The sequence below is a fragment of the Lates calcarifer genome, linkage group LG20 (genome assembly GCF_001640805.2).
Source record: "Lates calcarifer isolate ASB-BC8 linkage group LG20, TLL_Latcal_v3, whole genome shotgun sequence".
NCBI classification, from domain to species: Eukaryota; Metazoa; Chordata; class Actinopteri; family Centropomidae; genus Lates; species Lates calcarifer.
This window is the reverse complement of record NC_066852.1, coordinates 1,047,997-1,189,244: the sequence shown is the minus strand read 5'-3', so window position 1 is coordinate 1,189,244 and position 141,248 is coordinate 1,047,997. Positions and strand designations below refer to the sequence as shown.

Genomic DNA, 141,248 nt, shown 5'->3' with positions numbered 1-141,248 from the left:
AAAACAGGACAACTCCCCTCTCAGTGTGCATGTACCTGCAGTTTGTGTCTTGACATCTTTTTTTCTTCCTTCTCTGTCTCTGCAAAAAATTATTCCCTCTTGCATTTTTCCTCAAGATGCCATGATGAAACTAACTTTAAACATCAAAATCATCCTCAGATAATAAAACATATAAGTTAAATTTAAGTTAAATATCTAAATATTTGCAATATCGTGGCAGTGAATGTGTGATCTCAAGATCATGTCCCTAAAGCATACCAGTAACCAGCTGTAGTCAGTTTCAAAAACTGTCAGCAGGTTTGTTGGAGTGTATCATTGAAACAGCTTTGCAGTTGCATGTTCTCAGTAATACTGAGAGCCTCTTCTGCTTTTAACTCTCCAGTGAGGGTCTGAATGTGACCTCTGACAATAGTGGACCTTAAGTTTGATGTGAATGTCTTCATCTGGCCTCCATTAGTAACAAACGCAAAAGTATCCTGCACCTAACAATATGGCTCTTCAGTCATTTCGCAGCTCTGTGTCTCTCTGCTGTCTATGCTGATCCACATTCAGCTATCAGCCTCCATTTTCAAAATTATGACCACACACACAAAATAAAACAACAGTATTTTCTAAACCTGCAGAATGAATACTTTGATCTATCTTTCTTTGTCCGTCTCTCTCTCCCTTCTCTGCTGCTGTTTGTCCATCCCTGATCTCCTCTGTCTGCCTCTTTCTGATGCTTCATCAGCCACTCTAAATGGTGATCATACCCAGCCAACACCTTCATAAAGCCTCGCTCTCTCCCATAAACATAGCCAGCCCATCCACTTTTCCTCTCATTTTCTGACTTATTTTCTCCCCCACTGCTACCTTAATACCTTCATCAGCCTCTATACAAAAAGCAGCCTTAATGAGTTCTGCAGATGGTGCCGGCTTATGTATCTACTTCAGGACTTTTCCTGACATGGAGGGATGAAAACTAACAATTGTTCAGAGCAAGTTGACCTTCAAAGACAGTGAATGCTGTAGATAAAGGACCATTTGGATTATTGCGAACATTTTATCCCACAGAAATTTCTCCAGCTATTTTTAAAAATCTGGCACTCATTTGAAGAGCTGTGCTCCCTTAGTTACTGTTGCTACACCTGTCAGTCCTCCGTTCTCCCATGATCCAGATTGACCACTCAGAAACTGTAGCTATTTCTGAATCAGTGGGCCCTTGATTGTCAGTTTTTTCCGGTGAATTAACAACCGTTGCTAGCAGATTTTATGTGGCTAGGTGGCTATTTAAGATAATGTTAGTTCCATGAGCATGAGATGGGTTGAAAATGTTTGTAGCTGACTTTTTAAAGGATGAATCTATTTAAACCTGGGCAACCACGCAAAGCTGCTGCATTGTAATCTAATGATCAATTGTTGGCATCAGCGTATGTTCACTCAAGTGCTTATTTTTGCCACTAACAGGCTCAGATTGTTATAAGTGTTTGACAAATGGATATGATATGAGGATATGATAGACCTTTTTACTGAAGTGTAAGATCCTTTTGTTCAACCAGACTCCATTGACAAAAGCAGTAATTTTACCAAGTACAACACAGGAGCTGCTGGAGTACCACTTCCTCCATCGGTTCGTTAGTTTTATTGTGTGACTTAAAGTAGTGGAAGAAATATTCAGATCCTTTACACAAGAAAAGCTACCACACAATTACAGCTGATAAGAACCAAGACAGGAGGTCAGCACTCTCACCAGCTGATGATCTGAAGCTTCTTAGCATGATGGAAAAATGCTCCAATGCAACCATGTTAGATTTGTGCTTTATTGTTTGTATTGATGAGAGAAGAGAAAAGGCAAATAGAGGGGTTTCTTTTCACTCAGGATGTCCTTAAATTATTATCATCATGTATATTTATCATTTATCCATAAGGTGCCCTAGATAAGCATATCAGTCATGATGTAAAAACATTTTAAGCCTGTTAAATTATTTTCTTGTGATAGAACCTGAGACATAGCCACATGTTCCTACTATTAAAATATGTAAACGGCAGTCTGGAGGCTTTGTTACTCCTGGCTAAGAGGAAAAGGGAGCAAACAAGAGTGTGCTGAAATAGAAAGTCTGAATGTATGAGAGAGACGGGGCAGACTGAGGGAATAAAAAGATGAGGAGTAAGATCATACAGCTATGCTCCAGTGCCTCCTTGCTCCAGTCCTCCTACAAATGCCTTGTCTTTGTAATCAAATAGACGTAGTAGATATTTCAAGTCAAAGAGAATGGAGTGTTTGACAGGCGGAGTTTCTATTTCTCATCCATTAAAGTCAAATAATGCAGGACCTCATCCAACACTCAGGATGCCTGTGGGGCCAAATGCTGGAGCAGCAGCTACATTTTCATCCAGCTGTCACAATAATTCATAACCAACTTTAGAAAAGTTGTAAAACATAAATCAAATGTCAGTGTTAATTACATATGTTTTTTCTGAGTTTATCTGCAATAAATAAAGAATTAAAAGCCCACTGACAGGAAAAGGAAAAGTAACTCTCTGGCTGTAATCGAGAAAAGACAAATACATGCGTGTATATAATCATGATGGCAGTCGACTAAGACACAGATTGATACTTGACAAAAATATCAGAATGCCTGGATTGCTCTAGCTTTTCCACTTTACTTCTTTCATGCAGATGAGGGGTTGGACTTTGGTGAGTGCAAGTTTGTGCTAATTAAATACAAAGTTAAATGAAAATAACCTTTTTAGCCACATTTACGAGGTGTCTCTAATAATGTCAATGTCAGACAGTTGGTCATTTGTAAATGTCAACACGTGGATTAAACTGAAGTACTGAAATTAAGTATTCATTTTTTAAACCAAGTTTTGTCCTTTATTTTAAGATATATATATATATCTATATATATATAGATATATATATATATCGCATACTGACACCTGTAGCTGCAGGTGAGGAGGGGAATCAAGAGAACCGACGGTGGAAAGGTCAAATACAGTCCGTCTCCTGCAGAGTCTGCTGTATCTCTGCTGATTATATAATAGACTGGTGCCATTACCTCGACTTCTGCACAGGAAGTTTCTCACATTGTCACTTTCAACCAGAACGTTTAACCTCATTTTTAAACAGAAAGTGATTTAGATTTACATTGCAGGTGTTTTGTGTGAGGCTATGTTTACTCTCCTGTTGTCTACATTTTGGACATAATGACTTAGACACTGGACACTTAGCTAACATTTATTAATTTTGATAAAAATTTCACACCATTGCTTCTTGCTTCTTTGTTCCCGTCTGTACAGATTTCCCTAAGTCCTCTTTTCAACACTGATTGAGGCTCTCACAGTATCTGTGAGGCTTCCTCTGCATTTAACAGCTTCAGATCCTTGTCTGTATGAAACCACATTAAGCCGAGATATGAACTACTCAGGCACATGGAGATATGGTCAAAATGAATTCATGAATGGGGGATTTTTTTCACATTCCATCTTCTTTTTCCCTTTATTTCCCCTGTGATTTTTCTTCATGAAAGCTGAGCAAAGCGATCATTTCCATATTGATGGACAGAGAAAGATACAGATTGCTGCTTTAACTACTTATTCCTGTGAAATAGGCTGAAATAGCTGAATAAATTTATGCTATTCATTCTACAGATATAAGAATCCTTACATTTTAAACAGATACCATCAGTGGAAGCATTTTCACAATGCCAACTGTGTTTGTGATTTTATATATTTACCTCTGATGTAAATATGAATGCATATTTAAATCTAAACTGTTTTGTGCTCTTGTGTTAAAAAGAAGATAAAAAGAAAAATATCTCACTTTTATTCTGTTTTCAGAATTGGTCTTAATAAATTTCATCTTTAATAACTTAGAGCAGCAGTCATCAATATTTTGAGTTTAACAATGCATCCATTGACAGTGTAAAAGTGTGTGAAAAAATCCAAAACTACAATGTCTTATTTACACCAACATTCAGACCCTTTTCTGTGGTGCTCAGGATCATGGTCAGGTGCACCGTGTTTGCTTTAATTACACTTGAGGTGTGTAAAACTTCACTGGAGTCCAGTTGTGGCAGACTGAATTTTATGGACATAGTTTAGAAAGGAACACACCTGTGTATATAAGGTCCCACAATTCACACTGTACGTCAGGACAAAAACCAAGCCAAGTCTAAGGAACTCTTGAGTATGGCCTCAATGATTGTGAAATGAAAGTTTGGAACCACCAGAACTCTTCCTGGTCATCAACTGCACGGGAAGGGTCTCAGTCAGGGAGGAGACTAAGTACCAAATGGTCTCTCTAACAAAGCTTCAGAAGTATTCTGCAGAGATGGGAGAACCTCTTTCAATCAAGCCTTTATGGTGGAGAGACAAGTCACTTTGAGTGAAAGGCATATGACAGCCTGCTTGGAGTTTGCCAAATGGTATTTAAAGGACTCTGAGAGCATGAGGGAAAAGATTCTCTGATCTGACGAGACAACAAATGAACCCTTTGGGCAGATCTCCAAACACAATGTCTGGCAAACATAAACTGCCCGAATCCAGTTTGTTGAGACTTACCAAAGAAGACTAGAAGCTGTGTTTGCTGCCAAAGGGGCTTCTACAAAGTCCTGAATTAATACGTAATACTAAATGAAAGATTTAAAACATGTTTCAGTTTGTGAGCTGTTTCACACAGACTCATTGTCAAAAATAGCATTTTTATCCATTTACAATTACTTATACAGCACAATAAAATCTGCAAAATGTGAAGGGGTCTGGAGCCACTGTGGTGATAAATTAACAGTTAAAACAGTTTTAAATTATTGTACAGGTTCATGGAAATAATATATCGTCCTGCAGGAGGAAAAGAGAACCATGTTACAAATGAGGCCCCTGTGGGCTCATTTTACAGTGTACTTTCCTCCAGCTCAAACATTCTCCATTCATTACATATTAGAGAAGAAACTCACTGCTGTATCAATACATTTGGCTCAGACTGTCCAGCAATCAGCGTATTGATAACGCAGTAGATTATCGGACTTGATAAATGAGCTGCCCTTACACAGTGTGTCTTCAGTCCTAAGTCACCACATACATTACATAGATTAGTGGGGCCCATTTGGCCGCTAGCTGAGCTATATTGACAGTCTGGACAATGGAGCTTTCACTGTCAACCCACACTGTATCAATGTATTGGGCCGAGAGCGGGCAGAAATCAAATAATTGATAATACATTAGACTTCTGGATGATTCAGCGTCTGTCCCATCCATTCAGAGCAGTCAGTGTGACAGGACAGGTCCAGGCTAGATTCATGGGTGGACTGACTGACTGTGAATACAAGCCAACATATTCATGTCAGAGACAGTTAGGAGGAAATATTCATGTCATCCTCTTGGTATTTACAAGGAGGATGTGGATGTAAAGACTGCTAAGATGTCCTTTACTTACTCTCATGAACTGTCAGGAAGTGTGTCAACATGGGCATTAACATTTAAAAGAAACTAAATCTGATTGTTATGAAATGCTCCAATAAATGAATAAATAAAATAACCTGTAATAATAAGAAACATAAATTCATTCATCACCGAGCAGAGGTTTGGATTTTCAATAGCAGTAGCTGTTTTTTTGTTTGTTTGTTTTTTTTTTTGTGGTGAAGAAAAAAAATTATACCATGGCTAAAATTTGTATCTCTTGTTGGATTTTCAGCAAGCTGACAAAGAGAGACTTGTAACCGAGACATGGAGAGCACTGCATCACTTTGAATGAACAATGTGGAGTTGCTCAAAATGACAGAGGGACCAAACATAGAGGGCACTCAACTTCCAACAGCTGTTACCTCTCCAATAAAATGCAAAAAATACACCTTTGATGGAGGAGGAGAATGACAGAGCTGCAGAAATAAGGATTGTGTGGTCAAATGTACGACTGTAGTGCTCTCTCATACTGATTTATATCTTGACTACAGTTGGATTTGTTTTGTGCTTCTGGCACAGATTTGTCACCTTACTGTGTTTATGCCCCAGTCTATCATCTCATTCCTTTCGGTTTGTGTTGTGCACTGGTGTCTAGCTTCTCCAGTGGGTGCTGGTCCAGTTTTCTGACAGTCTGTGTGCAGTACTGCTTGTGTTTGCCCTGCACAACCTGTGTCGTTGTCCCAGTGCATGTTAGCCTCCATGTACATTTTAAACTGCATGTGTGTGCTTGTCACGCAGTGTGTAATCTGGCCAGGGCCTGCATGACTGCCAGCTACACTGTATCTGTGTGCTTAGTCCTGCATGTGTGTATTTTACCTGATGTGTATTGGTGTGTAACCTGACCGGGTTCTGTGCTGTGAGAAAGGGCCAGCTGCCACCTCAGCTCTCTGCCATATGGAGCCAGACCAAGGCTGCTCCTGGATGGAGAGATTAGAGAATAAATGACTGATAACTGGGAGGCAGAGGGGCTCTGAGAGCAGAGAGACGAATCACAACCTGCAGCCACTGAAGAAAGAACGAAGTAAAAGTGGAGCTGTAATTGACAGACAGTGATTGGGTTGGCGTTGCGTCAGAATAACTGCATTGTTAGTATATAATTATGCATTGATATGGAGGCTGTAAATAACAAGCTTGTCTCCAGAGTCCCGGATTTATGCAAATGTTTATTGGATACATTTAAGACTGCAACATGTAGCTTGCTCAGTGCAATATTGTCTAATTACTTTTGATAGCATAGTACAGTGACATAAGAAATAGACAAGATTGCCAAGGAAATGAGTTAATTATGTGTGTCTCTAAATACAGGGTAAACGTCCAAGATTACCTCACTCTAAAGAGTTTAAACCTAAATGAGTGAGAAATACAAGCAGCAACTGTAAGTATCTACTGTACAGTAAAACACAAAGAAAGCTTTGATGTAAGGAAGTAACTGATGCAACAGCCTTAAAGGGAAAGGTCTTCACAATGTGTGAACGTGACACACCCATAGATGGGCTACACTTCCCACAGCTACCAGGCTATAGAGCTAGCAACTGTCCATTTGCATTTTATTTCCATGGATGTTCTCACACTGACACTTCTGGACTCTAACACAAAAAAATCTAATTCATATCGTTTGATACCGATACCTTGACTTCGATACCAGTTTTATCAAATCAGTTGTAACAAAGAAATTACATTATGGTGCAAATCTTGAGTTTTATTTTTCAGCTTTAGCATTTTTCAACTCAAAAGAAGAAAAGAATAAGTGACAAGTCAGTGTCTAATGCTCACTGCTGCATACGAAGGACCTTTAAATCTTCGTGCAGTTGAACACGGAGCAACTTTCTGCTCTGGAATGGATTCCATTCACGTTCAAATGCTTCATCAAATTGGTCGTGTGTTGCCTTAGCAACAATGTCCTGTTTATAAAAGAACCAAAGCTCGGTACCCAGCCATCCTACATTTTCCCTACATATACACAGGTCTTTAGTTGCGTATAATGATGCTTGTTGCTATGGATACTTTTCAACATATATTCTTGTCTTTGCAGTTTTTCTTTACGGTGGCTATACAGTAACAAAGATTAGCAGCCAGCCACAGTATTATTACTATATGTGCTAGCTTCGTATTTGGTTAGCCATTTGAATATTGAGTCAGGAGGTACAGGGACAGGAATGAAGCACAGAACAGACTAAATGTCTTCTGCAGCCGTCTGTATAGCTGCTGCTTTTCTTGTTCTATTCATTTTTATTTCAATAATTTACCTTATATAAGAACTTCAGGGCAGTTTTTATTGAAAGTTTCCTCCCATTTTAATGACTTTCAACATCCTTATTTTTTGCAAATATAAGAAGAGGTGCTGGACATGATGACATAAAGACTTTGACTTCCAACACTTATCACTGTCCTGTAATAGAGAAAAACCTTTGTAACAGTTCAGTGTATTTATTTATTCATCTATGAAGACACATGAGGTTAAAAGTCTGTTAGCTTGTCCCAAACTGTCGTCCAGTGAACACTTGCATGACAACACTTGTTTTAGTGACACATTTTCAATAAAAAAAAGCTCACAGCTCACTAGTTACCATCTCAGCTTTATGGCATCTGAAAGAGGTCCCATCTTGACTTTTCCTGTCCCCTCCGAGGATTAGGCAGAAGATCAGCTGTAGTTCTGCAAGCTTGCAGTAAAAACGTGGGACTGGCTGGGCAAGAATTTATTATTCATTACTTTTTTTTTTTTAGCTGGGGTAGTGGCCTGTAAATGTTACAAGCTTGTGGGCTCTGTTTTTCAAGTTTTATGTTTGACATTGGCCTTCAAGCTACAGATTTGCTGGCAGTCAACAAGTATTTGGCTGAGCTGTGACAGTTTACAGCCAAGCAAAAGATTTGTTTGTGAGGGACAAAAAAACATTATTCTTGTTTTATTGTTTCATTTCACTATATAGCAAAGGCAGCACATTACGCCAGAAAGCATTACTTTAATTGGACCATCATAGAGAGATGTATGAGTGGGCGTACACATCTGTTGGTCAATGCTGTAATGAAATGGACATATCTTTTCAGAGTCACCAGATTGCAGTGTTTAAGTGGCTGCTACTTTCTGGCTGATGTTAGCGTCCATGTAAAGAGGTTCACTCAACTGATGGACACAAAAGCAATGTACTGCTGAGCATTCACTTTACTCATCTCCTCCTCTCTGTCGCTGTTGATTGGTGAAGCCACAGAAAGCTGCCAGAGAAGCTTGTTTCAGTTTGTTTATCCCCACTGAATACTTTTTATTTAGCCTTTTTCTAAAATGTTGCACTGTCAATTTTCTATTTCTCACCATTTTAAATCAGTTCTGTTGTGATTATGTTCTTCTACTAGGTCACTATATCAACATACAAATGTTGTAATTAGAAGATTTTTACAATGACAAAAGACCTTAATTGTTATTTCAGTTGAGAGCCAAGACTATTTGTATGGTTTTAGAAGAAAGCTTTAAACATTTGCAATTACTGATGATTGCAAATACATAATGGAAACTTTACACTTTAGAGAAAAATAATCTGTTAGGAGCCTGTCTTAATATTCACACACCAACATTATAATTTGTCTAACTGAGTTGTTTGGCTGTATACAGACTGATTTATTCAGCTGACATTTACTATGCTTTATTGCACTGAATGAGGACTGCAGGTTTTGTCCCTCAGCATGAGGAGAAGGAATGATTACAGTGACCACAACAAATGGCATGTAGGGATTGTTTTAACTTCTAATTAATACACATTAACTGATTCACAAGGTTCAGAATCACTTGTTGAGCCTTGATGAAAAAGCCAAGCTGAACTCTGAGGAGATTGTGTAATGTATGCTTTGTGCTGGAATAATAATTCATCACAGTGGACCGTGTGACAAAATAAAACCTCTTCATCTGAATTCTGATGTGAGGATGTGGCTAAAAACAGCTCGGCCCAGCTGTATACATTAGCACAGTAATAAATTTGGACAGCAAGAAATTTGAACTTATTTAAACATTTTCAATAGAATGGGTTCAGTTCAACTGCCAAACAGATTCAGGTCCTTCAGGGAGAAGTACTCGATTTATTTTAACATTACAACACATTATTATGGACCCGGAGGGTGACCTTAATTCCACAATCATTCCCATTTGCAATTCAGAGATAAAACTCCATGCCTTGCCACAGAGAAGATACAGAATGACCTTCATTACTCAGCAAAGCCATTTAGAAACCAGAAAATAACCTTCTCTCTGCACTAAAACCCATCAGAGCTGTGCTGATATAGCTCAATTCTTTTAAAACAGTGCTAGGCTCAGTTCTGGGCCGACAGAGTGACCTTCACTTCTCATTCAAACTCTGCAGCTCTGCAGAGAGAAATCCTCTACTTTTAAAAAAGAACGACGGCCCAATCAGAACAAAACAGAACGAAAGTCACCCCCTCCTGGGGTGTAACCTCTTTCCAAAATGTCGTGCATGCATCTTTCATGCCGTGTTACACCCGACAGTATGTGGCAGGGATTAGGTCCACAGCGTCTATACAAGGACTGCAGGTGGTGAATATGTATGAGTGTAGGCCAGACTGAGCATGTATGGTATGTGTATGTGTGTCAGAGTTAGGAATAGAGCTTTCACACGTCTTTCACACACTTTTTGCTGATGCTGTGATTTGCTGATTATAATCTTCAGCAGTTTTCAGCTGTTCACGTTTTTTTGGCATGCACGTGTTGCTGCCTTATTATTTTTAAAGTCACAGTATGATTAGGGACAGGCTACGGGCCCAGCACCACCTCGACTTCTACACTCCTCCTCTCATGAGGTACAGAATCGTCCAACGTGAACTCCTACAGGGACACTGTGCTGACACACAAGACTTATGATCAGAAGTTTTCATGGAACTGATCCTCAGTGGTTTCCTATGTCTTTTCTATTCATGAAACAAGTGTAAAATATAAAAATTGATATTTAGAATTCAATATATACTGAAATATTTCTTTAATTTACAGTCTTTCTTTTCCTCCTTGTTTTACTACTGGGGTTCAGTGCTGGGTTATCTGCACTCAGTGTGAGTCACATGTGAGGCCTTGAGAAGAAATGTGTTGCTCTGGATTCTTGCGGTGTTCTCTGTTATAAGGAAATGAGGGCTGTGACATCGTGGTTGAGGTTGCATTTTGTTTGGAGGGATTGAGATAGGATAGTCATACAGACAGACTGGGGAGAAACAAATATCTTTTTTTTGTTTATACAGCACAGGGCGGCGTCTCAAGACAGACACATACTGTGAAACCTCCTGACTGTCAAGTCAAGTGTAATGTGGATATGTGGAGTTAGATTTTCCCAGCATCCAAGTTCTGGACATAGTAATACATTAAGGTAATGAGTAGACTTTTTATTATGCTGCAGCAGGATAATGGTATCCTTCAGAAACAGGAAAAATGACACATAGAAACTGAAAACAATGCAGTTCACGTGTGTCCAGCTTTAAGAAGCTTTTGGAAACTTTCCATGGGAAGTTAAGCTACAGTTTAGTTAAACTTTAATACTATAGATCAAATATACTTACCCCAGTAATATCATCCAAACTGACTTGACTGGGTGTAGTCCGTGGACTCAGATGCAGCAGTGTGGCTTCAGTGGTCCTGCTATAGTGTGCAGGATTTTAGAAGTTATTTGTGCATGTGACTGAGGAGGGCACAGTAGAAATTGAATTTGCATTAAATCTGGTTGTTTTAACCAAGATTATTGTGCAAGATGATGTTTTTTTTCCAGCTACATTTAAGTTCCCCGTTATAGGCTAACCTGCAGTTCTGCTAATTTCCAGTTTATTCCCTGTAATTCCCATTAATTCTCATGGAAAGTTTCCAGCTTCCCAGAATTTTGCAACCCCTGCAGGAATACATTTTTAAATGTTCAGTATAATTTTGGTGTCATAGTACTGTTGTTGTTATTTTTTACAACATCAGACACACAAACTACAACCCAAAGAAAACATGAATAATGTGTGATAATGTGTTTTTATTTTTAAAGTATTCCCTCAGGTACTTGATGAAGTAACAACTGCTCTTTTCATTTTTAGTAAGTAAAAGTCATTTAATTATGAGATTTCTTCTTTTTCTTCCAAGGAGATATTCTTGGCTTGATTCCGATGGGAAGGTGAAGAAGGGGCCATTTTAGTAGGCCAGGTCTATTTTGGGTTATGGGAAGTGGTGAGAACAATGTTTCTCCAATTTTTCATCTGACTAACAGATGGAGAGGGGGACGTGGGGGCACAGAGAAAGAGAGAAAGAAGAGGATTGGGGGTGGAAAGAAGAGAAATAGAGGGCACTGGAGCTCATCCAGCATGTATCATACTCAACAGCAAAGGGCTGGTTACTGAGTGGGAGGGAAGGGGGCTTCAGGTTCACCTTTATGAGCTTTCAACATATTGCAGTGTGGCTGTACATTTACTGACAGGAAAAAACAATCAGCAGAGTCGACATCTCATAGAACATCCTCAGTCCGTCCCCTCCTTATACATCTCCTTTACAGGTGGAAAAAGGTGTGGATGAGAGACGCGAGAAGCAAGTCATCTCTACTGTGGAAATATAGAGTGAACTTCACGGTCACCTTCAAATCTGCAGGCATACAGAAATAACTGAGCTCTGTGCGAGGGGAAAAGGCTTCAGCATGATGGAGAGTCCTGACAAATACAGCTAAATCCTCAACATCATGAGTTAAAAGTAGTTTCAAAAGAATAATGAGGATAAAATTATTCAGCTCAGCTAAGGATGTTTCAGTTCTTCAACTTTTCAAAGCCAAGTATTTAGGAAAGTTTGAAGGTCATGGCAGTGTTATTTCAGTGTAGTGAAGTAGCCTCTTGTACTTTCAAGGGTTTACAGAAGTTGAATTTGGCATTAAAGTCTGAATGATCAATATTTTTTATCTTAACTTGAATGGAATCAAATGACATGCGAGGAGGAGTGATCGCTTGCAGTGATGAACCCACAGAGAATTATGCACAGCTTTGCAGCTCTACACAGTTTTTTAAAAGCACATTTCCTGTATTCAAGCTGCCCAGCACCAAACAGCAGAGGCACAAAGTAACCATTTGTAATTATCATCATGTTATCCATAAGAACCATAAGAACTGAGGCCGTGATGTGAAGAGGGAAGAGTTAGTTTGAATGGGATGCATATTCAAAATACTTTTTACTGAAGGTCCCATTCATTTTTAGTGAAGAATGACTTTGTAATGTTTCTGTAGTATCAAGTGAATTCCCTTCCATACTTTACCGACATCTTCCTCTACTTTCTTGTACTTTTAAATAATCCCAAAGAAAGAAGTGATACACAAGGGGGAAAAAATGAGGAGGAGCAGGAGCAGAGATGCAGCCACAAAAAATAGTCCAACAGTGCAAAATGGATGGTTCTCACCAAGTCATAAATATTTCAAAGCTGTGATTATACGGAGGCCATCAGATGATATTGTGTGTGCAAGAGGTAGAACTTGTTTCTGCAGATATATATGGCTCACATGATTTGGAACACATACTTTTATTTCTGTAATTGTGTGAGCACATTAATCACTATACTGAAAAAAAAATAAAAATAAAAAAATATATTCCCAATGTCCGACTTCTTAAAGATTTTGCCGCCCAAGCTGTTTCTGAGTGGGTGCTACAATTATGGAGAAACTTGTCTCTCCAGTTAATAAATCACCATGGAAGTTGACAGCAACTCTCCTAGCAACGCTGGCTCTCAGTTGTCAGCCAGCCATTACCACGGAAACCGACCACCCAGAGACCAGAGGTTTAAACAAAGTTATCCACAGATACAGTTTGTCCAAAAGAGTTTTTATCCTTGTTTGAAAAAAATACACAATAGCTGCAATATCCTTATAATTTAGTTATATCCCCTCACAGTAGTAAGTGAAGACACTTTAAATTTCAGTTTGACTTTAAACACTGAATATTAAAGTACTACTTACCCAGATCCCACCAGGGTTTATAGATGACAGTGCCAGTTGGTCGGTCACTTAGTTGACTGGTTGTCAGAAGATTTTGTTCCAGAGATGGATATTGCAATACATCATTGCCAGATTTCTAGGAAATGTCTAGAGAATATTCACTTGAATCTAAAAGGTCTAAACTCACTGAGCACAGTCCTGCTCCACAGACGTACTCCATCTGCCTTTCTCTAACTCAACATGCTGAAAACATATTTTGAATTATGAAGCACAGATTCATGCCAGTGAACTCTGTCAAAACAGAGTCAAATCAGCATCTCTTTGCTCTACTGTGCACGTCAGCAAACATATACAAATATACTCGATGTACAAAGGATTAAAACTGAATGAAAAAATCCTGATTAATTGTACATAATAATAAAATAAATGCAAGACTGAAAAATAAAGGAAACTATTTTGTGTAATTTGTAGAAATGCTGTACAAAAGTCAGACAATAGATGAAATGATTGCTGAAAGAAGGAGAGTTGTGGAATAGAGGAGGAAAGAGAGGAAGTTAGAAAAGGAAGGAAACTGAGAGGAAGGGAAAATTTCTAAAAGTAAAAAAGGAGACAGGCCCATGTGAGAAACATCTGTTCAGCTGTGGCAGTGAACATTTCATTTTGATCATCGGATTCCTGTTTACTTCGTGGTGAAGGTTACATCTTGTTGTACTATACGCACATGTGCGTCAGTCGTGTTCCATTTTTAGTTCTGATGCAGTCGTTGATGAACTCATCTCCTCCCGTTTCACAGTTTCACAGAAAATCAGAGAATAATGAAATGCTTCTGGGGCTGTGTTTGCAGGCAGTGTGGTGTTATTTTTCTGATGGATGTCGGATCTTGTTACAGATGTAATCTGTCAATTATTTCTGTGCAGTTTAGCAGCAGACAGTTCAACAGGTTTGATAGCAATTTTCTGTACAGTTGTTATTATTTTCCTGCCTGCAGAGCTAATTCTGCCCTCCAATATCTGCAGTCAAACTAAACTTTAATACAGATGGAACACACACACACACACACACACACACAGGAAGTTGAGACAATGGAAGTCCACAAAATAAGTAACATTTTAATAGCAGACTACTTCAGGGTCTGTTTATAAGTGGTTTATGGAAAGTGGAATTTTGAGAATTTGACAAAACAATTTGTTTGTTTATTCTTACCATACAATTATCTTTGTCACAGAAAGAAAATGATAAAAGAAGTTTGCTTTTACAAAATCCTGATTTCCTGTGAATCTTCAAGTTTCTGCTTTAGTAATGCAGGGTGGGTGCAGAGTAAAGTACGTCTTTTAATATGTATCATAGTATCTTACAACATAGCAACTTTGACTGATACATTGATCAGTTTAGTTGAATGATATTAAAAACAATGCTGTGATGATAATTCAGTTTGATTCCGGGGTGGACACTAACAGCGTGGGAGTTTCCAGTGTCTCTTCTCACCACACAGTAATGAATCCAGACTGAAAGACTGTGGATTATTTTTCAGCAGGTGTCTGATAAACAATCCTTTAACCTTTTCAACAATTCTGTCTGAACATCGTCAGCAGCTGTGGCTCTGCTGCTGATTAAACAAACAAAAAAAAAGTATCCCAGATCTCCAGACCAAAGACTGACCTGACCTGTCACACTGGAACTTCCCTTTTATCAGTGGCTAAATGATCAGTTCCTCTCATCTCCGTTAGCTTTCATTGCATTCACAGGCTGTATCATCTGAAACTTCATCCTCGAAGAAGAGCAAGTAAACATAGACAGTGTCATTAAGTGTACGTCTGACATAACAACCACACTACACTCAAACTTTAACACGCCAACAAATTCCAGGGAAGCTGCTCCACAGGCACTTGGTATTAATTAACAGCTGAAGTTTTTCCCCTCCTGATTTTTCTTCTCTTTGAGGAAGTTATGAATTTTCTTGAACTGAGCTAAAGCAAGTTCGATGAAAAGAACAAGATCTTCTGCATAATGAAAAACCCGAGACAACCCCAGACTCTCTGGGGTTTAAGTCTGGCGCAGAGATGGTAATTGGTCCCTGTCTGTCTCTTTCTCTCTCCCTCCATTAGTGTGTGTGGGATGATAAAGTGCTCCATCACAATGGATTTGGAGGAAGCTGGAGCTGGTGATGATGCTGCTTTCAGGGAGACAGACAGACAGTTCATGTGGGGGAGGAAAGTGAAACGAGCAGAGATGTGAGCTCTGATTGTAGTGGAGTGACTGTACGAGTGCAGGTGCTAAAAATGAGACTTCGTATGTGATTTACGTAAAGATTTTATCTAAAGCAGCAGAGACACGATGTAGGTAACACTCTGAAAACCATGTAAGTGACTCTTTACTCTGTCAGATACCACTCATTTCTAATGTTCATTTTGTATTCTGGGATATAAGTGTAGTTTTTTTCTTTCTTCCTGCCTCTGCTTCAGTTAGTATTTTACTACTTTTCCCAGGATTCCCTTTTATCAAACATGAAGGGAACACTGCCATCTTAACCACTTACTATTTAGTCAGGCTTGGGGGCCTCTGATCCTTCAGGCCCCTGGACAATCCAGTCTTAGATCTTTCTATCTCTCTTTACTTCCACACTGAGTTTTAATGATGTATTGTGCAGGTCAGGTGAGGACTCTCCCTGCAGCCTCCATACATGAAATACAGCCTGATAAGCTGTGTAGTTTGACTGTAGCCTGGTTAGTGTCGCCACATCAAAGCCCATCAGCATGAATATGACTGAATGATGTTACAAAGCACAGAGTGTCCCCAGGCGTCTGACAGCTTTGTTTCAGCAACACGCTGCAAGGCTAATCCAATCAATTTCCAGGCCTCCGTGAGCGAGAGGCTGCGTGAAAACAGCCGCTTTCTCCTCTGCACATCACATGACCACATGTTGATTTAACTTTCTTTCATCTTTTACATACTCCAATCAAAGTGGTTTCATATAGCCTAATGAAACACAGATGGTAAACTTGGGTGATAATTTAAATGAAAAAGCAACTAAATGAGCTCGTGTGTCAGAAGTTATTGATTCTGTACGATTTAAAACAAGGACTATTCATCATCAGAAAGGGCTATAATCTCAGCAAATTCTCCACGTGAGAAATGATGCTGTTGATTCAGGCTGTGAGTTATTACATTAGCTACGCGTAAGCAAATTGTGTAAACAGTCTCAGCTATGCAGACTTTGAAGGTCCATTTATTTTCAACATGCACCTCTAAAGCAAACTGTCGTCTTTGCTGTAATGGCATTTCCAGTGCGTCCTCTGCTCCCTCTCTCACTCCTTCTTCCCTCTGTCGTCTCCTTTGTGTTTATTATGTGTTTACTTCTGCTGCTTGTTATTGTTCTGGAAGACTGTATAGAGCAGAGTCTCCAGTCTGTGGGCTTCAAAGATTTGATTTAACAAGACTCTGCTTTCTTGTCTCCTTTTCCCAGAGACTCTAAAGGTCATGATCTGTCATGCTGTTGTCGTGTTAAAAAAACACACGTATTTGTAGGAAAGTAACACTGAATTTGTCAGTTGTTCCCATTGTATCTCTGCACATTTACCATTTAACCTGACCCCTACCCTCACTGGTAGCCATGCATTCAGTGAATACTACAGAAGGCAACAACATGCTGTTTTTCAGTGACAATCCTCGTCTTCAATTCAACACTGAAGAGCAGAAGCAAAACAATGAAAAGATGCAGACTGCAGAGCCTTTGGCAAGATTTTACTTCACATTAGAAAACAGTACTCCTAATTTGACTGGATAAATTCCATATAATTTTCCACCACATTTTTTCTCACAGACTCAAAAATGATTTAAAAATATTCAAAGGTCTGGTGTTGTGCTCATACTCAGCTGTTTCCCCAGCTGAAATGAAACAACCAAGCCAATCAGAGATTTGAAGGCGTGATTAGGTTGGTGATCTGACCTTACTCTGCCAAGTCCGAGTGCAGATGAATGTGCGATGATGATGACAACAGGAAAAAATGGCCACAAAAATGCCACCAAGCATGAGTAGTACCAGTACGCAGCTGTACTGGTTGTTAAGCCAACTTGTCAAAATAACAATTTATCTCCTGGTGGCCTGGTAGTTAAGACAGATACAGCTGAGTTATGTCTGAAACTCCTTGTGATATTAATGAAAAACCACAACAGATTTCAGCTTGAAGCATACTGTAGCATTGTTCACTGTGTGTGGCGCTGTCAGCAGGAGCTTCTTCTCCCCCCTTTATTGCTATCATCAGCTGTATTGGAAAGATTTCACTTCAACAAGTGGCTTTCAACATTAATTAACTTTAATCTCTAACAGTCATTCGTGGTATAGTTTTTGTTTTTAGTATGTCAACAACACATTTCCCCGTCGACTGTATCTAGTCAGACCTGGAGGCATTTCAGTAGTAGTGGTCTACAGAGGTGCAGAACTCCTCCAGCTGAAGTTCAAATGTGACTAACGAGGCTTTCAGAGGAAATAAGAGATCATTTGTTGGAGAGGTCAGTGTTAACGTTGCATCCTCCCCACTACTTTTGCTTTGCCTCTTTCCTAACTAATTCAAAATTGTAGTTTAATGACATCTCTTGTGACTTTCAAGTGTATTGTGAGATGCAGGTGCTAATCAGTGTTGATAATAAATTAGAATGTCAACCACTTAATATGCTGATATATTCCCAAAATGCCCTGGGATAATAGATTGAGCCCTTGTGTGCTCTTGCCAAAGAACTTGCTTGAAAAGTCGCATTAATTACCAGCAATAAATTTGGCTCATAACTTTGATAATGACCTTGCTCTCTGTCTTTGTCTTGCAAGGATCAGTGATCTCAGTCTGTTTTCTAATAATATTGTACCAGCTCAGGTTATTATCGGATCAGCATAATGCAAATCATGTCATTAATGCCAGAGTTATATGGTGGAGAATAGCACATTTATTAAATCAAAAGACTGACAGCCTGAGGTGTTAAAGCATCATAGGTTTATGATAGATACAAAATATAGCTGTGGGGAGCAGAGTAGTTGCTGGATGCAGTTGCTGCTACTGAATTTTTATTTCCATTTATGGTAGTGTTATGCAGGAGTCCAAAAACTGCATGGAAATCTACTTAATACCTTGGAAAATGATCAAGTAAAATCCAATAGGCAGGAGTAGTAATTATAAAAAAATAAGAAAAGCTGACCAGTACACCCTGCCGACAGAAAACTACAACAGCTGAACTCCCGCAGTCCAGCAGCTGCTCTGGAGGAAAAATAAAACCACATTAAATCCAGGCGTTAAACCTTTTCGCCTGATGCTTGTCTTTGCGATCAGTTTTCCACTCCGCTCCAGTCAGTCTGGTTGAAGCTCTCACAGTGTTATTAAGTATCATCCAAAAATTGTGAAAATTGTGCACATTTTTTTTTCTTTTCTCAATTACACCTGTCGAGCTCTGCACAACGGTTTCCAGTTGAGATGTTATTTCAACCAGTTTCACCTCGGCAGCTGAGCTAAAAAGTTAATTTAGAACACTGTGTTAAGCTGTCACCATCACTGCCAGACACTCAAGTTTCATCAGAATTTCTGCTCCAGGACTTTTATCCATCTGCCTGTGCTGGAGATGGAGAAAATAGGACACATTCTTTTGTCCTTTATGCTTGAAGGAGTGATGTGTTTTGATACAAATACTAATGTTGACAGTCCATGTAACACAACGTCCTCTGTGGTGGTTTAACTACAAATCACACAACTGTGTACTGTGACCAAGGCAGTGGAGGATTTATGTCATTGTAGCCTGAGGCTTTTGTGGTTCATCCTGCATCACACTTGTATCAAAGGAGATTATAGAAATCTCCTTCAAGCATGCAGCCATTTAACCCACAAATACCTGACATGCAGAGATATTTGATCAGATATGTTTCATGTGACAGGCAGCCAGGACATGGAGTTCATCTGCCAAACATTAAACTTCATGTTGTGAAATATTCACGTATGAAATATTTTAAACACACCAGCACTAACTCCTCTGTGAAATCATGTTGACTGTGACATTCAGTGTTCTTTCCTCTTGATGGAAAGACCACTAGAATACAGGTGTTGTGTTGTTTACAGAATTAGCTGATTGCCAAGTGCCTCCACAAGAGAACATTAAATCACAGTGCCATTCATCACTAATGCATAGCTGAGCTGGTTGAGATACCCAGAATCAATCATCTAAATGGGACCATGAAAGCATAGAGTGTGCTATTAAATGAGTTGTATCGGCAGCTAGGCCCGCTGCTCACCTCCGAGTGTAATCACTGCTGGGAGGGAGAATAACACCTTCGCATAGAACAGCTGTTTAATCGCTGAACTTTAAACTAGTTTTCAAACTATAAGGTCTAATAATCTGTCTTGCTTTGCCTATTTTTTTTTCTCTTTAATCTGGTTATAATGGCTGTTAGTGAAGAATACATCAAACAGAATACACGCACAAGGAGATTTTTATTCCATTAACAACCTGATGAATAAATTAACAGCCCAATTAAAACAACAACTTTGGGACAACACATTCATCACTGCTGTCAACAGAACTCCATAGTGTGACATGGAGGCAGTGTGTCTGGACATGTTTGGCTAAGCTATGATTGTTTGGTAGCCTGTGCAGTTTGTTATAAGCTGACCTGGTGAAATAACAGAGATGAGGAAGCACATGAGTGAGCAGCCACTTATGCAGAAGAGGAAGACCTGGACACAAACAGTTCAGTTTGTGAAATACTTTAGAAGTTGTCCAGGTAAGTGTTTTATGATCAAAGATATATCCAGCACATTGCTGAGGCCTCAGAGACACACACACTACCTACTGCTTTGTTAGGGAAACATAACAGCCCCTCCCAAAGAGAAAACATCTGAACACAAGGTCAGGCTGAACAATGAAGCGATAACAAAATGGCAGTTCATTAAGAACATAGTGAGCACACAGAGAAATGGATTACATAAGTAGCTAATGTTATCTAATATTAGGGGCCAACAGCACATGCCTTAATTATCTTGTTAGCTGACAACTGAGTGAAAGAAGTGGAATAAATGTTTGTTTGTATACCGTATATATATATATATATATGAAATTTGTAGACATCAAATAACTTTGGATAAAGGGTCACATACTGTACATTACCATCCACCGGGAGAAGCACACATATTTCACTTCCTGCTAAAGTAACCTGTGGGGTAGATCAAACTGAGAACTACCAAGTAAAACTTCCAGTGACTCCGAAAACAGTGTTTTCTTCTCACAAAATAACTGCTCTCACCATAAAATCATTTCAAAGGACATAAAAGTGAAACTCATGCCAGAGTTGTGGAGGTAGCAGTTGTTTTCCAGGGATTTGTTTACCTCGAATAGCTGGTAAACTACAAAACAGCAGGCAGGTCAGATCAGGCAGGTAATAATTTGATCAGCTGGAGCCTGAAGCAGCTGTTCTACATGATGGCAGCAAAACACAGCTCCTTCCTTCTGCTGGAGTGGAGGACTGCAGAGAGAGTATGTTTGTGCACATATGTGTGTGTGTTCTAGATTTCATTCAGGTATTTCGTTACCTGTCCATAAATCACAGTGTGAGGCATACACAAAACCTAAAAACCAGAGGTATAGATATCCAAACACATTCAACAGACTTTATGATTTATCTGAATATTTCCTGGGGAAGTCCTGGTCTGTCCAAGTTCAGTGATTACAAGACTACTGTGTGTCAGGCTAGAAACAAAGAGATGATAATTCAAAGTTATGCACATAACATAAACCTATATTACTGTTAAATTATCCAGGAGACTACAGTATATGAGGCTGATGTTGGAGAATCCATTAAAAGTAAACTTCCAAGTAGAATTTCTTTGCATCTGTGTTGTTTGAAGTTTTATGGCCATGTATCAAAGTTTTATACATGCAGGCTCCTCTGCAGCCGGTTATTTACTCTCTCACTCCTTCCCTGTGCATAAGGTGTGTGTGTGTGTGTGTGTGTGTGTGTGCACGTGGGTGTCAGGAGATCAATCAAGAGCAGTGAAGTAAAACAATGTGTCCCTGTGCTGCAGCAGAGCTGAGGCGACTGAATCTGACGTTTTATTTGAAGACGCAGCACTTTGCTCTGCACTTCACCAGCAATTAGGACCACTCACCTTTTCAGTCTTGATCTCTGACTGATGAGATCTGAGTCTGACCTGAGCTGACCTGAATCCTTATGCCGGGCCCTCAGGTCTGACACATCAGATTGGTGATACGAGGTTGTTAGCCCTCCTTGACCTTCAGCCTTCAGACCTCTATTTCTGCGAACTCTCAGCCCTCCAGCAGCCGAGCTGTGCGCTGTAAACACAAACTGTAGCCTAAACACCAGGCAGATCCAAGCTGAGTGCAAACCCCAGCGGAGGAAATTAGGTTTGCAAACAAAATATTGTGGGTCACACGAGCTATCATCACCTCATAAATGCACAAAATAAAGAGAAAAATATGTGTGTATGCACTGACCTGAAAAATAGAAACCCCTGAACAATGTCATTTTTAAACTGGAGGTTTTACTTATTTATGGCCTCACATAACAAGCCATTCCCTTGAAACACTAATCAGTGCACTAGATCTAATTATTTTGTTTCCTCAAGTAATTTGTATCCTTGAATATTAATCTTGAGTCTGTGGTCTCTAGGTGAAGAGAGGCCCTGAGCCTCGTCGTAATGTACTAGCTCTCACAGTTTTTGCAGACACCACACAACTAAATAACACCAATTACACTATATAATAATTCAAATTATTATTGTAGCACTGTAGTAGTAGTAATATTATTAGTAGTATCATTACTATTTTGAAACACTAATGAACTTTACTTAGCTTGGTAAGAGCACAAAAAGTGCATTTTCTAAGCCTCACAGAGCTTCAGAGAAAAGTTCAGAAGTTATTTATGGAAACACTGTAGACTCAGAATGTGTCTCTCCCCCGAGGCTTTGCATTTTCATGAATCATTCCAGATCTCACCACTCCTCATTTGCCTACCACCAGTCACCCCTCTTGAGTTTTCCACTCCAACCAATCATGTGAGGCAGCCCCTCTATGTCTTGTTCCCTCATTTGGCCCCAGTATATAAATACCAGCCACTTTCCTACTCCCTGTTACCAGATTGTCCATGTTGCTCATCTGCCTTGTCCAGTTATTCCTGCCTGTTCCAGTAACTCTGCCAGTGGTCTACTTCCTGTCCCTCCTGTATTTGCCTTTTTGGATTTGTTTGCCTTTTAGTCACTCAGTCTAAGCTTTTAATTTTACATATCCTTGTATTGCATTGTATTGAATATATTTTATTTTCGTTTCTAAGGCAAGACAAACAATTCGAAGACGTCATCTTTGATTCTGAACGATCAAAATATTGAATAGTCCATGAAAATCATCATTAGTTTCAGCCCTACTTAAAACTTTCTTACCGAACTTCTTATAGCTGTCAGTTTTGTGCAGTAGTTGTCTCTGCTTCACCATGTCCTGCATTAATCAATAGGCAGCCATCACTCTGATACAGCTCTAGGACCAAACTAATGAGCTCATCAGGTCCAGGTCAAATTCATCTGGCTTCTCAGATGAGGATCAGTTCCCGGAAGAAATGTCTTTAGTCGCCAGAAGTCATATCCATGGTTATTTTTAACCACCAGTCTATACTCCACGGGGTGAATTCATATGCTGCCTACCACCTCATTAAGTGAAATTCACAAGTGAAATTATATATATATATATATATATATAAAAAAAAAATATATATAATAAATATAATATATATATATATATATATATATATATAACCTTCCAGTCAGTAAATATAAGAGTCAGACTAGTTGAACAAATGAAGGTAGTCCTCAGATTGTACATACAGTGCCAGATCTGTGTAACCAAAGCTATGTTATAGGTGGAGTTTATCTATACAAGCAACATCCTGCTTATACACTGAGGTGCTAATGAAAATGAAGCGGTAGCTAGCCATTAAAGTAAATACGAGTCAGTTCATAGCTCAGCTACTTCAGCTAATCACAGTATCTGAGGTATCAAGTAAAAACCAAGTTTCCAAATCCATCACTGTCCTGCTGTCAGGGACATTACAGCCAGATGCTTCTTGCAAGTTATAAGTTCTTCATAAGTCAAAGTAGCTCTAACCCACACCTCCAAGTTAATGTTTAAATGAGTCCAACAAGTGGTTGTTATTAGTTAAAATAGACTGTGTTAACGTACTGAAATTGAATTGATATGAAAGTTACACATAAATGCAGGTGATTCTAAAGGTTTCACTTGCTCTTTCGCTGTGTGTTATAGTGTCAAAGTATATGTCTCTGAAAAGTTGCTTTTTTGTCGAATAAGGGACTCAATGGAAGCAATTAGACTGAGAGGGTTTCAAGGTTTGGACGCAGTCATTCCTTTTCTATTGTATGTGCAGCTCTGGATACATCTTCACCCTATTCCACTTTGATTGTGCTTTTATCTAAGCTTTCCAACCATATTCTGTTATGAAATAGAACTCTTATAGAGGCATTAATACATTGAGTAGATATGATTTTCTCCTACAATGTAGCGTGGGGCCAAGATAAAAGCAGCGCTGCCCAGACAGTGATTGTAAAGATGTTCCATGTCTGCGCACACAGAAAGCAACTTGGGTGATGAGTCACACTGTTCTGATTGATCACTAGCATTGTGAGAGGCTTTGATTCAACATTATTATTTTTTTGATTCCCTTATAGAACTGAGGCTGAAAAGAAGCCTTGAATGGCTGAAGTTAACTCCTTCCTTCAAGCAGGTAGATACACCTTATTTATGGTTGTTGGATGATAAGGTTAACACAGAAATGAAAAGTTCAGCCAACAAACTTGACCCTGAAATTATCAGATGAGTTTCCCTGTTTTCTCAGCTCTGTAGGAAATGAATGGATTGGCGCTGCTCCGTCGTGTGCCTCTGTATCCCAGACTTCAGCTGAATTTCTCTTTACATTTTTACAGCTGCGTCTGGTTCACTTCCCTTCTTGAGTGACATTATGGTGCTGTGGCACATCACACACCAGCATCTGTCGTAAGACGTCTTCCAAGATTTCCTCTCTGACGTTCAGGAGCTAAGGTGGTTAATGTTTAATTAATGACGAAAGGTATCTGTGCAAAAGGCAAAAGGGTTGTCTGTCACGCAGCATCTGGAGAAAAACAAACCTGCAGCCTTGTCATCTTCATCTCTGGAGTCTCTTTGCTTCTATCATGCGCCCCACTCTCTGCCATCCATCACTGCTTTTACCACCATGTGTTCATCTGGATTTGTTTTCCTCTCCTGCTGATTTGGGTGTTGCTTATGAACTTAACTGTCCTCCTGTGCTTAAACCTGCGAGTTGATGCATGTGATTTTGTACAGAAGCTGATGTATTTATTTGTCTCTGCATTGGGGAAAGGTGATTGTGTGCATCCACATATAAGCATGTGTGTGTAAATATGAATGCTTAGAGCTGCATGTACTTCTGGGCACATATGGCGCTGAAGTAAACAAAAGCTAGCCGGCCATATGTCTTCCTGCAGGTGCTGTTCAGAGCTGAAGCGCCTCAAATCCTCCAGATGTCATTTCAGTGTTGCTGATATTTATTCTCAACTTTGCATGACTCTCTGTGATTAGTTTCAAGTATAAGTCTGGGAGACAGAGTAAGAGCAGATAAGACAGGGTATTTAGATTTAAGGTCACATCACACACCTGTACTTTAAACTGTCTGTGAGCGATTTCTGCCTCAACACTGGGCTCTGTTTTTCAGCTGTCTAGACACATGACTCTCCTCAACCACACTCTTACTCAGTTTTTATCATTGACTCATGTCATTCTTCTGAAACTGTCCACTGCCTGTGACATGGCATCAACCCTACCCTAACTGATCTCTGATACAGTCTGGTTTGAGTCCTCCTCCACAGGGTGCTGAAGTGTCCCTGCCTCCTCTTGGATTCCTCCAGGATTGGATCCAATAGGATCAGTTTCTTTTAACATCTCTTTTAACACAGTTCTCAATTCAGCTCAATCTGACTGAACTCATGATCCCAGCCAGTCCCTCTGTTCAGGAACAACATTAGTATCCAGCTCAGCTCTTCCTTGCTTTATCCAACAAAGTCTGCAAGAACACTGGGACTCTTTATTGATGACCAAGTGTGCCACCCAGATCCTTGGACGTGCACTCAGTCTCTCTCGCCTTCACTACTGTAATGCCCTTCTGGCAGAGCTGCCAACATGCCCAGTAAAACAAATGAACATTAAGTTCAGTTCTCTAATGTGTGCCCATGAAGTGGCCACTAACACAACTTCTACCTACTTTAACTCCTTTTTGAAAAACATGATTATTGGAATTAAGTTCAAGTAGGTTTTCTAGTGGTTAATTTTCTACGTGGATGTATGATGAGATCTGCATCCCATGTTCTAAGACTGTACCTTAAACCTTACACTGACATGAAATCACAAATGTAAAACATGTAAGGCTACTGATGCACTGCAGCTCATTGTTAATTTAATATGTCTAGGAGGATAATGGTTTCCTTGAGACCAGTTGTCTCACCTTTTAAAGGAGAGAGAGGTAGACATGGCTGTCAAAGAGTATTTTTCACACGAGAATGTTTGCCACTTCCATGAGTGTGAAAAAAGCATTTTGTAACATCAAAAGATTTTGTCCTTGCAGTGCAGCTCTGTTCATCATTGTCCAATTGCTGTTTAAATTAACATATCTGGTGTGGATCTAAAAAGAAAAGCCCCATGCACCGATCAAAGGAGAATTCTCACCCTTTGATTAAGTCAGAGCCAAACAATAAGACAGACCTGCAATCCTTTCATCAGCAGGTCAGTGGCAGCCTTTTAAAACACGAGCTTTGTTGGGAACTCTATCCTTGATTTAGAAAAAGCTTCAGTTTACAGATTTTGCAATTAAGAAACTCATTACTGGCATTTTTAACAGTGTTGACATTGACATTGCATGGCAAAGGTTAAAGGCGCCTAAGCAACCATTTAATTCCAGTGTCATAATGAATAGATCCGCTTTCATGAAGATGCCATAGACGTCAACACAGAATTTGATGTGATCTGCCAAAGAAAAAGAAAACTGCTGTCATTGGAGGGCTCCTTTCTATTTTTGGCTTCTAATCATGAGTGGCATGTCTTCACAGTTCTCTTTTGGAGTGCCCATCCAAACTGAGGGGCATCCCAAAACTGGGATTGGGACAAATGTTGCCTCCACATAGCAAAAATGAGGTTGTAGCAGCTACAGTGGTGGAGTTTTTCTATCTTCTAGCTTTCTTAATGCATGTGGAAAAGATGAATAAATCAAATGCTGCATTTCCTTGTAAATGACTTGCTTTAAAGGCTCTTAACTGTGATAACTACAGACTTAAGTGTCAACATTTCCTTTCACTATCCAATCTCTCTGTGGCTTTATCACACACTTCTTAACAAAGCATAACATCTGGCAATGCTTTTGTTATCTGCCTCCATTCTCTTCTACATCCCAGCCGGGCTGTTTTACAACACAGCATTCCCATGTTTCAGCTGAGGCACGAGCTCTTTAACTGAGGAGTCATGTCTTAGTGAGACATTTACATTTCTATTTACATTCAAATTGACATTTACATTGCACACATTTAGTGGACGCTTTTACACAGTACATCAAGATGAGTGAGCAGATGGGGGACCAGTGTCTTGCTTGTGGACATGTTAATGTTGCTGAACATTCTGGCACTTACAGGAAAAAGACCAGTGAACAGTGAACGGCCAGCCAAGCAGGATGAGCATGTTTACACTTGCACGAATAAGTTGATTGCTTTGAGTGACAAATTACAGCTCAGGAGGAGGTAAAAGGAAGGAATAACTGCATTTTTTTCTTGTTTTTCCAAACATTTTAATGTCAGTTCTGTTATTTGTGGTGTTTCATAATGTTCACTCAAACTGTCCAATGTATGAATCCTCATCAAGGCAGCAAATCAAAACCAAAACTGTCAAAATAACTGTAATTCTCTCCAACACACAGAGGCACAGTGTGTTGACTTTGTGTCTTGTTTGATATGTTTTTTTCCTAAGCTACTTTCATGCCCTTTTAAATTTCCCCTCAGGGACAAATAAAGTGATTTGATTGATTGATTAATTGATTGAAATGCAGTGATGCGGTAGGTAATAGAAACTAGTTTGCAATAATACTATAAAATACTACTAATTATTCTTGGTCATTTTTTAGGGAACCAGGTGGATTTGTTTAGCTGTAAACTTTCTAACAAATATGAGGATTATTGAGCAGCTCCAGGACGGTCCGACCAACATTTCAGTCTAACAATTGCACAACTGTGGCTAAAAAAGCAGAGAAAGGGAAAAAGTGATAAAAATGTGACATCTGAACGTCACATCAGCATTCAGAGCACGAGCCTCCCTCAGGCCACATTCATAAATATGTTATGAGCAGGGCCTGCTGCGACTATACAGTCCGGCAGTGATGGATATTCAGGGTGAAGGGGTTCTTGTGAGAGCAGCATGTAAAGGATGACTGAGCTGGAGTTAGTAACGCACCATTAACTGACTCCTCAGGATGCTCACAGACTGGGGAGAGAAAGAAACCTGGCCGGTCAGGAAGAAATCAATATAAAGCACATCAGTATGTGCGTCAGTGGGGAGACAAGGGTGTTTGCCATATCAGGATCACTTTAAACAGAGAGCAATAAACACATGGGAATGGTCTTGTATATACTCGTACTAAACAAGTTTGACTGTGCATGCGAGAGTTTAGAATATTTACAGCCAAACAGCTCCCAAACACTAACTAAACCACACAGCTACTGGCGCCTGAAAAGAGGTTTTCATGTGTTTAGGTTTTTCTCAGCGCTCTGAAATCTTCCCTTAATAAAAGTTTAAAAGTTCTTGTCCTGACAGCTGCTTGAACAACTTTTCTGTTCCCTAACAACATGTACAGTATCTACCGGTAGTAAGGTATCATTTCAATATGTCTGTGCACATTATGGCAGAGTTCTTAAAAAAAATCACACTATGAAAAAAGTGTTTCTGATGATCACTGGACTCCTCTATCACCAGCTGACAGACGTTAGAGAATCACATTCAGACTCCTAATTGGTTTTACTAACTCTCAGCTCAGTACTCTGTTAATGAGGTCTAATCGTCTGCTGTGAGGACATCAGAGAGCTTTTGGCATATGAGCGTTTTATGAAGAAAAGTGCTTTTCTTGTGAAGTCCCTCAGGTGGTGGAGGGCAAGAGAAATGTGTTGGTGTATGAATGAGTGCGAGGTCTGCTGTTTTCAGGTGGGTGGTTTTGCTTAAGATTTTGTTTACACAAGCTGTTGCTCCCATGTGCATTTCTTCTTGTATAAAAGCTTCCCAGAAAACTCAATGTGTTAAAAGTGCTGCCAAATGACTAAACACACACTGACAGGGTTTGTCTGCGGTGCCATTCAGCTGCAGGACTCACAGCGATAAAACAAAGTCGTTACGGCAGATGAGATGGTCGCCTCATCTTTGCCAAGTTCCATTTGAGTTTTGAGGGTGTGATTTTTCTCATTCAGGGAGTCACTGGAGCTTCGAGGCAGATGAAAACCTTGAATAAAAGTAATGTCCTAACTGGTGGAAATTCAACATCCAATCTGGAAGAAAAATGGACTCATGTTTCCCTTCACAAGTGAATAGTTGTGGTCTTTTCAACGTGATTCAGCTCGGGCTATTGCCACGTAAATTAACTGACACTAACAGAAGAGAGGCCTCCCAGGTTTTCAGTACAGTTTGACATGAAATAAGACATTGCATAAATTGTCAATGTCATACAAGAGTAGCCACTCAGGGGAGCTTAATGAGGACATCAGAGAAATGAACCCAAGGCTGTAGATGGAGGAGAAATGAAGCATTAAAATGATAGGACGTCTCATGGGTGCGGAGAGGAAAAGACAGCTTTCTTTCAGCTCGGAGTAACACAAGGACACTCTCCTTTAATCTTAAAACCCAGGATTCATATCCTTCTCATCTGCAGCCATCTTCCCTGCATGAATCCCCCCAAATAGTCCTGTCATGTTGGAAAGGGCAGCTAGCTCTTTTTTTTTTTTCCAGCTATAGTATTTTCCTTAGATCAAATTTAGTACAGTTTCACAGGAGATGAGCTAGTGTTTTAGACCATTAACTACAAATCACCCGTACATGTATAATACATACCTGATGACCACTTTCCACAGCATCAGTACCATCAGTTTTGGTGAGGTTTCATGGATGACATAATAAAAAGCACCATACAGTGCTTTAGTAAGGTGTCTTCAGGGCAGTTTTGATGCTTCTTGGCATGGATTCAACAGGTCTCACATCTCTACTGGAGGATGAACATCATCCCTCCGAAGCATATTCCAGCATTTGGTGTTTTTATGATGGTGGTGGAGAGCGCTGAGCTGAGATTGGGTGACTACAGAGGCCAGAGTCGCATAATCTTAATGGTCATGCAGTCATTCAGTGAGCCGTCATACCTGTGTGCAGAAGCAGCTGCATTTATTATGTCTCTTCACTCATTTAAATTCACTTGTTCACTGTGATGTATTTTACATTTTTGCATGTTGATTTTCTGAATAACACTGAATTCATGTCCAGTGTCAGTTCAGGATATTGTGTGTCATTAATGTAGTGAGGCAGAAGTGATTTAGTTGCCTGGCGTTCACCATATTTCAGTCATTAGTTTATTTGGCACCATCTTTACTTAATCTTAACCGTACAGTAGTTGTCATGTGTAGATATCGTAGGAAGAATTGTAAACATGTTGGCATTGGGTGTAAAAAAAGAAAAAAGACAGAAAAACAAACAAATTGAATTCTTTTAAACTTGAGTATTTGTTGGTTTGACATTGTAGGTTTTCCCAGATGAAGTCTCCACAGCCAGATTTCACTTTCTTGAGCTGACGCAGTGTGTATCAGTGCAAAACATTGCATCCCACAGTGTATATACAGGATATGTGGGTAACAGGACAGCGATACATTTTCTTGTCTCTGGACTCCAGTGTTTTGGATTTACAGTAAAATGATTTTACTGTTATAAAGTAGAACTCATTGGATGGTTTTAACATCCACATTAGAAAAACAGAAGAAGGAAGAATGAATTTTTGTACCCCCACTTTTATGGGATGTAATGTATTTGACAAAATAAGGTCAACTTAAATTTAGAATATTTAGTGACAGGTCCTTTGCAGTCAGTGACTGTGTGATATCTACGACCCACAGATATCAGCAGGTATTCAGAGTCCTCCCTGCTGTTGCTCTGTCGAGCCTGTTCTTCAGCCATCTTTAGATCGAGCTTTCTGCTTCGCTCTGGCTTTCAGCAGTGAAACACATGATCCGTTTTACTCATGTGATTCATTGGACAGTAAAGAATATATCACTGTTTGTCTTGTCTGTATGTTTAGCATCACTGTCCTGCTGCTTTACCCTCCTGAGAGACTGTGTATGAGAAAGGCTACAAGTCCAGTACAGTTTACCCAATATGGATATGAGCTGTTTCAAATTTAAGTTGAATGTTAAGCCCTTTAACTCCATAGTTATTGTTTGAGTTTAAATCCACCGTGCTGCATTATGAAGTAGTTTCCACAAATCCTGGAAAACAGTGTAAATGCAAACAACGATTGGAATAGTTGTGTAATACCCACACACACATAGTAAATGCAGTGCACCATGTATTTGAAGCTTAAGCACAGATTGTATAACTGGCTTGTCAGTTGCCATGACCTAAATATGACACAATGTTGTTGCCATGCAGCTCATATAGAGCCCATGTTGGATGTTGGCAAGGCCTAAAATAACGTTCTGTAGCCTGGGACTGCCTCTGACAGCTTGGCTTAGACTGATTTATGTAAATATATCCAGAGTTAAAATCCTCTATTTGAACAGTGGCTTGAATAGTAACTTGCAGACATTACAGTAATGTCATCCAGTAACTTCCAGAGTCTTATTTCACAGAGGAGCACATGATACCTGCCTGGGAAAAGATGGAAGAAGAAGGTGGTCAATAAATATTTCATGAGTTTCATTATTGCATATTTATAGTGTGTCTGCCACTCAGTAAATCTGTCTGAGTCCGCGCCGTGAAACAATCTTTAACCCAACAGCTACAAAGTCGAGCCGCGCAGCACAGGGAAGGCCGAGTCATCTAATTTAACTGTCCTGCCAAGTGAAGCCCGCAGAGCCGTTACCGCCAGCGAAATGACAGCGAGGGCAGAATCTGCTGTGGTGTGAAGTTTGCCTTTGAGAGAATGAGGACAAAATATGTACAAGAGAAAAAAGCCTCAGCAAATGAAGGAGATGAACTTTGTAAATTACAGTGTGGCACTGCTTTGTGCCACACTAATTGCTCAGCAGGAAAGTGAGGTGAAGAAATGATGGTGAAGTCTGTAAGTGTAGATTGGAGGTTAGAGGAATGAGAAGGCCTTGAAAGGAATCATTAAAACGCTTCGGGTTTTTTTTCTGAGCTAGAAAAAATGAAAACTAAGACAAAACTATATATAAAAAATATTGATGCTGACTGAAATGCACTGATTAGGGCAGATGTGGCTCAGCTGGCAGCACAGGTTGTAACATGGGTTGAAGTGTCTGTGAGGATAGTATGTGAGAAAAAGTTTTATTTTTATCTTAGTGTCTGCTAAATTGTAATGTAATGTAAATCAACACTAGATGTAGAGAAAATACACACGAATGAAAATAAACATTCCCAGTGAAAATCCAGAGAGGACTGTCTCATCTACTTTGTGAGAAACAATCCCAGAAAGTTCCATCGAAAAGTCCAGCGAAGCAGCTGTACACGGTTATTTAGCAAAGGTTCAGCCGTTGGCCGAATGAGCATTTCCCAAACAAACCGATTAGTTTCTCTCTTTGAGGTCTTTTCTATTGCAAACTTAAAAAGAAAAGCATGAAAACACTCTCCTCTTTGTTGCCTATCCAGTGAAGTTTTCAAGTACGTCATCCTCTTCGTCACGTGTGGTATATGGAGCTTGTTAACACCTCTGAGGGCAGAAGGCAGGAGACACCCACTGGTAACACTGAGCCCATTCAACACACAAAAACCAATTTCATGGCCGGTCAGTTGAGGTACATAGTGTGAACATAGAAGACACAGCTTCTGGCCATGGAAAAAAGACAATTAAAACACCCAGTGTCAATTAACACAATGTACAATAAATTTGCACAGTGTTGACAGTGTTAAGTTTTCTTTGGAATTATTTTCTATGAAAGAAAAAGCCCCAGAGGGTTAAACTGTATCTGTTAAAATCTTCTGTCAGAGGCCTCTGAAGTCAGACTGCCTGTGGTGGAGGGAGGCTGGAGGTGAGCAGGTTGTGAAGCGAGAACAGTTGCCTCTTGATAACTAGAGCTGTATGAAGGGAAAAAGGAACAAAATAAAAGGTCAAATGTGCTCAGCAGGACGAATGAAGACTGAGAGAACAGCCACATGACATGTACAGTTACACAGTTGGAAAGTTTTAAATTGCGGGCTGCAGCAGAGGACAGACGTCACAGAAATCATTACAACTGCCTTTGTTGGTTTGAAGAATGATAATGGAAGTGAAGGGACCTCTGAGGCAATTTCTGCACAATCCAGAGTCCTAATTCCGAGCACTTAATTATAGTCTGAGTAAGACTCACATAATGCAACAAATTATAGCCTGCAACAGGCTTTGTTTGTTCCTCTGGGACTCAAATTGCTCTCAGTGCAAAGAACAAAATCTGGAGCCCTGAGTAAAGCAAATTTCCTGCTCCAGTTTTCATATTTCTTGCACTCTCTGAAGCCGAAGAATTAGTCATTAATAATACTGAAAGAGTTTTGATTGCGACTCGAACCAAGCACCTTCAGCTCTGTTATCATCATCTGTTAGACACGGGGGTGAAACAGACTGTGGCTGGCTTCAAATGCAGTTTTTGATTGGAGACATATTATCAGTGGCTTCTCATGGGTGGTGTCATTAGAAGTGTGTTTTTCTTTCTGAATCAGTATTATGCCATTATATGCACAGGCATGGTTAAATTATTTCCAACACTGGTGACCAGCTGTTTACCAACACTTAGATTGTACTAATTATAGAATAAATAGAGAGGCAGACTTCAACTGGTACAGTTCCAGTTGGAATGAAACTGGAACTGCTAGTGTAAGCTACAGCATATAAAACACAAAATACCAAATTTGTCTACAGGCAAGTGCACAATCTAGCTTATGTGGAGAGTAAAAGAAATGAATAAAGAAGTCACGATAGTTTTTCTTTCAATAAAATTTGTGTCTACTATGTTCTTCTTTCCACAAAGAACATTGAACTTCTGGGAAGTTTTTACGATGCCATAGATAATGTTCACAGTGAAGATGATGTGTCAGTGGTGCAGTGGTCCAAAGCTCCGGGTGACACTGACCTACATCTTCCTTCAAAGCTCCGTGGACACACAATTAGGCTTCCTGACTTCCTCCAACCTTTCAGCTACGACCTTCATTTGGCCAGCGTCATCTCCCACCAACTCATTTTCACAGTTTCCCTCCAGATGTTTTCCCTCTGTGCAGTGTGTATGTGTCAGAGGATGCGAGGAGCCATCAGAAGACCTGACCCCAATACTCTCACCCTGCTCCCCAGTGAGCCCAGCCCGCCGCTGTGATGCTTCTGCAGCCATTATTTCCCATTACTGCCTGACAGCAGGGCCGTTTGTTAGAGCGGGACCCTGTGGAGAACCAGGTCAGTCACAGTGCCCCCCGTCCTGCACATGTGCTATTTGTAGGGCTCCAGTGACGGGCCCTGACCTGGACTGTCCCTGGGTACACATTTTTGTTGGAGGATATCTAAAAATAAGGACATGTATGTTTATAAAACCTACAGTACATTTACTGTAAATAGGTACTTTGACCAAGCACAAATACCCACTACCAACTAGTTGATACTGTCTAAATGTAGAATCATACAGCACTTCTTAAAACAGGTGTTATTGTGGTTTTCATTTGGGAGAAGAAAGAGAGCAAATAGAAGAGACTAAGATATAATCTTGACCAAAGTCAGTATGATTCATCATCTGGGAACCATGAACGTCTGCACCAAATGTGGTGCCATTTCCCAAAAATCTTATTGTTACAGCCTGCAATGATATTTAAAACAACAGAGTTCTTACAGGTTTTTGGCAGCGATCTGGCGAAGTCCCTTCACTGTGACAGCCAGGTTGTTTGAACAGCACGGTTTTGGAATTACATGTTCTGCATTCACACATAGGGTGTAATGTTCGACTGTAACACACTTTTGGACAAGTATCTTTCTATGAGGTTAGTGTGAAGTTGTTCTTTTGTCCATGCAGACACAGTCAATTTTAGAGGGACGAAGCTCCAACCTGCTGTGCAAAAAGTAAAACAGTAAACGTGGTGTCTTCACAGAGGTTTGAGTTTAGTGTTTGTTTGTATGTCCTTCAATGTACAACACAATCAGCTCAGAGCACAACACTTTGGGATCAGTAAATTACAAAAGTAGACAGACACACACACACCCAGCTGAGACAGCAGAGCTAATCACGGCTGCTGCATCTACACCGAGTCCTCTTGTCTAATGATCAGATACGAAAAGCATTTCTCTCATCTTGTCATCTAATTCATAACTGTCCTTGGCTCTGTTTTTTTTCCAGATTGTTCCTTCAAGCTGATTGAAAATAAAATGGAACTAGCGATAATTTTCCTCCGACTCGGTTTTATGAGCAATTTAAATTCAAGAGGTCCAAATTTACTGCACACACTGGCGCCATTCATTTATGTAAGTATGCATAATCAGACACACACACTCCAGTCTCAGGAAGGCTCTGTCCTGCATGTAGACACATGTCACATGCACACGAGTTGGTATAGATATGTCCTTTAAGCTATCAATCATTCATATATAGTTTTTTTTTCTTTCCCTCACACACACACACACACACACACACACACACACACACACACACACACACTGTCGTTTACTGTTTACCCTGATCAATTCGTTTAGTTTGCCTCAATGACGCAGAGGGCCCACTGGAAATATCCTATCCTCAAAATCTTCCTTCCCCCTCTCCGTAAACGTCTGCTTTGGCTCAGCATGATGAATGATCACTTGGGCCAATCAATTCTATTTAGATAAGCTCGCCTCCAGAGAGGACAGGAAAGGGAAGACGGATGGATTTTTCGACTTATTCAACACTGAGGCCCAAGGTTATTGTTATTTGGGCTGCTCTCCAACCTTATATTTCACAGGTAGGGCAGACTGTAACGCTTTGGTAGCTGTATTCCAGGAGATTAACCTCTGGGAATGTACTGTGAGTACACAGCAGAGGTGTTCAGGATGAGCTTAATGAAGCCTCGGTGCAGATAAATTACAGAGAAACTCTAGTTAGAGCTGTGGTTTGAATCTTATTTTCTTTTAATATCAGGTTGCTTCTTAATATGAATACATATATTCTCTTATACTCCCTTAAAAAAACATACTAATAATGTCTTAAAAGCAAGCTTTCATTGTGTCTTTTGTTTTGTTTCCTCCCCTTACTCTGCCTAACTTATTCATTTGTTTATTTAAGGTTCAATTGTATGTTTGGGACTTTAAGACTGTGTATGAATAACGCTGATAGAGTTTAATTCATTCAGTCCAGAATCTATGAAAACGCAAATATTTTTCATTTCAAAAGTTTAACTGCTTGTCTCCTATTGACTCCTGCTCATATATATATTCTGAGTGTGTGTGTGTGCACTGGAGATTTCTAGTTTCCATATCACATGATTGGACCACAACTGACTTGTACATGTTTTGAATAGAGATTTAAGGCGAGCACAACACATCTTTCAGTTTAAGCAGACGAATGTGAAAACAGACTCCTCGTCACAGTCAAACGTCCACGTGAAGTAACATAAGTAGAAGAGTTTTTGGTCTCAGGTGAACAGGATCCAGCTCTTCAGGAGAGTCTCAGGCAGTGAAGTCACCAGTGGTGCAGGTGAAACACAGACCTGATGTTTGACCCAACAGCTCCACCCAGTGGATCATTAGCAATGTTAAGGGGCAGAAATAACAGCCTGACAAACACCTATAGGCTTTTGTATTTATTTATTGTCAGTTATAGTTATCAAGTTCCAGGACTGATTCACAGTTTTCACACTTAACATGATCCATTTTCATATGTATCCTCCTGAGACAGCATAAAGAAGCAGAACGTCCAGGCTTCAAATTTACATTAATCAACTGAGAAACTCATTGAAACATCAGATACAAACAGCACAGAGTTTTCAACAATGACTTCCTTTGGTCTTTTATTCAAGATCCTGAAACAATCTCAAAGCTAATTTTATAGAAAAGATCAAACATATTCAATATCTTTGTTCTATTTTTTGCTGGAATGTAGCAAACAGACACCTCACCCAGGATATGGACAACCTAACAGATATGTAAACCTCTACACAAAACAATCAATTACAGACTCCAAATAAGTCACTATTAATCCATACATTATTAAAATAATTAAACCTAAATGTGTCTTTAAAATTTCCAGGCAAGACACTTTTCATGACATCAGACAGGTTTTCAAGTTCCAATATAAGAATCATCACATTTATATTTCTCCTCCTTGGCTGCCTAACCTGCAATTATCTGCTGTCCTCACTAAACAAAGCAGACAGAGACACTGCAATCAAGGCTTAAGGAGATCATTTCCATGTCTTCCACTTCTTCCTGTGAGTGTCAGGTGATTGACAGGGAGCAGTGACATGAAAACAACTGATGCAGTGAAATAAGGATATTTCATCACATCGTTTTGTTCGTGGAGGCTGAGTGACTGTCACAGTGAACAAAAGTGAACAGCAGCAACTGGCATCTGCTGAAGGAGGAGAGCTGAGCTCTGATATCTACTGCTACACCGACTGTGGGCAAGAAAACATAAAGAAAGGATGACACAGACATGAAAAATATAAATAAAGTCTATGTATGAGAGGTCTTCATCTCTTATTTGCACACAGGAAATGTTTCCTCTGATGGGATTTAGACTGGCTACATGCTGCTCTCATAGGACACACTTGTTCGTGAGCCTGGTGCGAGCATATGGAGGTTTCTTTCAGCCTCCTTATTGTCACTGGTCTTCTCGGAAACAGTGTGGACTGACACTTTGATGTCAGCAGCGCCTCCATCGTTCCCTCGCCTTTCACATGACAGCAGCGCCTGGCACACTTCCTCCTCCTCTCCATCTCTGTCAGAGCGGGGCGGGCCTATAGCTTGTCGTTTTCCCAGATTTGGCCGGCCGTGCAGGGTCAGACGCACGGTTCACCGTCTCCACGACGTCCTCCACGACCGTTCGGCAGTTCAGGATGAGCGGCGGCAGAGGGACGCTCCGTGCCAGCTCCTCAATGTGACGGGCGAACTCCATGGTCTTGAACTGTGTGACCTTAGCGAACTCCAGCGTCTTGGCCGACGTGACGATGGGAATGCGCTTGGCGACCTCAAAGGCCTTCTGCAGCTTCTCAGCGCCCTCGGTGCGGAAGAACTCGTTGATGGCTCTCTCCATCTCCTTGAGGTGGCTGCTGACCATGCAGAGCCGCGCCACGTTGAGGATCATGGTGATGGTGAAGGCCACCAGGCAGACGATGACAAAGTAGAGGCCCAGGCCGCTCTCAGTGTAGGCTACACGCAGCGTGACGGTGTAGTTTTTGGTACACGCCAGCACCACTGGAGGCCACACAGGTGTAGCGGCCACGGTCCTCAAAGGAGACCACGCTGATGTTCAGGACACCGTCCTCCTGGATCTGCCACTTCCCACCTGAAAAGACAACAAAAAGACAGAGTTTGAGTTTCACCAAAACCTTTAGAGGCAGTGAGTTGAGCAGTGGAAAAACAGGAAGAATCCATCTCACTGAGAGCACATTTGAAAATATTCATCATCACAACAGTTTATAACGCAGCATCATAAACAATTACACAGGCCAGCAAACCCCAGCAGCACTCATTCCATTTTTATTTTACTTTATTGCATTCAATTCTTCCACGAGATTTTATGTATTAGATTAGATTCAACAACAGTAATAGTATTGTGTTTAGTATTTCAGTGTTGAATCACAAACTGTGTCTGCACTGTGGTGTCAAAATGATAAATACTGAAGTTATGTACTGACAGTAATATACATGTTTGTGCCTATTTAAAACATAAAATCCCCAATAAACATTATTTTTGTTATTTCCGTTTATTTGACATTATGAAAAAGGAGATATTAAAAGATACATATCTACAAATGTCAAAGATGACACAGTAAAGTCTAAGATTTATTTCTGTTGTCATCCTCGATGCACAGAGGAAAGATGTACGACTACAGCGATCATCATTCATGGAGAAAAGTTGCAACAGAATTTAAATGACTGGATTTTGGGACATGCTTCACTGAGATACAGTTGTACCTATAGGAGACGTTTCTGTGTTCAAAATACACGGAGAGGGAAGGCATGGAGTCTGACGCTCACACAGTGAAGAAAGATTCCTGGTGCTGCCTTGATAATAATGATAATGAGAACACAGTGTATGGCTGCTTGTTTCTTGCCTTGACCTCCAATGATAGTCAGGTGTCTGTTCTTATATCATATAAAACTCTCCTCCTACCTGCACCTTCACCCAGCAGAGGTCCTTTAGAGTTGAACCACTTTATGTCATCGGTGGCCTCCGGTCACGTTACACTCGATCAGTGTGCTGGATCCCTCTCTCACCACGATGTCCCTGCTGGAGGGGTCGCTGGACAGCCGTACAGAGGACGCAGCCTCCACCTCCGACCCGTTCTGAGCTCCTTCTGCTGTACCAGTCACTGAGCAGTAGGACTGTGAGAAGCAGGCGTGACAGGTGGCGTTCCTGATGCGTTAACATGTTGAAGGGAGACGCAGCTTCAGCTCACATTTAGACGAGAAAAACCTGAAAAACAGGGAGTGTTAACGGTTGTAGCTCTTTTCTCTTTGTTCTGCTGAGCTCTTGTTTTCCTCGTTCCCCCATCACATACCCAGATTTTTAACCACAGTAGTTTACATTTTATAGGTTTCACACCTGTGTTTTCATTGGCTTAATTAGTTTATCTTCCTGTCTTAATCTTTAACTGATGTAATGTAAATATGATTGGTTCCTTTGACTTTTCAATGCCTCGTAAAGGAACTACTCAATGTTGTTGTCCTTTATAAATTGACTAAAAATGAAGTCATCAAGATAATAGTTAAACAGTTATGACATTATGTCCATGGAGAAAAGGAGAGAGGAAGCCAGCTGGCACATTTACAGAAATGATAATTGAAGTGCACTCAACTGCAAGAAGTAACTGTAAAATTAATTCATTTACAAACTGTGAGTCTCTTCTGTAATAACAGGTTAGGCAATAAGGAGGGGATTTAAAAATACCACTGTGGCCATTATCATCGTTACCTCAGTATTGCGTCACCCAAATACCAGTCCTGTCACGGTCATTTATACGAGAAACGGCAGATTTAAATAATTATTGCAGTTTAAAACACAGCTTAAGCAGGAAGCAGGAGCTGGAACAACGTACCTCTGTCACACTGGGGTATCGAACACAGTGTAGCAAAAAGAGACAGAAACCATTAACCCACACACCTAACACCAAGCAGACCCTAAACCAGTCAAGCTCCCACCTGCTGCTCGGACAGAGACCAAAACAACAAATGTTTCTGTAACTTCATGTATGTTCCAAGATGTTTCAGTCCTTTTCCTGCTATTTTAGTCTGTTACTTTGGTTTAAGGCAAAACAAGCGATTCCTCCGTGAGGTCCGTTCACTTCCTACTTCAGAACAGGTGCGCTTCAGTGGGCGTGGCTTGCCGTCAAGTCATCCTTTAAATGGGTGACATCGCCTGCTGGTGGGAAAGTATGACACGCTGTGTAGTCAGTGCTTAATTAAAGCTAGGTGAAGTAACACTTGAAAAACGCCAACGTTAATTTTACATCCAACATTTTCACCAGTAAATATTATTATTAAATAATTTCATTTATCCATTTATTCGTACCTAATAAAGTCAAAATAAGTATGTATCCATGATTTCCATTATCATTTGTATTTGCTAAAATACGTACATACGTTTATTTTCACCGTTCCGGAAGTCGCATTTTAATCTTATTTGCAGAACTTTACCTTTTTAATTATTTCGTCAAGTTACCTAACAAGCGTTAGAGAATAACCGGTAGTTGGGAGGGTTTGCCGTCAAAATAAAATCGTAATACATGTCATTCATGGAAGAGCGCAATAACATCTACTTAAAATTAGGTTTTTACTTGTTTAAAGTTAAATCTGCAGAGCACCTTAAATCTTTGTCGCGATTCAGATTTCCAGTCACAGCTTCCCTCTGTTTTTATCTTTAAAGTAATCTAAGATATTATTTTATTTTGAAGGAGCTAAACGGAAGCTGTGTTTCATAATGAGGCTAACAGTTGGAACTGGTCAGTGAAAACAAAATGTGACGTGGCTAATCCTGTTGGACAAAAAGACAGAGAAATCTTTAATAATTAAACTATTTTCTGAAGAGTTAGAGGGAGTTTAACGTGTAAGAACTGAACCGCAAGCTAAAATAAAGAAGATAAACTGTTCTTGTTGTTGGTTTTTGGAAGGAAGCTGCTGGTGGACTGAGGTCAACGGTTAACAGCTAGCATCAAGACTTGACAGCTGAGTAGGAGAAGGGGTAAGTTTGTAGTGAAAAAGTAGGAGTATATGCTGTTTTGTCTGAATATATGTTCGCTGTTTATGAGAAAAGCAGAGGATGCTGTTAAAAAAAACCTGGACGCTTCTCATACTCGTAGTTAAGTGCATGAAAGAGTCGTTAGCTCACCAAAACTACTAGCAGCCCACAGTGTAGCCTGCATGTCTCACTGTTTGTGACTTGAATACATGAATAACAATATAACTAGTAATGTAATAACACAATAATGTTTGATGGCAGCTAAATGTCAAAGGGATATTTGACCTAGCGATCTGAATGTAAAGTTTATTTGGCTTATTTCGTGATATAATTTTGTGCATGTGTGGTGTTTACTGTGGCACAAAGATACTGTGTGTGGATGTACAGTATGCTCTGTTGGATCTCTTTTGTCGCAGTATTGGTTTCAGAAAACCCAGACTAGACTTAAATCCGACTCTCTCCAGCTGCACAGATGTTAAACAGCTGTGTACTCGGCTCCTGTTCCCTGGGTGTTGTTGAAATGCATGCTGGGAAATGTGGAAAAGTGGAAAAGTGGTTCACCAGAACAGTAGATTGCAGCAGTAGATTGTTGTTGTTGCAAACCTGCCCTGCATTAACCTCAGTGGCTGTTGTTTCTAGCCTCCAAAACATCAGGCTAACATTTGATTTTTGTTTTTGACGAGGCCTGTGACCATCCAGCGCTCACAGCATCAAAACAACACACTATATGCAGGAGTTAAATACAGACTAACAATTATTTCCCTTGTCTTTGTCACTGTGGAGGCATGCGCTAAGACATTAAAATGTCAGACAGTGAAGCTACAGCAGCAGAGGGCCCAGAGGTGGCACCAGAGGTTGAGGATGCTTCTCCTGCTGAGACGCCCGACACCTCCTCGCCGACCACACCTGACAACTCGACTGACGTGGCCCCGACGAGGAAAACCAGGAGGAGACCGGATCCCAAACCTGCAGCTGAAGTTGAGGAGATGCCAAAAGTAGAGGAGCAACCGTCAAAGGTGGTGAATGAAATTATCATTGTTTATACCAGATTAAACTACAGTATTACTGAAGGGGCGGCGTAATGTTTCTCTGTCTGTGAATATAGTTTATTATATAATTTTGATTGATTGATTGAGTGCGACCCTGCTGATCTGGGAAAGGCAAATCAACTGTCCTGTCATCCAGCGATCCAGCCTACACTAAATAGTATCATGTGTTGCATAACCTGTCAGAGTTATGTTGAAAACTGTTCAGGTCTGAGTTTTCAACAAGCTGCAGCAAGTGTGTCAACAAAAGAGATAAGCCTTGTCTTGTATCAGTAACTGCTCCACCGTCTCTGGGGTCACACCAAAGTCACTTCTTTCTGTGCACAAATTGATTTCTTTTTTCTTTTCTCTCCTTCGTTTGTCCCTCCTCCTCCTCCTGTCTTCATTCTCTTCTTTCTTACACTCACTCAGACATCCAGTGAGTCCACTGTGTCTCAGGGTGGTTGGGGATACTGGGGCAGCTGGGGAAAATCCATCTTATCCACTGCAACAGCTACTGTGGCCACTGTGGGTGAGTACAGACTCTGTTGTTTTGTGTTATATACAGTGTGTGTCATGGAGTTTTTTAATCATCTAATCGACAAGCTGTCATATCTGTGTCATGTCTGTCCAGGCCAAGGGCTCACTCAGGTGATCGAGAAGGCTGAGACATCACTGGGAATCCCCAGTCCCACTGAACTGTCAACGCAGGTGGAGGAAGAACAGAAACAGCAGGGTAAGACGTTATGTGGTGTCCTGTTAGGGTTAGCAGGTCTCACTTGGTGATTATGAAGGACATCACACCTTTTTTTGTAAACCTTTTTTAACAGTATGTATTTGGTCAGGTTCTTCTCCTGCGGGTGATGGCAGCAGTGAGACAGACAAAGCAGCAGGAGACGCATCATCACCAGTGGGGAGTGCGATGGGAATGTTGTCGTCGCTCACCAGCGTCGTCCAGAGCACAGTAAGCTGACATCTGAGAGCAGAAAGTAGCTGCAGATGAATTCCTTCTGTAGATTAGATGTCCTCTTTAGCTGAAGGGTTTTGGACTCATTCACAGTTACTGATAAAAGATTTTAGCTCACAATCTGAGGAACAAGGTGAACTATTGTGAGGAGGAGAGAAGTGTGTTTAGCAACCCTTAACTAAAGTATCCATACAGTGCAGCACATTATAGGTCTGTATATACTGAATAAATAGAGATTTAAAAATATAGATTTGTTTGTTTCTGAGTTGTTTAAAGATCCTAATCAGTCTGTCCACTATTGATTTCCCAAATATGTGTTTTATATCTGACACACATCTGACATACAATAGGTGAGACCGCCTATAGTGTTCATATTGGCTACTGGAAATCATACAATAACAGACACAATTAACTTTACTAATCACAGGTGTTGATTTTTAAACCTCCTCACAGGGGAAGACAGTGATAACAGGCGGTTTGGACGCTCTGGAGTTCATCGGGAAGAAGACGATGGATGTGATAGCAGAAGGTGATCCTGGCTTTAAGAAGACCAAAGGACTGATGAACAGGAACGCCACTCTGTCACAGGTTGGCAGACAAGGGAGGAATGAATGAGAGAAAAAGCTCAAACTAAGAGTGAACATCATTACTGGAGTTGTGTCCCCTTCATCTGTCACTCTCTCCCAACTCTCTCAGGTGTTGAGGGAGGCGAAGGAGCGAGAGGAGCTGCAGACAGCAGAGAAAGAGTCGTCAGACTCTGAGAAGAAGGTGGTCGCTCACTACGGGATGCTGTTTGATGAATTTCAAGGTCTGTCACACCTCGAGGCTCTGGAGATTTTATCTAGGGAGAGTGAGTCTAAGGTATGATTAAAGTTTTCCCTCCATAATATGACACCTACTGCGGCTAAGTAGACACACTGAGATGTTGTGTGCATGTGTGTGTGCTGTAGGTGAAGTCAGTGCTGACCACACTCTCGGGAGACGAGCTGGTTCAGCTCAGAGAAGAGCTGGAACACATCAAGGAGTCTTTCTCCCTGGTGGAGTTTGATGATGAGGAAGTTGATGAGAAGAAAGGTAACATCTCTGTCAAATGGCCATGAACAATACCAGCACAGTGTACATCACCTGAACTGACTGACTGTACAATTCTAATTCCAGATGAAGACGGCACAGAGTTTGAGAAGGAGTTAACGAAGGCCTTGGAGGGTCTCAGTGTCTCCACCACAGCCGACAAACTCAGCAAAGTACCAGTGACACATTTCTATCTGTTGTTTTGTTGTTGAGAGGGTCATGGATGTGTTAGTGAGGCTGCCAAGTGTGGTGCTGAAATAACAGTAATACGCAGCAGAACAATCTAATCACATACAACAACATCATAGATTTCCGCCTTAAAAGTTATCACAGACTTGAATCAGAAGTCGCATCAGTAACAGATTTTATTGTGCCCACCCTCTGTGCCCTGTTCACATTCTTGTGATTCACAAACCTATGAGGCCATGTAGCATGAACAGGGGTGTGTTATATTTTTACTATATGGTCTCTAACTTCCAACAGGCATGTAAGAGTGCCACCAACCAGATCACTGACATGACCCAGCCAGAGAGGGAAGAGGAAGAGAGCGAGGAGGTCGTAAAGAAAACGCTCTCTGTAGAGGTACGTCAACATTAACCATCATCAGTGTGTCACATTACAAAGAAAGAAATCATGCGATGTTGCTCTCAGACTTACAGTACTTGCTTACTTTAATCAGTTCATACTTTAGTTCATATCTTTATTACAAGACCTGGGCAAGTGCTCCATCTGTTTGAGAGAAAGGACGTCTAGTTTAGTCGTCTTTAGTCAGATAACACGATGGACTGGCCTGACTGCATCAGATAACAAAGCATTAACTTTTCAATTCATTGACACATCATAAAATTGTAGAAGCCACAGACACTGTTGTGATTACAATGCTGTTCAATCAATTAATTAATCACTTTCTTTTAATCGTTAAATCTGTTGAATAACCACATTTAAACACACTCTTGTTTCACTCCGTGTGTGTGTGTGTGTTAAATCTTTTCAGGAGGTTCACGCTGCAGCCATCAGGAGCCTGGCGGAGCTGACGGCTCGATCCATCGAGCTTTTCCACAAACTGGCTGAGATGATCCTGTTCTCTAACGGCAGCACAGAGCCCAGCGTCCTGTCACAGTAAGACAACACGTGGACACGCTGCAGGAACTCATCTGTGGAAAATACCTGTTTGATCTGAATCCTGACTGAATGCATATCCTGTGTCCACAGGTTAACTGTTGTTTTGTGTAAAGAAATCTCACTGCTTTCCAAGAAGTTCACCTCCTGCTTAACAACCACAGGGGTAAGTGTGATTATTATAACTCTGTTCAGTGTATGGAAGAGTTTTTATTAAATAAAACATTTCACTAAGTTCAAAATACATGTAGGTAGTCTACTGTAAGACCCACTACATTACTGACCTTCAGCATTTTCATTTCCCAAACAGTTTTTCTCACAGAGCTGATCTGGTTTCAATGTTCTGTTTTACAGTCACATGAGAAGGGAGATGTCCTCAACCCACTGATAACAGGAGTCTTTTTAGAGGTTTGTGTCATGTTATATATAGCACCTCACACACACACACACACACACACACACACACAGTGCAATTAAATGTTGTAGTTTTATCTCTATCTTTTTTCTTGCCTCCACAATGGCTTCAGTTTCAGTCATCGATACAAGTGCAGTATCTACCCTCTGCTGTCTTGTTGTCTAGAGAAGCTTCATGATTAACGTGTTATGGATCTTCCTCACAGGCATCCAACAGTGCTTCTTACATCCAGGATGCTTTCCAGCTTCTCATGCCCATACTGGAGATTTCCCACATCCAGAGGAGAGCTGAATCCACAGAGCAGTGACCAGGTGACGTCACCTCTGACCTCCATCGCTGCCATCACGCTGGGACTCTGTCACTGCCGATAACTGACGCCTTTTTTACAAATCGCCTGTGCCAGCTTTTACCCTGGTCTGGTTTTTCAGCTCAGGACAAAATCAGTTTCACGCCTGGGAGGAAAAGTGTGTTCTTGTCAAACAGTATTAAGTTTTTGTGCATTGCTGGTTTATTGGTGAAGTACATTAGATGGACTCATTGAAGTATATTGGTGAGAAAGGTGTGGATCCACCAGCTCCAGGCTAAGGGGAACAAAATGTGTTAAACAAAGAGCAGCTTGTTGTTCTTTGGTTTATGTAAGAAAGTTATGTAGACAGTAGCTGTGTCTCAGTTCTGCCTCAGAGAACACTTTGCTTAAAGAATGCCATATATAATGGGAGCACCAGTGCTAATTTGTTAAAAAGAAAGGTGTGTCTCAACAAAATAAATAGAAAGCTCTATTGATAAAGTACTTTCTCTTTACTGCACAGAGACTTTGGATTTAGTTTTCTATGCATATCTCTCTTAAACCGTGTCATCCAACAAAAAAACACTAGTAACAGCTTTTACTGTTGTCTGAATATTCCAATGACATTCTGTTTACAAGGACCTGTGACTTACACTGAAAGATTTCATCAACCTGCCAAAAACCCATTCAGCCTCTCCTTCATTACCCTCTATCCTGTAAAAGAGCTGGTACCTACATTTTAACGATTTAACAGACAAAACTCACAGCTCTGTTTTTCTTTATTCTCCTCTCTTGTAAATATCTTACAGGATCTCTTACAATCATTTCAAATCTCTTTATTGTGGTCAAATATTCATTAAAGTTTAACATAACCTCAGAACTGCAGGTGTTTATACATCAAACGAAGGAGCTTCTATCTGCCGTGGAGACTGTGATGCTTTGTCTTTTGATGTTGACTTGCTAACATCTGTGTGTTGTGGGCATGTAAAGTCATCTTTTTCGAGCCATATACTGTACTGTGCATCAGGTATTTGAGATGGTTTTCAAATAAATGTGCTCTCTTATAGGCCCAATCTGACATTTTTGTGTGTAAATTACAGGTTGTCAGTCAACATTTGTTTTTATTTTTGGTTGGTGGTAGCAAATCCCTGTAGCCAGGATCCAAAATCTGCTAGAAAGCCATATTTGTTAACTATTCACTGTTATTTAAATGTACTTCAGGTATTAACAGAGTGAGTACTCATTGAGAGGATTACACTACTACACATTATATTATTGGAATATTTTTATCCATAAAAATTATCTGTGTAAAGATTTTTGTTGTTGTTGCAACTGGTAAAAATGGAGCGAATTTTGTTAATTTTATGTGACAAAAATGATCAGTTTAGCCCACATAATGTAACGGTTTATTTAACGCCGTTACCCACTCCAGTACACTAGGTGGAGGTGTACGCATTTATCATCTGATTGAGTGTCCGCCAATGAACACAAAGAAGAAGAAGCAGCGGGAGCAAACGAAGAAGAAGAAAGTACAGTGGCGCTATCAGCTAGCTCGGCAGGTTACGTCGAGGAAATTCTCTGGTAAACCATTACTATATTTATACTTTCCACAGTAACACTCTGCCGTGTCTGCTGTGTGTGTAGCTGTTGTGAGATATCTTTAAGTGAAAAAGCAAAGCGGTTTCATGTAACTGTGCCCCAGAAATGAGGTTAGCTTGTTCGATAACGCGAGGATTAGCCTGTAAACGTTAGCCGTCCATGCTCAACCATCGGCTACTTCTTTAGCTTCTCGCTGCAACGTCGTGGGCTATTATTAATACTATTTCAAGTTGTGTAGTCACTAAAACAGCCCGAATTGTTAAAATGTGCTAACTCTTCCCAAATATCCTTAGTTAAGAGGAACGCTCGTCAAATCTGGTGTCACTTTGTTGGTTTTCAGTTAGGCTAGCTAGCCTCAAATTATAAACAGCAGCGAAATAAAATAAGGTTGTCTTGGTGTTATAGTGGCACAAGGTTAGTTCCTATAAGAGGAAACCGACTTGTATACCCATTCTAAATGAACTGAATGTGAATGAAAAAGGCTAAATATTAAAAACACCTCGTAGTATAACAGCATTGAAACAGCAGCCTCCAGCATGACCATAAATATGGACCTGCACTCCTTTGAAACAGGTTCAACAAAACTTTAAATTTATTACCGTTGGAAAGGGAAAGGTAGAGTTTATTGTAGGGTTGTTGTGTTGGAGTGCACTGGTTTTAGCTAGGTGGTGTACCTAATGTAACTGTAATGTAATTTTTTCTGGCTTTTTTGAGAACATAGTGGCTCATAGCATTTTACAGTTTAATCAGTCTGTTTGGCTCATATCACCATAATTGAAGTATCCATGCATTTGTGTGTGTGTTAAGACAAAAGCTGAACACTTTGAAGACATGACTTTGGGACTTGGCTTCTTTTAGTAAAGTTACCTCTTCTGTGATAACTCTTTGGTGCTAAAGGTAATGTGAGATTCTAACTAACTCCTCCTTTCCATCCTCTTACAGAGTTGTCTCTCTTCATCACACTGCCTCTGCTTCATATCTGTACAAGCACTGTGGGATTGTTGGGGTTTTAGCTCTCTACTTGACCTGCCAACATGCCAGCCGCACTTACAGATTCCAGTCAGATAATCTGTGAGGTCTGGGCGAGCAATGTGGAGGACGAAATGAGGAAGATCAGGCAGATTATCCAAAGCTATAATTACATTGCCATGGTAGGACACCTTCATTGTTGCTGGTGGTGTTTAACTGAGTGATGATGATCATAGATGGAGGACTCATGTGTCTTTATTGTTCACCAGGACACAGAATTCCCTGGAGTCGTCGTCCGACCGATTGGCGAGTTTCGCAGCACAGTGGACTACCAGTACCAGCTGCTGAGGTGTAACGTCGACCTCCTGAAGATCATCCAGCTCGGGCTCACGTTCATGAATGAGGATGGAGACTATCCCCCCGGCACGACGACGTGGCAGTTCAACTTCAAATTCAACCTCACGTAGGCGACCTGTTACTCTCCTCTTTTCTTTGTTCTAGCACTTGCTAAAAATTCAGCCAGGTGTTTTCATCGTTTCAGAGAACAGCCTGGGGTTTGCTTATCTTTCCTCACTTCTGATAGAGTTGAAGGTTGCACTAAAAGTTGCTGATACTGAAACAGAAAGTGGAGTCGATATTACAAGCCAGTAATGTACAAGTAGTTTATGTGTATTTTGTTTGTTTGTTTGTTTTACATTATCAAGGCTTTGCTGGATGAAGTTGTGATCAGCTTTACTTAAAGATTTATCAGCAGATGGTTGAGCTTGATGTAACACCACCTCAATGTCTGTTTTTGTTTTTCACAGAGAAGACATGTACTCACAGGACTCCATAGACCTGCTCCAGAACTCCGGCCTCCAGTTTAAAAAACACGAAGAAGAAGGAATCGACACACTCTACTTTGCTGAGCTCCTCATGACATCTGGTCTGGTCCTGTGTGAAAATGTGAAGTGGCTCTCCTTTCACAGGTCAGTTGTTTGTTTTGATTCAGCTTTTGCGTTGCTAATGCCAGTTCAGACAACCCTGAATACGTCTCAAATAAAATGACTGCATTTCTTTTTATAGATATTGCAGGTTTCCCATTAGCTGCACTTAAGTACTTTAACACAGGGTTTAACTTTGAGCCCTGTATGTGTGTGCCAGTTCAAATCCAGTAACTTCAGTGTAATCCAGCCACCCTGACCTGAGCCCTCCTCCTCTGTTCTGTATCTTCCAGTGGCTATGACTTTGGGTATCTGGTGAAGCTCCTGACAGACGCACGGCTCCCTGAGGAGGAACACGACTTCTTCCAGATCCTCAACCTGTTCTTCCCTGCAATCTACGACGTCAAATACTTGATGAAAAGCTGCAAGAACTTAAAGGTATGGTATGGATACACATATGCAGGGGAAGGGCAGAGTAATTTTGTTATCATTGCATCTCAGGTGTTGTTTAAGACTCCACTTGTAGATATAAGAAGACATAATCCATCAGATCATATCCAGTCTTGACACATCTGACTGCTGTGTATCTGTGCAGGGGGGACTCCAGGAAGTGGCGGACCAGCTGGAGCTGAAGAGGATCGGGCGGCAGCATCAGGCTGGATCAGACTCGTTGCTCACTGGCATGGCGTTCTTCAGGATGAAAGAGGTACGAGCACAAAAACATCCACACAACATTTAACAGAATAAACTTTCATAGTACAAAATAAGACTAATAAAATGTAATCTTTATGGTTAAATAGATCGAGGAGTGTAAAGGAACAGAAAGGGTTTAAAATACACTAGTCATTTATGTGAAACTTTTTCCTTTTTTTTCAGCTTTTCTTTGAAGACAACATTGACGACGCAAAGTATTGTGGGAGATTGTACGGCTTGGGTTCGGGCTCCAGCCAACCCCAGAACGGCATCTCCAGCTCGGGCCAGGAGGAGACAAACAACAAGCACTGACCGAGCGCTCGACTTTTCAAGTGGAATTCGCACTTGTTTTAAAACCCAACCAGCAGATTTCCCCCCTGATCTCCCTCAGCACTCAATCCCTGAACAAGACAAAAGTAAATATTTCTTTAAATTTCCCTCCTGAGTGACTGTAAACTGGACTCACAGTGACAGTGGATGCCTCACTGGCTCACACGTTTCTTTTTAAGTCACTTTTACCGAGTATATGGCCATATATTCAGAACACTTTTTAAAAATCTTTTTCATTTACAGCATTAGTAACACCCTTCTTTTCAGCATGGGACCAGCTCCTGTATCACACTGTGATTTCAGACCAAACTTTGACAAGACCAGTCAGATTCCTCAGTTCAGACTATTCTCCTCATCAGCAGGACTTGTCTCTTGTTGCAGGGATTTCTTTTTTTTTTAAGTTAATGCTGGAAGGGCCTGTAAATTAAAATGTATAATTTTGATGAGAATAAAAATGTTTTAGCTCTTTTCCACTTTCAGAAACTTTTAACAGTGTATAACTGTGCTTGGTTATGCATGTGTTTCAATGGGAAAACTACTACTGTTCTGTATATTCACTCACCAAACCAAACTGTCCACCGTCAGGTTTACAGATGTTGTGGTTACTGTTGTTTTTACATTCTACATTGTTTTAAACAGTTGTATATTAAATTGTTTTGTATTTTGAATGTAAAAGTTTAGTATTTGATCTTTCTTTAAACCACACTCACACACAGCTTGTCTGATATTTAAAAGTTTAAAAGGGTTCAGGTCATTGGAGCTTCACGCCTAGAATCTGTGGCTTAGTAGATGAGACTTCAGCCAAACTTCAGGAAGTTGTCTACACCCTGATTCTTTAAAACCGCAACTAGTGCTGAAACAATTAATTGATTATTTGACAGTTACTGATCAACTATTCTTGCCAATCGATTCTAGCTTTTCTCTGTGTTATAACTTTGCAGTCTGAATCTATCTTTGGGTTTTGAAGTGATGATTTTAAAGATATCAACTTTGGCTCTGGGACATTGTGATTTTAAAAATTAAAATTAGATAACAATAAGATTTAACCAAAAGTTACACTTAACCCCAGCTTCATTATCAGCTTGATCTGAATGACTAATTGTTTAGTTGTTCCATTCACACTAGATTTTCCCGGTTCGAAAGTGAGCCAAGTAACTTTTCAGAATCCAAAAAAGTTCAAATTATGATGTTATGAAACAGAAAAGCTGTAAATCCTCACATTCACCAGTATAATCCTAATTTACCAGTGTAACCCTAACCCTAATTTATCAGTGTAACCCTAACCCTAACCCTAATTTACCAGTGTAACCCTAACCCTAGTTTATCAGTGTAACCGTAACCCTATCATTGTAACCCTAACCCTAGTTTATCAGTGTAACCGTAACCCTAGTTTCATTGTAACCCTAACCCTAACCCTATCATTGTAACCCTAACCCTAGTTTATCAGTGTAACCGTAACCCTATCATTGTAACCCTAACCCTAACCCTAACCCTAGTTTATCAGTGTAACCGTAACCCTAGTTTCATTGTAACCCTAACCCTAACCCTAGTTTATCAGTGTAACCCTAACCCTAGTTTATTATTGTAACCCTAACCCTAACCCTAATTTATTATTGTAACCCTAACCCTAACCCTAGTTTATCATTGTAACCCTAACCCTAACCCTAACCCTAGTTTATCAGTGTAACCGTAACCCTAGTTTCATTGTAAACCTAAACCTAACCCTATCATTGTAACCCTAACCCTAACCCTAGTTTATCAGTGTAACCATAACCCTAGTTTATCATTGTAACCCTAACCCTAACCCTAACCCTAGTTTATAAATGTAACCCTAACCCTAACCCTAATTTATTATTGTAACCCTAACCCTAACCCTAGTTTATTATTGTAACCCTAACCCTAACTTATTATTGTAACCCTAACCCTAACCCTAGTTTATTATTGTAACCCTAACCCTAGTTTATTATTGTAACCCTAACCCTATCATTGTAACCCTAACCCTAGTTTATCATTGTAACCCTAACCCTAACCCTAACCCTAGTTTATCAGTGTAACCGTAACCCTAGTTTCATTGTAAACCTAAACCTAACCCTATCATTGTAACCCTAACCCTAGTTTATCAGTGTAACCGTAACCCTAGTTTCATTGTAACCCTAACCCTAACCCTAACCCTAGTTTATCAGTGTAACCGTAACCCTAGTTTCATTGTAAACCTAAACCTAACCCTATCATTGTAACCCTAACCCTAACCCTAGTTTATCAGTGTAACCATAACCCTAGTTTATCATTGTAACCCTAACCCTAACCCTAACCCTAGTTTATAAATGTAACCCTAACCCTAACCCTAATTTATTATTGTAACCCTAACCCTAACCCTAGTTTATTATTGTAACCCTAACCCTAGTTTATTATTGTAACCCTAACCCTATCATTGTAACCCTAACCCTAGTTTATTATTGTAACCCTAACCCTATCATTGTAACCCTAACCCTAGTTTATTATTGTAACCCTAACCCTAACCCTAGTTTATCATTGTAACCCTAACCCTATCATTGTAACCCTAACCCTAACCCTAACCCTAGTTTATCAGTGTAACCCTAACCCTAATTTACCAGTGTAACCCTAACCCCTAACCCTAACCCTAACCCTAATTTATCATTGTAACCCTAACCCTAATTTATCAGTGTAGCCCTAACCATAAGCAGTCAAATTATGACACAGGAGTTTATTAAACAAACTGGAATCTTGCCTAGCAACAAATGACACATCACTTAACTGTTACCTGAACCCTGTGTGGGTGTAGAATAAAACTGACTCAGGATGCTCCATCATTTTGTGATTAAAGATATTTTTTAATTCAACAAACAGCTGTGCAATGGAAGTGCTTCTTTCAGTCCAGTAGGGAGAGATTCAGGTGAGGAATGGTCGGGAGGATTTCAGGACAGACGGACTTGATCCGTATTTACGGAGCAAATCTTTGGCCTCTTGTTGCAGGGACTCAGAAACAGATGTTGAAGACTTGGTGAAGTGCAGGAGAATAAGGCAACATTCAACAACATCTGGATGAGGATACATCTGAGAGAAAACACAGAGATGTAAAAGTGCATTAGCACTGAAGATTGAGCCAATGAGATGTGGTTGCACTTCTTTGAGCCTTCAGGAGTTCAGAGCTAAATTCACCACCTAGAAAAATTCTGTTTTAATAACATTTTGTACAAATATTCATTATCCCCACAGGAAGAATCCCACTAACATCTCCTCTAGCATTGCCAGCAGGTTGACATTTTGAGTTTTCAGTGACATGACAAGGATTGGATAGATTGACATGAAATTTGTTATAGACACTTTGTTATGTTTAAAGAGAATATCTGGAAAGCGTACACACTCTCCTATGATCTCATACTGCATGTGTTGTGTGAGGAGTTGTACCTTGATTGTTTCTGGAAGGTCAGCCAGCTGTTTCTGGTGCTCTGACATCTTGGAAGACAAAGAGAGGAAAGACTCCTGGTCATCAGGCCTGAGGGAGAGAGCACAGACACTTAGATCAACAATCAAACTGTTGGACATTAGATAAGGCTCAATAACCAATCCATTCAAGCAGTTTAAACATGAACGTGAAATCTTCACTGGTTGACATCAATGAGCTTAATATTTCAGACATCTCTGGCAATAAGTTAACAACAATAGCTAAGTCTCCAAAGTATGTACTTAATGTATCAAAGGTCAAAGTGCTCATTGTGCAGAAAAATTGTCCCTGTTTATTTTTGGGTAGTTTTATCTGTAACTGCATTATATTCTTAAAAAGTGCTCCTAACTACAGTACATGTACAGAACTTTCCACCACTATAGGTCCACCTCACAAAACGTCTGTACTTGCTGGCATGTTCACTGCCTGCTGCTGATTCAGTTTCATGTAAAGAGTCATACGACCACTTTTCACACACTTAAAGATTTGAAGAAAAGGCATGTTTAGCATGAGGTTTTTCCTAAAATAAGGCCAACTGCATGTGTTTCTGGAATTAAAGCTTCCACTTAGCAGTGCTCTGAATATGTATTTATAGCTTCCAACCCAAAACTCAAAAAATGGAAAAGAACAAATAAGTCGATCATCAGTCACAGAGCCCTCACCGTTTCCCAGCATCAGCAGACCCCTGTCTGTCCGGTGACTCTCTGGTGGAGTATATCTGTGTGGGTGTGTCAGCTTGTTTCTCCCCAGAGCCAAGCTGCCCTCCCGGGGCCCGGCTGTGCTGCAGCACCATGGCAGCCAACCGCTCCTGGATCTCTCTAATGGACCTCTGGGCGGCCTGACAGGCAGCATGAGACTCAGACAGAAGAAGTGACGCATCTAAGTCCAGTTTCTCCAGCCTTCTGGTAGGTGGGCAGACGCTCTCTCCTGACTCTGATATTCCTCCGTTCATCACTCTGTCGTTCACCTCGTCTCCAGCAGCTGAGACGGAAAGTCCGTTGTGGATCTTCTGATTCCTGGCTGAGATGCTCCACCAGCATTCATACAGACGGTGGTAATGGACGAAGGCCTGCAGGCTGTTGGCAGCAGCTTTGGCTTCTTCTCCTGTGAGATGAAGTGTCTTGGGATGTTTCCCGGAACAAACAGTGACGTCACCTGATGAAACAGACAAAGAGAAAAATGTATGAAAAACCAGAAAGCCAGAGACTGGAACCAGAGTGTGTTTGGCATTTTTCCTGGATGATTAACTCAATAAAAGCGATCAGTCACCACAGGGTGTCACCAAATCAATTAGAACAAAAACCTTTAGGAACACCAATACAGAAATATTTTTTGATCAGACAGATGTACCATCAGGGAACAGCAGCCTGCAGAACTCTGCAGAGGCACAGAAGTGTCCTGAGTCTCTAAGCCACGCCACTGCCTGCCACAGCTCCTTTATCAGCTGTTCATCATCGTCCAACAACCAGCTCAATACAGAATGGGTCAGATGGAGGGATGAATACAGCAGAACCTGGGGACGGAGAGAGAGACGCATGGATACAGGAAACAGCTGGAACTGTAAAGAGGTCAATATATCTGAATATGTTTTTGCTCTGACTTGAAAGAGTCACTGCTTTTCAATAAGTGCTGTTTGCCTATATACTATTTAAATCAAGCCAGCAGTTTGAGGACTCTGTACCTGTCTGAAGGGGATACTGGCACTGGGTGCTGGACTGTCCACAGACTTCAGCTCCTGCAGGAGAGCTCTGGCGCTGTGATGTCCTGCTGACGTCTGTGAAACACCAAACTGCTCCTCCCACACGACTCTCACTCGGTCCTGGATGCTGATGTGACCGTCACCTGGCGACGCCCATGGGTGACTGGAGACTGAGGACTGAGATACAACAACGGAGTCTGCCAAAATCGCAGACAGCAGCTCAGTGACGCAGAGATGCAGCCTGTGGACCTACAGATGATGGAAGTCATTATTCAGTTCAGTAATTTGGGGATTTCACATCTTTTTCAGATCTTTAATCCAAAATGGTAAAAAGATTCCTGACAATCCTGAAAAGCTCACATAGTGTACTCTAATGATAAAGAACTGAAAAGGTAAGATCAGACTTTAACTTTGTTCATGATGTTTTTGCCACTAACCAGCAAACTCTCCTGTGAGCTCAGGACCTCCTGGGCTTCAACCCAGTTCTGAGCAGCAGCCAGGTCTTTAGCACACCTCAGTGCCAGTGACTGAGCCAGAGTGACCTCCCCAGAAATTCTCGCTAGACTGGCCGCCGCCCTCAGAGAGGAGACGTCGTTCTTCCTGGCGATGACTTTTGCAGCGTCAAAACTGGCCCCAGAAGCCAAGTAACTGAGAGAAGAGTTGCAGGTTTAAAAAATGTTTGCAAAGAGAAGATAGGAAGATTCCCTAAATCTTACATGTTCTCACCATTTAGCAGCGGCAGAGAAATGTCCGTCCTTCTCCAGCACGGCAGCCCAGGAGCTGTACAGCTCCTTCAGGATCGGCTCGTCTGCTGGCAGCCTGGCTTTCGCCAGAGCTATGGCCTCCCTGACATAAAACACACACATCTGATCTGTTGAATATGACTAACACCTGCTGATGGCACTGACAACTAGAAGCACACCAAGATCAGCTTGACATTTCAAAATAAAATGAACTGCCTTATTAATTTGGTGTAATGGGAGACAGAACAACAACACTGTGTAGTTCTATTATCAAAAAGTAAAGAAATAAATCAATAATTGTCTGAATATAAAAACTGAAAGATTAAAGTGAAGTGAACCTGTAGAGCTTGTGTGAGTGCAGCAGGTCGATGGCCTCATACAGCTTGTTGATTGATAGTAGGTGAGATGCTGCCTTCAGGTACTGCTCCTGCAGACACAGCTGCTTGACGTAGGCCTCCACTGTCTGGCTCCACACCTTGAACCCAGCTGGAGGAGCAGACACAACAAATTTTTTTCCCAGTTTCAAAATCAGAAGCAAAGATCGATGAAAGCAAATCAAGAAGCAAGGTTTGCATGGTGTTACCAGACCACGAGACTGAACATTTCTGATTTATTTAAAATTTGGAGATAGTCAAAACTCAGCCCTCCAGTTTTTAAACTAACTAAATGTAATAGGTTAATAGTATCTGCCAAAGCCCAGTTTTAAATCAACAGAAATCAATATGAAAGTCATCACCCATAGGAGCGATGGAAAGCAGGTGGTCATTCAGCTCTCCTTTCTCTGTGGCGAGCTGCAGCGCTCCCTCCACGTCTCCACTCCACAGTCGCAGGTACACAACAGAGTCGTAGTGACCCGCCTCCACGTGACCCTCCTCTGAAGAACAACACACACAGCAACGTGAAGAACTACACTGACACGACATCTGAGCTTAAACAAGGTGGACATACATCTTATTTATATCACAAGCACATAATAGCATTTAAACGACAGAGAATTTATAGCTAAAGGGCCACACACTGTGTCGTGTCTGGTTAATACAACAAGAGAACATTTAGCAACTGTACAGTGTTGATCTGATACACAGCACAGGAAAACAGTTATTGCCAGGCTGAGAGAAATAACACATACCTTCAGACTCAAACATGCGCTGCAGAGCCTGTCTGTCAGAGAAGAGGCCTAGATGGATGTGCTCTCCCTGGCCTGGGACACAGCCTGCAGGGGGCACTGGGAAACAGACACATACACACATTGGCAGGTAAACTAGCTAATCCATGCTTAGAGAAGGTATGACTGTGCAGTGACAATAAAACTGAACTCAAATCTTGTCTAATCTAAACTAAAACCAGATGGAAAAAAGTGTGAAGGTAAAGTAATCACTTGTTCTGACTCATCCACATTATAAACAGTCACCCTCACTGTCCAAACCAGTTAATAAAACTAGCCTGTGGCAGAGTCTGTCTCACCACTGGTGTGTTTGACAGAGGCCAGAGTGATGCAGTCCTGCAGCAGCTCCTCTTTGGGCCGATGGTCCATGGATGTACTGATGGGCAGCATGGAGCGAGGCTTCTTCTTCTTCAGCAGGTTTGTGTCTGGAAGCACAGAAACAAATCCATACACTTAGACATGAAGCATACACACACACAAAATCAAAAATACATCCAGCTCAAGTTGTTTCTAAAATGAAAGTGCAGACTCCACCTGGTTTGTCTTTGCTCTTAGCAGCAGTAGTGGATTTTCTCTGTATCTCAAAAGTGGCTGAAACAAAACGTCAGAATAAATTTGTAACACTTGAAGGTCTCAACAATCTTAACATTTTTCACATCTGTCGACTGTTTTTCCTACTCTGTTACCTGGTGGAGGAACAGGACTGCTTGTTGAGCTGACTTCATCTTCTTCATCCTCAGCAGACAGCTCCTGTCCCGTCACAATCTTCTCTCCTCCTGTAACTGGCCCCCCATTCATCTCTGACAGCCGCAGCGCCTCCGGCCCCTGACGCTTTATTGTTCTTCTTCTTCTGCTTAGGATTGGTCCTCTTCTTCTCCCTCAGCTCAGCCATCTTTTTCCCTGAGAGGAGAAGCAAGCGAACGTTACAGTGTACTGCTTACATCAACAGAAAGAAAGTTTTCTTTACTCCATTGTTGAGTCTTGGAGGATGTGGTTCTGATGTTCACCTTTAGGTGGCTTTGTAAACTCTTGTTTAGAAACTCTCCACTCCTGCACGGTGAAGTCCTTCCCTCCAGTCCAGATCACATCAGGATCAACAGGCGACCAGTCCACACACAGCAGGTAACCCACGTGACCCCGGTAGTTAGAGACAGCTTCCTCCTGCAGCACATCCCACACCTGAGCACAACAAAACATCCAGCAGTGTTACCCCAAACTTTCTTAAAGAGGGTAAATGACAATGAAGGAGCGATTACAAAGAAAGAGAAACAAAGTGCCCACATTGGATCAGCAGTGAACCTAAAAGACAGGAACATTATCATGGTTTTACACTCATGGTGCTGGCCTGGTACTGACCTGAGCTGTGCCATCATATGAGACAGTGACCAATCGGGCCTCATGGTGTGGACTCCAGGCCATGCTGGTAATTTTAGCTGTATGACCACACAGCCTGCGATACGGCTCTGTCAACACCACAGGGCTCTCTGGAGGAGTCTCTGCACAAAAACAAAACATCTTCACTAATTCTTACCAAGCCCTTTGACTGGTACACATCATTACACCCCTGTTGCCCGTTAAGCTTAATTGCTGGGAAGATGAAGTTTTTTAAACGTTCCATCACTAATGTGGTAATGTGTGGTTTTCAGTATTTGGACAGTGACAGTTCAGTTAGACTTGTCAGCTGAGATTTATGTAGTGGGAAATTAAAGGGAAATTCATTGTATGGGCTGAATAACACAATGTGTGGTCTCCTCCCACCTATAATGGAGCAGGAGATCATGCACATAGACGATGGCGTTGCTGGAGCCCGAGGCCAGGAGGCAGTGTAGCTCAGGTGGAGAGCTGTGGTCGTGATGCCACCGCAGTGTGTTGATGATCTTGTGGTGTTGCTGGATGCTGCACAACAGCTTCAGACTGGGAGCCTGATACACATCAATACACCTACAGCAGAGAGCATATGGTCAGACATTTGCTGATAAAAGCCTGCAACATAAAAACATTCAAATATGGAGAAAAACAACTTCACAAACTCAATATATTGTAGAAAAAGAACATGATTGGATTCAATGAGCTGATGAATTTCTCTTCCTTTAAATGGATTTTGAAGAAAATGTGATCTGTGTAAAAGAGTAAAATTATAATAAGCTGTAAATACACCACTGCCATAGTATCACATGACTGGAACAGACGACAGCGTCTTTTAATTCTTACTGTAAACCTGTGAGGTTTGGGATGTTTTAGTGTGACACCCAGTCATAAACTCAGAATGTGACCCAGTCAACAGAGTGAAACCGTTCACACAGAAACTAATCCATTTTTCTGTAGCCTTAAGACTGTGCACTGTCAGTGGACAGTTGGTCCCTCCCAGGACTCCACAGGCTGCTGGTTTGTTATGAGAAAAGTTGAGCCTGGCCGTTCACTCACCCGTCCTCGTTGCCGATGGCAACCACTTTCCCATCTGGCTTCCAGCTGAGGTCAGTGTGTGGGGACAGCTTGTGCTGTTGGGGAGCAGAGATCACCTTTATAACCTATTCAAATCACTTCCATTCACATTCAGCGCAAACACACAACAAACTGTCAGAGCCAGGAGACACATTATCCGCTTGACTAACATCTTGACACTGAGAACCTGAAGTCTGTGGACTTCTTGTGTGAATTTCCCGGGTTCGCTCTCCACATCGAGCTGCATTTGTCAGGTTTCACATGAATGTAAAGAACAGACACAGATCAGGACTGGTCCAACACACCATCTAGCTGCTGCTTTCTAATGTCATGCAGAAACACCAGTATGAATCCTGGAGGAACTTAACAGCTTCAGGATTCTGAATAGAGCTGGAGGGATGATTGGTAAATTGATAGACTCATTGTGAGGAAACATGTTGTTGGATGAAGAACGTTAAAGGAATAGTGCCACAATCTTCTCACTGAACCACACATCACCAACACCTCAGAAAAAGCACAGACTGCAGAGGAAAGGGCCTCAGGAATGACACCATCATCACATTAACGCCTCTCCCACCTTGATGTTGTTAGTGTCTCTGATGAGCTTGTCGATGTCTGACGCCTCTCCGCTCAGCTTAGACGGATCGTGCTGCAGGATGACACCTTCACCAGCACAGCTGTACAGGCTGTAGGACGACTTGCCTCCTGCACCTGAACATCACACACAGATTCTGCATGAAGCCAAAAGCAAACACCTTATATCAAACAACATCATGCCTTGATTTAAACTTGTCTGATGGCTCAAACGAGCAGCATTGCCAAACACATTCATTAAAATGGGTCCTGGTCCTTTTACACTGACAGGTGTATATTTGCACTCATCTTATGTTTTTAAGATTGGAATGGAAACAGCAGGTGATCTGAACAGTCTAGTTTTCCCTGTATTTTATAACATTTACTGTGCAAAGGATTTAGATATAAAGAACAAAAAGGAACATGACAGTCGACAGTCTTAAGATATCCAGAGACAGAGGAAGCAGCTGGTCCTAATTTCCTCTGCACACCTATTGTAAGTCATTGTGACAACCTGAACCAATGAGAAACATGACCTGAGCTGAAACAGTGCCAGTGCTATGGGTAAACAAATTAGTGGCTCCTTTTGTTCGTTTAGGGGCCATCAGCAGATTGTTGGCACGGTAACAATTACATTTACAGCTTCGAAGCAGAGTGACTGATACGCTAATCAAGATGTCATCTGCAGACAGCTGGTAAAATCAACTTCCTGCGTCTTGATTTCCCCACGAGCAGCTGAAGTGGAGGGAGGTGAGCAGTAAGTGTTTTCTGAGCTCATTCAATTACAGAGTCGATTACAAAAGGGCGTGTAGAGATGTTTGGGCTTTTTTTTCGCTGACTAGCTGCTTTTCGGCATCCCACCAACAGCATTTTTGCTGGGTCAGAGCGTTCAGAGCAACAACAGCAGTTGCTAAGGGTTCATTAGGAACTTACCAAATGACATTGGGGGGACTGGGGGTCCCCAAGCCAATGTGTACACTGTTTTTCGGTGATAGGAGCTCGATATCTGAGGAGGCCTAGGATGAGATGAAGCAGAACAAATGACCAGTCAGGAATAGAGGACGTGGACAGCTGCAGGAAAATGGAACTTAGGGACCTCGAGGGATTATGAGAAGGATCCACAAGGCCCCGAGCAATGGTTTAACGCCACGACTTTCACTAAAAGTCCAACTGAAATCTCAACAGTCATCTCTTTTTGCACTTGAAAATCACATTACAAGTCATTTTGAAAGGCGACCTGTTCAGTCTCCTTGAACACAAACAAAAGTTGTGTTTAAAAAAATCCTCTTTCACCCTTTTGGGTACCAAGTTTTTCTAAAAAGAGAAGAGCAGAGAAAAGAGATGCAGTTGGACTTTAGGGAACTGGGTTAAAAACATGCAGGTATGTGTGGACTCATTTTCAGTAATAAACTCTTAGGTGGCATAAGTCAAGACAAAGTCAAAGCTTGAAATAATGACTCTTACTTGTTTGAGAAGACATCGTAGATTCCAACTTTACCGTCGTCTGTTCCAAAAGACAAGGATCCCTCTTTCTTCGGGTGCCACGCCAGCTGCAACAAATAAAAAGTTTCTTGATGCATCTTATCTCAAGTGTTTCTTTTGTGTCATATAAGAGTTTCTGAAAGGAGTAATGACTGGACGCCTTATATCAGTCAGCCATTGTCATTAACCTCAGACATGACTGAGGTTTGAGCATTATAATGAAAAATTTTAGGAGAGTATGTATGGTCTTATCAGCAGCTCAGCTGAAGAATGTATTAAAAAGCAGACATTTAGATAGAAGAGAAATGTAACTGAGAAAACTTCCAAACCCAAAGATACAGACTTTATGAATTATAACTATTCTGTAAGTTGTTTTCGTCAGTTCTGGGTATACAGTGGGTGACGTATCATAGATCACAACAGAATATCTTTTCTATTCACTTGGTTTTATAACAACAAATAAAAAGATCATTACGAAAGAATCAGGCTAAATGCTGTGCTGCATCCTTTAGAAGTCAACATCTTACCGCTGTGACCTTGGACTTGATGCCCTGCCAGAAGGACCTGGTGTCGTACTGGTTCTGAGTAGTCAGTGTGTTCCAGACCCGGATCATGTTGTCGCCAACACCCAGTGCCAGACACCCTGCACCCACAGGGGAGAAGGTCAGACTGTAGACGAAGCCACCCAGGGTGGGCAGAGTCCAGCAGCAGTCCAGAGACGCCAGGTCCCAGCATTTAATCTGGAAAATAGTTTTAGCCCCAAAAATCTCTAACTGACCAGGATGAAAGGTCAAAGTGCTGTACATTATACTTTGACATGACGTGTCGGAACAAAGGTTGTTAAAAGCTCATGCTGTGACCCACCTCTCTGTCCATGGAGGTGCTGAGGAGCAGCTCTCTGTCGTCCTGCAGGTGAACTGAACTCATGTTGAAGACGATCCTGCTGTGGTTCTGACTGTCTGAGGATGTCCCCAGCAGAGTCCACCTCTGCTTCCCTGACCTGGTCAAGTCCCACAACACCAACTCACCACTGAAGACACACACACCACACACATACATATATAAGATCATGTCTTTACACAACAAAAGAACACACCAAAAACAGTGTTTTCACATTTTATTAGTTTTAACTTGTACTGTATTTCATACCATTAATCCTGTCATTTAGTCAAAACACACTAACTGCTATTAAAGCAGGAAATAAATACACAAGAGGTGTGTAAATATCATACACACCTCTCTTTTCAGGGTTTTACTCAGTCCAACGTTACTGACAAGCACTACAGAGCTCTGCTGATATCATGTTTCATCAGGTCACCTCTGATGTTCTGGTTAAAAGATGTGTGTGTACCTGAAGCAGCTGGACACGAGTTGTGTCCGTCGTCCCTTTGGCCAGTGGACGTTGAGCCAGAGTCTCTCTTTGACCCCAGGGTCGACTGCAGAGCCTCGTTTCTTCAAATACGGCAGCTTCAGAGTCATTACAGCTGCCAGTGCAGGAGGATGAAGAGAGATGATTTACAAAGATCAACACCAGTTTTACCACATGATCTAATGTCCTCTGTGTATATGCACAGCTACTACTGACTGTACTATAATCAACAGAAAATCTAAACTGGGCTGAATCTCTCACCTTTACCCTTCGATGTGCTCCAGATCCTCACTGTCTGGTCTTTGCTTCCAGAGGCAAGATAGCAGCCCCTCTCCTCCCCCGCAGACTCTCCATTAGCTGCTGTCATTGGGACAAAGTGAACACACACTGGGTGAAAAAGCTGCTACTGCATCAGACCAATGTGGAGCTGGTGTTTCAATAAAGTGACAGCACACTGCTACCTTCACTGTCCTCAGGTCTGTTGTAGAGGGTGTCCTCACCGGTGACTGGAGACCACACCAGCGAATGGATCTCATCGTCATGTCCACGGAGACGCTGCATCACCTCGCCTTTCTTACTCACGTCAATCAGCACGATCATTCCATCTTTATACCTTAGAGAGTGTAAGAACATCGCTGTCACAATCACTCATATGTACAGTATATGCTTCTTTAGTATCACTGATAAAGGTTGAGCTTCACTGTAAGCTAGTCTGTGAGAACTGAAACTACTTGGTGTGACTGATCAGAATCTGATCTGAAGTGACAAAGTGGAAACACTTTAATGTCTTTCAGAGGCTAATTAAAGACGGTCTGATTTTGGTTCAGATCTGAGATCTTGGGCTTTGTTTAGAGGAAAACTACTTTAAGACTCATGATCCACAAGACAGAACTGTGGTCTCTACAGCCGTGTTCCTTCTGATCTTCTTACCCGACGGCCACAACGTTCCAGGTGTGAGGGGAGCAGGTGAGGCAGAAAATGGTCCTGGGCTCGGGAAAGAAGCTGGCAGTGTCTCCTGTGTGGTACCAGTGACACACAACGATGCCCTTCTCATCCCCTGACACCACCAGGTTTTTATCCACCGGGGACCAGTGCACAGCTGAGACCGGGTTCTGTGGGTGGTGACAAAACAGCTTTAAGAGACACTGCACTGATACCGTACATGAAAACAATGTATTAGCCTGGATTCAGTGGTAGGTTTTCTATGTTATGATCCTAAATCCTTTTCCACCTCTGCTGTCTTGCTCCAGTGAAGTGATTTACAGTATGTTTGTTTTGATGACAACGATTCACCTCCATTGTTGGACATATTTATTAACAGAATTTCAGGATCCAAATCTGTCCCCAAAGATGGAAGCCTAGCCATCCTGTCAGTCTGTCCATTTCTCAAATGAGACCAGAGAAAAAATCCCTTGAAGGCATAATCTGAAGCATATAATGGAAAGTAAGTAAGCAAAGCTGTGTCTTACTTTGACAACTGTTTTTAAAATGCCCTTGAGACAGTCACTGACTGCAGAGGAGTGGTTTGGAAGCCAACTCCAGAAATCTGTTGAGCAGTTTGTCCCCCTGCAGAGTAAGAACTGTCCTCTACATCCTGTCGAGCTCGGATGGTTAACTTTCTCTCCAGACTGGGTCAGAAGACCACTGTCTCCATGTAGGCACAAAAATGTGAAACCAAAATCTGTGACCGTGTCTGAGCAGAGGAGGAGTGTTTGGGAAACTGTCTCCTTCTTACTTTCTGCTGCTGGTGCAAAGCATGCTGACACCTGCAGGGGGCGCCAGCATGTTGTGTTCATACACACTTTTTCTGACACTCACCTGATGAGCTGCATGCTCGCTTAAAAGAGTCTTGCTGTGTGAGTCCCAGAAGCAAATACTCCCATCACTGTGAGAGCTGACACAGACGTGGCTCTGTCCTGCATGCTGACAGAACGAAAAGCCTGACACCAAGTCTTTGTGGCCGACAAGCTCACCTGAAAACACAGAGAATTTGGATGTCGTGTCATTGTGATGCAAAGAAAAGAAAAGGCCACAAAGTACTGAAAATGAGGAAACAACCAGTGATATCTCTGCAGAATCTAATAACGACCTGCAACCTACAATTATTTCCATCATCAATTCAAGAGACACTCCACAGATTTTATGAATAACGGAGATCTCTTGACCAACTGAGAGGATTATTACTCAGCATTCAAACAGCTGTATAATGTATAGTATATATAGTATAGTATAATATAAGTCTAAGAAAAGAACACCTAACAATTTGACCGTTTACAGAAACTTGAAAGAAGAGGATATTTATTAAGGGGCCAAAACAGCAAATATTCACATCTGGGAAAAAAGGTTTAGGGAGACTTTGTTTGATAAATAAAACTAACTTAAATGATCAACTGATCATCAAAATTGTTAGACTGACTCTAATCTGAAGGGGATTATATACAGTTTTAATGCTCAATCACTCCATTTAAAAAAGGACGTTACTTGAACTTGAGTAGGATGTTTAAATCAAAGATGTAATTCGTGTTTCTGTGGCTGACGAACTGGTTAATCAACAAATCAGTTCAGCGCTGTAACTCCTCCAAACAGATACTGACATGCTAGTTTTTCCCTCACTACAGACCCCAACATCAACTTGACAAAGACACGATTTTTAACTGCGTTTCTAACATTTCTGTGAACAGGGACGTGAAAAACGAGCAGCAGAGTGAGCCGTGTATTTGTGTGATGACCATAAATGACAGCAGACTCACCTACCACCCTGCAGGAGGATGCAGACACATTAATTAAATAAATGATGTTTTTGGCTCCGACGCCCAGTAAACCGTCGCTGTTGACGTCACTGCAGCGCGAGCAGTACCAGTTGGGAGAGGCGGGCAGCGACCTTTCGTGCATGGCGCCTCGGGCAATTTAAATTATTTTTTATCTGTAATAAAGTCTCAAAAATCAAACCAAACTTCTCACATGTTACCCAAACTGTCGTAGCTACAACACTGACTGCCGTATGGTCAGCGTGGTGTCGTAAATCTTGCCGGGTGCCTAGTACGGAATCTCAGTTGGGTCAAACCGATGCCGAGTTTGCCTTAAACCCCAATTAGGAATGGATAACACTGCCGTTTTAATGTACCGTTAAAGATAAGTGACAACTTGCAGCCAAACTTAATAGGTTACATATGCAGTTAAGTCGACAAATAACATAATAAACTTCGCCTGTTGACGCTGTAAACATTGCGACCGTAAAGCGAACACGACAGAGTCGTAAAAATGCAACATGGCGACCACAATGACAGGACGTGGTGAGAGAGCTGCAGCTCAATTATGTAGAAATTTAACATCAGTTACGTCTTTTGATGATGTTTTAACTGATTTGTATTTGTTTTCAGGTATCGCTTTTCTTAGGAACATATCTGGAGTGTTACAGCTCAAGGTAAGAACGTGAACATGCGCAGCTAACGTAGCTCTGTCACTGCAGAAGGGCAAATCAACTGAAGTCGATTGGTTGTATTTGCTACTTAGATACTAATCATGTTACACTGAGGTTATCTTTGCACGATAACAATGGCGGCGATCGAGGTAACACTGAAATATTCACTAATTTGTGTAATCATATACACCAACATACGTAATTTGTATGTAGACAGATGTAGGTGTCGACTCTTTTTACCCATGTAATAATAACAGTTATTAAATATGAATCAGCCCTTCAGACTGTAAACACTTTAACTGTCACCACAGAACTCGGTGGAGTTTGTTTTCAGTATGACATGGTAATTTAATTACTGGTTCTTAAAGCTGAGTATTTCAGTAGACAGAGATCTGTAGCACCTCCCAGAGGGCAGACTTTGGAATAGATTAGAGTAGAGCAGAGTGAGATTGGTTGAATCTGTTCTGTTGATTTACTGTACTGTTTCCTGCACATCTCTCCAGGCTACAGGTTCTGGGTGGCAGTCCTCAGCAGCTCTCATGTCTCCACACCAGCTCTTCACTGGAATCAAAAGCCTGGGAGAAGAAGAACCTGAAGGTGTATCCACCTCAGCTGCCAGACGAACCCCGCAGACCGGCAGTGAGTCTTTGTGCTTATGATAAAATGAAGTGCACTCAGATGTCACCTGTAGGAAACCGAGTTGATATAATCGCTAACCACAAAGTTCAGAATGTATATGTGTGGTTATATGTGTTATACATCAGCCAAGGAATAAATTCTGCATGTCAGTGTAAAAGCTGGTTCTTGTCTCTGCAAACATCAAACCAACACTTTCGGTATTTCTTTTCCACAGGAGATCCACCACAGCAGGAGGCAGATTAAGTACAGCAAAGACAAGATGTGGTACCTGGCCAAAATGGTAAGGTTTTTCTCATCCATACATTTTTCTTCTTATCTTATGTAGAACAAAAATAAATCTCATTTCAATAGACATTTTCCATATGGTATCTGTCATCATGACTGTACAAACCTTTTATTTGCAGGTAAAAAGCAGCCTCCTCACACCTCACAGGTTCATGTTGTTGTTTCATCTCACTGTTTGTTCTCCTTCACAGATTCAAGGGCTGAGCATCGATGAGGCCATTGCCCAGCTGGAGTTCAACGACAAGAAAGGCGCAAAGATCATGAAAGAGGTTTGTAGCATGTGTGTGTCACAAATGAATGTTAATCAAATTCCTGTATAATATTTGTTTCCCATTTTCACTGCTTTTTAATTCACTAAGATGTCACTTAGTGTTTCAGTCCATCCCCATCAGAGAGGCGTATTTATGAATGTCACAGCTCTTTATGTGTTTGTTCCAGGTCCTTCTTGAAGCTCAGGAGAAGGCAGTCAAGAATCACAATGTAGAGTACAAATCCAACCTGTATGTAGGTGAGTGTCTGTAGCTCCGAGGGGTTTTACTGCACAATATGACACACAATACAACACAACACCCTGCAGCTGGATGGCTAAGACCAAAAACATGACATTTGAAATAACGCTTTGATATCATATTATTGGACACTATAGATATGAAAAAGTTTGAATGAAATGAAAAAGTTTTGTTTCCCAGAACTACTCTGTAATGTCATATCAGTCATCACATGCTGTTAGCTAAAGAATATAAGCAGCAGGTTTTATTTGAGTTCAGATGCTGAGCAGAGCGAGTCATTTATATAGAGTGGCAGCTGTAATTACAGATAAGCTTAGAGTCACCACCATCTCTGTTATTTTGACCAGTTTTCATTCAAAGGCACCTCTACGAATTCAATGAGTTGTACTGTCCCTTATCTTTCTCTCTCTGTTTATCTCATCCACTCTTTTCATTACACACCGTCCCCTCCTGCAGCTGAGTCCTACTCTGGCAAAGGAAGGTACCTGAAGAGGATCCGTTACCATGGCCGCGGGATGTTTGGCATCATGGACAAAGTTTACTGTCACTACTTCGTCAAGCTGGTGGAGGGCTCGCCGCCCAAAACAGTGGAGAAGACCAGCTTCGACCAGGCCAAACAGTACGTCCAGAACCTCAAGAGCCGAACCATCATCCACAGTCTATAGATCATGTGACTGTTTCACATGTACCTTTTACTGTATGCCTCTGTGTGTGTATGTGTCCTGTGACATTTGTAAATAAAAAATGATTGAATGGATAACAAGGCCTTTTTTAGTGTTGTCTTACACTGTACATGTGTGTACATGAAAATATATTTGAATCACACTTAAAATGCAACATTTTTAACATGTAGTGCTGCTCAGTCATTCCCAGATATCTCTCAGAGAGTGGACTCCTCTGTCTCCATACTGTCCCAAAACACATAACCAATTTAAGAGAGCTCAGATCTACTGTTAAAACTACTGTTTGTGAGAAGAAGTGACAGATTTTTTACTTTTATTTTTCAATTAATCCCAAATCTTTACTTTTAGCAGTTGAAGAAATAGCGGCTGGTGCAAGCCACTGGAAAACCTGACGTTATAATTGCAGTTTGCCAGTAGTTTGCTGGTGACGCTCCCTCTACTGCACCTCTTTTTGTGCCACCCACCCTCAGGAAAATAGAGCTCCAAGTGTGTGTCTGTCATACTGTCACTGCTTCACTGTGATGGGTTTGGTAGCTGTGTTAGTGTGACAGCAATCGCCACAACTCCTCCCCATGAGTCCAGACCTGTCAGCCTCACTCTTCCTCATCCCTTCACTTCGACCACGGCTCTGTGAGAAAGTGGCCTGCATTCATTCTCAGAGCTGCCTTTATAAAATGCAGGAAACAATGAGCTGGAAGTGACTGGCTTCAGTCTGGTGAAAAGGGGAACACGTCTATGTTTTTAAAATGAGATTACATAGGAGCCAGCAGTCTTCTCGACCTCCCCCCAACCAGAACACTATTTCTCTTGGTTGTAAAATTAAAGATGTAACAGTGATTGTGCTAATGTTTCACTAACCTTCCCATTATTTTTCGAAGGTTTGCCTGTTCATTTAATTAGTTACTTTTCCCATCCTGTTTTTGTTGTTTCTGTTGTTGCATTTGCATTTTTATCTCAGACTCCCACAGAATGTAATTATGTTTGCTATGTGGTGTCTTTCATGTCTTCATCTATTTATTATTTGCATTCTCTTTTAAATCTCTCAGCCTCCTACTAATAATCATTGTCTGTTATTTTTTTAATGAACTGAAAATAGAGGAATTTTTTTTTTAAAAATGTGAGGAGAACAAACTGAGGGACCTGGGGATTTGTATTTTCTAAAGGTCAGAGTGTCTCAGTGTTGTTCAGACCCAGAGCTTTTGGTCTCTGCTGTTCCTAATTGGCCGTCCACCTCCTCTTCCTGATGTGAGTGAGCCAGCTTGTGTATCTGCCTGTCACCACATCCCTCCAAAACCCTTGTCAGCTCTGAGCAGCTTTGAGTGTATTTTCAAATAAAATGCAATCTGCTGGCCCCAATTTCAGCAGACAAGTGCCCTCAATCTCAGGTTGGAGGCCGGCTCGGTCCCACAGCACAAAGCTGCACCGACTTCTGAAAAGAGCAAAAGGCTTCGTCTTCCTCTTCGCTACCTGACGTTCCCTCTTTCCTTCCTGAGCACCAACATGCTGACGACATCCCACAATTACAACTGGCCACTTGGCAGTGGGAAGCTGGTGAGGGATCATTAGCATCTTGAAGTAAAAACTGACCAGGGCCATGATGGGCCAACCAGATGCCCAGTTAGATTTGGTCTCTGTGAGGATTAACTTCTCATTTCAACAGGAAAGACAGGTTCAGTCTAGCATCAGCATCCCTGATAGATGCCGTCTGCAGGATTCACTTTTCTGGAGGATCCATCTAGAAAAAAAGGGGACATGGCTTCACCGAGTTAAAAAGTTGCTTTTTGATGATGCACAAACTTCTTTGGGTCCATTGAGCTGCTAATTAACCAAAATGAATCTCTAACTAAACACTGCTTTAATCATTACAACAATAGATAGTGCAGTTCAAGTGTGTAGTCTGCTGGGTTTTTTTCAAGGTGGAGTAAAAACCTTTGCCAAAAATCCATGGCATGACTGGTTAGTGTTCCCTTAAATATACTGAGACTAATTATAAGATTGAATGGATCCATGAAATCAGTAAACTAAGTAATGATGCATTCAGGAGCACTGGGAAAAGTGTTTCAACCATAAAAAACAACAAATTACTGCACTGACTTTTGTTTTCCACAAACCATCTTCCCTCTCCAACTATAATCATGAAAAGACCGACCGACTCACACGCACACAACCTGTGTGACGTCTCTACCAATTAGTCTGCATTGTACAGATGACTGCCTCTGCCCGGCAGCGACGGACACACAGATACACACTGAGATTGAAGTGAAAAATGTTTGGCAAAGCTTCGGCCAATAAACCTGAGAGGCTCGGAGTCCATCTGGGCTTTCTGTCAGATAAGAGCAAGTTTCTGTGAGTCATGTTGGTGAAGCGGCAACACCGCTGATTAATGGATGTTAAGATGCCGTGCCATTTGTGTGAGAGGGAGGGAACAGCCTGTTGAGAGACTGTGTGCAGAGTTAGTCACTCAGCTCTGGTCTTAAACTTTATTCCTAACTTTTTATTAAACGACAGTGAAGAAAACTGAGAATATCTCAAAGGCCCAAACCTAGTGTTTTTTCATGCTTTAGCCCATTTACTTTACATCACAGCTGATCATTTTGCTATGGATGATATCAGTGGACCTTGAGTTGGACCATCCAGCCAGGGACATTTGTTACATGTCACAACCCTGTCTCACCCCTGTCCTGTCTGTTTCTTTACCACGAGCTGTCCAATAAAGATTAAAATAAAGAAAAAAAAATGTTGGAAGAAATTCTTACATAACCCCCCCCCACACACACACACACACTGTAAGTACATACAAAAATAAGACACCGTTTTCAGAATAGAAATGTGTTTTGTCACTGGTGTGGTGAAACATTTATTTTCCTCCACTGTGGTTTTCATTAGAAGTCACATAAATAAATGATCAAAAATTGAGAAACTACGCTTCTATCCAGCTCTGTTTCCCACCCCCCCACCATCCCTCTGCAGGGGTTACATGTGGTTACATGAAGTGAATTATGTATCATCTATTTCCAAGCATGAGCTCATCCAGCAACAAGACAAGTTCAAACATGCTACCAGTGCTGGGAATTAACTCGAAGACAGACTCAGATACTCTGGACTTTATTATTCATGTCGAGTGAAACTGTGCATTGAAAAACACCGGGCCACCACACACATATACACACACCTGGATAAAAGAAGAGGATGTCATGATGCTTCCTTTCATTTGTTTTTAATGTCGCTTGTCGGTCAACGTGACTCGATGGCCCAGCGGAGCCTCAGATTGAGAAACAAATAGAAATCAGAAGCCAGTTGTGTGGGGAGTGCCTCAGGGTGTTATTCATTTCCTTTTAACTTTTCCATTTTATGTTTTTTTTCTCTCTCTCCCTGTCTCTCTGTGGTGGCGGTGTGCAGAGAACGACAGCCACAAAATGGTGTTAGCTCCCAAATGAAATCTTCGGCACAAACACCACAGAGCAGGCTGCCTGCTGGCTGGAGCTGGATGCTTTGCCCTTGAGAAACAAATCCAGACACGAAACACTTTGTTAGCTCTCTGGACAGCCTCCAATAAAGCTACATTCACCACCACCCCCACCAAAAAAGCTCACAGTCTTTATCTCTCTGAGAAGGGTGCATCTGTTTGTAAAAGAAAAGAAAGGAAGAAGAAGTAGTAATGAAAGAATCTGAACACTTGTCTGTTCTTGTTGCAGTTCAATATTTTAGCCAGAGTGTTTTTGGAAACAACAACAACAACAAGGCTTTTTTTAGGGACTTAATTTCCTCATCACACTCTTCAATAGAAGAGATCCCTTTGCTCCTTTCATTCTTTCAAGTATTAAATAAGTGCTACAGGCATGAAAAGTGGATGTCAGAGGTTTATTATTTCCTTCATAAGAACAGTGTCTGTGGTCACCTTGAATTAATATCAGCCACAGGGAATTTTTCACAGCAGAAAAACAGAAACTACTTAAACTATTACTGAACTCCACCTCTCCACTGTCCTTCTGTGTTCATCCATCCATTACTGCTTACCAGCGTTGTGTTAATGACAGGGTTTTAGTATGCTTACAAAGAACTACAATGTGTCACCGTGTCAACAGGGAACAAGTACTTCTGTTCTGAATCACCATACACAAGGGTTGGGCCTGACGTTCCTGAGAGGAGTGAGACGTGATGAATTGTACAAATCAAGATAATGGCACATGTTTGGACAGTCTTTCCTCAAAGGTACGCAAAAAGTGAAAGAAGAGACCTTCAGAAAGTTTTAGATAATGTGATTCTCTACTTGAGGAATGCCTCCCTGTGGAAGTGAGCAGTTCTACTCTGCATTTCCAAGCTTATTACTATCTGCTCCACTGATATGGCACTGCACTCCCATCCCACTGTCAGACTGTCAGTGGATAGTATTTTTCTTTTTTTAAAAAAAAGGATCAAATTGATGCAGCAGGACCAGAGATGTAAAGATAGCATCATTTTTCACATCTTCCTGGCACATAGATTACCCATAATCCATCTCAACCACTGACTTATGTGAATGATGTGCATGAATCACTTCGAGTCTGTTTGTTCAAGTCTCTGGGCTTGGTTACCCAATTTTAGAAATGCGTAAACTTCCAATGAGAACACCCCTGAAAGGCCAAGTAGATACAGATCTGGGTTCAGATCCCCCAGCCCCACTCTGCTTTGTATTGATGCCTCGTTCAAGAGCACAAGACATGAGCACTGTTCTGCAGCTCTCCTCATTAGGTCCATAAACTCTTTGAAATGAAGCTCAGAGAAAAGAGACAACTGAGAGCAAACACATGAGAATTAAAATAATGATTTAAACATGTGTTTATATGATACATGTAGATGACTGTTGGAAAATTCAGTGGACCCTGCAGCCAAAGTAACAGGATTTTGAAATTTGAAAAAGGTGGCAAAATGCCTTTTGGTGAAAATTTGCTGATGAGGAGATTTGTGATCAATATTCAGTTCACTCTTTTCTTTCTAATGTAAAAGTGCTCAGGATTCAGATTCTCAAATTAATAACACATGGTATTACAGATGAGAGATCATTTTCATGTTATCAATAATTTTCCCTGCAGGTTTTCTTAACCCACATCAGAGTCTTGGTGATGTGTGTCCTCCTGTATTTTCAGTGCACTGGGTGTCACTGTTGCATCACATCTGAACCCTCCCTGCTCTAAACTGGCACATCAGAAGCTTCAGCACAGCAGCTCAAAGCCTGAGAGTTGACAGAGCGCTGAGGACGGCTTCCCTCAACATGTCTGCAGACTTCTCCAACAGATCACATCCCATATGAAACCAGAAACCTAGAGACACAGAAAAGCAATCTGGCACAATCTTGCTGGGTATGTGCGCTGCATGTCTTTCAATTCATCAAGGGCGAATTTCAATATTTCAATTCGTCACGCATGCTGCAGCTCTCGGCACAGAGATGTGTAGTGCAGGGACGATGTGCAGCAGGCTGAGAAAAAAGTACTATTAAAGACGATTACAGTAAAATTGACTTTCTGTAATTCTGATACTGTGTGTGTGCATTCCAATGTTTCATTACAGCTGTACAATAGTTAATCAAATGTCCAGGCATACAGCCCTGAATGACAAGCACCACTGCATTTGCACTGATGCCAAAACCCCACAGTGATTCCTCTCCACTCAAATCCAGCAAAGGCCTAAGTCTAAAGCCAAGTCAAATTTTCCAGTGTCAAAGGTGCAAAGTCTCACCTCACATCTACCAGGCTTTGTCCAAATCTGAATTTTCTGACAACAAATCTGGACCTTCATTTAAGCCCATTGACTCTAAGTTCCTCTGGTTCTACCCTTTGTGGCACTGTACAGCTGGGCCACACAACAGTTTTAAGGGGCTAACTGCAGCTGACAGCCTAAATGGTTGTTGGTGTGCTTCTCAAAGCCGTAAAATGTAAATGCTGTTGTCCCTGTGGAATGAATGTATGAAAACTCAATATTTTCTGCTGCTTTGAACCTGATGAACCTGACATTTGGGATTTAATATAAATAAATGTGTCAATATTTGAAAGTTATGAACGTTTCCCATCAGAATTGTCTTTTTGTCAGTGTGGAAACTCTAAAAACACCATCAGGAGACACAGTGGAGTTTTTGCATCAACACTCAACAAAGGACACAGTGTCATACAATGATACTCCTGTTGTAACAGTGAGTAGAAAGACAGAGGCAGTGCTGAAAACTCATTCACTATTCACTGCTCATTGCATAGGGGATTCTATTTAGAGGACAACACTATGACAGATGACAACACTTTAATTTTTCTGTCTGTGCACTATGATGGTAGTTGGCTCTTGGTTGGTGACTGTATGGTACTTTTCATCTGACATTCTGGGTAAATTTGAGTCAACTGATTTTGGGTATAATAATACTTGGTAGTGGCAGATACACTGCATAGTGTAATTTATAGAGAGAAGTATAGTGAACATGCAGTTAGCTTCTTCTACTCTGGAAGAGGTGGAGGCAGTGGAGAGGAGTGGAGGCTGCTGTCATCTCTGATGGATGAACACAGAACTAAACAGAAAACAAAGGTGTAATTTTACATCCAACCGGTTGTGCTGTTGTTTGGTAAATATTCACAGCATCACCCACAGTCAGCTGCATGGGGACAGTCAAAGCTCTGCTGAACATTTTGACTTTATTTGACAGAAGTAGAGAGTGATAGGAACTGGCAGAAAGAGGAAGAGAGAGCGGGATGACACAAAGCCAAGGAATCCAACCAGAGATGTTGTGACATGTTATATGATGAGCTGGGCTACCAGGACAGGACAGTACCATAGGTAAAAATAAGTATAACTCAAGGAAAATGATAAAATTATCACCATGAGTCATGAGTGTATTTATTTACTTCCTCTGCCAAACTTGCCTTGTTGCCTTGTGCCACTTCTGCAACACCTTCTTTCTAAAGAATTATTAATAGACAAATGTGGCGTGTGAAGGGTTCATGCATTTCACTGAAACTGACTTCAGTAAAATAGTTTAAATGAAATGTGATAGTGATTCAAACACAGACAAGAGGTCAGGTCAGATCTGATCGTCTCCCCTATATGATTTCAACCTATGTATTATTATTATTGTTGGGCAGATATAAAATTAGATGTGCCACTGTCACCATTTGAAATACAGTATTTGCAGAAGTGGGTGAAGATCAGCTGAAACAAGTAACCTTCTAGTTGAATATAAAATTTTAATGTGGATGAGACTGTCACAGCTGTGTGGTTGTTGAAATTAAAAAATGATGCACCCCTCTCCAGCCAATCAGAGATGAATATTCTCAGTGATCATAAATTGGTTTAACTCTACCATAATCCCTCTCAGCTCTTTAAATGTGAAGCATACGTTCCCTCTGTGAGCTAATTTGGTCCTGACTTTTACTCTGTATTTACAGTGTTAGTGCAGCAGTTGCACCGTCTCTGTCACTTGAATTAGAGCCAAAGTCAGAGGAGCCCACGTTTGTTTCTCCCTGTTGCTGCGGGGAAAGTCACCTGATGCCCGGAGATGCTGGAGATCAGAGGCTCTCTGGTCATAAAATGGCCCATAAACACAGAAACAATCAAGGGAGAACCCGGCGTGTGTGTGCGTCTCACATTGTATACTGAGTGTAGAGAACACATTGAATGTGTGTTTGTGTGTGTGTGAAGGCCAGGTGGGATGTAATTGCCCGCCTCCCTGCCTGAAATTCACTAAAGCTAAACGTTAACTCTATGCTGAGCCAAACCTTCTTTATTAACAAGGAACATTGCACCTCTATCCAGTTAATGAAATATTGATTTGGAAATTGTATTGTAAGACGATGGAAAGCTTTTAAAGCGCTTAGTGCCTTTGCTCAGAGCCAGCTTCATCAGTTATTATTTTTTAATGGTATTATTTGAAAATGCTCCTAAAGCAGAGAGCAGTTTTCCCCAGGCTTGGCGTGCGCTGTGTCCATGATTAGCGTCATATTTCTGTACTGGGGGAACTCAGGGCCCCGAATGGCTGCATGTTTTTTTAATGAAAGATGTTGGCATCAAACTGAGTTTCATAATGACAGCGACAGTGGGACATTGCTGATTTAATGATGTGTTTGTTCCTATTCCAGTCGAGCTGTTAAAAGAGAAATTTAAAAACAGGGAATTAGTCACATTTCCAAATGTAGTTCACAATCAGCGACTCAGTATAATGGGATAGTGCGTCTCTGGTGTCCGAGCCGGGCCAATTCTGAAAACCTCATGAATCAAAAATGACAAAAATTTGAATGTGTCTGCACTGTAGAGTCCATCTGTACAGTATAGATAAGAAAATAATCCAAACCAAATGGATGTCACTTGGTGCTTGAATTTGGTTATTTTGGTATGTGTGTTGAGCAGCAGACTTTGGTGAACTTCACAACTAAAACTGTGAGATGAAACTAACCATCACGGTGAATAAAAAGCCAAAAATCATCTTTACTGTGTGTGTACATATGAAAAAGAAAACTGCCCCAAAACTAACACACGCTTGCTTGCATCAATAATTTCCATTCTATTTAACTTGATTGTGCTGGAGTGACGCCTCAGATATAGATACCTCAAAACACTGGCACATAAACAGTCTGCATTGTTAGAATAGAAGTAACTGGGTTAACTGATCCATACAATCTGTAAAATTCAGTATAAAAAAGACATCAACTACACCTGTAAGCAAAAGACGTATCGCACACAAGCCTCAACAGTCAAATGCCCACCTTGATGAGCACCTGCGAGCATGGATTAAGTATTTATGTTTTAATCCAACAAGATATGTGGTAGATTAAAAACAGCCTTGTGGCCTGGATTGATGTGAGAACTGAGGATGAACCCTCTCCCTCTCCTGCCTGATGAACTGCTTCTAACAGCTACTCTGACATCAACCTTTTTAACAGATAGCGTTGGTAACAATTCACTAAAATATATATATATATATATTCACTTGTGGTTTTATCTGTTGTCTAATTCCAGGTTAAAGTATGATTGGTTTCAACAACATGTCTTGCCAGTAGCGGTGCCCCTGTTGATCTGGATAATTCACAAAGAATGCTGATAGCAGTTTTCATAGGGGACTGTTAGTTTGGAGGGGGATAGGCAGAAATCTCAATCTGATATTTCTGTAATGGTCCAATATTTTTACCCAACTCATGAGGGAGATATCTGACTCTTTGGCAGATAAGCGCTCCACTGAGTTCACCAGCTAGTTGCTAACTTTGTGCCGCTGCTGTTTGGTGCTGTGCAGTGAATATATAAGAGCTTTGCCAGTGACAGGAGCTGCCTGGAAACAAGGTTTATGAGAGCGGTTAGAGTGAACCAAAACTGCAACCTAAAACCAAAACAGTGACAGAAGCTTAAAAGCTTCATAGAGCCCAGGAGAACTGCTGCATCACTGCAGGGTAACAGTTCCCTTTGAGTGACCCCTTTCACATTACGCACAGTCTGTATAAAAATACTGATAAAAGCTGTCAGAGCAGTTCTAACACTGATTAGACGCTTTGTTTGCAAGAAAACTCCTCTGCTGTCCTCCCACTGTCAACTCCTAAAACACTGTTTACATTTTAAAAGTAGTATCATCAGCAATCTATGTCCAAACAGTGACTGAGGTACTTAAAACTTGAACAGGCTGCATCTTGTGCACCAACACAGGACTTACTGCTTGTTTGGGTGAGTGACTTGGAGATAATTTGGACTTTCATCATCTCACCCTTTAGAAAAAAGGTGCAGTTTACATGACCACAGCAAGCACAGGGTGGCTGCTGGGCAGCTTTCCATCCACTGACTGTACTTTAGTGACTCTGGGCTGAAGTGTGTGGATTCAGCCGGAGGTCATCGTGGTTTATTACACACAGTCCATCAGAGCTGTTTCCATTCAGCCGACCTGTAACACACGTGCAGGCTAATCACACTACGGACAGCGCCTCTCACACTCTGCTCAACCGCCGCTTCACTCGATTGAAAAGCACAACGTTGTTCACACTTCAGTGCGCTCAGTCCAGCCTTTGTTTTCAGTCCCAGCCCCAGCAGCCCCTCCTCCTCTTATTTACCATCCCAATACAAGCTTTAATCTAATTTGGACCAGACAGAGCAGTTCATGTCTGTGCAGTGACACAAAACAGACCAAAGACAAGATCAAAAACACCAGCCAACATTTTGCTGTTGATGTTGAATATATCTTTGATTGTCAGTTGCTACATGTGTGTGTGAGAGAGTATTACATGCTGTAAAACATAGTATTTTGTAAACTCTCCATTCCCACAGGTTATTGTCTATCAGATATCATCTCTCAGGTGACAGCAGGCACTGGGTACAGATAGTCCCACTTCAGGGTTAGGAGCATCTGTTCCACCAGTTTTCCTGGCGTAACAGAGTACATCTCCAATTTAGCAGAATCAGAGATATCATCTTTCTTATTCCATCATCTTCCTCTTCAAAAACTTGGTGCTACATTACCCACGATGCTGCTACTATTACATATGCTGTAATACTCCAACACTTGTAAACAGACTTTGATATATAAAGTCAGTGTGATTCCCTTTACTTCCTGGCCTGTGGCAGTCAAACAATGTATACAAACGAGACATCAGTCTGAATTTACTAAGGGCTATCAAGTCTATCCAGTTTATGTTTTGGCAACAATTAAAGTTTTCTCCTTTCAGTCATTTCATTTGACTTGAGATCCACTTGGAAGGCACAGTCCATCATAGCTACCTTCCTTTTATTATACTTATTTTAAAGTTGAGTTTATGCCATAGTGCAGTTGGAAGTGTTAAGACTGATGATGAATATGAGGACACTCCAACATCTGAGCGAGAACAGAACCTTTTCACAATATCAAAGTTAGATTCCCGTTTGTTTTCTGAATTTGTTTTTCCATCAGCACAGCTGGTGAATGCAGAGCTTTTCAGCAGCCAGAGTTTTCCAACTCCTGCTGCCATCATGGTTGGTGAGGAGATCACAGAAAGTCAAACTCCAACAACTTTCTCCAGCTCCACAGGCAGCGTGTGCGCTCACCTGCAGGACCACCACCACTCCACTGGATGTACACGAGGGCCCCATGCAGGACCAGATGTTGTTGTTGTGTTGCTACTGCAGAGTCACTCATATTTTCATTAATCACCATCCCAACACCTCTCCTCTTAAACAATCGAGCATATGGGCCGCCGTGTCTGCCACTGTGCCCGCAGCAAATGCGGCGCACAGCCTGCAGTTCATCAAGGTCCCACATGATGAAACAGCCCGAGCCGCTGATCTCCCTCTAATTTAATGATAACTATCACCTGTTCTCCGAGCGCGGCGCCACACTCTAGATGGTTTGTGAGTAATTGGTCTGTGCCTTTTGCTTGATTAATTTGATTGCTACATTTTTCACTGTCCCCTCTCTGGTGATTGCTCTGGCACTACAGGTGCTGGGTTTCATTAATTACATCCTTAATTGGTTTGGAAATGTTGCACGCAAGTTTGTTTTGGGGGAAGGTTGTGGTTTGTTGCGAATGGCAAAACATCTCAGTGTGTTTCTCCCACTTAAAAAGATAAATGAACCTCATCTTTTTAGCAGATTGTGGCAAAGATTCCAGGAGGCATCGAAACTCAAGGACGGCAAGCTGCTGGGACTCATGGAGGTAAGATTGAGAAGTCTGGAAACTAATTCACATCCTTGTCCTCTCATTAGTTCTCTGTGATGAGTTGGATGTATTATCTAAAGACTGATATATGACTCCAAAATAACAGACGATTGACATGTAAAGACCCCAGGAATGAACCTCCTTGATGGTGATCAGTTGTGACCAGCTGCAACTTTTGATGAAATATGATGTCTCATCAGCACTTTGGCATGTCCAAGAACACACCTCAGGGAGGGGGTTCAAAACAATCCTTCCCCAAAGCTGCATTCCCTCTCAATAATCATATATATATCTGGTAAAAAATAAAGCTGACACACTGTGATGGATTACCTACAGTAAAGCTTCGCCTCTCTGCATGGCTTGCTGAAATGAATCAAAACCACTGACTGGGTAAAAAAAGGGGACATCAAATCGAAAAGACCACCAGTAGGACCTGTTATTTACTTTGTTGATTTTACACTGACTTGTGATAGCCATTTGATTTTTGTTTAGGCATTAAAATATGCATTAGTCAGTGCCCAAAAGCTGAACACAAAGAGTAAACACAACTCTCATCAACAAATCAAAGTTTAAAACACTTTGATTGCATGGAGTCTTTGGAGAGGGAAAACATTTTAACAAGAATTGTGACAAGACAGGCAGTGTGTAATTGAAATAGCCTTATTTATCATCATTGCTTCAAAGAGTATAGAGCCAGTGATAGTAAAATTACCAACATGACAAATCTGAGGATGCACAATGCACAAGACAAAAATCAGGCTTCAAAAAATCAAGGTCTTTACTCAAGGCAAAGAGTTTGGTGCACAAGCAGTCAGGCAAACAAAACCAAAAAGTGCTGAGGCTGAGCCGAGGTCAAAAAACAGAAACTGGTCAAATATTAGAGAGCAAACAACACAGGGAAATGGATGGTACACTTGCTACAGGCAACAAAGACAAACAGGGGGGGGGGGGGCACACAAACTAAATACTCTGGGAGGGGGGAGACACAGGTGTAACACATCAGGGCGGGGCAAACAATCACAAGAGTGGGAAAAGCACAAAGGCAGGAAGTAGAATCTTGTATGTAAGTGACATCAAAATAAAACAGGAAATAACTCAAACAGGGAAAAACAGAAAAACAGAAAAACAAAAAAACAAAAAAACAAAAACAACTGGTTCTACACATGTCTGCAGTGGATGTGGTCCTTCAGCACTTGCATGGAAATTTTTGTCTGTCTTGCATTACTGAGTTGTGAATCATTGATAGATCTGGAGGCAGGTTGTGGAAAGATTAACAAGAGAAAAAACATATTCCTGCCATGCAAAATTGATTACTTTTTGCACTGCTACTTCTCTAATCTGTCTTTTAAAAATCCTCTTTAGTTTGAGAATTCTACCTCTACTAATATTCAAATAAGAATCTAAGAGAAAATCTAAGAGTCTAAGAACTGAGAGTCTAAGAACTGAAAATCATCCATTTGTTCAACATTTCACAACTCAGTCATTATGCAACATGTTGTGTCATGCTATGATGGATTGCAAGTAGAAAAATGTTTCTTTTTAAGGAGTGACACACTAACCAGGCTGGAACCAGCACTATTATGACAGAGCTTCTCCCCCGTCAGGATGTCATTATCAGTAACTCTACTGCAGCTTTTTTCTCATCTCAGGATAACAATACCTGCACAACTGATTCCTTAACCATTCAACACATAGTTTATTGCAGAATAAAACTGTAATGTAAGATATAATATGTAAAAACAATATTATCTTTTTAGGGGAATGGACTGCATCTACATAGCACTTTTATCCAAAGGTACCATGCAAAACACTAGCCTAACCATTGGGAGCAATTTGGGATTAAGTGTGTCTTGCCTACCCTGCAATTAATGGACAACCTGCTCTACCTGCTGATTTGTTTTTCAATTACAGGTCCACCTTCAGGTAAAAGAGAAGCAGTGCCTTTATACCAGATGACACACTGAACATGTGACCTGTTGAATTTGACCCATCAACATTTGTCACATCATCTCTCTCTAATGAAGCAGAAATCGGCAGACAGATGATGATCACTCAGCTATGTAGTTGTAGAATGAAGTAACCTGAGTGATAGACATGATCAATATTCCAGTCCCTTGCAGATGATCATAAAAGCACCGATGACGTGTGTAGAATTGGGTGTCTAGGAGACTCAGATTGAGATAGATTTTTCTAGCATTCTGACGGCGATCAGCATGTAAGACATACAGTGCAGACAGGCTTATAAACACAGAGCTGTGGTTATATAGGTTCTATGGGGGACTGTTTACTCTGAGGTGTTTTTTTAATGTCAAAGCTTGAGAGTGATAAAGGTTTATATGTGGTTTGATTGCCCAGCAGTATTTTGCACTGTCATTATTCGGGCAGGCATGTGGAGCATCTCAACAAGGCAGCTGAGGTCAACCAAATCCATTTCCCGATATCTGCCTCTCCCTCACTACCCCAGTCTGCCATTGTGTGCCTTTCTTCTCTATGTTTTAATGAAATATCTTCTTCTTTTGTTCTCCATCTTTCCATCTGTCTCTACAATTTTCTCTCTTCTCTTTATCTCACCCAGTATACAAGTGACGAAGAAAGAGTCACCAGACTGTGGTCACTCTTTTTGTTGTGATTTGATACATCCCAAATCCTGTTTACATCTTAAAACCGTGCAAATGAGATCATTGCACCTGCAGACCCTTTTAAAATTAAATCAGCTAATAATATACATTCAATTTGATATGTCATGGGGTTATCTAATTACAGTACCAAAAGTTAACAGCATACACCGCCCTCTACTGGCCTAATGACACAAAACAGACAACTTATACATGTAAATATTATATAATGAGGACCAAAAAAAAAAAAAACAACACAGAATTTTCCCCATTGACCGAGGACATTTTTGAGAAGTGAGGACATTTTGGTCAGTCCTTGCAAGTTCAAAGGGCTGTTTGAGGGTTGGTTTTAGTGTTAGGGTTAGAATGAGGTTTAGGTTAGGGTAAGGGTTAGGGTAAGGGTTAGGCATTCAGTTGTGATGGTTAAGGTTGGGGTAAGGGGCTAGGGAATGCATTATGTCGTGTCCTCATAAAGAGACACGTACAGATATGTGTGTGTGTGTGTGTGTGTGTGTGTGACAGCTCAAGCTGTTACTCAAAACTTACAAGAACTTCCAACCTCTTTGTGTCATTTTCATCCAGTTTCTCTCCCTTTTCCTCTTGTCACTGTAGATTCATGTAGTACAGTCACAAGGCCTTGAGGAAAATCAAAATTTTTTGCTGAAGTTGAAGTTTTTTTTTTTTTTTTTTTTTTTTGTGCCCACATGAGTCTTTCCATTGATTTAAAACATCAGTCAACCTCTAAAATTCCCCTTGCGTTTACTGAGAACCCAGTCTGTTGCAGACATTCTTCCCTGAAGAAAGACTGCTCAGAGATTAACTGAATATCATTTTGCATTCGTCAAATGGCAAAAACAAGAAGAATAATTTGAAATATTACAAGTGTGTGTCATAAGATGTAAAATATGCCACAGAGGCTGATGCAACATGGATGCAGTGTTTTATTTATTACTTTCTTAATTTATTTATTTTGGGAATGCTACCACCATGTGTGGACAACCCTGAGACTGGATCGATGCACCTTTTCCCCACAGTCTAAATTGGATGGCCAGGGGATTGATTCATCTGAGAGCCCGACGAGAGCTCTGTGTGGCTGAAGAAACCTGTACTCCTCATCTGCACCACACATACAGTACACACAAACAGGTATGCACATACACACTCAACCTGTGCTGCATCTTAACTCCCCTTAATAATGTAATGTGCTCTGTCTAGACACCTGGATCCTCTACAGGCTGATCTTGATAATGGATCTGTGGCTCTCCAACAATTGACCCTGAGTGTAAGTCTGTGCGTATGCGCAAGTGGTCATTTGTCTGGCCTGGCCTGCACTGTCAACTCGTGTATTCTCAGGAGGGAGAAGTGCAAGCAATTTGTTCTCACACACACAGTCACTATAAAGATGCAGATACAGATGCGGCCATTGTTCCAATCCCATATTTAAATGATTTAACTGCACTGCTGCTGCAATGCTGCTGCATCTGCACTACCTGCTCAGACAATTTGTTCCCATTTCAGCCAGTGGAAGAAATATTACAGGGTAGTTTAATGGTTTTCTTATTCTTCCTCACTCTTGCTGGGTACTTCCTGACTTAACTACCATGAGCACTGATAAATTTAAACAACCAGGGAGAGAATGAACAGAAATCAGCCTGAAAGAGGGAACGTCAGAAAATTTACCCCCAAAAACCTCAAAGTCCAAACTACAGAAATATTATATCGTATTGCAGGCCTAATCTATCTTAAGTTGCAAAACAAGAGGAGGAGCTATTTGTATGTTTTTGCTAGGGCTACATAACTGGTGTTAGCATCGACAGCTGTTTATGTACCAGTCAAGAAGAAACGTTTGCAAGTTCAGCATCAAATTTCTTTCCTCTTCTTGCATCTAGACCTGTCTCCAGAATGGAAACATGTTTTGCTTCTAGTTCACTTCTTTTCTTCTACTGAAGTAAGCATGCTAATCAGCTAGCCATGGTGCAGCTGGCACCTTCCGAGAGCAACTCACCGTAGCATTCAGACTGTCCTAAAGAGGTCGCACTGCTACAAGGGCATATTCTAACCACTTGTCCACCAGAAAACACAAACAAGTTCTTCTGCTTTACCGCAAATATGGACAGGTGTTTTGCATCTTTATTAAATAACAAGCTGGCTTACTGTAGTGGGATAATAAATACGATATAAAACGTAGGAAAACTGGCTAACAAACAGGAAGCCTGAGGCCCTTTCAATGGTGCACCTCCTCTGCATGTACAGACACATGTAAAGGCTCATGCTGTATTCTGTATTCATTACTGTTACAGTTATGGGTAGGGGCTCAGTGTATAATATATGAAAGCTATATCAGAGAGAAAAATATATGACTTGGCTTCAAATATCTTGCTGCAGTGCATTGTATTTTTCTTTCTTTTGATGTGGCTGAAAAAATAGGTAAAATGCTGGACACTTTCCTTTGAATATGAATGGGAGCAATTAGTGTCCTTTGAGCTCAAAGAACAGACAAAATGTGAAAAAGTGAAGGCCTGGTAATCTCTTGTTGTTAACATTTTTTTTTTTTGCCTTTGGATACATTTAGCAGCCATTACCTTCTTTCAGCAGAGAGCGACTTTGTGTTGTACCGAGCAAAGTCATTATGTTCCCTCCTTGCTCTGTGTTTACTGTTGCGTGTAGCCGTTAAGACGGCTGTTTGTGGGTCTGCCACTCAAATACACAAGTAGTCCTCAAAGGTTGAAAAGGACGTTCTGGGGAGCTGGTTTTTATTCCTATCTGCTTCTATCTCTTGAACCCACCAGCTAACAACAATCAAATCAGGTTTCAGACTACAACAAAGCAGCATGCATCCTGACAGCCGCAGCCAACCAGAGCAGCAATGCTGGTGCCGAGCTTCCATTGATTTATGTGGGTTTTGTCCGTCCCTCTGTAAAGCTGCTCCTGTCACACACAGTCTAAGCAGCGATGGCACCTCTGGTCTCTGCCTCGCTGCAGCAGGAGCCTCCGTGGAGCCCACCGGACTCTAGCCTGTCACAAGCTGTTTAGGCGGCGGCGGATGGCGCCAGCCTGTAATCAGCTTCAGGGTCTCCATCGCGAGGCTCTTGCCCGCTGACACACTGATACAGACAATCCAATCACCCACAATGCCCGTCAAAAGACGAAGAGCTGGTGCTGCTGCTTACATTTCTGGTTCTCTCTCTCAGATGCTCCTGGGCATAAACCCCCAGAGTCGATCAGAGAGTCAGTGGAAATTAACAATAAAGGAAAACTGATTTTCTTTGTCTTCTATCTAAAGATGGTGTGTCCTATGTGGACATTTCCCTGTAATAATAATTTAAATAAATACACAAACATATCACACAAAGAATGTAACAGTAGAAGACGCCTTTTTTCAACGAAGCACATGTGGTGGCAGCTGTTAAACACATTAGCAGCAGGAACAAAGGATTATGCTTAAAGCTTGTGCTTTTGATTTTATACTACAGTATTCTGACCGTGTGACTTATGTTGGACGTCTGGTGTACGTTATGATGTGAGGATGTGAGGTAGCAGTTCTGGGAGGTTCAAAGCACCGCCAGTAAGAGCAGCAGTCCAGAAATTGGGTTTCTTATTATTTTCCATTTTGACTATATATAAGGAACAAAGCCATGATTGGTTTAACAAAATAACTTAAGCATCCACTCGAGAATCCAGCAGCCCGTAGGCAAAACACCAGCTGATGAAAAAGCAGCTTCAGGCTGAATCCTAATGTCCTGACTTCACTGCACTTGGAAGCTTGTACGTATCCCTGAGATATTTGAGTGATGAGGGCCATGAAGGGCCTCAAGCAAACTTTCAGTAGACGTCCAGAGAGTTCAGACTTTCCTTGGAAAACTGCTCATAATCCACAGGGTTATGGATATCATGATGTAAAAAACTGAATTAATAACTGAATAAGAATAGAATGAGAGCCCATTGTTTCCTCCCTCTCTCAAATCCCACTTGATAAATCCAGACTGTGAACACCTGGTAGAGAATGAGGCGTTGACGAGAATACAGTCCCCAACCATGAAGTGGACTTCAGAGAAGTCTATTATAAGAAATCAAAGCAGTGCACTGTCATCTGCTCCTGTGGAAACCTTTTGTTAAACACTCAAAGTGCTGATTAAGCAGCTTTTTGTCGAGGAAGGACAAAACTAAAAGACAAAGGCCTGACCTCATTCTCATGAGTTGTATTCCTTCACTTTTTCTTTGGTCCACTTTGGGCTAATTTGGGATCTGCTACCATAGCCTCGAATTACAACACAGCAGCTGAGTTTGTGCAATTACCACACCTTTGCTTTGAATTCCCTTGGAGGAAAAAGGTCCAAGGGTCGATGCAGAAAAAACATTACACAGTGCTTCAGTGATGGTGTGAGTGACCAAACCTCAGAGCATGCAGGAGCATAGCTCTGCACAGACCTTTAATTAAGAGAAAAGTATATACCTAACAGATTCTTGTTTCCTATGAACACAAGGCACATATAAATGGAGCAGATTTGCTCTGCTGTTCTGCCTCAGTTTAGATTGAATAATAAGAAAATCTGAAAAATCCTCAAACATTTCTGTGGGGCACATCCCAGATTAATCTAACTTTGCTCAGTGCTGCATGGAAAAACACAGCCCCCTTCATTCGTTTCAGAGCACTGCACTGGCACAGAGGGGGTCCCACAGCAGAGGACTATGGCAAGAAAAAATCCAGCCAAAAACTTTATTTGGTAACATGAATGGTATATTTCTAGTGTCTTCTGGGTAGTCATCCCAGTAGACGATAAAATGATTGTTGCTGTGGCGAATTTTCATAGTTGTAAAATCACTCCTCATAGCATTAGAAACTACTGAGCAGTGTTTTACTGTCTTCAGACTCAGAGATGTCTTACAGAAACAAGCCTTCTTAGGTTGTGTTTTATTGTCTCACCAGTGCTTGAAACAACACAGCCACACACCTATATAGCATTCTTTCACTGCAGTGCTGTCAGTCTGAATGGTAATGACCTGATAATACATATCATACTATCAATTTTTTTTTTTTTTTTTTTATTTCACAACATGTAAAACATAGTCAAATAAAACATACAAATATCACTAGATTATCAAGATAAAATTTCATCACTGGGGCTACGATCATATAAAGATTCAGGAGTGATTTTTATCTTTAACATTTCTTTCATCAGGCCTTTGGAACTCCACAGAGATCTGATTTTAGATAACACCTCTTGGTCTCAAGGTTACAGTGGCGTTCAGGCCTGTTGTTTCATAAATCAGGGGGATAATGTAATTGGCTGAGATTGAGTCAGGGAGGCGATTAATTCACCCGACTCCTCCAGCAGCACTTAAGGTGGCATTACTAACACTCCAAATGTATTATTTCAATCAGAGTCTCTCTACTCTCGCTGTAAACTGGATGAAATAATGGAATGATGCGATGGAGAGCTATTTGTTTCCTCAGCTTCCCTCTTCTTCATTCTCTCTGCCTCTGGTTTCCTCTGACTCTCTGATGAAACCCTCTCCATCCTTCTCTTACATTTGCTCTTTCTCTTTGTGTCATTCAGTCTTATTTCTTTTTATCCTCTTTATCTCCTTATCTTCCCCGCACTCAGCAGATGGTTTAAACTGCCTCTCTGTGGCCTGCTAAGTGCCATGACGTTCTTCACTTTAATGCCTGATTATACACCATGGTACACGTGAAGAGGCGAGCTGAATCACATTCGCACCACAATTCCTCATTTCCTCTTCAGCATGGCTGCCTGAAAAATAAGAATGCAGTAAAAGGTTTCTCCACATGTGCTTGATTGGTTTTGGGAATCCAGGACTACATCACCCTTAAAGACCTTAAAGAGTTTTTTGCAGTGCAGCTCATGCTTCATATATGATGTGGAGCACCATTTCCTCTTTCAGCATGCACACACTTGAGAAAAACTGGAGGCTACTTCCTGCACTCAAGCCCTTTTCCACCACAACATCAGTGCATTTGATGAAGTAAAACGTGTTATGACTGAACTGCAAACATATTTTTGTGGGACCATGGTTGCATATGGGACAACCAGCCTCCAACAGCTCTCCACATAAACATGATTTTTACATGTATCATTTCAATCTCTTGTCTCTGAGTCTACCCCAAAGTAAACACGCAGTGTACCTAACTATCCAACACAATCATATCATGGTGGGTGTGGGACTGTAACCAGATGCCAGAATTTCTTGCTGGTGAGACACACATATTGTAACATAATCCCTCACATAGTGTTTTACATATTGTAATTTTTTCCCTAACCAAATGTAGAGCTGAGCATTTGTTCAGCCAGATCAGTCTTCAGATGTCTTTGGGAGGGCGAAATAAAAGTCTCCAGGACGGCGGTGTTGTTAAGCACCGCAAAGTCATTTCTTGTAGTCGCTCTGCTGGATTTACTATCATCCACGGACACATCTATCTTTCCAAGTCTGGAAACTCCAAAAGTTTTCGTCCTCAGTCGTCTGTGGAGAGCAGGGACCGCAGAACAACACCAGTTTTCTAAGGTACGTTGGCTTTAGGATGGCCCTGCAGCCTTTATGCTCCTGCTACCATCATTCATGTCTCCTCTTCCATTTTATTGAACTCCTTTGTCTGTTTACTCTGGTTAGGATAAATACAGTCAGCAGTCAAAGTGAAATGATTCTGCCAATAGTCCATGGGGTAATCAGCCACTGTATTTAGCTTTTTGAGTTTCTTTTGGAGACAGTGTAACTGCAGTGAAAGTTAACTTCTCACATGTAAACTCAGTGGTGTGTGCTGATGAATATGCAGGGTGATTAGGTCAGCCAGCAAGTTGCCCAGCAGGTAGATCCCTATAAGTTAGCATAATGGTCATTCAGGATGGCTACTTCTTGTGTTTACTTTCTGTCAGACTCAGAGACAAGAGTTTGAAATGATTCATTTAAAAATCAAGTTCATTTCCCCCGAATCTCTGTGACAGAGGTGGTTATCAAGTTAGCGTGAGCCATAGAGCCACAACAGCCACATTTATAAACCAGAATTATCCTTTAAAGTCTGAAACAAACAATGAATACACTGAGATTCAGATATATTCACTGGCACATTAGTTCACAATGAAATCAACATAATATCCAGATTTAATTAATTGCACAGCCTGATGTAAACATAGTTAGAGGTAGTTAGGATAAAATAAATAAAATCCTCACAATGTCGCTCTACTCCCTCTCTCTTTCCTCCTTTCTCTTATTTGTTTTCTCTTCTCTCTCTCTCTCTGCAAATTGTTGCTCCCCACGGCTCTCCGTTTGAATTAAGCAATTTAACTGATTGCAATTACACACTGTCAAGGGCTCTTATATCACTTTGATTGAATTACAATTTTAATTCAATACCACCCCTTAACAAATTCCCTTCCATTTTATACTATATGGCAGGAGTCGGAGCAATTTTCCTTGCCCAACTTTCTTTTGCTCGTTATTTTCCCTCTTTCAAACCATGATGCTTTTTTTTCTTCCTGCAGGAAATTGAGTCCACAGGAAGAGTGCTTCCTCTCAGTTTAGCCATGGCTGATCACAATAAAGCTTACCATGATCCATCATGAAAGGGCAGTGTTACCCTGCGGGGTACAGTATTATCTGAGTGACATTTGCGCTCTCATGCTCCCAGTTTGCTTCTAGTCTCCAGCTCTCGCTCACAATTATCTTTATTGTCATTTATTTAGACAGAATCTCCAAGGAGAGGAAATTAAATTTAGTCCCTGCTGTGTGTTTTCCGCTGCTTACAATGGGGACCAACGCATCTTGACAGTCAAAAGCCCCTTTCAGACACTTTATTACATAAATGCAATGGCAATTTTACATGTCAGCCAAGACATTTTTTCCATAAAAACACATAGGCTTGTCAGGGTGTCAGTTCTGAGCCAGGGCTTTTCTTTTGTAGTTCTGTTGTGTTTGTTTTATTTCCTGTTTTATTTTGTAATCACTGACCTCCCTCTTGTTTCAGGTGTCTTGTCTTCCCCTTCCTTCTGTGCTCCCTCCTCCTGTTGATTACCTACCCTGCCCTAATGTGGTTCACCTGTGTCTCATTGTCTGCCCTGCCCCTGTGTATTTAGTGTCTGTGTCTCCCTGCACTCCCTGCCAGTTCGTCTTGTGCCTCTACCAGACCTACCAGCCTTTGTGAAGAAACCTGTTCTCTAGCAGCCATAGATTTTGACCCTCGCCTGTGTTTTTTGACCTTGCCTCAGCTCTAGTCCTTTTGTACCGTTGCTTTCTCTTTTTGCCCTCCTGTGTACCGACCGCGCTCGATTAAAGGACCTTGATTTTGGTAACTCTGCCTCTGCCACCTGTTTGCGCCTGTGTCCACATTGCTACGTCCTGACAAGGCTTCAGTTTAGCTACAGAAAACTGTAGACACACGTTTCCCACTGAAAACACGTGCAAATCACTACGACCAAGGTCATAACACCTCCCCCAAAGATATATGAATGTGACAGGATACAGGCTGTACACTATCTTTTCCTCTGGTGGTTAACGTCAGTAGCTTCAGTGGCCATCAGGTCACCTACAGAATCCAAGGGCTGTTTGGGAGATGAAACTGTTTACAGCACAAAGCAGATCGCAGCATGCTGACTGGTACAAGTGAAGAGGAGCTAAGCTCCTAGAAAACCAACCTACAGAGCCATTAGCAGTAACAACTGATTCACAAGACGAGTGTTCTGTTCAAACCCAAGGAGACCTGAACTACGCTTTGCAATCATATTAATCAAAAGAGTATGGAATACAGCCCAACTTTTCATTTAGAGAAAGAGCCTGAATGCTACAAAAAGTAGCTCAGATTGTTACAACTCACCCAAAACAACTTTTACCTACACCTCCTGAGCTGGAAGCACAAACTCTCCCCTCTCCTGTCATTGAAAAAAGGTCTAAGAACAAAATGTGTCCAGTCCAGGTTTGATGACACTGACCTTTTCCCTGGCCATCCCCTGAACTCAAACCTGAATTTCAGATGAGCTGCGATATATTCAGCTGAGTCTCATCACCCTCCTGATGCTCTGGAGACCTTTGACTCATCCAGAGCAGCCCCCCCTCCTCCTCTGCAGCACCAGACTGACCTGCTGGTGGCTCTTACAGACTGCAGTGTTGGACCACACAGTATGACAGACCGACTGAACAATGTCGAATTTTGCTGTTCTTATCGCTACTTTTTGAAGGTTGTTAAACACTTTATATCCTGCAGTGAGCATGAATGTGCACTAGATTTTAGGGCAAACCGATTTACCATTTGTTAAATTGGTGCTGAAGGAAACAGAGAGGGCTCGTTCTCTACAACGCATGAAACTGTGCAGGTGATCAGGTCAGCATGCATCAATTAGTTGTGTTCATGTATTAGTTACCGACATAATTGCTGTGTACTGTGATTGGAGGTGAGATGGTGTGATCTCAGTGCTGTGAACCAGAGGCAGAGTTTCCTCTGGTCCTCTCCCACTCCCTACATTAGCAGTCCACTCCCTTCGTTAACAGTCAGGTGAACATGTTATCATGGCCCAAGGCAGCTGCTCACTTCCACCTGAACGTGGAGCCTGGGTTGCCTGTGGCAACAATGAACCCAGCATATGAAATGGAATCCAGTCCATTAAAATATTGTTGTGTTATTTTGTGTCTGTTTTTCACATTTTGCAGCCATGACGATTTTGATAGTTAGTGATAGTTTTGTCCTCTCAGTATTCATTTAATAGTCAAACTATTTCTCCTTCACTTTTTATGCCTGTTGACTTCCCTTCCTCCTCACCTCTGCCCTTTCTCTCTTGCTTCGTATGTATTTTTCTTACTCAGACCGTACTGCATGGGGCGCAGGCTGTTGTGATGTAAAACCTGAAAAGTAACATGAAGGGAAGGTGAGGATGCTGACTGCCAGGTGTCTCTCTTTGAAATTCACTAGAGCTCCCAGTCAGTAGACAACACGACTGCCTTCTGGCCTAAATCTGTGACATGATGAAGCCACATTTGATTCAGTCAAAATGCACAGACTCTTTGTTGGATGGCATGCCCATGACTTTCACCTTTACCAGAGTCAAACACAAACATGTTAATTTTCCCCCATTTACCTCCATTCCTGTGTCAGTAGTGTCACATTTTGATTGGTGGGTCACACTGTCACTGTCTGAATTTTGGTGCTGGCTGTCTGGCCAGAGATTTTACCACGTTTCTCTCCCAACTGTCTACTTACGTCTCAGACAGTCCAAAATCGTGCTGTGTTATCAGGCCTTAAGGCTAGTACAGCCAGTCAAATGTTGAATCAGGAAGTCAGGCTGTGAGCGGCGGTGTTCTCACAGCTGACTAAATGATATGATGATGAATGGTCAAAAACAAATGTACAGTGATATTTAGTACTGGAAATATAGGCTATCCTGCAGTGCTGAAGCTGGTGAATGTGTTGTTCAGATGGAGGCCGGTTGCTCCAGTCTTCGACTTCAAATAATTGGCTCGACCTTCCTGACTGTCACACGATGATCAACGACCTTAATGCTGCTTGATGACACACTAATCCGGATGACAGCGCTAAGCCGCTATATAAGCATCATCTGCTCGCCGTGAAGCCACCAGACATTTTCCGTTTTCCAGCAAAAAGGCAGAGTCCTGAATTTGATTCAGTGCCGAGTTTTGACCTCTGTTCACCTGCCTGCGACTCACATACACGAGGACAGTGTGTGCAGCAGTATTTGTCTTACTTACACTCCTCTGTGTGTATCTGTGTCCACGTGTTTGTCATTGTCTGCTGTGAATGTGGTTACGGGGCTTAAACATGAAGTGCCCTGCTCACAAGTCAATTCCATGACAATAAATGTAGGGCACATGTGACCCAGTCACAGTGGTAATTGCACTATAAGTGCTCTTATTGAAACTTGCAATTACTGATTTGGCTCCTTGGGGTGCAGTTGTGTGTCTGGCCACCAAAGTCCAATATTCACATTTTTCAGAGTTTTCTATTTCTAGTTAGCTGCTAAATGCTCCACAGTGTTCATCAGCCGGTGTCTAGCTGTGTCTGTGTGCTGTTTGGTGCTGGGCACGTAGTGGTCAGAAGGTTTTTAGAGCCTTTTCATTGAAAACAGCCGCCTGCTGCGACTGAACACCAGGCTGACACAACTTCAGAGCCCTTTAAAGGTAAAGTCTTAGTTTTAGGGTCAGGGCGAGGAGTGGAGTTAGCTATTTAGCTGTGATGGTTGAGGTCAGGGCAAGAGGCTGGGGAGTGTACTCATAAAGATGCAACATTTGTGTGTGTGTGTGTGTGTGTGTCAGCTGAAACTGGCTGTAAACAGGTGCTCAGGTCTCCTTGGTTTGAACTTGACACTCGCCTCATGAATCAATCTCCACTCCAGGGTTATCTGGCAGTAGTGTAGGCAACAGTGTGTGTGTGTTTGTGTGCAGCTGTGTGTGTGTATAGGAGGTGGGTTAAGACCAGCCAGGAAGGTATTAACTTCTGATTGATTCATTTGGCCCTAATCCACCTCCCAGTGAAAGGTGCAGCTCGCCTTCCTTCTTTTCAAAACATTATTTACTTGATATTCTCACACACCTCAGCATTGGACATAAAGGTGCTCAAAATTCTCCTGCAGTTTTAGCTCATCTTGACTTCATTTATATCCTAAAATAAGTCTGACATAACAATCCCTTTAACCTTTGTATTTAATGCAACGTGTTATTGTTATTTAAAAAAAATCAATCCTAATTTTTAAGGTGCATACTGGGCACGCTAGCTACATAGCTAAAGTACCTATTCCTGAAAACATGACATCTTGTTTTTTTATGTATATATATTTTTTTGTACATGTTACCACATGTTAAACTGTAGTCCCATAGTGAGACACGAGCCAATGGTTTATCTCATTGTCAGTCAACATACCAGTAGTATGAGTTACTGTGCCTGCATGTAGCTCCTCTTTGTGTGGTATTATTGTTATCCAGCTGACATCTGAGCATCCTCGATTACTATTCGACCAAATGGGGAAAGAGATTGTAAAAGCATCACTGAGCAGTTGCCTGTTATTGACTGGTCACAATGCCTTCTTTAAATAATATGCATTTCCATACCCTTCTGAAGTTCAGGTCAGTGACATGGTTTGATCTGAGCAAAACCTCAGTTTAACCTATTCTGTGATTTACTTTTCTGCTACTTTTGTAATTATGCGGCTGTTGTAAGCACATAGTTCCTGCTAGTTTCACTAAAAACCTCAGACATGTCACTGATTAATGAGCTGTGTAATGAGCTACTATATTTTCAACCTTCAGAATCCTGGTAAAATGCTTTCTGCAACTGTTTTTTCTTGGCAAAGCTAAATTCTATATCTAAGTACTGGCCTGGGACTGAGGGGGTTAAGAGGGGCCAAATCAAACACTTGAGTCCACTCTCTAGCTTCTGCTGAGGCAGCAAAATATCATTTTCCAAACATTTCCTCTGTGCAGATCTCCAAAGTGACGACTGCTGAAACTGATGAAGTGGAAAACGCAGGTTGTATTTTTCTCAACTTGACTTGCTCTTACTGAGAGCAATTAGTAAGCAGAGGAGAGAGAGAGCTGGAGTGAAAAAGAAGAAGAGCAATTATGATTAATTATCTGGTGTTTATGTGTGCATACAGAGGTGTTTGTGAATGAGTGTGTGTTGAATAAACATTAGACTTAATTTGTGCACCAGACCTCATGAGTCCTCTTTTGTTGTGTATGTTATGTGAGCATGGAAAGAGATGTGTAGGCATGTACAGAGGCAGCTGGGTCACATCTAATTTTCAATCTCATAAGTAATTTATTGATATACTTTTCAACACCCACACATCTTAAGAAAGAATTGCTTGAAGACCATGCTTTCATCATCTTTTGTTTTCTGTGCAATGCATTTCAAACAAAACTAGCAATTTAAAGACATCACCATGTAAATTATTAGATTTTCTTTATGGAGGTTTCAGGCAAAAGTCAAGCCACATATTTCAGAAAATGCTGAATCAAGCAGAAAATATTTCTACCACGAATGAAAACTATGACACAAGGACTTTGTTTTTATTTTCAGTGTGTCATCTTCAAATTACTTGTTTTGTCCAGCCAGCAGTCCAAACCCAAAGATATTAAAGGAGCAGTGAGGAGGAATCAGTGGCATCTAGTATTTATATATATATACACAGGGGCATAGTGAGGGGTAAACCCAGATAAACTCAGTTTATCAGCCTCTTTGAAATAAGGCTGAGAGTTTATTTTCAGAATGTATCTATCAGTGAGGGGAAACAAGGTGGGTAAAACACTTTACCCACCTGTAACACTACACTCCAAGGAACAGTATCATGCCACTGACGGTGCAAAGAACCTATTGTTTTTGTAGAGATTATCATTATTATTATTATTATTTTACATTTTTGAGGCGCAGATACCTTAGACCTGGTGAAAGGTGGCGTTAGCTAAAACTATGCAACAACAAACTGTGTTTGGTTTGTTTTGTCCGTTTTGAGCTACTGTAGAAAGATGGCAGCGCAACATGGCAGCCATCACACACTTGTATGTAGATATAGGTATGTATAACGAAAAGGTTTATTAACTAGACACCAGTAAAAACATATGTATATTATATTCCATTTTTTCAGATAGATCCCTGTATATGTTACACACTGGAACTTTATTTAAATGCATTTAAATGTGCAGTTCTGCTCATCAGGAGAAAAACTGATGAAGACAATGAGGCTGGATGGAGGGAGGGGGGAAGATGGAGCAGAGGGAGTAATGAAGAGTTTCCCACTGACGACTTTATCTGTGTGGACGCAGAGGAGGTGGGGAGGGGGGAGTTACTAATGAAGAGAGCAAGAGAGAGTATAGCATGATTCGTTTGACTGACAGGTGTTTTCTAGGATTTTGTATACAGTGTGTGTGTGTGTGATAGAGAGAGGAAGGATGTCACACAGACGGCTTTTTTAAAATTCAAACCTGGCTTCTTTCTGAGAATACTGATGGAAAGACAACAGACAGGGAGAGAGAATGAATCGGAGACAGAGCAGACCAAAACTCAAATGACATAGAAAATAAAAGACATGCTAGCACCTGCAGTGAGTTTTAATATCAGGGTGTTTGGGTTTAGATGGATGAGGAGCTAATGACAGAAACAATGGCTCCATCATGTTGAAAGGAGCCAGTTAAAGTGGCCTGTAGCACCTGATCAGGATGCGTCCCTGATGCCTGCATGTGGACGCATTCTGGGCACATCCACCCAGAATACCCTGGAGGGATTATATACAGTATCCTGTCAGGTCAGACTGAAATATCTCTTCAACTATTGGATGGATTGACATGAAATCTGGTACAGACATTCATGGTCCCCTGCAGGGTGAAGTGAATCATCATGTAAGCATCATCATCGTGAGTGACCTTTTGGCTCCAAAGCACTGTGCCGTACAGCCTCACAGAGCCACGAGCACCGCTGCAGACTCTTTTCTTTCTTTTAACATGAAACACAGCTGATTTGGAAAATAGTCAGAAATTCTTCAGTTGAATTCTTCTGCCAAAAAGTACTTTATTTTACCTTTACCAGGCTAAGACTGGACTCTGTTTTTAATGTTTCAGAACTTTAGACAAAGACAAAATCAATAATGTGCTTTGAAAGTTAGAGAGCTGCTCTTGAAAATCTATGAGCATAAAATCAACAGCAAAATATAAAGCAGTTTTATAGTGTATTATGTGACTATAGTTACATGTGATAAATGAAAAATAACTACATTCACGGGCCATTAAAATAAACTGACCGCTATTGATTAATCAGCAAAATTATTACAACATTATTCCCTCATCTACCAAAGATGTAAAACAGCTTTCTCTTCTGTTATTGAGGCAGTTTTTGTGGTTCCTATTAGTTAAAACAAACAAAAGATATGGAGTTAAATCAAGGGAGTAACTCTGAAAGTTCACATTTATTCACCCTACTACACATTTTTTCTTTACATTCATAAATTGCTGGTTTGCCAGAGGACCGTGCTTCCATTTGCATTTGCCATATATCAGCTCACTTAATGTTCATCCCATAAATTTTCATGTGATTAACCATAATTTGAATGAAATGGGATCTTTTCCTCTTTTTTTCCAGAAGAAAGTTAGTAATTATTCATTAACCTCCTGATAAGTGTTCTGAACGCGCATCATTAGCATTTTTCCAGTTATTTTCCTGCAGCTTGACTGGCAGTATTATATAAAACATACCCCACTTGCTGCTCTCCAGGATGTGAGGCAATTAAAGAACAATATTTCTCCCTCTCATGAAGTAGGTCGCAGCTAATTGCATTTGACGATGAAGAGCGGGAACATACTGCGGCGGAAATTGCAGGCAAAGCTTGTCACAACAGCTGTATTAATAAACATGAAGACAAAATGCCTGTGGAGTTTGTCTTTGGATGCCTTTTACACCACAGATTGGACAGTTATTCAGCTTTTGACTAATTAAAAATGCAGATCATGCTTTCCTTGATGTATTGCGATGCATACTTTGTATAATGCAGAGAAAAAACTGCAGTAACGCTGATTTATTTTGGGATTAAGTCAATACAAGTAAGTAAGTTATGCTGCATTACAGAATGATTAAAAAGTTTATAATGTGCAGTCTTTAACTGAACTGAGAAAAAACACCATACACATCAGCTCTGTGTTCTTGGATTACATGCTATTAGTCTCTGGTGGTAAACAGGGTTTTAGCTTGCAGGCAGTGAGAATGTTGATGTACATGTCATCATGATCAAATTCATTAAGCCCTGTAATTAGGTTAGAAAAATGAGTTTTGTCTGAAGCTGAAGAGATTTTAGAAAGTCTTTGTTCATAATTGATCACCTGATAAAACCAGGATTGATTATCACCCAGTGAACACTGGCTGTGTATCTCAGAGATCTTTTCTTTTCCTTTATTTATCCAGTTAAATATTGTGAGAGATTGAAACAGACATCTGGCCAAGAAGGACACATAAAATCATGCAATAAGAGGATACAAAGAATATACAAAAAACAAATGTAACCTGCTGCAAAAAGAGCAGAACTAATCCAGAGCAGGTCGTATGAAAGTAATACAACATGGTGTAGCAGTCTGTCTGTATCTAATTAAAGATGTGAGATCTAAGTAGTCCTTTTCTTGTCAGTCTGCAGTTTATTTTTGATGTTTAATAAATTCCAGATATGTTTTTGCAGATATATGAACTCCCCTCACTAAGCTAACAAAAGAAGCCATGTCCTTTTTGTGGCAGAACTGGATTCTGATCAGTTTTCTTTTCTCTTTCGTTTCTTTTCTGTTATGAATTTGTACCTGTGTGGTAGCTCAACATCAGTTTAAAATGAATGCTCCATGCAGGATACCCATTGGTGCCCTTCAGTTCTTAGAAAATGACACAAAAACCTAACAACTGTTGCTGATGTTTTAGATCAATCAACAGTTTCCATACACCCGTGCAACTGAGGATGTTTTGTGCTTTTCCAGGTCAAACCCGACCGAGCAATGAGTCATCAGAGGTGAGCAAGCAAATCAAAGTGGACCTTGACAATGCCTCTCTGTACAGCCTGTCTTTGATGTCTTTCAGCGTCTGCCTTTTTGAGAGCCGTGCGCTGCGAGGGCTGTGGAAATGCAGCCTGGAAACCAACTGTGTTTGTGCCATTATTTTGTTCTCCGGGTCAAAGACCAAATAATGGAGCCACATAGCCACCTGCTGCTCGCCATTGCTTTCCCCTCCATCATGTCGGACACTAACAGTAGAGCAGTCAGAGGACAGAGAACAAAGTGGCACCAGATCCATTTAGAATATGCCTTTAAATAGGCCGGGCTGTAGATAGGTGGCAGTGAGACAGACACACCACACAACATCAACAACGACCAACCAACATCACAACTTTTGTCCATCAAACAGTTAACAGACAATGATAGTCAGTATGAATAACATAAAGCCTTGGCATTGTTGCTATGGTCACCTGCAAATGAATAAACCTTGCACACTCATTTAGAGTGCATTAACAGTTGACCTGTTACATAACATAAACAGACCTGCAAGTCACTCAGGGACCAACATTCATCAGTGGCCATAAATCCAGTGCTTTGTCAGCTGGTCAATGGGTTGTTCATTTCCTGTTCTGTACCTAAAGCCATTCTGACTGCGCTATAGAGGTTTTTGATTATTTCCATACTTCATACTGAATTTCATGGGTTCACCCTCCTCTGTGCATTGAAAGAATTGAATGTCCTTTGGGCTTATGAAGCCTCTTCAAAGCTCATAAGCTTCAAAGAAAAAAAAAAGACAACAAAAGAAAGAACATTCAAAAATAAAAGAAAAGTGAATGTTAAGAGTTGGAGGTTTTAAAAGCTGTGGTCATCTGCCCGGCCGTCGGGCACGTCCCCTCCCTGTCTGTAGTGGTTCTCACACTCGCTCATTCACTCACTGTGTCGCTTTCTCTTTTTGTCACACTGCTTCAAGTCTCTTGAATATCTCAACATGTCTCCTGGGAATTTCCTTCGTACACAGTTTGTCCAGCTATTTTGAAGGTATGTTCTTACCCCACGTGTTACTAAGATGCCTAACCCTAACCATAAATGAACCTGAACTGATTTGCCACAGTCATGATCTTTTACTAACCTTAATCATACTGTAGTTGCCACGTGTTGATATTATAGAAGGTTTTTTATGTTTGCAATGTTTCTAAAAATAAGAAGTCTTCATGTTGTTCTTAGAGAAAAGAAGAAAAGAATACCACCCCAGTGTGGTTGTCGCAGTTCTTCTTATATCATCTCAGATCCCTTTAAACAGCTTTTATCTCCCACCAGCCTTCTCTGTGTTTCTCGCTTTTCCAGCCTCTTTGTTCTCCATCGATCCTCATCAGACCACTTCTCCACTTCAAGTACATCTTCATTTCAAACCCATCTGCTAATCAGACAGACCTGAAGAGGTCTCAAGCTCCCTGCTGATCTCGCCAGAAAAACCTCACAACTGCATTTCATGTTCAACGATGTCGAACTCACGTCTTTACAGCATGACCAAGCAACCGAATCAGAAATGTGAAATCCACAAGAAATACTCTCTAATTAACGCCATCACATTACGTGGTAGTTCTCAACATCATTTCTTTTCTCTCTTAAGTCTTTCAGTGTTAACTAAAATACAAAGGGGTATATTTACATCATGGGAAACTATGATTCCACTGAAGGTTAAACTAAATAAATCCCCAACGCAGCAACTCAGTGGCAAAGAAACATTACTTTAAGTAAAGCAATGGTTGAACTTAAAGATTTTGAAACTGAGCTACAGCAATCAATCACGTTCCATTTATGATCACAGGTGGCTCGATCTGCTCAACATCCATGTATTGCACTGGTGAATGTGTAGACTAATTACCCAGTAAACACATCAATATGCTGCATTATTAGTCATAGGCAAACCAAGAGGCATTTAGCAGAGTTCAGTATTTTCCTACTGAAATCACCAAAGCAACATATTGATCAATGTATTTTTAAAAAGAACAACTTTGTTGAGCAGTTTCAACTTTCAAGTGAAATGATCCGTCTGCTTCCTGTGGAGAAATGGAAGTCGATTCTAAAAATGTAGCTTGTGCAGTGATTTTTAGGAGTGTGTGAAAAGGAGATCTGCATATCCACAGAGTTAGCCATTTGCTTTGCGTGCATGTGTGCACTTATATTCACCGTGGTGGGTCTCACCTTTTCCCTTGTCATGTTGAGTGTCGAGCAGACAAAGAGCAGGACTCACAGTGGCTCACTGTTGCTCTGATGGCCCCCTGCTGCTCCTCACTTCTCTCGCCTGACCTCAAACACAGAACAGCAGCGCTGCAGCAACACTCACACACCACCTCTTGCATCAACTATATGCCGTTATGTTCCACATAGACTGGTGTAAATATGAAGCAATTTGCATGTGGCAATTTGAAAATGGTACAAGGACAAATTAGTAGGAGGATAGTCTCTCAGTTGAAGCACGATCCATCAACAAAATGTATCTTTAGCCACACCTGCAGCTCCAGAGATAAGGATGTAGCCATGAAATTATTTTGTAAAACTTCCATGGCCTAGCAGTTTGTTCATGTCAGACAACATCTAAAATAAATGACACAGTTCCTTTCAGCTTCAGCTATGCTTTGAAATGAATGCAAACATTACACACTGCTAAACTCAGCATGCTAATATGACAGAACACCACCATCACCGAGTCTGAGAAGCTCCAAAATGGCCACCGTAGAGGGGATAAACCGCTCAACATGACCTTCAACACTCAGACCTTTATGCTCCAATGGTACTAAAGATGTAAGCAAAGCACAGTTGCTTTTGTTTTCTGGAGTGTGGTGAGCATTACAGGCTCACAGGGCTGCCAGCAAGGCTCGACTCTGCTTTACATAATGTCCAGTGACATGAACACAGCAACAAGAAAGAGATGACCAACTGGCATCCAAAAGTTAAAAAAGAACACTAAAAATACAGAAAAATACCTTTCCTCATCCCCCTGCACACTCTCAGCTCATGTTCCCAGAGTTCCTTGCTGCTCTTTTCCTCGCTGTCTAAAGCACAGAGCAGATGAAGGAGGATCAGGGCAGCAGAGAGCAGAGCAGAGGCCAACACAGGGGTTTCTCACAGACAGATCCCTCATTCGTCCTGACAAGCCTGGCAGTGTGAGAGGCAGCGCAAACAGCCTGCTCACATGCCTCATATATTACATCTATCAACTGCACTGCGCACACACACACACACACACACACACACACAAACTGGCATCACACAGAGTCAAAGATACACACATACACACACTTTTCAACTTTTCATTTATCTAGGGAATGTGAACTCTTCCCTGCAACACCAGCTTCACATCAACACATTTCCTCTTTTTCAGACCTGTACAATCGCAGCTGCCAGCTGGTAGCTGCTTCACAGCTTCACATGAGGAGCTGGCAGTTAACTGCCTTGCCCTAGGGCTTGTTAATAGTAGCTAAGAGTGTTACTAATTTATGTTGTTTACCCATATTTACCCAGACACACCAGGAATTTAAAATGGTAAGCAACTTCTGAACCACTAAGGCCCAAAGTAAAGCCTCTGAACCAGCTCAGAAAACTGTCTACACTGGATGTGTTTCAGTTATATTTTTCTCTTCTCAACTTAATGTACATCTGGCTTGCACTTGCCTCATCCTTAACCTGTCAACTCAAAATATCTTTATAGCAACAAGTCTTCCAACTTAAACTGTATAGGGCACTTGCATTTCAGGCAGGTTTTTTATTGCACAAATTGGGGGACCTGTCACCAGAAAAATGACAGCATTTGAAGGTTGTTAACAAATTAACTAAAACTATCATCAGAATGTGAAGAAATAACAGCTTTGTGTCTGTGTAAATATCATTAATGTTTTGTTTTGCAGAGATATCTACTGAACTTAGCATGCTAACCAGCTAGCCAAAGCCTGTCCGACTTTGTAATACCTCTCTGTACCTCAAGAGGCGATAGTGAGTCACTGTAGCGTCAGACCAACCTGAGACGGTGTAATCAAACCTGATAACATGGAAGGATCTGGTGAAATGTCAGTATACATCAGCATTTAACATTTAAGCCCCTGTCTTGACATAAAACATGTGAAAAGGAGCTCATTTGTCAGGTGTGAATGTAACTGATGTGAAAAATGTCTGCAGCAGAATAATCGTAAGTGCCACGTGTCATCGCCATTCTAAAAATAAACGTGGTCATGTGACTCCAGAGGGCACTTTGGATAGCAAGGTAACAAGGTTCGCTAAAGGTCAGAACCAATGACAGCTATGACAGTGCACATATGCATGACAGCAGACACACACACATCTTTATGGCTGCTATGCATGGCTGAAGGTTGTGGGAAGACGTTTACATTTTCAGAGAATGAGCGCACACACACACACACACAAACACACACCTGTCAGACGGCTTCTCTGCCTCAGTGCTGGAGAGGCTCAGGAAACCCCCACAGTGCTGTTCACCGTGTCTAAATTGAATAAAGCGGTGACCTTGTGCCGAGGCATTGTGGGAAATAAGGACATCACCAGTGCCGGATGAAAACCTTGCACCTTCAAAATAAAGATCAGTCCATGGTCACATTACACACAACATTATTCATTCTTATCACATGAGTTAGGACTTTCTTTACTTACACAGGGACACATGGCTCTCAGCTGGGATCATCTGGCTCATCCTGTCCGCCTGCTAACTTTATGCACATTCAAGCCAAAGCTAATTTGTGGTTGTTTTTCTCTATCTCTTTTTTTGTGGTGTTTTCAGATTTAGAGCAGCTTTCATGAGTCTTAAGAGACACATGTGAAATTTGAATTGAAGATGGAACCACAAAGGGAACAAAGCAACAGCACACATGCTGCCAACTACACATGATGCTGATAGTGATGCAGTGTTTAGGCAAATCATTTAAAATGATGTTAATCTAGTTTTTGTGCAGTGTAAGAATGGATGAGCTGTTGATGAATAAGCCAATGATGAATAATTCATTTCATCACCGCATTTGTATGATTCCAAATAACAGTCATTGATCCTGCGGGCTGTTGCATCATCTGTGTCATTGTTTGCAGACAAGTTTGATTGTTTTCCAAACCTGGAGGATACGTACAGTATGTCCCTGCTGAGCTGCAGCATTTGGACATGTGTACCTATTGATCATAGAAAGTGCAGTTTAGTCTCTTTAGTTAGATAGTGGCTCAGACATTCGGGATCTATTAAATAAAAACTCTAAACTTGCTGCAGCATGCTGTTCTGCAACTGAGAACAAAACATCATTCTCAACCTTGATAGCAGCGTTTCAACAAAATTACCTTAACTCAAGATCTACTTACTGGCTTTTTCAACTAGATTTTTCATGAGAGTAGAAAGTTTAACCAAAAACACCTGTTAAGTTAACAATATAGTAATTATAATTGTCCTGAACAGAAAATGTGCTACCATTGTATTATTGCCCAAAAGTGCAGTGTAGATAAACAGGGAACTCTCCATAGGGAATCCTTTGTAGCCTGAGTTTATAGAACAGATTTGTCCACTTCTAAGACACAGAATATGAGATTTGTCTCTGTTTATCTGATTGCACCCTTTGATGATAAATATTGTCATTCATTTATTAATTTATTAATCATCTATCCTTTTTTACCATCAGAACAAAGACCAGTGATTTCACCTGAGGTACTGTATTTAATGTGCAGATAAACAAATACACGTCCCCTTCAGTGCTACAATTCTCCTCACCCTACACCCCCACTTCACTTCACTGCCTGGAAGACAAACATCAAAAACACATCAGCGTCAGAGGTTCAAGGTTTTCACGTAACGAAGTAAACACAGATTCTTTGATTGAGTGTTGCATAACGAGTCTGTGACTCAGTCTTTTTCTCACAGGATTTTCCAGTGAGATCAGATGACCTGAGATAAACATAAACTAACCTATCAGTAAAAGTGAAGATTTACCAGTGTTTGGCTTCTGGCTGTTCACGATTTTCCAGCCTGAATTTTAAAAAATGGGGAGAGATATTTGGGATATAATCTGCTAGTCATGTTTGTCTTACTTTGTGCTTAGAAACACAGAGAGGAAAACTAGGCAGAGATTATAAAAATACCACCATGAGAATAATCTTGTCCTTTTATTCATTTACATACCTTAACTCTCACTTTTCACATTTTGTTTCCAAAAACAAAAGACAGAGAAATGTAGACTGAACCTCTCAAAATACTCTAGGATTCACACTGAAATGAAATCTTCAGAGAATAAAATGCTGTATAAATCTATCAAAACCTCTTCAAATCCATTTCACAGTGCATAATCTACCTTGCTGGCTTTAAGTGTTTGTTTTACCCAAATAAATGTTCCCATCATGATATTTTGTATTTAGTATCAGGGGAGTATTTCGGTGAGGCAGAAAATGGCTATATATTAACCAGTCACTCCAGTCAGTCATATCACATCAGTTAGACAGTATTTCAGCTTGACTTGATATATTTAACAAATTCTCTTCTCCACAGCATTTGCCAAGGCATTAAGCTACTGAACTCATCACTTTAAATATGACATTATGATTATGATGACAAGACCAAGATTTGATTTTTATGGCCCTCCACCTAGCTTAAGTAAATTAGTTTGAACTCTGAGTCTCAGGGGTGTTTGACACTTCACCCTTTACATATGTCTCTCATTTAAGGCCCACAGTCAAACTGCCTACACGACAGGCTCGGCCATGAACTTTAAAGTCGCCTCAATATTGCACCTCAAAAAAAAAAAAAGAAAAAGAAAGAAAAGAAAAAAGTCATTTGAACCAAGAGAGGAGGAGAGAAAGGAAGACAGAGTGTAGAGGAGAGAGATAGAGACAGTGAAAGAGTCTCAGCGTGTCAAACCTAAATACTATTATACTTGTTATAATTCATTATTATTTCAATGACAGGGGTCTTGGTCTGAAGGTGACTTCATTACATTACAGGTTATTGCCTCATATATCAAACTTGGGTGGCCCCAATTTTTAGGCAGCAGAAATGTCTGGCTGACTGTGAAATTGACTGCTCTCCATCACAGAGTAATTAGATTAGCCTGCTGGTTATGTATAAAACAAGAGCAGACAGCGCTAGCTGCTCTCCTGAGGCTGCCGGCAGGGACGGGGACAGCGATATGGTGATGAGGGCACACAGGGTGTACTGTTGTATACTATACGGGAAGACATATTGTGTTTGTAGGTCTGTCCTAGGTCACAACTGTAATTGTGGGAAATGGGGATGTAAGAGGGGACAAACAAGCTGTAATATTCACCATGAGATAAGCAAGTTAAAAGAAAACTCATTGAACCAAAACTCATTGGACACGCCCCAGCGGCTCAGCAGATTTTTTTAACCATTCAAATTTAGCTGGGTGGTTAATAGCACATTTTCCTGTGGTGTGACTGACTCAGAACGTAGTAGTATTACTGCTTTACACGGACCTGAATGTTTGAGGGGGTGGTGACGATTAAAAGGGTTGTAGATTAGGCTGTGGACAACAGGCGAGTTAACAGGCTGCAGTGAGGACCAGCTGGGCTGTAGAGCATGGCTAATTCAGGTAAAAGCACAAGAAACAGAGAGAGAAAAAAAAACAGACAGTTAAAGCACCACCATTCATTGCACCAAGCGACAGTGAGTGGAGTGAGAACCAAGGTTTAAATACTGCAGGGGCTGATGAGGTGATGGGGAGTTGATGAAGCCATCTGGAGAAGGTGTGTGGTACCACGCCCACAGAGAGAGAGAGACAAACACACACACCAGAAACACAAGTGAAGGGAAAGAAACAAACACAGACACGTACAGTGCCAGTGTGACTACATGCAGAGTCATGGAAATACACTGAGATATGCAAATCAATGCAGATTCACAAACTGAGTTAAACACGCATGTGCAGTAAATAATTACCTGCAGAGACAAGTGGAAAAAAGAAACAGAAACACAAGCAAACACAGTCTGTACAGTATATGTTGTTCCATAACTGTCACTGTCTGTACAGTCTGTATATAGGCTGTTGAATAAATACTACCAGTCAAACAAATATATACTTTGTGTTTCATTTATTATGAGCTAAAATATTTTGTATTTTGTTGAGTTTTTGTTCACATTTTTGGACAGTTTCTCCTCAAAGTTTCAAAGTTTTCAAAAAGTGATGGAGATGTGTAAAGAATGAAAAATCTCTGTGGGGGTGTGTTTGTCAAATTATTGGTTACAGAAAGTTACCAGCACTTTGGATGCAAAGTTACAGGCAACTTCTTCCACTTCTGTGATTTCAGACACTGCGTGATGGCACGTCTGCACAGACTCAAACATTCAGCAGTGGTTGTTACTGGTGCAATGAATAAATAACAGCTGAATCCACTAATTTACTGACAAGTTATATGAAGCCTAGGTATTGACAAAGTCCTCAGAATTTAAATAGGCACCACTCAGTACCATTAACATACACACACGCCCAGGGCAGCTTTAAGACTGCTAATGATTGTTGGTTAAAAAAAGAAAAGACATTTCACTTTTTCATCACATTTATTTTCAGTTATCTATTATTTCTTAAACCCTTTCAAGTCTTAATTAAGCCTCCTTTGTTAGCCTCTGTAATCAGTAGTATTTTGTATTATCTGACGTTGCATTTGCAGATATGATAGTTTTATACATACAAAGTTTAAATTACTTTTGAACGGAAACTTTACCTAACCAAATTTCCCCTGAGGGAAGCTATGCTGTAGGTTCCCCAGCAATGTTTGCTGAGCACAAATTTGTGTATCTGTGTTCATGTGTGTCTATGAGAGAGAACATGCATGAGGATTAGTGTAAATGTGCGTGCTGATGATTGTCCGCACAGGATTTGAGCACAGGGAACTCACAATGGGAGCAACACCAGCTACAACCGGCTCACGCATTTTGCTGAGACTGCTGCATAATTCAGGCTCGCTGCTTTTGTTCGGTTCCACCCATAAAAACAAGATCGTTAACCAGCTACATTTCCTCTCTCTGCTGATGGAGACATCTTATTTGTAGTGTTTACATGATGTAGATGTCTGTGTTTGGTCATTAATTTTTCAGCAGAGTGTCTAAGCTCTCTGGTACAGCCTTGATCCTCCATGCTCCGTCGAACTGCCTGTCTTAAAGCCAGAGGGTCGTGAAGTCATCAGCCTCCCTGCAATACTGAACTAGCATCTTTAAAGATGAGACATGGATGTGTATGTATGTGCACAAGAATGTGTTAATGTATGACTGTGTGGGGTCTTTGAAATAAATCCATATGTGAGACAGGTTGTGTTTGTGCTGTATAAATGTGTGTGTGGGTGTAAAACAATTTACCAATTCCTGCTGGAAAATCGTGTCATTGCTGTGGCTGGAGAGAGAAAATCCTTCAATTATGGAAAATGGAAACTCTCTCATTTCGTGTACTTGCTCACAAGAAGGACTGGACTGTAAATAGTGTTTGGAAAACCCTGGTGTTGCATCAGTGTTTTATTATGACAGCAGCAGAAAGTAACAGACAAAAGATAAAAGTATTTAAATGAAAATGCAAAACAATTATTAACCAAACAAACTCTGCAGGCAGCAGGAATCAGGAGTACTATCCACAGGCTAACCGGCTAACAGGCTAACAAGTGCTGAGTCTACTGGTGACTCTGGTATGTGCATGAATGGTGAGCTCCACGGGATCAGCAGCAGCCAAGTCAGCTTGAGTTTAGTTGAGTATGTAGGTTTCTGTGGGTGTGTTCTACAGTAGCACTGTACTGCATTAGCAAGCTAAACTTCACCACACATAAATGAGTTTCCATCTGTTGGACATGTTGTGCTCAATTCACCCTGGCACAAATGAGTGCTAACATTCAGTTATGCCATACGATATGTGTTGTGTATGTGTGAGCCGTCGCCTATCGGTGTTTTTCCTCTGGAGGTCAAAAGGCTGTTTGTAGTAAGGGAGCTCTTTCTGGATGAAAAGGCATCAGTGTCATGAGGAAACGTATTGATGGAAAAACCAATGGAACTGTTCATCTCTCCTGATTCATTGGCCAATACATCAAAATTGGGAAGCCTCACTGCTGATAGGGTCACACTGCCCTTTTTATGATATTAAACCCCTTTCTCCCTTCTACAGCACACACACACACACACACACACACACAAATACAAGAGCTGAAGGCACTTACAAATTCTATTATAAAACTACACAACTTTTTCACATTAAAGTTCATTGCTGAATATCTGAAATACAATGGGTGCCATCATTTTATTTCACCTTTTACTCAGCCAGAGAGCGAAACATTAAACTGTTACATCCCTTACATTTGTTGTGGTTCATGTGGTGTTTTGTTGTCATGCATTAATTGTGCTAAAATATTAAGAGATATGATATGATTTACTCTGCTTACACAGAAGTCATTTTTCAGTGCCCTCCAAATTAACCTGCTGTATATGACCATTCCAAATATAAGTTTTAATGAGTGTTTCTAATCTGTCACAGCTGTAAATGTTTGGGCAGCTAAAAGCTCTTGGTTAAGGTTGGGAGAAGGTCGCCTTCATGTAAAAATCATTTCCTGACATTTGGTAGGAGATAGCAAGTGAACAAGAGAGAAGGAAGACAGTCATTGTTTGCAGCTCCCAGGAAAATACGAATACACATCTTTTAAAGTGACTAATGTTTTTCTGGTCTCAAGTCTTATATACCTGTAAGGCACACATTAAAGCATTAAGATGATTAATCTAACCTCGATCTGAGTCAATAAGTATCAAGCACAGATTTCATCCAGAACTCACTGTCAGTTCAGGAGCAAGTCATGTAACTTTTCCCCATCTCCCTTCCCTCACCTGCTCCATCACTTTCTTAAAGAACGTGACAGAAGGGAGAAGGGATGGAGGCAAAGATATGCAGGTTTAAGCACTGAGCAAGAACAACAGCTGGTCTGCGTCAGGAGGTAAAGGTGATGAGTGAGGGGTAAGTCAAGGCACCACAGAGGCAGCAGGGCATGATGGGAAGGTGATGTGCTGCACTTTTTCTTTTCCCCCTCCTGGGAGGATTTCATATTTCACCTACTGCCTCACACCTGCTTTCAGTTTGCATGATTATACATTTGATGTGTGTTTGAGTAAATAATGCTACATCAGATGCTTCATGAAAGACTTTAAACTGATTCTAAAGCCATATGATACTAAAACTGTACTGAATGTGACGTCAGGGTATGAACACAGGCAGGAAAATGCTCTGAAGGTGTGACATTTACTCACTCTTTACTCTTACAGCAAAGATGTTAGGAGCACAGACAAACAATGAGAAGAAGAAAGAGAAAAAGAAGCAGGATGTAAAAGGAGGGGACAGGAAGAAAAGGCAGTGAATGCAAATGAAAGATTTCATTTCTGTCTAGTTTTTCTTTTGCTCTTGACATTTATGCTCCCAGCTGTCCCTTTTTTCTGTCATCAGATTGTAGTCAGTGTGATATATTTTAAAGGTCTCTGGTCACTTCACTCCACTTACTCTCTGTCTCAGCAACAAAATTAGTGAGACAGTGAAGGTTTCAGCGTGATTTAACTCGAGGCCAGCGCGGCCTCATATGGGTCTGACACCCTTGTAGCTTAACAATCTATAAAACCAACTGATGAACTTCTGAAGTGGTGAACAGAGAATTCAAGGCTGGATTGGCCAGAGGCATTAAGTACTATAACATTTTAGAATGTATTCGAGTGTAGAAATCTGACGGAAAGTATTTCACTTACACTGCCACATCTTAATAATTCATGACAGCCTTATATAAATCAGATTATATAAATCAGATGATATAAAAGCTCTTTTAATACCTGATTGCATAATTCATCAGAAACAAGTGTATGTTAGCACCTGGAGAGGAACAAGATAGTTTACATGAAATGTCCAACACACCTGAAGGTGCAAGGTAGACTGAATTAAGATGGCTTGATATACAAGTGTATACAAATGTGGTGCAGAAATACCAGTACAATGAAGTGGGAGATGCTCAAGCTGCCTCTTCTTTGTACACTGTAAGCTGAGGGTCACCTGGCAGACAAAGTGCTCAAGGCTCGTTTGTGGTAGCCTTGGTAGCTAGGCTATTTTTTAGAAGAGCATAACACAGCTCCCTGCAGTAAATAAAAATGTAGTAAAGCTTTTCAAAAAAACATCTTTTTAAACCTGCATTAATTGACTGCAGTGGAAACAAGCTCTACACAACACTGACATCCTATCAGTGAAACCACTGCTTATTTGCTCACCCCCTTTCCAGATAGAGAGCAACATTAGCTTTCATTAGGAGAAGTGTCTCTGGCCACATGATGAATCTAAGTCCAATATTCACTCACTACTTAACTCTTTTTTGTCTCCATCAATTCTTGAGTTAAATGTCTGCCTCTCTAAAAAACTCAGTCTGATACTGTACAGAGGTGTTTTTTTCACTGAAACATTAGTCTGCTGTGGCTGAAAACCAAACCATGCTGTCAAGAGCAACAAGAGAGAACCAAAACACTACACCTGTAGGCTGGAAAATCAGAACTGCTGCCTGCAGTTCACCTTATAGTTTCCGTAGAGTTGAGTGATAACTCTCACATAAACAACTCTCCACTCTTCACATAAAAGTGTAATTTAGTCCATTGCCAACATAAAAAATATTGATTAAAGCAGCTTTAAAGAATGATTTCACACTGAAGAGTAATAACACATAATAACAGCCTTTATCGCGCAGCACACACTGACGTCACAGAAAAGCACAGGTGTAAATAATAAAATAGAACTGAAGTTAGCTGCTTCAGTTCAGGGTGAGGGTAAACACAGTCTCACTATCAGACTCATACTTTGAAAAGCCAAAATCTCAGCTGCTAAAAAAAGGTCTTCAGTGGTTGTCTGACAGCAAACATGCAGATGGATTAGCACCAGTGCTAACATGGTGAGCAACATGACCACTGTATCACATGACAAAAGTTTCTCCAATATAAGTTTAGAGCTGAAGATGGAGACAAAGTTGAAACAAAACAATCTAATTATTGGGAAAGTAAAGACACTGTACGTGAGGAGAACTGCTCTGTGTACTTGCAGCATAATTCACATTCATCCAAAATAAAATAAAAAACACTGTCACCAGACATCAATCTGCTTTCAGCGGGATTTCCATCCACTCGCTGGCTTTTTTTAATGTTATTCTCCAGCAATGATGATGAATTACAACAATTATCCATAGCCCCAGAAACCATGTGTTATTGATGGCAGATGCTTAGAGGAGCAAAACAAAGCTAGAAAAAAAAGCGCTTCTCTCCTGTATTCATGAGTGCGGCTTTATCTGAAAGCAACACACAGATAAAGGCCTAACATTAAAGCCGGTGAAGGAAAAATAGTTTCTATATATACCCATATCCCCACAAGAGAGCGAAATAACAAAATAAGCAAAAAACTACATCTGAGGAAACTCTAAAATAGGACCTTGTGCGCTGCAGTTTTAGAGGTGAGTGGGAGGTGGTGCGACACAACTTTTAGGCTGTAATCAAAAGGTCACACTTTCTATGACATCCAATGTTTCCTTCACCTTTTAGTTCGACAGTCTTTTTCAGTTTCCTCATTGAATTTGGTTGGCAAAGGTTTCTGTGAAATGCAGACATCTGAAGCTTCACTTGTGCATGAAAACTTGTTATCAGTCCTCCATGGACAGACCCCATCCATACATGAACTTCCTATAGCTTACAGTGCAGTGTACAGGTGGGCGGCTATATGTGAGTTTTCTGTTTCTCGCTGTGAAGAAGTGGTGGTGATGGTTTTTGTTGCATTTACAACAGTTAGAATATTCCCTCTGTGCAGTGCTACTAGACTGGAGGCTACAGTAACTCACCAGGGAGGGACACGATGAAGCTAGCTGATTAGCATGATAACAGTGGAAGAGAAGAAGTGATAGAAACAGATGCAGCTCCTGAGTTAACATTGCTTTTGCTTTCCACTGGAGATAGCTCTAGATGGGTAAAGAATGAAGTTATTGTTCCTTTTCCTGGTGAGATGAATCGATGACTAAGAGGTTAAAGTCATCCTTTTTTTACCTTTTGGTGCCTACATGTAAATGAGCTAGCCTCTACACTGTTAATCTTTTTTTAAACTGAAGGAAGCAGTCAGGAACACTGTAGTGTACTGCAGATCAGAGCGGTGATGCTTCATGTAGTTAGTTTTGAAAGTCTGCAGATACCTCCACCTTCACATCCTACCACACTGCCAGCACAGTATTGTTGTTGTTCACCAAACCTTAACCTTTGAACACACTGATGGCAGCTGAGCTTCCACACAGAGCAATGACCTTATAAGAGCGCAATTTGGGGTTCATTGTTTGCTCAAGGACACGTTGACAGGCAAACCATCAACCCTGCAATTTAATGGACAACCAGCTATAACGCCTGAGCTACAGCCATTTCATAAAAGAAAAAAAAAGCCACCTGTCACCTGAAGCTTTTCAGCACTTGCAGACATTACCAAGTTTTCCTTGTTAGCGAACTCTGTATAAACAACCAACCCTGTAACACTTTGTGTGGTTTGCTTGTACTCCTATGTATTTAAGCAGCGTGCTTTTCTTTTCACTTTCCCCACATCTCTCTGTGACTTGTGCTGACCACGCCCCTTAGTGCCTCTTGAGACTTTGTGTCGCATTGGGCGGAGCCAGAATGTTTTTCAGGTTTAATTCACAGTAAGTGGTTTCCTGTCGGGTCCTCAGTGTGTGAGTCCCTGTGTGTGAACAGGGCATTAGAGAGGATTCAAACATCCACTGACTGTGGAAGAAGAGAAAACAAACTGTGAATGGTGCATCAAAAAAAAAGGGACCTGAGTTTCTGTCAGCAGCTTTACACTCGTCTCTCCTGGTGACTGTAACCCACTTTGTCTCTGCCATCCCTGCAGCCTCCTTCCTTCTTCCACACATCAAGCTCCATTTTGAGTGAGAATACAGTTAAAGTATAAAATGATTCTATATTTCCTCTCCTTTATATCACCAGGGAAAAGGTGCCACACATGGCTCCAAACTGGCTTCCTTTTCGTGTCTCATTTTCCCTCCTTCCATCCTTTCCTCCGTCCTTTTCATGGAGAGAGCACACGCACCATTAAGTGATAAAAGCAGAGAGGAGGAAGCAGGAGAGAGAATGCAAGAACACCAGAGGGATGTAGAGACGGGGAATAGAAGAATGTGAGGCAGGGAGATATCAGGGGTATGAGGAGGATGTAACCGAGATAAAAATCTGTATGAGCTGAAGTGGGGATGGGAGGAAGCTAACAATTTTCTGCATGAATCGACTTGGCTCATCATAGCTGTCAGGGGAAATGTGTCAGTAACATTGTGCGTGTGCATGTGTGTGTGATATGATAAACATTAGCTGCTGCCGCTGCTGCTTCCAGCCCCTCTCCATCAGCCCCCACCACCACCACCACCTCTCTAAACCACAGGCTTCCGGCAGCTTCTTCCTCGAATCTCACAGTGTAAGGTGGACTCACTGACGCACACACACACTGTGTTTAAGTGATTACATCAGGTTTCTCCCCCAGCACTGGGCTTCTCCAGAAAGGAGGAGGAGATTTGATTAATTTGGCAGCTTCTTTTGAGGATATTATCCAGGTTTGGCTGGCAGAGGAGAGGGCTGTGGGAGTGTGTTTACTCTTCTATTTGGTCCGTTTAACCACAGGAATGAAAGCAGGTATTAGGATCTGTATTAATGCCTTCTACTGGACACCTATGGTGAGTCAGTCTTGGTCTGTGAATAGATTTGGTAGAGAAGGTGAAGAAATAATTGGATCACCTAAACTTTGGGTGAATACATTAAATTTTAGTGGTAAATAAAAGGGACAATGGGACTAGAACACATTAACAGAGAACTGCATCAATGCAGCTTACTAATGATGGAATACAAGCACACACAGGAACTGTGTAAACCGATAAACACAACAGTTTCAAAACATTTCCTCCATTGCATTTATTCAAGATGCATCATTTTCCTTCCCAGATCATTTGGAAATATTTTTCTACCACTTGAGCCAACATCTCCCGCCTGCTTCCCTTAAATGGGTCAAAGGAGGTGAGACAAATCCTTTGAGTTTAAGAGCTCCTCACACAGAGTTTTTTAGCCCAACCATTTATACAGATTCAGCCCAGACCAGCAGCTTGAAAATTGGATGTATATAAGAATAAATAACCATTTGCAGATTTGTTTTAAATGGGGTAAACACGTCTTGTCAGCAGAATGTCTGACCCCACTGTGGCCCCTCAGCGCGAAGCAAAGCTATTTAAATTACATAGGAACTGCATCAGCCGAGGCATTCACATACACAATCTCACATTCACACACACACGCACACACACTGTAAAAACTCAGACATACACTGTCTTGACAGAATAAAAACCGCCATGGGGGCTTTAGCCCGCAAAACTCCAGACTCCAAGACATAAACACTCTCATTTAGGCTCAGGCATTAAGTCCAGGCAGTTCTAAAGCTACCAGACAACAGATAAACAAAAGCAAATTAAAAGCGAGAGCCCCTCGCTGATACTAAATACTCCATAAACCTCCCCTAGCAACCTCTAACGTCTTCAATGATTATATGGCAGTCAGACTTAAAACAAGAAGGGGTGGCAGGAGAGCAGAGAGCGAGAGAGAGATAGAAAAACTGTGGAAACAAAATTAGGGATTTTGGAGGGAGGCAGTAGAGAAAACCGATTTAGAATGACAGACAGAAGTAAAGTGAAAATAAAGTAGCGGAGAGGAGGAGATCAAAACAAGTGGTGACAGACAAAGAACAACAACCCAACAAAAAGTAGCAAGAACATCTGTCGGCGGCGCTGCCAGTGGAGACAGATGTTCATTTTCTCAGATATTTCAACCAGCTCTTCTTCTACCACACACGATGGGGCTGTTTGGATGTGATGCATCATTCTGCCAGTGAATCTTGGAGCTTCCAATTAAGTCTCAGCCAAGTTCAAACCAGATAAATCTGTCCACGAACAAACTATACCAATCCCATCATGGTAGATAAAAGAGCACAAGAAATAATAAATAATTTAGAATTTCCATCTCTATTCTCTGACTAGTTTTAAGCTGCAACATTTAACTGGTAAAGCTGCTAATTATTTAAGCAGAAGAACAACAGAACTTTTGGGTGGAGGGCAGCGTGAGAGCACATCATTCAATCAGCACCCGACGTGCCTGTCCACCACCGCTTCCCCCTGCGGAGCCGTTTCCTGATGGATCGATCATAATGAAGGTGCAGTTGTAATAGATTGTAGACCTTGAGGACAGCATGCTGCACTTTGACGCAGCCTGTCAAAGTAGAGATAAAAGATCACCGCCCCCCGCCCCCCCTTCACCCCTCCATCCGACCTGCTCATTAACATCCTGGCTGGATTACGAATGGCCTCGCTCGGCCAGGGCCACACACACAGCGGCTTACTCTCTTTATCTTCCACTCTCTTGTTCCCATACTTTCATTGGCTCCTTCATTCCTCCAGCCCCTGTCCATCTCATTTCTTCACTCATGCCACTGTATTTCTCTCCCTCGCCTAGGCCTGCTCTGTCTCCTCGTCGGTTTTTCTTCCCTTTTCCATCTCATCTCTCTCGTTCTCACCCTCTGTCTATCTCTGTCCTTTGCCCCCTCTCTCACCTTGAGTCAGCTTGTTAACGGTCTCACCCTGTCATCACTCCTTTCTTCTTCTACTTCAGTCACCCCCCTCATCTCTCAGCGTTTCCCTAACCCCTGCATTGCCTCGTTCTTCATCCATCTCATCTTCCCAGGCCTCCACCACCTCACCTGTCTGCTGCCCCTCTTATTAATCATTCCTCAACCCTGTACCACCATCCCCTTGCATAAATCTTTTACCCGTTACATCTGCAAATGTGACTTCCAAGTGGCATAGGTCTCTAATGTATTAAGGATGAACTTGATGTGATTTTATCTTAATATCAACAAATTCCCTTGAACACACTTAAACCAACGATAAATGTATCCTGTATTATCGTCACAGCCGCAGCTTCAATTACATGATCCCCCTGTGCTATAGGAAACAGCTGTACCTTAAAAGTATTTCAAAACACGAGTCATATTGCTACACTGGGAGACCTGCTGTATTCCTTCATTACAACAAGTGTGGAGAGCAGAGTATTCTGAGACTCAAGTTTTTATTTCTGTGTCACTCAACACACACAGCTCATTGAGCCTGACGAGCTCAAACACCGTAAAGAACTAAGTGTTTACATTTTGAAAGAGCTGTCAATCAGTATTGGATTGAACAGACTGTGCCCTCTTCAAAACAACCTACTTTAAGGATAGAGTATCTGATTCAGTTTAGGTATACAGTATACTGAATGCTCACCAATGCTTGGCTTAAAGTGTGGAGTAGAGTCAAAGTCCTTATAGGCAGTGTTTTGCCACTTGGCAGCCATCTTGGCAGCCATCTTGGCAGCCATCTTGGCAATGTCCTCCTACAGTTATTTTAGGCTAACACGACCAGTCTGCTGTGCGAATGGGGACAGAGCCTTAAAATTGGTTACCAGGATATAAAAAGGTGAATCTGATAAAATTGCTCGCTTGCTTTTTGTAACCTCAGAATAAGGGATGTGAGGCCATCAGCTCATCCAGTCAGAGCACTTAAACATTTGACGCACATGATTGGCTTGATGTGTTTCCCGGTGCAGCGGACAGCTCGTATAACAACACGTATCATTACAAAGTTTTGGTGGCACTCAACAAATCAGAACAGAGTCATTAACCAGTTAATTAGAAAACGTCCTGACTGGCTCTGACATCCATTTTGCACATCAGCTCTAATACTCTAAAATAATCCTATATCTACCAGACATGCATATAAAAGTAGTTCTCTAAATCCAGACCACAGAATCAAATGCTGCCATCAAACCCTGCCGACTTTACTTGTACTAAACCGTTCGTGTCAACATTATTCTCGTGCTGTTACTTGCCTCGCTTTCATAAACCTTCCAGTGCTGGCGATGTCCTGTGTCGCCAGTAACAATAACAACAGTCAACATATTTATTAACCAGTGCAACTGAGAGGTATGTAACCTGTACATGGATTTAATTTGATAAATAATGTAGAAGTGATTCTGTTGCTCACAAAGTCCAGGTAGAAAATCAGCAGGCAGACGGGCATTTAATCTCTCATCTGGTCTCACCTCCTCAAACCACAGCTCATGTTCTTTCCTCTCATCTTATCTACTCTTCTCTAATTTCCGCTCCTCTCATCATCTCCTATCACCTGTCCTCATCTCAGCGACCCTTCTCCTCTCCTTTCTTTTCATTTCCTCTCCCTGTTGCTCCTCTCTTCGCTCCTGTCAGCAACTACTCATTTAGTCTCCTCTTCCCTTGCTCCACTCATTCACGTTTCTTTGTTGCCACCGTCCTCCCCTGTCATGTCCACTCTCCAGATTTTTAAAGTGGCACTTACATGCCTCCATCTACAACAGTCACCTTCTGCTCATGAATATAATCTGCATGTGCTGCTTTTAACAGATGATTTCCTCTTTTTCTCCATTATAATTCTCATACATAGAGTATACAGTGGTACATTGGTGGTACTAGCTGAGGCAGAGGGTTGCTGATGCTGGATCTGCTTGGCTGAAGCTACTAAATATTGTGCAGTTGTAATTAGCTGCTTACTGCTGCATATCATGTGGTCTGTTACTCTCAATTAGGATTAAAGTAGAGGACCTGAATTTGATCCTGAATTGGCCTTGATGTTGGTTGATCTCACATCCTCAATAGAAAAAGTGGCTGCTCTTCTGTTTCCATAGAGTTCTGGCTCCGGTTAGACCAATTATAAACCATTTTCAATCTTAAAATGCCATAAACTATGAGCCTGACGACATGAACTTAGAAATTCTATAATAAAAATTTGCATTTGGAAGAAAGTAACAGCCTTTTCTTCTTTCTTTCTTTTTTAATTTTGTGGAACTATATTTGAATCAAGGTTGGAAAATAGTCATGCGGTGGGAGAAAGGAATCAATGACTTTTCTGCCTTCATGTGAAACTGCACTGAAGCAATCAAGTTGTGCACTGTTCCAGTTTTCTCAAACTGCTGACAATGTTTGGCCCTGATTCTCCAAACACTGTCAGGGAGCTGCCCTTTCACACATGTAGCACACAACAGGAGATTGTTCGTGTCAGCCTGTTCTCTGGAAACACTCAGTTTGGTTTAGGTGACGGGTGCTGCCTGGTTGGAGCCTGCAGGAGGCAAGACATGACACAAAAAGTACGTTCCCAAAATCACAACTTCACCCTCAGATGTTTGTCGTCTCCCAGTTTTGCACCATTGGCATAATAAAAAAAAAAACATTATCAACACACGCGCTAAAATCACATTTATATGACTGTAATTATCACGACTCACTATTTCAGAAGCACAATTTTAGGAAGGCAGAACCTATCAAAAATCTTGCAGACTAAAATGATGGTAAAACAAGTGCTAAAAAAAGAGGTTGTTTGACCTTCCAAACATTTGGTTAACTGGAGACTCTGATCACTTCTAGGTGTTGAATGATTGTCTCTCTATACTGTGTCAGCCTGGTGACAGATCTGTCCAGGGTGTTTTATATTTATAAACTGTCAGCACTGTTCAGACCTTCAAACTCCTCAATGATCAGAGAATGGGACTGCCCGAGCACCAGCTAATGGGGCACAGGAACTGAATTTAGACCCTGGTTTGTAGAAAACTGTGCCCATATTGCAGCTGATACCTAGTTATACACCAAACACAGAGGACGTCATTTCAAATGCAGCTACAATGACTCACTTGAATATGAAGGACCATCTGGAAGGACACAAATGTTGTGCAGTTTGATCCCAGCGAGAGACTGAAGGGATTAGCTGTTATTTGTTGTTCCGTGAACTTAGAGATTGCTTGTGAATCACAGATCTATCACTTCTATACAGCTGTCACGCTCATGGAACTGTTCCTACTTTGACTTCAGTTTAACTGACTGAACTTATTTGTGATCACTGAATGACAATCAGTAGTTTATTTTAAAACCTTCTTGGTAAAGACCATATAATCACATCTCATGTCGTATTGACTCTGTTCCTGTTCCTTCCTCTGCTTATTCACCTGTCTCACTTTTCATCCAACTCTTTCCCACAAGGATTTCATGACTGTCGGCAGATGATAAACACTTCCTGTGCTCGACTTGAATATGAAACTTTAAAGACCATCACAGAAGAAAGGAGTTTCAAATAGAAAAGAGCTTAAAAAAAGAGACAAGAGCATCTAGACAGAGACAAGCAGCTCTGCATATAGGTATTACAACATCAATTTCTTCTCCCATCAAACAGCAGCCGTGCCTAAATTATTTTGAGTCCATACTTCCTGGAAACTGCCACTGAGAGGAATAAAAATATGATATGAAGAAACCAAACCCCTCCAGGAGTTTGTGTCTTTCACTGAGGATAAATCAAATGAAGGGAAAAAAAGACTAATCTCAGACTTCAGACACAATACATGACTGCGCCCTGGAACCCAGTCATCAGGCAGACAGCTTAAAGTTAACTTTTAGGGGTGCAATGTGCATAACATTATGTCAGCACTATTTATTCCCACAGCCAGGAGTCTGCAGAGTGTGTCCTCAGAAACAGTGCCTCAGCAGCTAATGTATAAATTAGAGTGAACAGGAGCCAGTGGATGAGCCAAGATAGGCACCCTGCTTGGGGTTATTTTTCATTCTATTTCAAATTTTGTTTTTTTTTCTCCGTCATCTGTTGGTATACTTCTTCAGTCCTCTTTTGCCCCTTCACTTCTTCTCCTGCTGCATTTGTTTCTTTCATTTCGCCGCTGTATTGCAATGTGATTTACAGTCTTTGCCAATGATGCAATGCAGTGGCATTTTCAGGTAAGGATGGTAGGATAAATCTGCTATATAATGTATGGTTTTTTGTGGAGAGGGTAAACACACATATCATGGTTACTTAAGAGTGTTTGCTGCCCATATTAATGTATTAGGGCTATTCTGAGATGGCTTTAGAGATTTTTGTTTGTTTGTTTTGTTTTTGCATATTAAACACTTCTTTTCCTGACACACTGTATGGTTTCTAATGAGACATTAGCTTTCTGTTTGCTAACAAGAATGAAGAACTCAGTTTAAAAAAACATTTAAAGAGAATAAGATGTTGCTTGCTTTGTTTGCAATGTGGATGTAGTCTGGACGGGTTTATTTTGAGCACTGGACTTCATTCGACATGTTTTTATTTGCTCTCTTGTAAAAATAGACTGGCACTATGGAAGCACAAGTTTTCAACCTCTCACTGAAAAGAAATACAGCCTCTGTTTCGGATGGCTGCAACTAAAAGCCGTCTCTAGAGATAAGGATTTGTATATCAACAAATGTTTTTCTTAGCTCAAAGAACAGTGTGGCTGAAAACAAGAAGAACGTTCTGTAACCTTAACCTGTAACCTGTAACTCAAGTTCAATGTTTATTGACAGTATTTTATTTAGTATCTTAATTCTAACACCTCCATCTTTACTTCGCTGCCTTAAGAGTAAACCACCACAGAAACGATGAACCCTCTTACACTAAATATTAAGTAAAACTTTAACGATACCTGCGGGAGCATTCACTTCTCTCCTCTGGAGTTTAGAGCAGTTCTCTCCTGTATGAGTGAAGAGGAAGAAAAAAGAAGTCGATCAGATCTTCAGCCTGTCTACCCATGCCTCCGTCAGACGCAAGACATTTCACCAAATTCTGATGATTGCAATAAAACTTGATACACATTCATAGTCTGTGTTTTCTGGTGACTCTGATCTTCCCCCTTTTGCCACTATTTTGCAGACTGCCATGACATTTAGAGAGCACATTCATGCTCTCCAGAGGATGAAGCAGTTCCATTTTAGATGAGCCCATCCATTGCCAAAATTTCAGCTTTGCCTTTGACTAGAACTTCAACTAGAAACATTGTTTGCCTGGACAGTTCACTGTTCTGCATTTGTAGCTGCTAATGGGGCTCTTGAGAAGGCATCGCTTATTTTAAAAAAGTCATGGGTTAAAAAGGGCTCGTCTGGAGCTGGATTTGATGTCATGCTTTGTGACAGCTCTGCTGGGTGGCAATAACTTGCAACACTCCCGCTCAAGGACAAAATGTATGTGACCAGCGATCAACCTCTCTCCCATGATGCCCGCGTGACCAAGATAAAACTAATTAAGTGCAAAACAACAGAGTTTAAAATAGCACCAAAGTAATGTTTGAGGTCACTGTTTTAGTCACAGTCATATTCAGTCTTCTGGCTCTCCAGCAGCGATCTGATGAGACTGTCACTGCAAATAAGGAGACAGACTGTGCAGATAAAATGGCTCAGGGTCATACTGGGTGCTGGAATATTAATCTCTTTCTAGTAACATCCAGTGACTGTAATAGCTGTAATAAAAATACTGTAATAGCACATACATGTATTTATATCACAAGAAACTCTATGTGATTTATATAGTCTTATGGCATTTTGTGTGATGATAATGATAATGGAGCAACTGAGCTCTTATACAGGTGTGAATGCTGTAAAATCAAAACATCACACACACAGTCTCTCATTAATAGACATGGAATGAGTGTATATTCATGAATTTATTTGCACATAAAACACATGCAGTTCAGAAGCATCTGTTTTCAATCATTTCACTGCGCAAATCTTGATGAGTCCCAATCACTCGTAAACAGGAGTCACATTCACACGACCTTAATTATCATGAATCAGAACAACAGTGCTGCTTCAGAAGTGCAATTTCAGGCAAAGCAGAAGCTATTAATAACCGTGCAGACCAACATAACAACGAAACAAGTGATAAATAAACTTTGGTGACATTAACAGAGGTAATTCAAATTTCCCAGCCTTGTTACAGCCTAATAAACAGCTGACATATTGGAGATCTTAGAGCAGGCTCATCAGCTACGCAAAATAGACTGACACACAGTTATAGTCAATGACTCGTGTTTTCTTAAATATATAAACATTATATAAAACATTCTTCAGTCTGACATTCTAAAGCAGCATATTTTTGATGATGATGTGTGTGTGTGTGTGTGTGTGTGTGTGTTTATTGTGAAAGCACACAACACAACCAGCAGGGATGACATAGTCCAACCTCAGTGAAAAAACATCAGCATCCGCTACTTAAACTGGGAGGGAGCTGTTTCGAGGGCTGTCACCATCATGGTTAGAAATATGAACATATAGTGGAGATTGTGGAACACAGTGTGTCATGTGAGGACATTTGCAACTCTTTCTACTTATGTGAACTTTTGTCAGGTTTTGCCACTGGGCAAGTGAGCAGCAGTGGTATGTTTCTCAAGGCTCCATTCACAAATTGCATCTACAGTGGTTGAGTCACATATGTGTGACCACGAAGTCCACGTAGCTGTTACCTGGTGATGATGTCTGCCGTTGGCGCCCTGCACAGACAAAACTGCTGAAGAAGTGATACTGCCAGCCTCCTACTGCCTGTAAATCAAATAAAGGTCCCCCAACATCTGGAGTGGCATGGAAATAATATGATCAATATTCTGCACAGCATGCAAAGCGTGCCTGTACAACACCTTGCAGGATAATCAATACCCCCTGCACTCACCCAAACTCCTAAAAAATCCCGATTCCACTGTCACTGCCAAATAAAAAACTTGGCGAACATAAACTTTGTGAGAAGCTGTGGCGATGTTTCTCTCTGCGATGACAGATGGGAAGCGCAGAACAGATACCCTGTATGGCTTTGGTTAATTATGGTGGCATACAGTATATTGTACATATAAAACTCTCAAACGCAGGAGTCTGCTCCTCCCAGCAGCACAAGGAAATAGCTGACGGGTGCATATGGTCTGATCACAGGGGTGTTACTGTATTTTCTGACTTTTTTTCCTCTGGCAGTCGTGATGTGTGCAGGGCTGATCTTTCTCTCTGTGCAGCCAGCCAGGGAATTCTCTACTGAACTGACGGGAAACCTGGGAAAGCTGAGAGAAATCACACATTCACAGACGCTACATAAGAATATAGGAACTCCTTCTGAATGTGATACATTGTCCTCAGCAGTCAATTGATTAACACTGAAGAATTACAGTAGTAGGGATGTTCCCAGTGACTAATTCCCCAGTCAATTTAACAGAAATTTTAATTTAGTCTGCTCAATGGAGTGCAGGTATTAAATTGAGCACAATTTAATCAGGATCACAGCATCTGTGAGAAAACTGTGTCATGTTGGTTTGCTAACGTTAGCAGTGCTAGCACCAGCATTCTCACCCTGCAGGTTAGCATCCACAGCGCCTGTGCTGAATGCTGTATTTTCATTTTCTAACTCAAAATACGGCCAGACCACACTGGCTTTATGATATGATGACATCTGTCCTACTTTCCACCTCGCTACTTTTCATTTCACAGCATTTTACAACAGCGTGGACAGAGGGGGCTGCTGTCTGCTGAGGCTGTGTAACATCTTAGACACAACTGTTAACAGGAGTTACACATTAATATTAGTATTAATAATTAATTCGAGTATCTGCTGGACAAGGGTAGAAACATTTCATCGTTTAGTCGACTAATCATACATGTCCCCATACGGTAAGGAAAAAAAATGTGTTTAGTACATTCATAAAATTGGGGTATACTGCTTATATAAAGTCATCTACGTATTATCTGACCACTTCTGACTCTAATCTCCATTCAGAGCCTCTCACAGTGATAGAAGCACCTCCTTTGTCTCATCGCTTTTACACGAATCCACACTGCATCTATTTTAATTGTTTATTCACACTGACACGACACAAGTCTTCTAAGTGTGCAGATCAGTTTAGGGGAGCATAATCAAAATGTATGTGTCCAAACAAATGCATCAGTACTTGAAGTGTGAACAAGCCGTCAGGTTAGCCAGACTTATTTGGCAAAGAAAATGAAGATGAATGGTAAAATTATTACCTGACTGTCAGATGTAAACATCCATCACAGTTTACAGAGCAGCTATGGGCACATGTTGTTTTCCTGTGCAGTGGGAGATTATTAGTGACGTTTCAACGCTCGGTTTCACCTCCAAATAAAGTGGATCAGATAATCGAGCTAATCTGTTTACGCATGTTTACGACCTGTCTGTCGTCTGACCACTTGTGTTTTTCAGACTTTGTGGCAGTGATGTCGCTGTCTTCCCAGATCTCAGCAATTACTTTGGTCAATACAGCCTTACCGTAACCGATAGAAGTGATGGCCAAGGTTGCAAAAATAAGACCCAAGTTGAAATAAACCAGAATTTTATTTTAAAGAAGTCTATTGAGTAACATTCCAGGACCTCGGCTTCTATTACCTCAACAGCTCTTGAGACTATGACCACCAGTAATAAATGTATTATCATCCTCGTCACTAGATATAGGTCATAAACAGAGTAAGCGTTTTCTTGTCCTCCACTGCAGCAGCTGTGGCCCTTTTTAAAATGGCTTCATTCTCGCTTCCTCTGCTCCTTCCACAGCCAGTGTGTCATAAAGCCTTCACTTCACATTTACAGCCTGCAACACCGGGAAGCAGCAGCACAGATGCCTGTCAGAGGCGTGCGTGTGTGTGTCTTTGTTTGTGTGTGTGAGTTGTAGGTTTCATGGAGGTGACACCCTGCAGCAGAGTTGGATGTGAACAGAAAAGGTGAGTTGTTGACCATGAAAAAGAGAGAAGGTCACTCACTAATAAAATAATGAGTGTGTGTGTCACAGTATGATGGTAATCACTGTTCTCTCTCTCACACACACAAACAGTAGTGGGACTGAAATCAACACATCACAGGTAGTGACAAGGTAAAAGGTGAGTGCAGGGTGACATCAAGCGTCGAGACATGACAGGACAAGCTGAAGAGCTGCTGTCACATGGGAGGTTTGAAAGAGTGAGCTGACAAATACACTTACAAAAAGAGAGAGAGAGAGAGAGAGAACACAGCCACAGTGACAAAAGGTTTGACAACTGTGTCCTCTGTTGTCTGACAATGAACTGTCAGCACAACAGGCGGAGAAAAAATACAGGACAAGAGGAACGGATGGAGGGATGGAGTGATAGAAGAAGAGAGATGGAGAGGTGTAATAATGGGGCAATGCAAGATTGGAGGAATTGAATGATGTAGAAAGAGTGGGAGAGAGAGACAGATGGAATTAGTGCAGGATGGAGAAAACTGCAGGGAAAGAGAGATTCAATTATGAAGAGAGAACAGAGGAATGAAAAGATGGAGAGATGAAGAGGTGACCTGAGAGAGGTGTATGAGATGGGGAGAAATATAATGTTAGATGGATGGCGAAATGTGCAGATGGACAACTGGATAGAGAAAAGGAGATATCATTATCCTTTTATGTCTCCATCCTTTCAAACTTCCACCTCTCTCCATCCTTCTATCCCTTCATCCATTTTGTACAAGCTCCACTCCCGCTGGACTTAACATCTGTCTGCTAACTGAGTGAGACACCAGCTCCAGAAAAAACAAATCCTCCCCCCTCTGTGATATACGTTCAGATTCATCCCTGAAAACAAGCCAGTCAGACGTGACATCATCTGTATTCACTCGACAGCCCCCCCTCCTTGTCACCAGCCTGTGTGACTATCCACTGGGTGGCTGACCGTGAGCGGGATCGCAGTGGGTGCGGCAGAGATTTGTCACCACAGTTGAGGCCTGAAGCTTAATGTTCCATCTAAACTGTTACAGAATAGATGTTGACACAAAAGTGGCAGGTTCAGCAAACTGACATGACCGCTGGGATTTGGCAGGAGGATGCCAGAGAACCGCCGTAAGTAGATGTGACGCAGCGTGATACATCAGACTCACTGTGATATGATAGTGGGACTGTAAGGAGAAAGAAAGAGGGAAGAGTGACACTACTGTCTCTGTCTCTTTTTATCTGTCTCATTCACACTTTAATTCTCACTTCCACACAAACGCAGCACTACCACAGGACTTGTCTGGCCTGGGGACAGCCAAGGAGACCGAGGATCTCAGCGGTGTAGGAGGGACATAAGTAACCAGCAACATGGTCTATATAAGCAAATGTAATCTTAAAAATTCAGGTGATGTGTTGATAACTGGCAGTGAATGAGCACTGAGATGGAGGAGCATTTCTTTAGCTCAGAACTTCTCAGTTTTGTCTCTGTTGCTAAAGCCACATATTTATGTGGTTGGTACAACAAGGCAGTTTATAAATTTGGCTTACGTCTTCAGATGACAGAGAAATATACAATAGCGTGTCATCAGCATAGGTGTGAAATTCAATTCTCATGCTCTCTGGTAATATTTCCCAGTGGCATGTAAAGATTACAAAGTGTGGGTCTCAAAATGGACCGCTGAGTCCCACTAATCAATATTTTTAAATCAACAATGGGTCACATGATTAAAAGCTGTGCTTGTAATGAAAAACCCACAGAGAATTATCACCAATTTCTATGGTTCTTTCCAGCTCTACACAGCGTTTCAGTGCCCTTCAGTTCAGTTTCAGCTTTATGGCACATTTTGCTTTTGGTTCAGTCTTACCACTTTTTTTTTTTTTTATCATTTTCACCTCATTTCCAGCAGCAACAGGCAGCTGTTTTCAACAAACGAGCTCCAGTGAACCCACTTGACCAGCACCAAACAGACCAAAAGTGAAGTATCAAGCAGTTTAAAAGCCTGATGTTTTTTTTCAGGAGTTGGTGGAAACAAAACCAGAGCTGTGGATATTGGACATCATTTTCCAGACACACAACACCAGATGAATTCTAGTGTTGCTCTGTGTCTGTGTATAAACAGTGAACTGTTTTCTTACACATTCATCACATTATAAGGCTTTTATATACTTGCTCCACTGGCTTCAAATGGCTCCAAATAAATAAATAAATTCATGCAGCTTTAAGATGGGACAACTTAATCCTTTAATATTCTAATCGTACTACTGCCAGTTTGGTGATCTCCTGTCATTTCTAGCCACCTAAGCAGAGGTATAGTACACTAGAATTATTGAAAATTGAAAACCGCTGTGTAAATGTGCAGAGTCTTTCATGAAGACTTGAAGAGGACGACAGAGACGACATATATGTGTGTCAGCGGTACACAGAAGACATGAGTAATGGCATGAAGATGGTAAGGTACGCTAATGTGTTATAGATATACTGTCACAAACAGCAGATGCTGCACAAATGTAATTTAAGAAAGAGATGACTGAAGGTTGGCTTCTCAGTGTTTCTGGCAATGCTAAGAAAATGAGCTTGAGCCTGGTCAAATGAAGTGTAATTACACTGGCTTGTTTGTATAAAGGGTTGATAAGCAAACCAAATTTACGTTGCAGAAGATACTTAAAAATACAAAAATTAAAAAAACAAACCAAAAAAAACATAATGGAGAGCCAGTGGCTGAAGGATGGTTTGGATCCAACATGATAAGGCTTTAAGAGCACAGGTGAATGGGAGAGAGAAGTTAATTAAATGCAACATTGGATGTGTGTGTGTGTGTGTGTGTGTGTGTGCTGAATGTGTACAGTGGTGTAATACGGCCAAGCAGTAATTGGGTCCTTGTGACTCTCAAGAAAATTTAATAAGAGCAAGGAAAAGATTAGGGGAAAAAATTGTTTGGGCGTATTAGAGAATAAAAAAGATAAGCAGAAAGAGAGAGAGAGATGGAGAGAGGATAAATTAAAGAGAAAAAGCTACATTTTCAGGGAGAGAGATAGCAGTGGAGGAAGAGGATTATATCTACAGGGTGAGAGAGGGAGGCTGGGAATAAAGTAGATGTAACAAGAGAGAGTATGTGTGATTATGTGTGTGTGTTGATAATATTGTGAGTCCTATTATTCCGGTTAATCTCCATCTTGCTGGATCCCTTCCCTAACTGCCCTCCTCTGTTGTTTACACGCTACATTTCCAGACATTTTCCATCTAATTGCTTTTCTTTCTCCCCTCCTTTTCTTGACTGAAAAGTCCCCCATTCTCCCGTTTTTGCATTTCTAGCTGTCCTTGACTCGTCAGCTAATTAGTTTTGGAGTAATTACCTGCTTCAGCGCTTTGTAATAGTCTGTTATTGTTTAGAGGAAAAAAGAGAAAAGAATCACACAATACAGGTACAGTGGGAGAAATAGCTCTAACATTTTGACTGACTCTTCATTTGTTTTTGTTGTATTGTTTTTTTTTTAACTTGCATCCATCTTGAATGGCAAACCTGTGATAGACTTTCAGAGGCTTTAATGTGAAATGGCAAGGAAATGAAAAGAAGACAACACAGCTAAACTTTCCTCCCTCTGCAGCCTATTCAGAAAGATGTTGTACATTTAATGGGAGGTAGGAAACTATATGAAAAGCCCTGACACCAAAATGGCTCATAAGAGCATTTTCAGATTTAATGCCCTGTTTGCAAGACAAATGTGTTAGTCAGTGTCACAATACTAAGTTTACGTTTTACTAAGGAAAGGTCCTGTAACAATATGTTACTTCTACCATTGTCCTTAACAGATAAAGGCCAATACTTACACGAACACAGCAGGTACCGCTCATGAAAATATCAACACAGGCTGTTACACAGACTTTAATCATGTTTGTAAATGTTAGTGTGTAAGCATATGTCCATAGACTAGCAATATAGAAGCTGCTAGACCACCAACAAGCTGTAGCAAACAAGTCCAGTGTGTTTTAGTCACAGTCCTCACAGGTTGCCATCTGACACTCTGTATTTATGTCTCATAATGAACAACTTCATTTTCTGTCTTGCATTTGTTTTTGTTTATGTTCAAATGTACTTGAGCCATCAATCTCCTGTGTTGTCAAAACAGACAAAACTGTAGCTGTGTCACCAAAAACTAAACTGAAAACACGCATGGGAAGTGCATTTATGGACGATTCAGTCTGACAGCAAAGAAGTAAATCAAACCTTTTCCTTTCTCTGCATATCCACTTAAGTCCCTACTGTGTGTTTTTTAAAGATGAATATATACAGAGAAAGAAATTTCCCTGTGTCTCCATTTTCTCTGCCTCTCTGTCTCCTCCTGTCTCACAGCTTTTGTATTTTCCTCACTCAGCGGTGCAGTCACAGTGAAACAGATGACATGTATTGTGTGAGTCTGACTGCCACTTGAACAAACACTGCTGGCACCAGCGTATGTGTGTGTGCGTGCTCATAAATTGGCACGCAGGGTGTCAGTGCTCTGGCACTGAAACGGACTCTTCATGAATCCAGAGGGTTACTAGAGCCGCCGAGTACAGGGAGAGGAGGAAAGAAAATGTTGGAGTAATGCCGGGATGTTCGAGAGTTTTTTCAGCATACACCGGGTGCTGATCTCTAAACACATCGAATACTCTAAGTATTGAGTATTGGGTGTTGTGCACCTATCTGGCCACAGAAGTGCACTAATAGGCACTAAAGTTTGTTTGACTTGATTAATCTGCAACGAGTCTCTCCAAAATCTGCAGGGCGTTTTCAGGATGCTTTCTCCCAAGTGTCTTGCCACAATAAGTTTCTCTTCTGCACCACCACAGCACTGAAGATGTACTATCAGTAGCTTCAGAATGGAGTCTGCCACTGTTACCAAGAAATACTCCAACACAAACTCCACGTGAGAACAAAAAACAGAAAAGTTTAATTCATAAAATTTGTTTAGCTAAACGATTGGACCAACGCCAGGGGAACACTAGGGTCAACAACAGCAGAACATTTGTGTTACTGGATTTATGGAGGGACTTTCGTTTGGCTTTGGGGATCAAAACCAACACCAGCTGGCTCTCTTACAAGTCTTTGAAATGTGATATGGTGGTTTTAGCTGGCTAACACTTTCTGGCATTAGCTTGCATGCTAACATGGACAAATCGGTCGCAAATTACTCTGTTGAGTTGATAGCGTCTGTTTGTTCAGCCAATCTCCTGAGACTTATCCAGCTGGTAAATACACAAGCTAAAAAATTGCTGCAGTGTAGCTAAGTTACAACTATCTGGTGGTTGCTTTTTTGCCCAGTAATGTTATCACCATGGTTGGACTGTGACTTGTTTATTCCCAGCAAGCACACAGTGATGGCTGGTAAAGAGACTGACAGGGTCAGGACTTTATGGATGCTCACGCCTGCCTACTTACAGGTGGTACAAGTGCCCTGAACACTAATGGTAAACTCACACAGGTGATTTCACTTATTTTGGCCAATGAGATGTTTCCTCAGACCTGTGTGGCTGTGCACAGACTGTGCTTGGCTAACATCTCCCTGACTCTTCTCCCTGTTTAGGTGCATCTTAATGCCTCTGCATCTTAACTGTTCTTCGTTCACATGTAGTAAGGGAGGAATGAGTTAAAACCCAGCCAGACACTGTTAATTTTCTATGTGGTGAATGATCAGCGTGCCCTAATTTGTGCAACAGACAGATTTCTCTCCTTCCTTGTCTTTGTGCTCCTTCTGTCTTCCTCCTCCTCACCATCACAATAAGGAAAGAGGTCGCCATCTGTGACAGCAGTTAGGCCAAGTCAGACACCTCATCTATTAATCAGAGCTACATTTACTGGCATACTTAATACAGCCTGCCAACTGTGCACAGGAACATAATGTGAGTAAATATTTAAAAAGCTCTCCGTATGTCAATTTGTGCCAGTGTCTCCTCCGTTGAACTATGGATGTGAATAACTTGTAGATGTCTTGGAAAATGAAATGAGCAAATAGGTGAGGAGATGAAAAGCTGTTCCATCCTCTGTGGGGAAAAAGAGAAGCTGCTGTTAACAGGTTCAGTTAGGTTAGGGGGAAAGATCCTTTCAGTAAAAACATACATTGGCTTCAGAAAGTATCCAGACTCCTTCTCTTTCTGCGCACTTTATCATGTATATTTAAATTTAAAAGAATAAAAATGCCAATCAGTTTCCCATCAGTCCATGATGATAAAGTGAAAACATATTTTTAGCATTTCTAAAGCTTAGTGTATTTCCAGGAGCAAAGTGACCTCAGTAATAGTGAGATGGAAGAACTTTAAAACCACCAGGACTCTTGCTAGAGTTGGCCATCTGGCCAGACTGAGTCACCAGGCAAGAAGGGTCTTGGTCAGGGAGGTGACGGTTGCTCTAACAAAGCTTCAGCCTCTGGAAAGTGGGAGAAACTCCTTGAAGGACGACCATCTGAGCAGCACTCCATCAAAAACAGGACAGAATGTGCATAAACAAACAACAATGTGAAAAAATAACATGCAGCTCTTTAATGTCCCAAATGTCTTCAGATGAAGTGAAGATAAAATCCTGCAACGTACTCCAGAGCTGACTCAGGCACACCTTTAGGAATGTGTGCTCACAGGAAGGGTTAGGGTTACACAAGTTATCAGCCTGACACTGTTCACCTGTGTGCACCCTAATATAACCACTACAGACTGGAAATAACATGCTCAGGAGGCAACATCAGTGAATCAAGGGTAAATTTTATCTTTGAGAATTCAAAGCCATTTGAGACTGATTAAAATTTGAACTTTAAGAACATATCAGACAGGGTCCTGACCTTAATATTGATCAGAGTTTCACATTCCACATGGGAACCTGACGGCCATCTGGAATTACACCCAGTGAATGAAATGGATGAGGGGCGGGGTGTGGAGTTTGTCTCACCCTCTATAGGTTACACAGCTGGAGGTCGTCAAGTTGTCAGGCAGCCATTTCGATAATGTGTTAAGATTCACTGCGATCCTTCCTGTGCTCTGCTGGGAAAATGCTGCTGTAATCCCATCGACATGTTAAACATCCCATAAAATGCTGACCTTTATAAGAGTACCTGATTGCTTGACATTTGCAGTGACAAGTAAACTTGTGTTACCGTGATGTTACAGGGCAGGATGTAAAGGAAAATCAATGTCACCCGTACGAGGGTAGCGGGGAAGCAACCTTGCAGCTCGTTAAAAGCAGATCCACTCTGACATCCTGGCCACAGACCAAATATAAAGAGAGAAAAATAAGGCTAAATGGATATCTGCGATGTGATGGTCATTTTGTTCAAGTGTTCAAATACACACAAGCAAATTTAAATGATCACCATGTGCATCAATACTATTGGCTAAACAATTAAGACAAAAACTGGGACTACAGGGGAAAATGTAATACCAAACAATGCAAGCTTTATCTTATCTGGTAGAGCAGCAGTTGTGATTTCAGATATTAAGAGTGTCCCTAAAAACAGACACTTTACAGCCCAGCGTTGAGGCCAATTTTTAAAAGGACAAAATTCAGTAGGTTTGCACAGGATCATTCGTTGAGGTCTGTTGTAAAAACAGCAACATTAACTACCAGTAGAAGACAGGATAGGACCACGGTCTTTATTGTCTTTGTATGGCCAACCATCCACCCTCTCCTGAGAGACTTTGTGGCAGTGTATCACCCTCTGTCTGTCTACAAATGATTGCTTGCCAAACAAAGATTATCTGAAGCTCTCAAACAACAAGCAACCAATGCTGAAAGTCTTCAGAATGTAATGGTGAAAATATTTCCCTGGTGTAACGTCAGTGTATGCCCTCTACTGAAGCCCAATCTGTAAAGATTCATTTTAAAAACGCAGCAGTGTTTCATGGTCGCTTTTCAACATTATATCTACCTCATAACTGCTGCATGTCACCGTAGGCTATCGACTACATCAAAGTGGCTCAAAGGGCAGAAGAGGTAAAAAGAAGCCCCAAAGAATCCTTTGATATCAGAAAAAGGGAATGAGGAGAGTCTCCTCCTCCGACGTACTCTGACCATCCAGGTGCTCCAGTGAATTTAAGTATCCACTGGAGGATGTACATGAAAAAGAATCAATGGCTTGCCTGAAGGCACCATATGTTACAATTATCTAAAAAAATAAAAACATACACAGTCAATAGTTGAGCAATTTGACAATCTATACAGGCATAGTCATGCGTACAGATGAGCAAAGTGCTGCTGAAAAGGACTGCGAATGCTTGTACGTACCCTCCGCGGAGGATTTCAAAAATCCTCCCAAAATCCACTCTGTTATGAGATTTTCGTTCACACACACACACACACATGTGGAGCAGCTCCTGCCCGGCAGGAGGCTGCTGTTCCCTGGGGTGAAGAAGAAAAGGTTTGCCTCTCGTCAACGCGTCCCAACAGCTGTTGCGGTTGACCTTCGGGCCTTGATCAAAGAGGCCTGCTTTGTCTGGTGTTAATATCAAATGATGAACATTCAGCTCCCGTGCTGCCCTTTATTTTCGCTGCCAAACAGACAGCAGGAACACATCAGCCAGCCCTGATTGGTATTCACAGATGCTTGTATAAATGATTATGAGGCTGCTGGATGCTGTTGGACAGTAAAAAGAAGACTGGCTTCTCCATTCACTGTTGTTTTCATTCCTTTTCAGAATTCTTTAAGAACCATATCAATGTTTTTTTTCCAAGTTAGCTAAATATCTCATACATTACACTCAAAGTGCGGCTCCTTTCCACAGTACATTTATAAATGTAATGAACTGGAAAATCAACATGAAAATCATCTTGCAGAAACTTTTAAATTCTGCTGTTATGTGAAGTTACACTGTGATGTGAAGGTGATTAGTTTAGCCTGGCATGAGGACTCCACCTACAGCTGGTCTGGCTCGATCCAAAGTTAAAAACTCTGTCCACCATTTCCCCAAAAATCTAACTGATAAACATGTATTTTGTTCGGTCCATCCACAAAAGTGTTAAAGCTTCATATTCAAAAGACAGATATTACACCAGTGTTACTCCACTCATCTAACTCTCAGCAAGAGAGCGAAGAAGTTATTCCTTAAAAAATAATTTATCCATATAAAATCACCAGTTTATAACCTTTACCAAGGGATTTCTCAAACCCTGACCATATCATAGTTGCCATAGGTAGTAACTGTTGAAAGAAATTCTATACTTTGCTTTAACCCGATCCAAGGTTTTGCTGAATCATCCAACATCAAAGTCCTATTAGTGACAGGGTGACCAGGAGATTAGAAATGCCTACGTTTGGATATAATCTCCATTTTACCTATTGCAATATTCTCTGTATTTCGATATAATCTCCATGTCTCCAGGTAATACCATGATGATATGTGGTGACATAAAATATAAATAAAATGAGGAGAAATATAATGTTGGTGTGCAGACATGCCTTCACACCCACAAGCAGATGCATGAGTTACTTGGACAGAGCAAACTCAATCCATGAACATTTAATTGCCTTAAGGTGTTGGATCAGCACGCTCTTGGTAAAAGCAGCCAAAATGGGCTCCATTACCTCATAAGTGAAGAGTATACACAGTTTCCATATTTCCACAGCGTTATAGGGAAAGTGATTATTATGAGCAATGTGAACGCAAAAGCCATCAGACATCAGTGAGATGGATTAAACCAGAAAATGCTTCTACTGCAAAGGATTTCAGATGAAACAGGACAAACAATCAATGAACAAGGAATAATTCACAGCATGTGCACATGCTCGCATAGATGCACTAACACACACACACACACACACAATCTGGGATTCCTGTGTTACCCTTCAGTCAGATTAAAACTAAGGCAACAACAGTTCTGCACTCTCCAGTCGATCAATACCCTTGTCAGATCAATCACGTGAGAGGAAAACAAAACCAGCAGTGGTCATTGTCACAATCCCAGCTGCTGCTACGTCCTACAAAGGACTCCATAAATAATTTACCTCTGGAGGATGTTTTTTAAAGGATGCAATAAATTATCACTCACTCCCTCCTGATGCAATTCACAGTGTCTCTTAAACAGCAGAGTACCAGGCCTTCATTGTCATAGTTACAATGATAAACACACACAGTGTTCTGGAAATGGTGAACTGGTTTTTGTAGGCAGTTCAATAATACAACAGGACAACAAGACAAGACAGCCAAGCAGTGTTGTAGGTCAAACTGTGGAATGACCTTGACTGTCCAAGTCAGTCATGTGACCTAGATCCAACTGATTTCTGAAGAGCAGTCTGAAGACTAACAGGCAGGGAGGATACCGAGCGTCTGCAGGTGAGACGGTCAGTGAATGCACCTCAAATCTCAGACTATACGTTAAATATATGTTTAATTTATCTGACAGTACAACAACACAGGTGATTTCCATTGCCTGGGTGATTAGATGTCCTCTTAGGACTGTGTGCGTGTTCACACTTTGTGGTTGACTGATCTCCTTCACTAGCTTTGTCTCACTCGTTAGGGCTGGAAAAATGACACCTTTATCATTCTTATTGGTACAAAGAGCAAGGTGTTGTCATGTAATTCCCTGTACAGCTCTGCCCAACTTTGAGCTGAGCAGAGGTCTAATCAGCCAGAATATATGAGAACACCTGTGGGGGTGTGCAGGGCCTTTAAGGTTCACAGTTTTATACTACAATTATGCAAAATATTACACATAATATGCATAATAGTCTTACTAGTAAGACTAGCAGCAGCTGTGTCTGCTCTGTTTCATTTAGGGCTCATTATTCTCTCTTTATACTGAATTTAAAAAAAATATATGTGGCATTAAAATCTGATTTTGAGCTGTGCATGTCAGTAGATTTGTAGTATCCTCAGTCATTCTCTCATCCACTGGCAGCCATATTCCTTTCATCATCATTATCTCCCTCCTTTTAATTATTACTCTTGTTGAACACTCACAATATGCAGTTGCCCTTTATCTAACACCTCCCCACCCCAGGAAAGTTCTGGCCGTGTTTAAAGAGCCCCGGGTGTTAGCTCTTTTTATGAACCTTTGATTCTCTGCGACCGACTCTACCAGTTTTCACATATAAACCAATTAACACAATTTTCATGTTCACAGGTAGAGCGGTGCGCCAGAACTGGATGAAACAGATGCAGCCTCCGGCTCCTCCTCCCTCCTGCTGAGCACAATGTTACTTCTAGTACCAGTGCAAGGATCCCACTTTCAATAATAAGTTCTGCACGACTCCACTTTTTTTTTCCAACATCAAAATCCACCTTTAATACATTGGTAGACTGAGTTTGCACAGGGAGCAAAAAAGATGTTTCCAAGCAGCAGGAAAGCATTTAATCTGACAGCATGCGAAACAGGTTTCTCATTACCAGAGTATGAACATAGCTCACATACTGTTCAGGACAAGTTGTGTATGTGATAAGCAAAAAGCATACCCAAGACGATACATGAACTCAGAGGATCACAATGTGACCAAACACAGACACAATGAAGCATGCATAAAACATGGATGGACAAAAGATGAAAAATACAGTGCTGTCAGACCATAATATTGTTCTTTGAAATAGCTGACCCTAAGCCCAACGCTCAGTGGCAGAGAAGAGGCACCCAAGAACTGCCCAGACTGGGGCAGATAGGAAGGACTAGCAAGGTCCTTCTCCTTTCTCTCTGTATTTAAATGTGGTATAAAGGCTAATTTAAACTTTATGTGGCCCAAAGATCCCACGTTGGTACATTTTGTATGCATTTTGCAATGTTTAAGAGCTCTTTGAAGTGATGAGCTGTTCATTCACCAGGGATCTGGAAGCTGATGCTGCTTTCACTAGTTTATGTATGAAAAGGAAAAGGGTGAATTTCAAACCCTAAAAAATCCATAGGAACAAGACCATTAACACCATACAGCCAGCAGCAGGGTGACTCTGTATGTGTACATGTGTATGTGATGTCAGAGTGAATCATGCACCACTTATGTGACTTATTTCCCTTCATTCAGAGGGCTTCATCACAGCAGCTGATCAGCATCTACAGATAAGATTCAGTGTCACTTTTTCTGCATTTAACATTAATTTGAATTTCCACTCACTCCTTATTATCTCTGCCGTGGTGTAAAAATCCACTTAAGTTCAGAGTCCATCTTAGCACCACTTGCTCTCCTGCTTTCATCACCTCACAGTTCCATTAGTATGTAGGCCCAGTTCAGGTCTTCATCCACCTGTCATTAGCAGACATGATGTGTAATTTCCTCAGCTGTGGGCACATAATGTGTGGGTCTGCACATCTAACATGTATGCACTGTATCTGTGGGTGTGTGTGTGTGCAGCTGCCTCAGATCCATCACAGCCTATCTGCAGATTAGAAATCCATGTCATTACCGCAGCTGAATTTCTTTCATGTCAGTCACCATTACGAGGAAATGTGTTGTCTGTAAGTAATTCCACCACCCAGAATGAAATTCAGAATTGTGTTATATATTACAGCTAAAGCAGAGAGAGAGAAAGCTGCTGTGGAATACATGAAGATTTATTTTTTGCATCACATTGTGCATCTTTTTTGGACCAAACTCATTACACAAACCTCATCATTCAACATCCCTACCTACAGGACAGGAGTTTTTAGGCAGTGGAAGGTTTATCTTCATATTCATTTACGATTCAGCTTACATTTAAACTAAGGACAGCTTTATGTACAACTCTCACTTGGATCAGCAAGAGTTCATTTTCAATCCTAACTGGATCCATTTTAGGGGGAAAAAAGCATTAATTTTACTTCAGTGTTTCAGTGTGAGTGTCATCATTTAGTCAGAACTGATGGCTTTTAGGACTGCAATCACTCACATGAATTCTGTGCCCTGACTCAATGTGAGCACCGTTTTTTTTTCTCAAATATTAATGAAACATCTCAATTTGGAGCAAAGTTCTTTGAAGGTATCAGTGCTGAATCACCACGTAAAAACAACCTCTGATTGTTGCAGGTTTGTTGAATTATTAAGTGACCTTTCTGTAATGAAATGGGTGATGCACAATCTCTCTGGCAGGCAGAACACATCCTCACACTCACAGATAGCACTCATGTACTCATTCTTGCCCACAAATCGCTATGTTGTGCTTTCCTTTGCAATCTAAAATAGATACTCTGCCCTGACTGTGCACAATATTATTTCCTCTCAGCATTGGTAGTCAAATATTTTATCATCATGACAAATCACAGGATGGCTGGGAGCTACACAAACTGTATAAATGGACTCTGCCTTTAAAAAAAGCCCATTCTAGTGTTTACTTTCACCAGTGCTGAGTAAAACTGTCAACACGACTCTATTTAACCCATCTTCATCTAAATATCCTCCTTACGTGAGGATTTAATCAGCAGTCAGTGAGGGATAGCTGTTCCTGCCCGGATTCATCTCCACAGCCTGAAAGAGCAGGTCAGCCTTATTTAAAAATCCAAGTTTGAGTTATACTGTCATTTCTCAGGGGAAGAGCAGCAGCTCTGTCGGGAGAAATGATCTCAGTGGCAAGTTAAAGCTGACAAAATTTAAGTGCAAAGAGTGACCTGGAGGAAGTTCCACCCACACAGATATTCATAAAAAGGTGTTTGGGCAAAAACTTTTGGAGTAAAATGTTCCACAATTTGAAGCATGTGGACCATATGTTTTAAACCCATCAGGAGTTGTATCAAGATATTTCTTTTGGTGTCATTCTGAATCAGGCAGCTCAGCCAAGAGCCCTTGATTTTACTCTGACACAAGTGTTTTAATTTATCTCCCCTGATTAGACGTCTTCTCAAGTGAGTGGCACAATGAAATAACATAACTCCACCCAAGTTCAGCCTGCGGTCTAATTAGCTGGAGTAATTTACACCACCTGTGTAGTGCCTTTCTTAAAACAGGCACACAAATGGCTGCGATGCAAGCAGCACTGTTGTGTCATTCATGACTGGATGTTAGGGGTGTGTAGTGTTGAATTTTGAGCATGCACAATGGAGGCTTCAGTGGAGAGTGGGTTAGACATCATGTGCATGCAAAAATGTTATTTAAAAAAGGTTTAGAAACTCTGATGCACATAAGGGGAAAGCAAGAGAATGTTTTTGGTACATACATAGTGGGAGGAGCTTTCATTCCCTTTTCAGATGTGTTGATTCAACTCTACATTCATTTCAGAAGCTGTTTGTGTTGACCTGTAATTCTTGAGAGAGTGGTTTAATATCTTCTCTGCCTTCACTGATAATGAAACAGCATTATTCCTGCTTGCAGAGCAACTTCACCTGCAAGAAATCTGACTCACTGAAACCCCAATTATGTGTCTCTGGGTTCCTGTCAGTGAAGGTTTTTAATCTGTCGTGTGTCATATCCAAGAAATCTCCTCATTTGATAAAATGACATGTCAGGAAAGAGCAGCACAAGGCTGAAGTCACTCCTAACATGAAGCGCAGTTAAACTAAAAGTGGCTGCAAGATGATTAATATGACAGCTCCATCCCTTCTTGATAGAAAGGGTTCTCTCACTTCTTGCTCAGCTCAGACCAGCAATAATGTATTGACAGTGTCTGCTTTACTTTCTGTTGGACTAAAATAAACAATTTAAATATGTATTTTAGGGAGGAAAAAGTCCCAACAGCAGAACAGTTAATGTCAAACTGTCTCTGAATTTACAGCAGAGGAATGAAAACACCTGCAGTAATTGTTCCAAGGATGTGCAAATTTCAAGCTCAGCCTCTCAGCGCCTTTTTTTGCCAAATTGCATTGAACATCAACCCTCCTGACAGAACCAATGCTGAATTCACAATTTCAGACCTAACTTTTAAGTGTTAGAAATCAAACGGTGGGCTCCGTGTTCAGATTTTCATATTGAATTAACGGCTCTGGTGGAACGCCGACCTTCGCTGTGTGTGTGGATCGAAGCTTCACTTGATTCTTCTCTCCTGCCGGGAGCCCTGCGAGACCTCGGCTGGTTAAACATAGCTGGGTTCACACTGGAATAAAGGCTAAGGTTAGCTTTGATGGCACATCTCATT

The 141,248-nt window shown here is 41.1% G+C and overlaps 5 protein-coding genes across 6 annotated transcripts; 3 read left to right on the top strand and 2 right to left on the bottom strand.

The window, feature by feature from the left end:
* Positions 1 to 36,404: 36,404 nt before the first annotated feature.
* LOC108899864 (microfibril associated protein 3) lies at positions 36,405 to 39,217 on the bottom strand (the record flags this gene model as incomplete). Its single annotated transcript, XM_018700557.2, is given in 4 exon segments — positions 36,405 to 38,033; positions 38,035 to 38,135; positions 38,967 to 39,025; positions 39,027 to 39,217. Coding segments are annotated over 4 exon segments (813 nt in total), but the record flags the coding sequence as incomplete, so codon positions are not given.
* Positions 39,218 to 40,774: 1,557 nt separating this feature from the next.
* On the top strand, positions 40,775 to 46,986 carry fam114a2 (family with sequence similarity 114 member A2). 2 transcript variants are annotated; one of them, XM_018700563.2, is made up of 14 exons: positions 40,775 to 41,033; positions 41,814 to 42,046; positions 42,488 to 42,587; positions 42,690 to 42,791; positions 42,901 to 43,019; positions 43,476 to 43,610; positions 43,719 to 43,883; positions 43,973 to 44,096; positions 44,181 to 44,266; positions 44,577 to 44,675; positions 45,088 to 45,212; positions 45,306 to 45,378; positions 45,567 to 45,620; positions 45,833 to 46,986. In XM_018700563.2, exons 2-14 carry the CDS (start codon positions 41,834 to 41,836, stop codon positions 45,932 to 45,934), a joined length of 1,497 nt encoding a protein of 498 aa, XP_018556079.1. In that variant the 5' UTR covers positions 40,775 to 41,033; positions 41,814 to 41,833; the 3' UTR covers positions 45,935 to 46,986. The 2 variants fall into 2 exon arrangements, with proteins under 2 accessions (XP_018556079.1, XP_018556078.1); XM_018700562.2 differs by having other exon boundaries at positions 41,814 to 42,049.
* A 380-nt stretch (positions 46,987 to 47,366) lies between these two features.
* Positions 47,367 to 51,102, top strand: cnot8 (CCR4-NOT transcription complex, subunit 8). Its single transcript, XM_018700561.2, has 7 exons — positions 47,367 to 47,494; positions 48,455 to 48,663; positions 48,751 to 48,944; positions 49,288 to 49,449; positions 49,698 to 49,842; positions 50,000 to 50,110; positions 50,281 to 51,102. The coding sequence occupies exons 2-7, from the start codon at positions 48,547 to 48,549 to the stop codon at positions 50,407 to 50,409; spliced, it is 858 nt and encodes a 285-aa protein (XP_018556077.1). The 5' UTR covers positions 47,367 to 47,494; positions 48,455 to 48,546; the 3' UTR covers positions 50,410 to 51,102.
* A 2,153-nt stretch (positions 51,103 to 53,255) lies between these two features.
* On the bottom strand, positions 53,256 to 66,375 carry gemin5 (gem (nuclear organelle) associated protein 5). Its single transcript, XM_051078613.1, is given in 29 exon segments — positions 53,256 to 53,502; positions 53,857 to 53,944; positions 54,556 to 55,048; positions 55,244 to 55,406; positions 55,575 to 55,841; positions 56,030 to 56,240; positions 56,319 to 56,438; positions 56,674 to 56,821; positions 57,072 to 57,209; positions 57,465 to 57,560; positions 57,800 to 57,925; positions 58,035 to 58,091; positions 58,187 to 58,304; positions 58,306 to 58,400; positions 58,508 to 58,679; positions 58,857 to 58,994; positions 59,237 to 59,441; positions 59,925 to 59,998; positions 60,520 to 60,653; positions 61,449 to 61,531; positions 61,980 to 62,065; positions 62,525 to 62,737; positions 62,862 to 63,027; positions 63,349 to 63,481; positions 63,628 to 63,726; positions 63,828 to 63,979; positions 64,297 to 64,478; positions 65,185 to 65,339; positions 66,117 to 66,375. Coding segments are annotated over 29 exon segments (4,419 nt in total). The 5' UTR covers positions 66,259 to 66,375; the 3' UTR covers positions 53,256 to 53,337.
* A 244-nt stretch (positions 66,376 to 66,619) lies between these two features.
* Positions 66,620 to 68,983, top strand: mrpl22 (mitochondrial ribosomal protein L22). The gene is made up of 7 exons (XM_018700566.2): positions 66,620 to 66,659; positions 66,747 to 66,798; positions 67,291 to 67,426; positions 67,641 to 67,706; positions 67,903 to 67,980; positions 68,150 to 68,219; positions 68,677 to 68,983. The coding sequence occupies exons 1-7, from the start codon at positions 66,635 to 66,637 to the stop codon at positions 68,883 to 68,885; spliced, it is 636 nt and encodes a 211-aa protein (XP_018556082.1). The 5' UTR covers positions 66,620 to 66,634; the 3' UTR covers positions 68,886 to 68,983.
* Positions 68,984 to 141,248: the final 72,265 nt, after the last annotated feature.

Bases quoted from the DNA above. Each gene is read 5' to 3' on its own strand.
- cnot8 (XM_018700561.2), top strand. From the start codon at position 48,547: ATGCCAGCCGCACTTACAGATTCCAGTCAGATAATCTGTGAGGTCTGG. The intron at 48,945-49,287 runs GTAGGCGACCTG...TGTTTTTCACAG, and splicing joins AACTTCAAATTCAACCTCAC to AGAAGACATGTACTCACAGG. The intron at 49,450-49,697 runs GTCAGTTGTTTG...TGTATCTTCCAG, and splicing joins AAGTGGCTCTCCTTTCACAG to TGGCTATGACTTTGGGTATC.
- mrpl22 (XM_018700566.2), top strand. From the start codon at position 66,635: ATGGCGACCACAATGACAGGACGTG. The intron at 67,427-67,640 runs GTGAGTCTTTGT...TCTTTTCCACAG, and splicing joins ACGAACCCCGCAGACCGGCA to GAGATCCACCACAGCAGGAG. The intron at 68,220-68,676 runs GTGAGTGTCTGT...CCCCTCCTGCAG, and splicing joins CAAATCCAACCTGTATGTAG to CTGAGTCCTACTCTGGCAAA.
- fam114a2 (XM_018700562.2), top strand. From the start codon at position 41,834: ATGTCAGACAGTGAAGCTACAGCAGCAGAGGGCCCAGAGGTGGCACCA. The intron at 42,050-42,487 runs GTGAATGAAATT...ACACTCACTCAG, and splicing joins AGGAGCAACCGTCAAAGGTG to ACATCCAGTGAGTCCACTGT. The intron at 42,588-42,689 runs GTGAGTACAGAC...ATGTCTGTCCAG, and splicing joins AGCTACTGTGGCCACTGTGG to GCCAAGGGCTCACTCAGGTG.